At 43.8% G+C, this 130,484-nt stretch overlaps 5 protein-coding genes across 12 annotated transcripts in view; 2 read left to right on the forward strand and 3 right to left on the reverse strand.

Annotated features, from left to right (window-relative positions):
* Positions 1-8,435: 8,435 nt before the first annotated feature.
* OTOR (otoraplin) lies at positions 8,436-13,505 on the reverse strand. Its single transcript, XM_034766949.1, has 4 exons — positions 12,850-13,505; positions 12,264-12,403; positions 11,456-11,566; positions 8,436-8,945 (listed from the first exon to the last, which is right to left on the reverse strand). Exons 1-4 carry the CDS (start codon positions 12,971-12,973, stop codon positions 8,922-8,924), a joined length of 399 nt encoding a protein of 132 aa, XP_034622840.1. The 5' UTR covers positions 12,974-13,505; the 3' UTR covers positions 8,436-8,921.
* A 4,297-nt stretch (positions 13,506-17,802) lies between these two features.
* Positions 17,803-43,264, reverse strand: SNRPB2 (small nuclear ribonucleoprotein polypeptide B2). Of its 3 annotated transcripts, none has more exons than XM_034764255.1 (7): positions 41,505-41,592; positions 40,694-40,781; positions 34,370-34,542; positions 29,189-29,329; positions 21,728-21,781; positions 20,139-20,227; positions 17,803-18,188 (listed from the first exon to the last, which is right to left on the reverse strand). In XM_034764255.1, the coding sequence occupies exons 2-7, from the start codon at positions 40,755-40,757 to the stop codon at positions 18,029-18,031; spliced, it is 681 nt and encodes a 226-aa protein (XP_034620146.1). In that variant the 5' UTR covers positions 40,758-40,781; positions 41,505-41,592; the 3' UTR covers positions 17,803-18,028. The 3 variants fall into 3 exon arrangements, with proteins under 3 accessions (XP_034620146.1, XP_034620144.1, XP_034620145.1); XM_034764253.1 differs by lacking the exon at positions 41,505-41,592 and adding an exon at positions 42,957-43,264 and having other exon boundaries at positions 18,029-18,188; XM_034764254.1 differs by lacking the exon at positions 41,505-41,592 and adding an exon at positions 41,074-41,203 and having other exon boundaries at positions 18,029-18,188.
* Positions 43,265-43,535: 271 nt separating this feature from the next.
* Positions 43,536-60,335, forward strand: CCT4 (chaperonin containing TCP1 subunit 4). The gene is made up of 14 exons (XM_034764252.1): positions 43,536-43,805; positions 45,995-46,047; positions 47,227-47,316; positions 48,091-48,199; positions 50,829-50,971; positions 53,110-53,231; positions 53,342-53,474; positions 54,474-54,613; positions 55,202-55,298; positions 55,728-55,838; positions 56,293-56,423; positions 56,547-56,781; positions 59,168-59,281; positions 59,658-60,335. Exons 1-14 carry the CDS (start codon positions 43,685-43,687, stop codon positions 59,670-59,672), a joined length of 1,614 nt encoding a protein of 537 aa, XP_034620143.1. The 5' UTR covers positions 43,536-43,684; the 3' UTR covers positions 59,673-60,335.
* A 3,692-nt stretch (positions 60,336-64,027) lies between these two features.
* Positions 64,028-83,780, forward strand: FAM161A (FAM161 centrosomal protein A). Of its 3 annotated transcripts, XM_034764257.1 has the most exons (8): positions 64,028-64,191; positions 70,955-71,202; positions 73,350-74,540; positions 74,930-75,097; positions 77,544-77,643; positions 80,076-80,230; positions 81,635-81,779; positions 81,876-83,780. In XM_034764257.1, the coding sequence occupies exons 1-8, from the start codon at positions 64,063-64,065 to the stop codon at positions 81,888-81,890; spliced, it is 2,151 nt and encodes a 716-aa protein (XP_034620148.1). In that variant the 5' UTR covers positions 64,028-64,062; the 3' UTR covers positions 81,891-83,780. The 3 variants fall into 3 exon arrangements, with proteins under 3 accessions (XP_034620148.1, XP_034620147.1, XP_034620149.1); XM_034764256.1 differs by having other exon boundaries at positions 64,029-64,191; positions 81,635-83,779; XM_034764258.1 differs by lacking the exon at positions 74,930-75,097 and having other exon boundaries at positions 64,030-64,191; positions 81,635-83,778.
* A 10,520-nt stretch (positions 83,781-94,300) lies between these two features.
* LOC117874295 (polyamine-modulated factor 1-binding protein 1-like) overlaps positions 94,301-130,484 on the reverse strand; it is a 74,596-nt gene continuing 38,412 nt past the window's right edge. Inside the window, exons 5-10 of one of the 4 annotated variants that reach the window (XM_034764262.1) lie at positions 129,381-129,527; positions 120,215-120,406; positions 113,850-113,897; positions 105,569-105,710; positions 97,173-97,302; positions 94,301-94,632 (exon numbers count right to left, since the gene is read on the reverse strand). In XM_034764262.1, the coding sequence (XP_034620153.1) occupies positions 94,614-94,632; positions 97,173-97,302; positions 105,569-105,710; positions 113,850-113,897; positions 120,215-120,406; positions 129,381-129,527 (678 nt within the window). In that variant the 3' untranslated portion in view covers positions 94,301-94,613. Of the gene's footprint in view, positions 94,633-95,496; positions 95,673-97,172; positions 97,303-105,568; positions 105,711-113,849; positions 113,898-120,214; positions 120,407-129,380; positions 129,528-130,484 lie in introns of those variants that run through there. The other 3 variants (XM_034764260.1, XM_034764259.1, XM_034764263.1) reach the window with 3 other exon arrangements.

The following is a 130,484-nucleotide window of genomic DNA, read 5'->3' on the forward strand; positions in this document are numbered from 1 at the left end:
GTCTTCCTTTTAAACAAACAAACAAACAAAAGGCAATGGCTGTTGAAAATAGCAATTCCAGTCCTAATAACCACTGAGAAGCATTTCTTGCTCAATTTTATCCTACTTTTTCTACAGCAAGTTACAGTGGATCAGTATATTTGATTTGGGAGAAATGAAGTAACAGCTGCCCAAACTGAGCTTGAGCACTCCTGAATTTTGAGGTGTTCAAATCTGGAAGGCAGGTGCTGGGGGAGGGTGGGGAGCCTGTGGCTCCGCAGGGGAGCACGGCAGCATGTATGCAGCAGCGTGTCTGGCGCTGCACGAAGCCAGACACGCTGGTCTGAGTGGCACGGTAAGGGGGTTGGAGAAGGGGTAGGGGGTTCCGGGAGGGGGCAGTAAAGGGACAGGGAGCAGGGGGGGTTGGATGGGGCGGAGGTTCGAGGGGGCAGTCAGGGTCAGGGAGAAGGGGGGCGTTAGATGGGTCAGCGGTTTGGGGGGCAGTTAGGGAACAGGCAGCAGTTGGATAGTCATGGGAGTCCCAGTGGGTTGTCAGGGTACAGTTAGGGGGTGGGGTCCTAGAGGGGAAGTTTGGGGGGGGGTCTCAGGAAGGGGGAAGTTGGGTACAAGGACCAGTGGGGCTTAGATAGGGGGTGGGGTCCTTGTGGGCAGTTGGGGCAGGGGTCCCGGGAGGGGGTGATCAGGGGATAGGGAGCAGGGGGTTGGATGGGTTGGGGTTTCTGTGGGGGGCAGTTGGAGGGAGTGGATGGGGGCAGGATGGGGCTACCCTCCCTCCCCATGGAGTGTCCTATTTTTTGAATGTTAAAATATGAATCCCTACTCACAGTGCAGCTCTCCATTCACAGCAGGCTACAGCATGAGGTCTCAGCTTCCTCACTCCCTCATCCTCTTTCCTGTTGGTAGTGGCCAAGGGAATGCTGGGAAATGTAGTTCTTTCCCTGCTCCCGGGCTAGCTCTATAGGCAGGGAGCTAACCAACGAACTACAGCTCCCAGGGGCCCCTGTTGGTTCTCAGCTCCCATTCTGGATCCCTGCCGCCCCTGCAAATGGGCTGCCCCAAGCACGTGCTTGCTTTGCTGGTGCCTAGAGCCGCCCCTGCTGCTGCCTCAGATCATTGATCTATGAAAATGCTGCTTACAGGAGTGGGTCAAAAATGGTGACAATATTTCTCCCCTAAAAAACACTTCATGTTTTTTGTGAAAGTTATACATCAAAGTTTTGAAAATTCAATAGCTTCCAAGCAACTCTACTGCCCAGTATTTGTCGAGATGCTATACAGCACATTGTATTGCCATTGTCATCCCATTACAAGACACTGTTTTCAATTGCTTACAAGCTTTGCCAAACATTAACCATTCAGTCATACTGGGTGTCTGCCCTAAATTGAATGTTTCAGCAAAAGTGGTTCAGCTGCAGACCTGGAGTGCAGCATGCTCAGTGCAGATTTGGAGAATTTAGCAGGGATTCAATAAGATATTAATTATCATAATAGAATCTGAGCACCTCACAAATATAAAATGTATCTTCTCCACCCTCCCAGCCCTAGGCTGGTATTATCCCCTTTTAACTCAGTCCCTACCTGCAGACAGAGAGTAAAAGAACTTGCACCAATTTGACTGCACCAAAGTTTGAACACATTTAATCTAAGCACATGTAATCTACATTGGTTTAGCTAACCTCTGGAAATTTATAGGCTTACACGGACAGAATTGCACCAATTTAATTAAATCAATTTAAAAAGTCACAAGTTTTTCCAGAAGAACTCCTCTGTGGAGCTCAAAATTTTGTCTCTTCCACCAACAGAAGTTAGTCCAATAAAAGACATTACCTCACCCACCTTGTCACTTTCATTAGACAGGCATAACTTTACACACAGAGAAGGCTGTATATCACTACCATGGAAAAGGGAGACCTGACAGACAGACAGTTCCCTCCAGTCCCACCACCTATGCTGGTGCTAACTCAGGTGATTGACACCCTCGTGGGTGATACCTATATGAGCAGTCACACTACAAAGCCATACCCAAGTTACTGTGCCTCACTGGTGCTGCACTTACCCATGTGTCTCTCTAAGGATGTGTCTACACGGCCTGCTTCTTTCAGTGGCGTGAAGAGTACACACCCACATAGCCCCCTCCCAGCACTGGTATAAATAGCAGTGTAACTGGTGCAACATAGCTTAGGCAAGTAGAGTAAAGACAGGCCTGCCGGGTGTGGTTGTGTTTGCTAGTACACTACATGTTCTATACATGCCCAGGCCTTGCCTCCCTGTCTACACTGCTATTTTTAGCAGTTAGTGTCACGCTGCCTCCCTGCTGCTGGAGCCGTTCCCCACCACAGGAAAAGACTCCCCCAGCATAGACAGGTTCTGGCAGTGGGGAGGCAGCAGGGAACGGTTTGGGCAGCTTCCCCCTGTGGACCCTTTCCCCACTGCAGGGAAAGGCCCTGGCAGGCAGGAGGAGCAGCGAGAAAAGGCTCTTCCAGGTCCCCATTGCTGGAGCACCTCCTTGCCACGATGACAGACACCAACAGCAGGGTAAGGCTGAGCCAGAGCCTTTCCCCACTGCCAGAGCCTTTCACGGACACGTGTAGCTACACACTGCAGTGTGGACGCAGCCCGCAGTGAAAAGGAGGTATGCTACATGTACGCTTCATGCCACCCATACTGGTTTGTAGCATAGACGTAGCCTAAAACGGCTGGGTGCACATCCCATGGTACTTTGGGCTACAGCATGTTGAGTTTCTCTATGATTCCTTCCCGGTAGGAGAACCTGTCTGTTCCGGGCACACAGGGGGAATTGTGGGAAGGTACCGGTGGACTGTCAGCCCTTGAGTAGTTTAAGCCTGTGTCCTCACTGCAAAATGGGTGGGTTACCAGCCTGAGTCACTGAAAGCAGAATCAGGCTCTAACCCATGCCCCCAGGATTTGAAGGATTAAATTCTGAAGGGAGGGTTGTGTGGGAGGAGGGGTAAGAGGATAACATCCAAGTCAGAGCCTGAATTAACTCTACAGTGAAAACATCCCCACAGACTTACTGAGAGAGAGCTGGGAACTGGACAAAATCCTACTGAGTCCGTTTAGTTTGCCCCGCTCTTGCGGAGATCACTGCTCAGGCAGCCTGGAGGATCGGAGCTACATTTTTCCAGTTCCAGAGTTATGACAAATTGGGGATTCCCAGAGGCAGGGGTGCAGGGCCGGCTCCAGGCACCAGCTTCTCAAGCAGGTGCTTGGGGCGGCCGGTTGGGAGAGGGGCGGCAGGTCCAGGTATTCGGCGGCAATTCGGCGGACGGTCCCTCACTCCGGCTCGGAGTGAAGGACCTCCCGCCGAATTGCCACCGCAGATTGCGATCACGGCTTTTTTTTTTTTTTTTTTTGGTTTTGGCTGCTTGGGGCGGCCAAAATCCTGGAGCCGGCCCTGCAGGGATGGAACAAATAACACACTTGTTATAGCTGTAGTGTGGATTTCTGTATTACTTGGATTTGGTACCTCTTTTAAAGAGAGGTCCATGTAATGCTACTCAATGCCATACGTTTTAGTTCCCCCATTGTAATGGAATAGCCACATGACTTCCATCTGAGCAGAGGAGCAACAAGCATCATATTAGCTCACAATAATCTGCATTTACAGAGCGCTGCTCATCCCAAAGCACTTCGAGAAGTCCTTTCACCCACCACTGAAATGCAGCCATTTCTGAAGCAGCTTTCAAACCAGACCACCAGTTCGCCCTGGGATTTGGGGGTCACAGCAGAAACAAAATGGGGAGACCCCTTAAAGCCCCCTGAACATTTCAATTGCAGCCACTGGAAGGCAACACAACTCTGCTTGGCCACAGGTCGCAAGGAAATAAAACAAAGGCAGACAGATTCTTGTAGCCTAATCAACAAAAACAGCCAAAAGTCTAACTGTGAGTGCCATCTCCGGAAGAAGCATAATCCCCCTTAGTGCAGGCAGTAAACTACCCCCCGTTACTCTTTTCCTAGCCTGACTCTATACAGGAGCTCCCTAGGCTAGGAAGAGACTAGAAGAAAGCAAATCATCATTCTTCTGTTAGCTCCTCCACTCATATGGCTCAGCTGCCAATTCCTCCCACAGCAACCACACAAGCCACAGCTGACAACTCAAGCGGCTTATAAAAGTCAGCTTCCTCCATTCTGCCTGGGAAGGGGCACAAACACCCTATCATAGTGCTAGCTAACAGAGCACAGTAACACTGCACAGGTATTTAGGACAGGAAGGAAGGGAGAACAGAACTGGATGCAATTCAGTAGGCAGATTTACTATATTAATTGGGTTACCACACTTGGTACCACCATCCAGACTGATTAGAAGCACCATGGGGTCATTAATGACCACAAATGGTTAAGAACTTGATTCTGCATCAAAAGTTCACATATTGAACTCCCAACATCCTTTGCCTGCAGCACTCAGTGTTTTTAATCTAAGCATCTGACTCCTCTGGCAGATCCAGTCCAATTGAGCTGCAGGGCCCCCTTTTATACTTTCTGTCCCCAGGGCCAGTGCAACCACTAGGCGAACTAGGCGGCCGCCTAGGGCGCCTAGTGATTGAGGGCGCCTAAAAGCCTGCTCAGGTGAGGAGGTGGAGTGGAGGTAAGTTGGGGCAGGGAGTGCCGCCTGCAGTAACGGGGGGGGGGGGGCGCACAGGGAAACCGCTCCCCGCCCCAGATCACCTCCACTCTGCCTCCTCCGCTGAGCACACAGCCCCCTGCTCTAATTCTCCTCCAATCGGCGCTGCAAGCCTGGGAGGGGAGGAGAATTAGAGCGGTGCCGGCGTGCTCAGTGGAGGAGGCGGAGTGGAGGTGAGCTGGGGCGGGCTTCCCGGGCGGGGTTAGCTGCCACAGAGGGGGCTCCCTGGGCAGGGGGGGGCGGTTTTAGCTGCCTTGGAGGGGACGGGGTTAGCTTCCACAAGGGGGAGCTCCCTGGGCGGGGTTAGCTGCAGGGGGAGCTGCTGAGAGGGGGGGCTCCCTGGGCAGGGGGGGCGGTGGGCTCCCCGGGTGGCAGACTGGGTTAGCTGCCGCAGGGTGGGTTCCTCTGGTGGGAGGGGTGGGGGGGCATGGGTAGGGGGGGGGGGGGGGGTGGCACAAGTTTCACCCAGGGCGCGAAACTCCCTTGCACCGGCCCTGTCTGTCCCACTCCCCTGCTTCTGGCAGGGTGGGCACGGGTGTCCTGGTTCCACCCACCAGGGGATGGGCGGGTGTTCCTCCCCATCAATCTTTAAGGGAGGTCATGCCCCCTCACTACAGCAGATATAGGGTCTTAATCCTTTGGAGAAACTAAGGCAAGCAATTTACAAACTAGACAAGACTGCATTTGTAAAAACATTAAGCAGAAGCCTAAGGCCTGGTCTACACTGGGGGAGATCAATCGAAGTTACACAATTTCAGCTACATGAATAATGTAGCTGAAGTCGACGTACTTAGATCTACTTAGTACAGTGTCTTCACTGCGGTAAGTTGACTGCTGACACTCCCCCATCGACTCCGCCTGCGCCTCTCTCTCCGGTGCAGTACGGGAGTCGACAGGAGAGCGCTCGGCCGTCGATTTATCGCGTCTTCACTAGATGCAATAAATCAACCCCTGCTGGATCGATCACTCTGGAGGTAAGAGTAGACATGCCCTAACACTGAAGTCCAAGCCATCTTTAGTAATCCTTAACACATATTGTTTAGCTCACATAGAATAATAAACCATATACAGTGTCATGCACTGCTAATTAGAAATGCTTCTTTCATAAAGTATTTGCTTGGGAGTACGGGGTAAAATTAGGTAAGCATTTGTAAAGCTTTTATAAAACCAATCATCCATAGTGTTAACAACTATGCTCAGGAACTGGAATACTTCTGTGTAATTAATCATTTCATTTCAAACCTGGAGCATGAAACAACCACTGGAGGGCACCATAACCCCACTGCACACTGGTGTATGATCAGCAAAGACAAACACCAAGTAGGAAGTAATGAAGGCTTCCCTTCATCACAAGTTTTTGGGGACACGGAAAAAGGTAATGAAGAGTGCTCAGTTAGTTCAGATAGGTGCCATGGTTTCAAAATCAGAATCTAGTTGGAGGACATAGTAGACAGAGCCATATGGTCTTGGTGGACAGAGACATTAGCAGCAGCTTTTTTTTTAATAACAAAGCTTAAATGCAAATTGTTCTGCCTGGGATTCTGGCTATGCCTTCCAACTAGACTCTTAGTTCTGAAACCAGCTCAGGTAAACATACAGATGGTAGCTCTGCACAAGCTAGAGTGCTAAAAGTAGCTGCATGGCTGGGGTAGCAAGGACCACAGCTTGGACTCGCCATCTGAGTACAACCCCGTTTAAGATCTTAGTTACATACTCAGGCGGCTAGCCCAAGCTGCCACAGCAACGCTGCTATTTTAGCATGCTAGAAATTACACCTCCCAGCTGCAGATATACCCCGTGAATTAAACAGGCATATACTGCCTGTCCATAATGCCATACATGCAAATGTACTGACTGTATATTATAGTAAGTAAGGCACTGATGGATTTAATTCAGTATCAACGGCTGCATTGACATAAGCAGGTGACTGAAAATGTCTGTGTACAGTAGGAGACCTGGATTTGCACATAGCTTTTCCACCAGTCTGGCTGTAGACTGTCTGCGAGGAATGTGTGGAGGGGATATAGTCTACCACTGGGATGTTGTCAATTCTTCTCTCCCTGTGATGTGGGTCCTTTCTTGTTTTATTCAACCAGTTCTCTAGGTGTTGCCCTACAGGTTCAGGAGTCTGAATGCCAGGCTGTGTGGTTATGAAATGAGTTGCACCCAAGGACATGAAGGAGACAGTTTCTATGCATTTTGGTTGGGCTATATTTAATGTCAAAACTATTGATATATTTTCAACTGACTATTAAATTAGCAGTACTGCCAGCCTCAAGTATTCAAGAACCATGAATCAGGCCCCAGAATATCATGAGATTTAAAAACGAAGTTCTTTTTGTTTGTCTTTAGTGCTGGCACATTTAGGATTCATGTTTTCAAGCTTTTCTCTGCAACCAGGAGGGCTAGAAACTCTTTTATAATGAAAGATGAGATTCTCTAGGACTAATCTGATTCCAGCAGCTGGAACATTAAGAAAAAGTCCAATTATTACAAGATTCATGATACAATTATGAGAGTTGGCAACAGTGAATTAGGGCTCAGTGCTCAACTGATTCAGTTAACCACCTGCCCCACCATGATGGTGATAGAAATCCTACATGCATTTCCTCTGGTGTGAACCCCCACTTCAGCACCCAGGTCCTCACTGATGCAGGAACTGTCCCTTCCTATCCAAGGCAAAGTTGATCTGCCCCATTAAGTTTTTACAGCACTGTATTTGAGCAGTAGAGGCTTTCTAGAAAGCCTGGCCATCAAGATCAAGAATCACTGCATCAATTGCATCCTGTGCCTCTGCTTGCTTTATCTCTGCATTACCTACTATATTTTCAGCTGAATGTTATTACAGTTCCCCTATGGACAACTTAAAAGTGGCTCATCTAGATTAGAAAAGGGAAGCAGCTATAAATGCACCCAGCTCGTCTCACCTTAATTCAGACCCTGCGTAGGTCACTAGTGATCGTGAGATCAGGAGTGCTTGCAGTGCCAGCAAGTAAAATAGACATCTGGAATTTTTTGGTGACATTTCTAAAGATGGGTTGGGTGAGAGCCATTCAACAAATGGCACAGCTGGTGAACAGACACTGAATTCAGCTCCAGCAGACAAATACTACTTCTCTACTGCCTGATGTAGTCATTGTTCCACGCAACCAGATGTTCTATGCAAATGCCAAATTTAACTACAGGGTGAAATCCCAACTTGATTTTTCTTCAGAATTAGATTTTCTAGTATCAGAGTCAGTCTTTGAGGCCCCTGGCTAGATTTTGTGCTGAAAGGCACACCACTGATAGCATAACTCTGGGATGGGGGAACCAGGTTGCCCAGATTCCTCTAGATTCCCTACATTTTTGGTGGGCGACTTTGCCGCTCACCGCTGTATGAACACTCCCTGTCCTGCCCCCAGTAGAAGCTGCAAAGAGGGACAATGTAGGGCCATATCCACTGGCCCTATCCAGCAGCTGCACAGCAGGAATTCTCCCCCAGCTGGTTGTTGTTCCTCTATAGCCCCATGCACAGGCAGAATGGTGAATAGGGACTGGAATAGGGTACAGACGGGTACTGCCTTCATCCCTGAAGTTTGGGAATATAAATGCTAAAGTTAATCTCAGTTTACACCATCAGAAAACTCCGGTTGTGCAGTGCTGAATCAGGCCCCAGGAGCACAAGCACAGAAATTCAAGGAGCCCTTGTTTAGAAATGTGTGTAAGGGTCCATGTACCCTTCTCTTTACCCATTGCGTAAAGCTAGACACATTAGCAGCCCTCAGCAAGCAGTTAAGGTGATGCTCTTCTTTAATACTTAGTATTGACGTAGACATGATTTTCCCCATACACCGTAAATTTCCTTACTTTTGTTTGTGTCTCACACACAGCTTTGTGCACTTGTAATGTAATTTTATTCAATAACATAAAATGTGCTTGTATAGTGAGAAAATAAATGCAACATAAGATATTTAAAGTCTTACCTCAAATATTAGATAACTTTGAATATGACAATGCAGTAGTTTAAAGCGTGCTAACTTACCAATGAATATAACAAAGTAATTTCAGGTAGAAAGACTTTCAAAGCATATGCCATGTGGTTTATATCTAAGGTTTTAAACTTTTTTCCCCAGCAATCACTCCCTTTCAACAAATTCTTATTTAGAAATAAACGTATTATTTTACAAACAAGAAAGAAAGAAAGAATTCGGAGTAGTCAGCCATGGGTTTTCAGGTTTATATCCATCAGAGTCTCTTGGTATCCGCCTGGTGATGACCCAGCCACATACCGGTACTATTCACAGAAGAAGTCAATGGCCTGAAAGACACAGTCATTAGAAAAATGAGCAGAGGCTCTTAGGCATTGTTATACCAAATAAGAACTGGGTACAAATTGAATCAAGGTACAAAATACATTTTGAAAAGGTAAGCAAGGAGAAGCAAATGTTAAATAATTAGCACCTTAAAATTCTTTTGTATAAATCATGGAACTTGTCTCAGAATACTAGAGAAGAGTTCCATATTGACTGGATAATGCTTTTTACTAAGCCTTTCTGGTTTTGTTTCTCTTTTGTTCTTTCATTTATTATGGCTAATCAATGGTTGCTACACACTGAGCCACATTCAGTCCTGGTGTAATATAGTGGCCTGCCATGGACTTCAGAGGAGATGTGGCCACTTTATAATAGAACTAAATCTAGGGCTGCCCAGGAGGCGGAGGGGGGCAAGTGGGGCAATTTGCCCAAGGCCCCGCAGGGGCCCCCACGAGAATGTAGTATTGCAACATTTTTTTATGGAAGGGACCCCCAAAATTGCTTTGCCCCAGGCCCCCTGAATCCTCTGGGCAGCTCTGACTAAATCTGGCCCTTTAAATTCCTGTAAATAAAACTTGCTTGATAAAGTACAAGTCCTACCAAGTAACTGTTCAGTTAATTTATCCATAGAAATATGTTCTGTGAATTTCCCCTGGACCACACCTGCTAATAAAATACTTTTGAACATAAAAACAATGATGAAACACATATATAGCTTGAAGAGGATTTTTCAAATACTTTCCTGTTTGAATGGAACATTTGAACATACATTTGAACAGAACATAGCTTACTATTCAATATTAATGAAGGTAATTACCAGAAACCTGTTCAATTAAAAATGTTTTAAGGTTTTCATGAAAGTGGTTTTAAAGAGACAAGCTACCAAGCAATCTGAGTCTCTGTGCCAACACACTAGCTTCTGAGAAACCAAACATCTGCTTCACAGTGTAATTGAGGCGTTTTTTATGTGAATATTTTACAAGTCTTCAGTAAAGTTAAAAATTCCATGGGGCAGTGAAAAGCTTGAGAAACTACAGAAGTCTGATACAGTGCAACAGAAGGATGTGTTTTAAAATAAAGCAGCCTGGTTGTTTCAAAATAAACATTTGAATGTTTCCAATCATTTTAATTTTGTGTATTAACGCTTTCTCCTTATATGAGTAAGCAAGCTTTTCACACACATGGGGTGGAAGGCACATAGAATCATAGAATATTAAGGTTGGAAGGGACCTCAGGAGGTCATCTAGTCCAATCATCTGCTCAAAGCAGGACCAATTCCCAACTAAATCATCCCAGCCAGGGCTTTGTCAAGCCGGGCATTAAAAACCTCCAAGGAAGGAGATTCCACCACCTCCCTAGGTAACGCATTCCAGTGCTTCACCACCCTCCTAGTGAAATAGTGTTTCCTAATATCCAACCTAGACCTCCCCCACTGCAATTTGAGACCATTGCTCCTTGTTCTGTCATCTGCCACCACTGAGAACAGCAGAGCTCCATCCTCTTTGGAACCCCCCTTCAGGTAGTTGAAAGCAGCTATCAAATCCCCCCTCATTCTTCTCTTCTGCAGACTAAACAATCCCAGTTCCCTCAGCCTCTCCTCATAAGTCATGTGCTCCAGACCCCTAATCATTTTAGTTGCCCTCCGCGGGACTCTTTCCAATTTTTCCACATCCTTCTTGTAGTGTGGGGCCCAAAACTGGACAGTACTCCAGATGAGGCCTCACCAACGTCGAATAAAGGGGACCGATCACGTTCCTCGATCTGCTGGCAATGCCCCTACTTATACAGCCCATAGATTATACAAAGTGCCTTTAAAATTTGCTAAAACTTTCCTTTTCATTGTTTTGGTTTAGTAAATTGAGAAGCACTTATATTTTAAAACAAAAAAATACTAGGTGGTTTTAGAAAAAAAGCCCTTTTGGTGTTAAAAAATAGCCGCGAATGCTTCGTCTAATATTGAACTGAATTGAGAATGAGTGAATTTTCACATGTAGTTGAAGCCTCTTCCCGTTCCCACAGGAGTAGATAGCAGAACTCAGTCAGGCTCCTATCACATAAGGAAAGTGAAGCATGTGCTCATTACAAGAATTCTCTATAAAAGAGACAGATCTCTATTTGTGTAAATAATTAACGGAGACTGCGACAGTATAGGGTGCTCACGAATATGCAGCATGATTCTCCGGCTCTGTAGGACCAATACAACTTGCTATATACTGCAAATGGAATCTTGTGCCCAATGCATAATGGGCTTAAATCTACACCATTCAAGTTAATAAGAGAGTTTTTCAATTGACTCAAATGGGAGCAGGATCAAACCCTAAATTATGAGTTCAGTGGTGCTCCTCAACAAAGTATTGGAAACAGGATCAGGCCCCAGGCATTGTGTGTGGCTGAGCACTATTACAGTCAACAGTGGGATGGTGTAGTGCATAGCGATGATTTGTTTTTATAGCAAATTAGCATTACACAGTTGAATATATTTATGTAACCCCCTGGCCTTTTGCATATTCCTTACCGTTGTAGGGATTGTCTTATTAGCTTCTTGATAAACATACTGCTCAGAGACTAAACTGCTAGGGAAGTAGCCAACTGTTCCCATCTGGTCTTCATACTGCTCACCATACACCTTAGAGCAAGAAAAGCTATAATTAGACACAATAAAGCAGCCCACATCCAAATTAAACTCATTCAAGTTTTTGTCAAAAGCAGCAATCATACTCTCGCCCTCTTGTCTTGTGGTCTTTTGGTTTTCATGTTACTTGACTAACTAGGACAAGATTTTTTTCAAAAGGAGGCATGAATATAAGCCAGAACATGGACACACAGGACTCCAAATAAGTTATATTTAGGATACATTATTTGTAAGATTTTCCAGATAAAAGTGGAGTGGCAGTTTTATTTTCCTTTAAATGAAAGGGTGGAGTTAAGATTTAATGATCCATTGTCATCAAAGTGTCTCTTCCCAAATTTAGGTTGCTGTAAAATGTTTGCACCTGATTCTTTGAATAAATGACAGCAGCAGAAGAGCATTGGATTTTATTTTGATTGCTTCAGTGCATTTATTTCCATTATACTATGATCTATATTTTAATAGGTTATATGGTCTCTCAATATGAGAGAGATTCTTATCAATGCTTGTGAAGTTTGGATTGGAAAGTTTTGTATATTCACTTTTTTAAAATCTCAGATGCAGTCTTTAAAAAAGCCACAGGATTTATTTTCGCTGCTAAAATCTGCTTTTTAAAAAGTGGATGTTGACAAAGAAACATTACTAGCCAACTAGAGGTAGATTAATGCTTGTATAAAGAAGAATTTCATCTTACACTTCCAGCCCAGAACTCTCCAGCTTCTCTCTCTTTCACTAGTTTTGAATAAACATAAATCAACTGCCCTTTTTTAATATTAATGAACCTGCAGTCTGGTGCGTTGTAATCATCTTCTGCTCTGGCAAGGGAAATGGTGTCTGCAAAGGAAAAAAAGGAGGTGGATAAAGCGTATATATTAGACTCTCTCTGAAGCAAGTAATCAGAGAAAAGGCTGCCAGATTTCATCTTACACAATTTTCAGTCCGTACTAAGCAAAGTAAAGTAAAGCCAGAGATACTCACTTTATCACAACATTACAACACTACAACGGAGTTCTCAGAAAAATGTTTTTAACTACACCTACCTTTGATTATAATGGATTTTGAAACAAAATCCTTGAAAAAGCAGCATGTGGAATATAAATTAATTTCACATGTGGTTTTGCCACATTAAAAATTTTTTTAAAGGTACAAAGACACCGATTTAATACAGCAAAGCTAACAAGCAGCTCATTCTTACATTTCAAAACCAGACACTGCTTTGTATAAAAAACACATTTCGTTTTGATCATATGCTTTACTAAAGTTTAAACAAAAATACTTACAAACACACTCCTCATCAGCACAGAGCTTTTTGCTGGCAAGTTTGTCCATAAAAATTCCAGTCACGCCAGGATATACAACTCCAAGGCATAAAAATAGTATAACCAAATCAATAGTTAGTGTCATTTTTCTATCAATGTTCTTTGCTAGCACTTCTCTCTCAAATGCATGTCAAGTCTGGTAATACTTATCTTTTATGGAAAAGCTAGACATCTGGACAAACATCCCTGGCCAATGGGAAGAGATTAGGTTAACATTCCACTACTTTAAGAGGAACCATAGGGCCCCAGGGGACCCTCAGGTTTTATTTACCAAATACAATCCCTTTCCAAAGCCTTTTTGTACCATTGCTTCAATAAACTGCTGTATTACAGAGACATTCTATACTTTCCTGTAGGCCTTCATTAAGTGTAATATTCTTATCACCACCACCTCAGGCAAAATTTGTCTGAAGATGAAAAAAATAAATCAGTCCTCGTTAAGCAGCAAATGAAATAACAACCCTTAAAGTGCTTAAATCCTTGATTCTCATGAAATATACAAAGACAAGTCAGAGCTTTCTGGGGCAGACTGTCTCCATGTCTTGTTTCTACAGGGCCCTTATGTAGGGATATTAAAGAAGGTACTAACAGTGATTCCCCCAAGTGACAGTGACCCCCTCATAATTTGTCCCCCACATTTTAAAATCCAACAGTTTCACCAAGCACAAAAATCTCTTGGATCTTCTGTTAAAACTTGTAAGCTACTGTCTGTAGAAACCATTGATTACATCTATCCTGTGAAAGATACTTTATTATTATGTAAAACTCACAAACAAGTTAATTGACTTTGTTCTTGAAGTAATTTATACAATGTAAACAAACACTATAAGCTGTTAAGTGATTTTCACTTCATTCAAGGGCTCCTAGGACAGACCCCCCACCCTCTGTGATTAAAGGGCTGGGAGTCTCAAATGAATTAGCACACACCCTGAAAGTGGTGGAGACAGTAAATTAAAATATGGTTAAGATATGAAATGTATGTTAATGAATGCTTGATGTACATAAATGGTTAGGGAGGTGCCAGCCTAGAAAGGGAGTATCCATCGGCGGAAGAATGTGTCAAGTAGGACCACCAAACAACCCCCGGAGGGTAAACTGGGATCCACCCCATCACCTGGAAGGATGAGAAACAACAAACTTTGAACAGTGTGGAACCACCTGGAATGTGCCACTTTGGACAGGAATGTGCCATCTGCTGATTGAGTCAGCAACAGCAGGATAAAACAGTTTCCATAGACTAACATAGGAATTAATTCCTATAAGAATGGACTCTAAAGACTGATGACTTTGAGCCTCCAGGAGCATCAGGTGCACCTGACACAGACTTGGCTCCATCCTCATGACCAAGGTACCTGGCCAGTAACTTGGCATGAGCAACTAGGCTGGTAACTATAACACCTATACAGAACTTGAATAAATGATTGTGTAAATGAACCTCTCTCTCTCTATATATATATGTATGTGTATGTATAAGAAATAAGTAGTCAAACAACGTTGTTTACTTTTATCTTTTGCTTTATCAGTATATTTACAATAAATGTGGCATCTTTGCCTTATCTCTCTTAATAAGATCCTGCTGGATTTTATTCTATTGGTATAACATTTAGGCACTACTGCAAATATAAGTAAACCTAGTCAGTGGCACAGATAGTTGAATCTCAGTGAAAGGCTCTGTGCATCAGCAAATTACATTTGAAATTTAGGCACTGCATATTCATAGCGTGGACAATGCTTTAATTTCATTGGGTGCTCTAGTTAAAAAGCAAACCTATTTAACAGCTTATGCCAGAACAACCCTTTTCCATCCTCATTTACATAACTGCAGTATCCTCACCACAGCATGACCTTGCACCCACCGTATGTGTGAGGTCACGTCTTGCATGCGAGCGTAGAATCACATTCCTCCCTGAAAATCTCACAGCATGCGGTTGCATAACTGGACTCACACTGGAGAAGTTGTGCACTTGAGGCACTGACCTGCATATGTTGTAACAGATTGATCTCTATTCCTTGAAGACAGCATTTTAAGGTCAGCACGTTTAAAATTCAGTATGATACATAGGAAGAAAAAGGTGATAATAAAGAGAACAGTGGCCTTCAGACATACCACCTACTTCTATGAACCCCACTGTTCTCACAAGTAATGGAAGGCTAAGCCAGCTCAGTACTTGCAGGGGAGATCACTGACCTAGGTACACCTGATAGTTTGGCAAGTGATTATGTGGCACTCTTGGGAGAGTCAGTACTGAATCAATGCCTAAGGGGGCCCCCCCATGCTGATAAACGTGCCGTTTTTCAGGTAAGGAACAAAAACAGCAGTGACTGTCAGCTAGTTATTACAAATCCTATGGGATTCTTCATAAAGTAGGAATGTTAATACTGTCTCCTTGCAGTGTGATTGTAGCTGTGTCAGTATTAGAGAGACAAGGTGGGTGAGTTAATATATTTTATTGGATCAGCTTCTGTTGATGAGACAAGCTTTCGAGCCACACACAAAAGCTTTTCTCTCACACCAACAGAGGTTGATCCAATAAACAATATAACCTCACCCACCTTGTCTCTCTAACATTATGTCCTTGTAATATTCTGATTATGTTAATTACATTCTCCTTGATCTTCCGGCTGTTGCCTTGCTCTCCATCTCAACATGAAGTTGACATCTAGCTGCTCTTTGTTGTACCTCAGCACACTCCTTCCCAAATTATGTACCATGGATTGGTCTAAATGCTAGACCATATGGGAGACTCCATTACATGCATATCAAAAAGGTGGCGGAATCCCTAGTTCAGAATTAGGGCACCTACAAAAATGTCCTCCTGCCCTTTTGAAAAAAAACACCAGAAAAAAAAAAAAAAAAGTTACTCAGACATTCATGGCAAATATGCAGCCTACCAGTTGTCTTAGGTCAGTAATAGCTAAGTGGAACTTTCAATCGTGTATGCTCAAGTAAAATTACTGCAAAAGATATGGGAAGTATGAATATACTATTAAAAGAGGAATTTTGCAATTTACTTTGGGGTGGAAAGTGAAAAATCCTCCCATTGGAGTCTCCTTTAACAAAATGAGATTTTATATACAGATCACTATAGGTCCTACTGAAATATAGCACAGTCTCCTATTCCACAGCAATTTTTATATACCAATATCAAATCAAGAAGCATACAAAGAGTGAATGTGTCTTGTTCTAAAGTGGCTTCATGCGCTCCTGAAGATGCTAAGTTTTGGTCAAAATAGCAATTATGGTGCAGATTTGCTTTGGGAGCAGGTAGGTTCAGTCTATTCACTGGCGTAGTCCAGAGTAGCTGGTGCCTGGATCAGAAACAATAGCACAGACCTGGGCTGCCCCTTCCTCCCCACAAAAAAATCCTACCAAAAACCAACGCCAGACTCATTCACCCTTATCAAAAGTATTTTAGTGGCCTAACAGGTCCAGAAGTTAAAGGTGTGGGGAGAGCTGAAGGCAAATCTGACACCTATTTGTCCAGATCTACATAGACTAGGGTCTGAATGTCCAGGAAAGTCTGCAGTACAAATTCCCAACAGTTCCAGTGCAGGTTTCATCCAGAATATAAATGTGTATTTTAATTGGGTTTCTTTATTCACTTGGTCTAGAAAAATGCTTTAGCTTTTCTTGTACAAAATAAATGCTGTACCCCTCTATGATCCCCATTCATGCTATCTAAACACCTCACAGTCTTTAATGTATTTACCCTCACAACATTCCCATGAGATACAGAAGTGCTATTATCCCCAATTTACAGATGGGGAACTGAGGCATAAAGAGGCTAAGTGACTTGCCCAAGGGTCACAAAGTCTGTGACAAATCAACTTATTGAACCTGGGTCTCCCAAGTCCCAGGCTGGCACTTTAACATGCAGTTCATTTAGGACCTTACAGTGATGGTGCATAGAGGCTTGTAGTCACACTGCTGTGATTGATGCAGTGGGTGTCGATTTAGCGGGTCTACTGAAGACCCACTAAATCGATGGCAGAGTGCTCTCCTGTCAACTCTGGTACTCCAGCTCCCCGAGAAGAGTAAGGTTAGTCAACCGGAGAGTGTCTCTTGTTGACGCAGTGCAGTGAAGACACCGTGGTAAGTCAACCTAAGCTACGTCGACTCCAGCTACATTATTTACATAGCTGGAGTAGCGTAACTTAGGTCAATTTACCCTGGTAGTGAAGACAAGCCCTTAATGTCATGTATTAAAAAAACGGAATCCAAGTTCCTATTTTAGTCACAATGGTTTGAAATAAAATGGGATTCAGGAAATCCTACCTAACAAGAGACGAGGCTGCACGCACCATCAGGCTATCCTGCAGCAGCTTTATAGAGTACCAGAAAGGTCCCCTAAACCACCTTGCCATTACAGACTCCAGGATCATTTTAAGGTCAACTTATCTTACCAAATACATCTTTCTCATCCTGGCTAGTCTTTTATGTGGCCCCAGGAATATACAACCCACTGTCTTGGGCATGTTATAGAGCTTCATATAGAGATCACAAGATAGGGATCAGACAGACAAGAATAGGAAAGTAAGCAAGAGACCTAAACTATCACCTGCACACCTTCCCCTGCCCCACCCAGCCCACAAATTCCTTTTCTACATGTATCACAGTTTCAGGGGATGAAGCCACCAGTGACATGCTTTGCTCCCTACTCTCCACCTGCTATCAGGGACTGGAGAATCACCACTCCCCTCTTTGTTCCTTTGGCTACAAGAGCCTGAACTCCTTATCAAAGAAACAGCTTTGTTTTTCAATCAAACTGAAAACAGTGTAAATATGATACTGTATTTAATCCAAATATATTGGTATTCCTGTTTCCATCATTTTTTTTTTAAACCAGTCTCTTCTGAGACAGTGAAACATCAGTAGGAAAATCGTTAGCCAATAAAACAGATGATGCAAAATCATAGCTTCAACAAAATAAAAATAGCATTTATTTTTACGAAGTTAGGATTTCAGCACAGCAAGTTACGATCCACCAAATGTGGAAGTCTACAGTTGTCCTACTTGAGTAACCCTTACAGTTTTACACAAATGTCTCCTTACTCTTCTTCAAAAGAAGATACCACGTTTTTGGCCAACTAAAATTGTATCATATTATACAAAACAGTTCTTTTAAGATAACATCCATGGTTATTTCTTAGCATAAGTGATTTTCATTGCATGGGATGGAGTAATCTTGAACCCCTGAAGAGCATCACGAGCAGCTCCCGCCTGTCCCTCATTTTCAAACTCCACAAAAGCAATGTCATGTCTCCCAGGCACTAAACGTACTTCTTTGAATCCAGGGAACCTTTAAAACAAAGGAGAAGTCAGTCAGATAAGATTACATTGATTTATATTGGATGGTAAATCTCTCAAGCAACTGTTAAGCCTTATCATAAGCACCCAATACTATAACATTCAGTCACTACTAGTAACACATTTAAAAGTAGCGCAGTAGTTCTCATTTGTAAGGAAATGAGAAGCTACTTGACTAGTGAACAAAGTGGCAGAGAAACTCAATCACAGCAAGGCATTCTCTACACTGCAGTTATCATATCTGCAGCAGCATGAGGTTACATGGTCATTGGTCCATTATGTGTGAGGCATTAGGGCAAAAACATCAAGCAAGCAAAGTCAGGATGTCATACTATTCTGATAGACCATCATATGGAGCTTTCTTCCCATGACACAGGGATCCTAGGAAGGATGTTTTCCATCTCCTCCCCACTCTCCACACTTTCCTGCTTCCCCTGAGGGAACATGGTACTTCCATTCTCTTCAATCCCTATGCTGCATTGGATGAGACCAAGAATGGCTCCACTGAAATTCCAAGATTCCCCAAGAACTACATATCCAGACCCAAAGCAGCAAATGTGGAGTATCATTGCTATAGTAGATTAATACTTTAAAGTTATTTAAGTAACATTTCCTATTCCTGGACCACAGTACAGCAAAGACTATCATTACAATTTCATATAGATTATAACCCCATGTGCAAGTGCTTATAACTGTAAATTGTCCCTTAATTGCTGAAACTTTCCAAAATCAATCTCAACCCAGTAGTGAATTTTCTGAGCAGATGGAGTAAATTCATGTAACCATTTAAGTTATTTAGAAAGTGAGAAAATGGAGGGGAGGAACAAACAAACAGTGTCACTGTAAGACAAATGAGAATGGAAAACAGACAAATTATTCATGAGCAAAACAAAGTTCGGAGCACACCCCAAGTCTCAGAAAGCATGTACAATACTTTCAATTCAGTCTCAGCTTTCATTTGTTTAAAAATGAAGTGTTTAGCTGTTATGGTTGCAAAGAAAGCCTTCAAAACAAGAAACAAAATTAAAATGATGCAGCGACATCTGCCTGCGTTTGCAGAGAGCCTGAAATAAGAGGACCAAGATGTGAAATTCCCCATTAATTTCACTGAATGCTAACTCAAATACCAATGACAGTTTAAAAATGTTAATATTTATTGTATAAGAACGGAGGAGGATCATATTATGAAGCTCTATAACATGCCCAAGACAGTGGGTTGTATATTCCTGGGGCCACATAAAAGACTAGCCAGGATGAGAAAGATTTATTTGGTAAGATAAGTTGACCTTAAAAACCAAATGATGGTTGCAAGGAGAATGAAAGTTGGTTTATCTTCCCAAAGGTGGAGCTGAGTTTCCAAAAGTTTGCAATTGACTTAAATCATATAACGTCTATACTCATTTCTGTGACTGTGGAGTCTTTCACCTCAAAGTCACTAGCTTGAACTCTAACCCAGATTGGTTGCGAGTCATAACCATCTGATAGGTATAGGTGGTCTACATGAATTGAGCTAGATCCTAATGTTGTATGCAGTGCTGTTGTAGCTGTGTGGGTCACAGGATATTAGAGAGACAAGGTACGTGAGGTAATATCTTTTATTGGATCAACTGCTACTGGTGAGAGACACAAGCTTTCGAGCTTACACAGAACTCTTCTTCAGGTCTGACCTGAAACTTGTCCCTCTCACCAAGAGAAGCTGGTCCAATAAAAGGTATTACACCTCACCCACCTTGTCTCTCTAGTTCCTAATAGGCAGGTGTCCATATTAAAGAGCACCACAATTTACATGGCTGTATTTTCAGCAGTAAGGCCAAGGATTAACTGGACCCAAGACTGAACTCTCATATTGTTAAGTATCCCCTACAGGTCAGGGCTGATGAAAACCTGTGTGTGCATATAATGGAGAATGAAAGGAGAAAAAAATTTTATATACACAACTTACTGATTAAATAGCATAGACAGCATCATCTCATTTGTCTCTTCTGGCAAGTTATTAAGGAAGAGTATATAGTTTGGTGGATTATCAGGCACCTACAATAACAGAAGAACATAATTCAATAAGTCATGCAAAATAGAAATAGCACTCATCTACTTTCTTTATACTTCCACTGAAACTACTGGAGAGAAACTAACATACTGTTAATGTTCCTCATAAGACTGGTTTAGACTGCAGTCACTTATTGGCTAAACTGTATCTTTCACAATCCCTTTAGTACATTTTTAAATTGGTCCATTTTCTCTGCTATCAGTGTTAGTAGGTTATTAGTATAATATCAAGAGATGCAGTAAGTTGGGGGACAGAGGTATTTCAAATTCATTTACCGTAAGCATGTAGAACTGCTAATTTTAAAAAGGCATAAATATCTAAAAAGATAGTTGACCATGTCAGTTGTCACTTCCATAGAATTACCAGCTTTGAACAGCATGCTGTAGTAAAGTCGAGGGAGTAACCATTCTATTTGAAGATATGTAAGATATGTAAACTTTCTAATGTTGCTTCAGTGGCCCACTGAATATCCACTGCTATAGACAGATTTGCTGATACTTTGCATATAGCAGTTCAGTACCTTCTCACGTGAACAGGGATCAGCAAAGTATCTCTACTTTATTTGGCTTTAGTATAATTAGGTAATTCCCTTCAGCTGAGAAGAATAAGCCAGGTGTTACAACTAGTTACAAAGTCAGCAACTTCGAAGGGAGAAGGCTGTACAGAGACCTGAACATTCAGCATTGTCAGTTACACTTTTCTGGCCATGCTTCTTATGAAGATATATATTAAATTCCTCAACTGCAGAGAGGGGACAACAATTCCAACAAAGACACGGGGTCCAATTCTCGATCCTTGCAATTGGCACAAGAACTTGGGGGGGGGGGGGGGAGAGGAAGAGAGAGAGAGCGCGCGCGCACAAAAATAGCTTTCCGCAATTTTTGGCCTCTTTGAATTCTTGGCCATGTTAAGGGGCCTACTCAACTCCCAATCTAAGTGAGAGCAGCCTTGAGGCAGCTCAAACACATACAGCTGCCTGAGGTCATCTGGAGGTGCTCTGGCCACACCGCCTCTATTCTCCAATACACCCTCTACATTAAGGGACTATTCAGAGGACAACATATAGGTGCTCGGACAGTTCTATAGCATCCAATAAAATCCCATATACTGGGGGTATTCTCCAGAGGCTGTTTCTTCCCCCTTTATCCCACTGGAATTGTGAAATAAAGGAACTGGGGAAAAAATAAAGATCAGGCCTGAAGTTTGTAATAGCAGCTGTCTCTCCATACATGCCAGTTAAGGGTGGGTGGGTGTGTAACACAAAATTCAGAGCACGTACACAGAACTCATTCTATGTACTGCAGAAATTCCCCACCAAAGTCCAATTTAAAACAATTCTAAACTAGTCAAATGCGCTTTTTTAAATACTGGAGTTTTATTGTATAACACAAATATTAAATGATGTTTGTTTAGTGCTCTCTCTTCCTGCTAATTCTCAACACAGAGAAAGTAATGGCAGGAATACATAAACTAATAAGAATTACCTGTTGATTCTGTGACGAAGTCCCTTGGACATTCAAAGAATTCTGTGTTGTTCCCTGGGAGATTAAACACAGTTAGAAAAACATGATTTTACCAAAAATCAGCAATGAAAAGTTTTCTATAATTTTCAATTTGAAAGCATATATCCATTTAGTTTTCAAGGAGCCTGAGAGAGCATCTTAATCCTAACCAACCCTTCAATCTTAAGTCACTGTTTCCTAAACTGTGGTCCATGGATGGTTTATAGTTTGCAGAATAGTTGCTGGTGGGAAACATGAAGCCACTGGGTTTTAAACCCCCACCAGACTGCTGGAGAAGACACAGCCATTAGGTCGGAATAGATTCTAAAGGTGAATCGGTAGATATGGCAAACTATTGTATTCCATCTGCCTCCTGAAAAGGTGGATTCCACAGACAGGGAAAAAATATTTTTTCCAGTGTTTCTAAACATGGCTCTGTTGAAGACAGCACTACATGCTTTCTGACTGAGGTACAGATAAATCCATAAACTTCTCCGGCACAAATTCAAAATCAATATTTGAGTTCTTTAAATGATTTCAAAATGGTGGCAAAGTTAAGGCAACAAAAGCTCTACAACACCTACCAAAACTCTTATCTACAGAATTTACTGTTTATTCTTAATTTGGGTGTTTTCCATTATACAGGCATTAGTAAACTGCTCCAGTGCAGACCACCTCTTAATGGAGATACTGTCTTATGGGCCAACTCCATTCCCATCTGCGATTGCATGGACCAGCTCCCCTCCCATTTGTTATTGCATAATGCTTAGGTGCAACTACAGCAATTATTACACACTGCAGAGTAATATTGTGAAAGTATTTGTGTATTTTTACTGAACGTTAAAGATCAGCAAGTAATCTCTGAAAAAAGTTAATCACACTTCCTACTTTTGTTCATTTTGTCTTCCCTCAGATATCTTCTGTTTCTCTCAGCTGGAAAGTAAGACAAGCAGCCCCATGTGACCAACCACTTCTCCACAGACCATTAGCAAGTGGTCTGGGGATCACTAGTAGTCCGCAGACTATGTTTTGGGTACTGCTAGTACTACTACTGCTTAAAGTCTGAGTTTATAAGCCCAGAAGGGACCATCATGATCATCGAAACATGTTTATGTAATTGGAGTTGGACCCAATTTTGGGGTAATTGGGGAGAAATTACTTATTTGTTTTCTATATCAGAAGATAAAGAATTTTGATTGTTACATTGTTGATCTGACTATGCACTGGTATGAGGGGTCCGACTTGTCCTGCACCTTCTCAGTTCCTTCTTACTAGCTAACTCTGACAGAGAGGCAAAAGGGTGGATCATGGAATGGACATGAGCAACATATCTCAGAGAAAACAGTTACAGAAAGGTTAGTAATTTCACCCCACTCCTCCCCCTAGGGCGTTTGCTCATTTCCATTCCCCATTAGGTGACTCCCAAGCGTTACCTGAAGAGGTGGGCTTGGAGTTCATGGACATGCAGATTGCAACACTGCTCTACCAAACTTGGCATCAGCCCTAGCCTGCTGGGTGATGGTGTAGTTGGAAGGAGAAAGTATGTACCGACGACCAGGTCTCTGCTCTGCAGATGTCTCGGATTGGGATCTGAGCCAGAAACACCACTCGTGAAGCCTGAGCTCTCATGAATGGGTTGTCAAGATGGCAGGAGGTAGGACACCTGCCTGCTCATAGCACATATGAATGCAGGAAGGGATCCAGTATGAAAAACTGTGTGGACCGAAACCATTAGGCCTTTCATCTTGTCTGCTACTGCCAACAAGAGCTGAATAGATTTATGGAACAGTTTGGTTCTCTCAATGTAGAAGCCACGGTGCATCTCTCAATTTAAAAGGCCAGGAGACACCACTCCTCCATATTCTTGTGCAGTTTTGGGAAGAAAACAGGCAGGAAAATAGCCTGGTTACTATGAAACTGCGAGACCACCTTTGGGAGGAACGCTGGGTGGGGGCACAGTTGAACCTTGTCCTTAAGGAACACCATATACAGGGGTTCTGACATAAGGGTCCTGATTTCTGAGATCCTCCTGGCCGAGTAACTGCTACCAGGAAGGTGACCTTCCAGGAGAGATAAGACAGAGGGCACGATGCCAGCGGCTCAAAGGGTAGGCCCAGGAGTCTTGACAGGACCAGCTTTAGGGTGGGATAGGTTCACGAATTTGAGGGTAAAGTCTCCCTAATCCCTTGAATATGTAAATGGACATCTCATGTGAGAAGACCAACCTACCGTCCATGAGAGGATGGAAGGCTGAGATTGCTACTAGATGCGCCTTGACCGATGAAATAGCTAGGCCCTATTTCAGATAAAGCAGGTATTCTAGTACTGATGGGAGGAGTGACTGAGTTGGTGAGAGGCCTCATTGGGAAGACCACACCGAGAAACAATTCCACTTGGCTAGTGGAGTCACTGTAGTAGATGGTTTCCTACTATCTAGCAAGACCTGGTGGACTTGTTCTGAACAGGCCATCACTGCTGGATTCAACCATGGATCATCCATGCAGTCAGGTGGAGGGCCTTGAGGTTCAGGTGGAGCCAACAGCCATGATCTTGCAAGATCAGGTCTGGGAGGGGCAGGAGCAACAATAGGGTTGCTACTTACAGATCCAGTAGGGTGCCGAACGAACCAATGTTGGTGCGGCCATGCAGGAGCTAATAAGAATAACCCTTGCTTTATCTCGCTTGACTTTCAGAAGGACCTTGTGTACCAGAGGAATGAGGGGGGAAAACGCGTAGAACAGAAGCTTTGTCTACAGGAGTAGGAAGGCATCTGAGAGAGCACCTGTGCTATGACCATGCAGAGAGCAAAACTGCTGACATTCCCTGTTCTGCTTGGTTGTGAACAGGTCTACATGAGGAAACGCCTCAGCTGGAAGATGGATCTGGTTACGCCAGGGTGAAGAGACCACTCATGGTGAGGGGAGAAAGACCTGCTGAGATGATCTCTGAGTGTTCCAGGCTCCCGGAAGGTAGGAAGCTTCAAGGTGGATGGAGTGTTTCACGCAGAAGTCCCACAGACGAATGGCCTCTTGAGAGAGTGGCGCAATACACTCCTCTGTTGATGTAAAACGTGGCTGCCATGTTGTCCATGAGCACTCATAACTCTGCCTGCATTCTGGGGTAAGAACACCTGGTACACGAGGCAGGCCGCTCTGAGCTCTGAGGTTTATATGCAAGGAGAGCTCCTCCTGGGACCACAGGCCTTAAGGTGCTTGAGGTAAGCCCCCAACCTAGACTGGATATGTCCAAAATTAGGGATACTGCTGTTTGGGGAGCGACAAAGGAAACACCCACACCCCCTGATCGGGGATCCCTCCACCAGTCGAGAGAGGCAAGGACTGGGGCAGGAACGGTAAGCACTGAGTCCAGCCAAACCTGAAGAGGTCTGATGCAAAGTCTTCCGTGCTGTACCACATAAATGCACGTGGCATGTGACCTAAAAGTTTGAGGCAAAAATGGGCTGTCATGACAGGGTTGGCCTTGACCTTTGATATCAGAGCCGACATTGTCTAGAAGCTAGCCTCCGGGAGGAAGACTCTGGCCTAGGCAGAATCGAGCACTGCACCGACGAACTCTATCCTCTGGATGGGGATGACGAGTTTACTTTTGCTCATTTATCAATAGGCCCAGGACTCTGAAGATAGGTTGGACCAAATTGATGCTGGCTTTCATCTGGGCCTTGGACCAACCAGTCGTTGAGGCAAGGGTAGACTCAAATGTCTTGCCTTGCAAGGAAGGCTGCCATCGCCACCATGCATTTTCTGAAAACCCAAGGGACTGCCAACAGGCCAAAGGAAAGGCCAGTGAATTGGTAGTGGGTCTGGTTTACAATGAATCTGAGGAACCTTCTGTGGCCCTGGAAAATGAAGACGTAGAAATAAATGTTTTTCAAATTGAGGGCAGTGTACCAGTCCCCTGGATCTGTCCGGGGGGGCGGGGGGGGGGGGGGAAGAGAGAGATAAAGGAGGTCAGGGAAACTATGCGGATCTCAGCTACTTGAGATAACTATTGAGGCAACGCAGGTCTAGGATGGATCGAAGACCACCTTTGGGATTAGGAAACAGCAGGAGTAAAATCCTTTCCTTCAAGTCCTGAGGCACCTCCTCTACAGCCGCTTCCCACAGGAGGGCTTGCACCTCCTGGATTAGAAGTTGCTCGTGAGAAGTGTCCCTGAAGATGGATGGGTATGGGAGGGGCGGTGTGTGTGTGATAAAATTTCCTCCATCCTACTCAGCACCGAACAGTCCAAGATGAGGGACCATGCTGGACTGAAATAGGAGAGTCGGTCTGAAAACAAAGGGGGGGGGGGGAGAACAGGATATGGTATGGGAACTGATATAATGCACTTGGGCACCCCTTCAAAAGTATGAAGCCCCAAGCAGAAGATATCTGTGCAATGAAGCCGAGGTGAAAGGGGGGCGCTTGCCTACGCTTATAAGCCCTGCTGTTTTTCTTAAACGGGTCTTGGTGAGGCAGCAGAGCCAAGAAGCAGACCAGTGGCTGAGGTCTGAAATACTTCACTGAAGGTGTGGGGATTAGAGGCCCAGGAATCTGAGGGTAGCCCTGGAATCTTTCAGGCCATGGAGTTTTGCATCTGTTCGGAAAAGAGGGAAGTTCCCTCAAATAGAAGGTCCTGAATGGACTGCTGAACCTCCGGTGGCAGCCCTAAAGATTGGAGCCAAGAGCATCTTCTCATGACCACCACTGATGCCATTGTTTTGGCCGCCATATCAGTTGCATCTAGGGCAGCCTGGAGAGAGGCCTTGGCTATAGTCTTCCCTTCCTCCACCAGGGTGGGGAACTCTTACCTGGACTCTTGGGGCAGCAACTCCTTGAATTCTGACTTGCAATCCCAGATGTTATAGTCATACCTGCCAAGCAAGGCCTGCTGATTGGAGATGTGGAGCAGTAATTCACCAGCAGAATAAATCTTTCTACCAAATGGGTCCAGCTTCTTTGAGTCCTTTGGCCTTCCTCTTCTTCTGCACTAACCACTCATGCAGGCCTAAGTCCTGAGCATCGGTGTTGGGCTTGGTACCAGAGTGTACAGAGAAGGGGCCCTTCTCTCAGACGCCACCGAGTACAAACAGCTGAAAGGTGGTCCCAGTATCTGGGGGAAGTCCATGGATTCTACTGGACCCGCATACACTACTGACCTCTGAGCCAGGAGGCTATAGGGGGCACGCGCACTGAGATCCAACAGGATGTAGGCCAAATACTGGTAACGGTTCCTTGGTTGGGTGCATGACTCTGACGATAAGTTAGCTTGGGGAGACCATGGGGTGGGAGTACCCCTTGCTTCCTCCAGCCAGCGCCGCTGGTTCAGGGATCAGTGCCAGAGAGGGGAAGTCTTCACCAACAAACAGCAGTTTCCCTCTGGGTCAGTACCAGAGGACCTGCTGCCAGGCAGGGGCCTAGGGAAACAGGCTCCTTTCTGCTAGATGATCTCACCGGTGTCAGAACTTGCCCCGCTGGGATTGGTGGTGCCATGGGAGTCATCAGGTCCCTAGCCGCTGGAAAGACCTCTGGGGTGGACAGCACCACAGTCCTGCTGGTGCCACAATGTCCACCCCCCCCCCCCCCCGGTGTTGGTGGATGGCCCTGCATCAGACTCAACGGAACCTGCGAGAGGGCGGAGTTGATGGTGCCACTTGCAGAGCAGGGACAGTGGAGTAGCCTGATGTAGATTGCACTCCACTTTTGTCCCTCCTCAGCTCCAAGGAGCATCCCCTCTCAGACTACTGTTTCTTGTACTACTTCCTCGGCACCAGTGAAGGGGAATGGTACCGAGAAACAGGCTGTCGGAAGAGCATTCCACACCGATGCCGAGGTACTCGGTGCCAAGTCCAACTGGCTCGACTCCTACCCCTGTCTAAGTGTGACTTCCATCAGGATGGACCTTAGTCTGGCCTCCGTGTCCCTTTTTGTACAAGGCTTGAACTGGCAGCAGACATGGCAATGCTCTCGCACATGAGCCTCTCACAGACACTTCAGACATCTGGAGTGCAGGTCAGTCACCGGAGGCACAGGGTTTAAAGCCCAGAGACAGGGGCATGCCTGGTCGCAGGGGAAGAGGATGCCCCTGTAAACAGCTATGGGACCTAACTTTATACACTATTACTAAACGAAATAAATTTAAGGTAACTAAACTTGCGAAGAAAGGAGGGTATAACAGCACCACTCGATGAACTCTTTGCCAAGGCAAGAGGAGATGTTCGAGCGACCGTCATGGATGGTAAAAAGGAACTGAGAGGGTGTGGGGCCTGCTAGGCCCCTTATACTGACGCATGAATGCGCGGCATCAGATGGCGCTAGAGCTGGCTGGATGGATACCATCAAGGGGAAAATCTGCAGCAACCACACGCACACTCTCACTCTTAACATGGAATGGACATGAGCAAGCACTCAAAGAACTGTTGCGTTAGAAAGGACACTCTACAATTTGCATTGGCATAAAAGGTCTAGGCTGCTCAAAAAAAAAAAAAAAAATTATGAATGGTTACCCTTAAACTGTTTCACTTTTAAACTGATCAGTTTTCTAGTTTTAATATTTTTACAAAAATATTTGCAATTTAAGATTCTCTCTGGGATTTATAGTGAATAACCAATGGATATTCACCAAAACAGAGGGAGTTGATACTTTCCAAAAAGGGAAGTTCATTGAAAGTTTTCACAGTTTGAATACCTTAACATTGTGTTAGGGTGGAAAAAACAAAAAACACAGTAACAGCTAATATTCTTTGCTGAAGAAAGAACGACAGACAGTGACAAATTGAGACTTCATCCACTACGTGGATAGGCAAAATGAACAGATTCCAAAAGTTTGTCATTTTAGTAACTAAATTGAACTGGATTCTTAACAGTTTGGGGGCCTTTGCACTCAAGATTCCTTGCAACTTTGTCTAATGATTAATATGAGTCCATTAAACTTTTACATTAAAACAAATTTGGCACAGTTTACAGGAAGCACATTAGTATCTTACGTACATTCCCCCAAAATACAATCCTCCTTGTTAAAACTATAGGTAAATATCCCATTAAAGGAGTTTGTTCCATGCAGAAAAAACCCTTCAAACTTGTTCTAGAAGTCAGGAATCTTGTTTTGGTTTACACCAGGGGTAGGCAACCTATGGCACGCCTGCCGAAAGCGGCACATGAGCTGCTTTGCAGTGGCACTCTCACTGCCCGAGTCCTGGCCACCGGTCCGGGGGGCTCTGCATTTTAATTTAATTTTAAATGAATATTCTTAAACATTTTAAAAACCTTATTTACTTTACATACAACAATAGTTTAGTTATATATTATAGACTTATAGAAAGAAACCTTCTAAAAACGTTAAAATGTATTACTGGCACGCGAAACCTTAAATGGGAGTGAATAAATGAAGACTCGGCACAGCACTTCTGAAAGGTTGATGACCCCTGGTTTACACAGTCCACTTACCTGACCAAGCTTTTTATTTGCTGCATTAGCTGACTGCTCCAGAGATTTAGCCTTTTTCTTTTCTTTCCTCTTTTCCTTATCAGCAAATGTACCGCGCATTTTGGAAATCACATCAGAATCTGTTTTTGCATACTGAATGCGCTGTTTAAACAAGAAAACAGAACATTTTATAGTTCATTATGCTGAACAGCTTGCACTAGCCTCATTAAGGCCCCAAATATCTAGCCAAACACTGGAATTCCTACAAGAATTTCTTACATTAAAAACTGTAATAGAAACTACCCACAGAATATGCTGAATTCACCAATTAATTCTGAGCACTCACTACAAAAGCGTCTTTTGTTTAAAACATGCAAAAGATAGAAGAGGTTGATGGAGGATGGTTAAACAAACACGTAAGTATCCAAGAAGGTTTATAAACTAGTCACAGCGGAACTTTAAGAGAACAAAAAAAAAAATAAGAATGAAATACAGGAATAGTGTGAAATATAGGACAATTCTCTTTTATATGAAAGCTACTATGCTGCAATCAGTTCAAATTCATATCCCCAGGCATGGATTAGAGCAGTGGTTCTCAACCTATTTACCATTGTGGGCCACATCCAATACTACCTATATGGCCCTGAGGATGTCACAGGGGCCGCAGCTGTATGCTGGCTAGGCTGCAGGCTGAGAACCAACCACTGGATTAGAGCAACTGGAAGGAGATGGTCACTATGACATAACTTTCTTTACTGCCAGTAATAAAGGAGAGGAAACACTTGAGGCAGGACTCTAGCAGTAGACACAGTAAAAGGAAGGCAAAACCACCACTAAGGATGCAAGACACTGAAAAGGGGCAAAAGAAAAGGGGCGTCAATAGCATTTTAGTAGAGAGATGGTTCATGTGATAACTGCACAGAAGAGAGGAAGTTATGTAGACCAGTTCCCATCCCATTCCCAATTACTGAACATCCCTATGGCAATTAAAGCAAGTACTTGGAAAAGTAATTATAAAAAAATACTGGGGCTGACAATCAGTTAACTCACACGATTAACTCAAAAAAATTAATTGCGATTAATCGCAGTTTTAATTGCATTGTTAAACATAGAATACCAATTGAAATGTATTGAATATTTTGGATGTTTTATTTTTTCTACCTTTTCATATATATTGTATTCTGTGTTCTAATTTAAATCAAAGTGTGTATTATTTTTTTATTACAAATATGTGCAATGTAAAAATGATAAAGAAATAGTATTTTTCAATTCACCTCATACAAGTACTGTAGTGCAACCTTTGTCATGAGAGTGCAACTTACAAATGTAGACTTTTTTGTTACATAACTGCACTCAAAAACAAATTGTAAAACTTCAGAGTCTACAAGTCCACTCAGCCCTACTTCTTGTTTGTCTGAGCGATTGGCTGAACAAGTTTGTTTACATTTACAGGAGATAATGCTGCCCGCTTCTTGTTTACAATGTCACCTGAAAGTGAGAATATGCATTCTCAGGGCACTGTTGTAGCCAGCGTTGCAAGCTATTTACATGCCAAATGCACTAAAGATTCATATGTCCCTTCATGCTTCAACCACCATTTCAGGGGAAATGCATCCCTGCTGATGAGGGTTCTGCTTGATAACAATCCAAAGCAGTGAGGACCAATGCATGTTCGTTTTCATTATCTCAGTCAGATACCACCAGCAGAGGTTGATTTTTCTTTTTGGTGGTTCAGGTTCTGTAGTTTCCGCATCCGAGTGTTGCTCTTTTAAAACTTCTGAAAGCATGCTCCACACCTTGTCCCTCTCAGATTCTGGAAGGTGCTTCAGATTCTTAAACCTGGGTAGAGTGCTATAGCTATCTTTAGAAATCTCACACTGGTATCTTCTTTGCATTTTGTGAAATCTGCAGTGCAAGTGTTCTTAAAATGAACAACATGTGCTGGGTCATCATCTGAGACTGCTATAACACGAAATAGATGGCAAAATGCAGGTAAAACAGAGCAGGGGACATAATTCTCCCCATGGAGTTCAGTCAAAATTTAATTAACACTTTATTTTTAATGCGTGTCATCAGCATGGAAGCATGTCCTCTGGAATGATGGCCAAAGCATGAAGGGTCATACAAATGTTTAGCATATCTGGCACGTAAATACCTTGCAATGCCGGCTACAAAAGTACATGCAAATGCCTGTTCTCACTTTCTGGTGACATTGTAAATAAGAAGAGGACAGTTAACTCAAGAGAGTAACACAAAACAAATTAATTAGATTAAAAAAATTAGTCATGATTACAGTTTTAATCGTACTGTTAAACAATAATCGAATACCAATTTACATTTATTATAAATATTTTTGGATGTTTTTCTACATTTTCAAATATATATTTCAATTACAACACAGAATACAAAGTGTACAGTGCTCACTTTATATTATTTTTTATTACAAATACTTTCACAGCAAGAAAGATAAAAGAAAATTGAAAAATACCTCATACGAGTACTGGAGTGCAATCTCTATTTTGTAAGTTGCTCTTTCATATGTAGAATTTGTTTTTTTTTTTTTAAAAACTACACAAAAACAAAACTGTGTAAAACTTGAGCACCTACAAGTCCACTCAGTCCTACTTCTTGTTCAGCCAATCACTAAGACAAACAAGCTTGCTTACATTTACAGGAGATAATGCTGCCCAATTCTCATTTACAAGGTCATCTGAAAGTGAGTACAGGCATTCGCACTACACTGTTGTAGCCAGAGTTGCAAGGTATTTATATGCCAAATATGCTCAACATCCGTATGCCCCTTCATGCTTCGACCACCATTCCACAGGACATGCTTCCATGCTGATGACACGTGTTAAAAATAAAGTGTTAATTACATTTGTGACTGAACTCCGTGGGGAATAATTGTATGTCTCCCACTCCGTGGTTTTACCCACATTCTGCCATATATTTCATGTTACGGGTGGTCTCAGAGGACAACCCAGCATATGTTGTTCGATTTAAGAACACTTTGCGTTTTGTCAAATCTGCAGTGAGAGAAGGAACCAATAGGAGATTTCTAAAGATAGCAAGAGCATTCAACCCAAGGTTTAAGAATCTGAAGTGCCTTCCAAAATCTGAGAGGGATGAGTTGAGGAAAATACGGTCCAAAGTCCTAAAAGAGCAACACTCTGATGAAGAAATTAATGGAGATATCCTATCTCCTAGAACTGGAAGGGACCTTGAAAGGTCATCGAGTCCAGCCTCCTGCCTTCACTAGCAGGACCAAGTACTTATTTTGCCCCAGATCCCTAAGTGGCCCCCTCAAGGATTGAACTCACAACCCTGGGTTTAGCAGACCAATGCTCAAACCACTGAGCTATCCCTCCCCCCATCTGAACCACCAAAAAAGAAAAATCAACCTTCTGCTGGCATCTGACTCAGATGATGAAAATGAACATGCGTTGGTCCACACGGCTTTGGATAGTTATTGAGCGGAACCCATCATCAGCATTGAAGCATTTCTCAACACATGAATTTTTGAAGTGTTCAGCTGAACAGGATGGATGAAGTATCTCTTTTAGATCTTTTTAGTTTGGAGAATTCAGAGATGTACCACAGGTGTCTAAGCATCTGTTTTTCTGCTAGACTATAAAATTTCATAAATATCTGGCTATTCCCACATCATGCACAGATGAATTCTACTGGTTCTCTCCCCCATATGGAGAAGGTGGATGCAGACAGAGTGGCAAGCTATTGCAAAGTGTTCCACACACAGCAAAGACAACTGTTTGTGCGTACTATATTAAAAATTTCTCTGTACAGAGAGTTTCCTTGTTTGCGTGTTCCTCCACACTACAAAAAAATAGGTGGAAGACACATGCAAATCAAGATTTCTAGGCTCACCAACACAGGAAAAAAAGCACTCTCACACACAAAACCACTGAAGGACTACTCATGTGCATAGTTATACAATGTGCAAATAGTTGTATCCAGCATTATCATCTTATACAAATTCTTCTGAACTTTATTTTGTAATCCTGAAGAGCGTAACATTTTCAGTATTAGCAATATTTATTATGAAGTAGAAATATTATGACATAACATTGAACAATTAAGAATGCTTAATTTCAACATAAGTGAATGTAGCCAAATGTTATGGCATCACTACACAAACTTGACTTATACAAGACAAAAAACAAAAGGCAAACTGGAGGCATTTAAATGGGTGACAAAGTTCCTCCTCTATCTTGGTGGGTCCTGCGCTTATTGGCGGATTTTCTTGCCTCAGAGATTCACCATGTGGGTTGGGGAACAGCCCAGAGACCTTCCCCTTTGGAAGAACCCACAGTCCAGGTCAATTGGGAGGTTTGGGGGGAAACTGGGCCTGCCCTCTACTCCAGGTTCCAGCCCAGGACCCTGTGGACTGCAGCTGTCTATAGTGCCTCCTGTAACAGCTGCATGACAGCTACAACTCCCTGGGCTACTTCCCCATGGCCTCCTCCAAACACCTTCCTTATTCTCACCACAGCACCTTCCTCCTGGTGTCTGATAAGGCTTGTGCTCTTCAGTCCTCCAGCAACACACCCTTTCACTCTCAGCTCCTTGCGCCTCTTGCTCCCAGCTCCTCACACTCGCACCACAAACTGAAGTGAGCTCCTTTTTAAAACCCAGGTGCCCTGATTAGCCTGCCTTAATTGATTCTAGACACTTCTTAATTGGCTCCAGGTGCCCTAATTGGCCTGCCTGCCTTAACAGGTTCTAGCAGGTTCCTGATTACTCTAGTGCAGCCCCTGCTCTGGTCACTCAGGGAACAGAAAACTACTCATCCAGTGAGCAGTATATTTGCCCTCTACCAGACTCCTGTACCCCACTGGTCTGGGTCTGTCACAAATGCCATACAATTTTACTCCGCCACAGAAAAATTATTGAAAGCCTTCATTTAGAAAACATACAAAATTTAGACTTCTAATTTAAAAAATGTAAAGTAGTATGATGTTGGAGTAAAGCAGTCTTATCTGAAAACTAAGCACATTGCCCCTCAAACATGCATGAATATATATGTTCACACAGAGAAAAACATGACATCAATGAAAAATAAATAGCAGACACACCCTAGATAGAAAAATACAGAAACTGATAGAAAACTGATTCCCAGTTGCAAAATACTGTACTGTCCTAGTGCCATAAAAAAAAAAAAAAAAAAAAAAGAGAGAGACTTACCATTGGTTTGCCGTAAAATGGAAAACCTTGTAACTGTCTCAAAGCATTGGTGGATGATCCAAGTTCTTTAAATATGACAAAGGCCTGTCCTCTCATTTTCATAGTCTTTAAAGCCACAATGTCTACTACATGACCAAACTGTGAGAACAGCGCATACAACGATCTCTTCAGTTCTGTTGAGAGCATAGAAAAACCATTACTGCATATAGGTTGGATATGTCACTGTGCTTTTATAAAAGTTATCCTATCCTCAAATAACATGAAGTTACAACTCTGAAAAATACATATAACATGCTACTCTACTTTACTCATATAACGTCAGAGCCAAAGCTATAAACCAAAGCCATAACACTCATATTAGGGTAATAAGTGATGTGGGGTTTTTTATTATTATTATTATTATTATTATTATTGATTCAAGCACATTATTAATTAAAATCAGTCAGGTGATAGCATTAAGAGATTTTTTTCCATGTCTGTCTTGCTTAACCAGTTCTTTCAAGAATTAAATGTGAATTGGAATAGGCTTTCTGGATCATCAGCCCATCCCACTGAATGATGACAGTCATTTTCATTATCTTAAGACAGTCTTAGAAGTAGGTGCAAAGTCTAGTCTTAAACATATCCAGTTAACCTATGTTCATCCCCCTGCACTGAACACTTATTCTATTGCCTCACTGTTCTTGTATTTAAGATACATACTTCAGTACTTTCACTCCATGCATCTGAAGAAGTGAGGTTTTTTTTTTAACCGACAAAAGCTTATGTCCAAATAACTCTGTTAGGGTAGGTCTACACTTACCCGGTAGTTCGGCGGCAAGCAAATTGAACTTCTGGGTTTGCTTATTGCATCTTGTCTGGACGAGATAAGTCGATCCCGGAAGTGCTCGCCATCGACTGCGGTACTCCAGCTCAGCGAGAGGAGTACGCGAAGTCGACGGGGGAGCCTGCCTGCCGCGTCTGGACCGAGGTAAGTTTGAACTAAGGTACTTCGAACTTCAGCTACGTGAATAACGTAGCTGAAGTTGCGTACCTTAGTTCGAATTGGGGGGTTAGTGTAGACCTGCCCTTGGTCTTTAAGGTGCCACCAGATTCCTTGTTGTTTTTTGTGGATACAGACTAATATGGCTACCCCCGATACTTGAAACTTCAGCAACTGAAGTATGTTGTTTTGTCATTGCTGAAGTCTGACAATAACAGTTCATCATGATTCTTTTATGTTTTTCTTTTCAAAAAAGGTAAACAAAAATTATCTGACATGAATCATATTACTTTAGGGACCATAACAAGTCATGCAAGAGAAGCTGAGAGAAAACATACTCTTAGAGACAATATCTGTAAGCAAAGACCAAGAAATCAGATGCATATGGCCATATAAATTGCTTTTTATGTGAAGATTCTCTTAAAGTTACGTCATGAAAGTCTCCCTTTAAAAGGAATGCTCTCCTGTACACTATGGTAATGGAAAGATATAGGTATAAAAGCTGTATTCTAAATGCAATTTGCAGTTTTACCCTTCAAAGACTATAATCAAGTATCTTCCACAATGCCAACCTTCTGGTTTATTGGGAATATAGTGTGTGCTATAAATGAAAGCTAGGCTTAATTTGCCCACTGGAACATTCAAACACATCATCATGTAATGTGCATTGTATAATACTGCAAGGTAACCCAAGAACCTCAATGTTAACTGGCAAGGAGGTACAAAGGATTACAAGAATCTCCTGATTCTGGTATGCATATTCTGATTCACTTAAGAATATCACGTGGGGTCTCAAATGAAAGCCAGTGTCATGCTGGTCATCGATATCATTGTGAAAATATAGATACCATGGGGGGGGGGGAGAAAGGGGGGAGAGTCTCTCCACCCCAAATACACCAAAAAAATTTGTTACCTACAGCCAGGCACTCAGATACCACAGAATATGCTCCAAGAAAAGTCCAGGACATACATTTGAACACTCTCAGAACCGCCTTCACCAAACAAGGATGCTCCACCAGAGAAGCAGATAGCATCATATAATAGACCACCCAAACACGCCAAGAGAATCTGCTTCAATACAGAAATAAAACCCCCTCTGACTGTACACCCCTACTTGCCACCTACCACCTCACACTTGAACCCATACAGGGTATCAAACAACTACAACCCATACTTTATGGGAACCACATCCTGAAAAAAAACTTTCCTGAACCCTCCTCTTCAAGCTTATCATCAGAAACAAGCTCCCCACAAACAAGGACACACCAACTCAAAGTGGTACCAGACCCTGTCAGAGCAACAGATGCAAAACCTTCAGATGTAAAACCTTCAAATGTACCTCCGCTGCTAGAGTGATCAACACCCTCCACTACACACCTTTCAAGATCCATACGTCCTACATGTACCTATCACAACATGTGGTGTACCTTCTCTGATGCACTAATTGCCTCAATAGTTACTATATGGGTGAAGCTAGACAATCACTAGGCTCTTGAATGAACTCACACGGGAAAATGATAAAAGACAAACACCATGTCACCTGTGGGTGAACCCTTTGTGAAAACTCTGACCTTATCCTCAAAAGAAACCTGCACACTTTCAAAAGACAAGCCCAAGAGCTTAAATTCACAACTTTGCTAGACACTAAAAATCATGGACTGAATAGAGACACTGGATGTATGGCTTATTCCAACAATCTATAATCCATTAACTCCCCCCCTACCTGCCTCCCCTTCTCTTCCTTTTCCCCCTATGATTAGAGAGGTGCTAAAGAGTTACTTCACGTTGAACAAATCTCTTGTTTACTGTTTGCAAGGTGGAACAGATGGTTTAGTGTATTTAGCTGTGCCACTCTGAGGGCTTGTCTTCATGTACCGTGCTACAGAGCTTTAGTGAAGATTCAACTACACTGACGTAATAGCTTCTCCAGTCAGCATAGTTAATCCATCTCACTGGTGGAGGTGATAGCTATCTCAATGAGAGACGCTCTTGATTTTTCACACCCTTGAGCAACATAGTTATACCAAGATAGGTCTGTAGTAAGGACCTGGCCTTAGTTCAGGTCTGGAAAATGTACAAGAGCTCTGGCAGGGCTTGAAAACTTGTCTCTCTCAGCAACAGCTCCAATAAAACATATTACTCACTCTCTTTGTCTCTAATATATCCAGGGACCGACACAGCTACATCATCACTGAATACAAATGAAGGATTGCAAGAAAGAATTTCAGAAAACTAAAAGGAAGAGAAACACAGTAGGGTCACAGAACCTTATCTGGAGGAACACGTCAAAGGTGTTTGCTTTATTATATTTTGGGGCAGAAAAGACGCCTAGGCATCCTTCATAGAGAAAGAAAAAGAACAGCACTCTTGCTCTATGAAAAAGGGGTCTCAAGTAGAGTTGGCTAAAAATGTTGGAGAGAATCCCGCGTGAGATCAGCTTCTTTAGATACGAGAGTAACTTGTTAGATTAGTCTCTAGAAAGCATGTCATGATTTTGTTTTATAATTAACCATTTGTTTCCAATATTCTTACTATTACTCAAATTTGTTCTTTGATAATAAACATTCTTTTTTTCACTAGAAGTATATCTAAGGCAGGGGTTCTCAAACTGGGGGTTATGATGTGGGGGTTTGCGAGTTATCAGCCTCCACCCCCCCAAACCCTGCTATGTCTCCAGCATTTATAATAGTGTTAAATATTTTTTTTAAGTGTTTTTAATTTATGAGGGGGGTCGCACTCAGAGGCTTGCTGTGTGAAAGGGGTCACCAGTGCAAAAAAGTTTGAGAACCACTGATCTAAGGTCTGTGGTGTTAAGCAAAGTGATGTTTTCTGTTGAATTTTACAAGCTGGGATGTACTGTTCCCTGGGGAATAGCAGGCCTGGTCATTTTATGAGTGTTCAATGGATAAGAGGCTAGACTGGGGTAGTCTGTTTTTTGTCAAGGTCCAAATTTCTTGGTCAAGATATAGTCAAGTCCAGACTCCAGAATTTAAAAAAAACACACACAAAACAAAAAAACCCCAACAATGATAAGTAAATAAAAAAATATTTTTGAGTCCGTTCAAAAGCATCTGGTGGTCTGGATTTGGCCCACAGTCCATCTATTGACTACCCCGGGCTAGACACTACAGGGAACACTCCAAGGACTTGGGGGTTGGTGTGTGCCTATAGCTACACATACAGAGAGAGCAAGGCCTTCACGGTGGGCAGGGGGGTTGGCGGAGGCCCTAGAAGTTAGTGATTGTGCTGCCAGAGGCAGTTGGTTTCAGGGAGCTGAGCCACAGCAAGCCCAAACAAGACTGCTTTACGCTAAGGGCAGGTAATGGTTAGGTGCCTCACAACCCGGGGTATTTCTTGCACGAGAATGCTACATGCTCAGGTCTGAGACACTCAGGTTTATTAATTCAAACCTTTATTTGAACCTAAAGTATGGCTTTTGATTACAATTACTATTAAAGAAAAAACAGACGCATACAGAAAAACAAAATGGCCAGTTTCCTTCTGGGGCACAGGCAATCACAATGGATTTCTCCTACGAAGCTCTGTCTATCGCTTACAATCTACATCATATTATACATATCCAAATTACATATTCATTAGTTCTCTTCCAATCATCATAAAGTGTTATGACTATCACATATCTTATGCAACTCATACAATATGCATGTGTAAACTGGCATAACTTTTGCCATCCTTGCTATTTTCATGTTATTTCTCTTTTCTAATTCGTTAATTACCACTTCTCACACACTGGTGACCAGGGATCCTAATTTTCCAGTGATTAAAAAAAAAAAAAAAAAAAAAAGAGTAATCTGTGTTTTTCCATAGATAAAATGAAACACTGAACTTTAGTTTTCCTAGCCACAATATATATAGGTATCAGTTGAACACAATGTTTTATTGATATATTTTCAATTTTTAAGCTGACAGCCAGAGCCCCGCTGCCCGGGGCTGACAGCCAAAGCCCTACCTATTGTCTGATAGAATTGGTACTGGGGCAAGATCCAATAATCAGAATTCCACTGAGTATGTTTTTTTTTTGTTTTTTTTAAACAAAATGTAAAAACTAAAAATTCTCTGTAAAAACACAAATTATGTGGTTTTCAATGGCAAGCAGATTTCTAAGATCTCTGCTGATCACGCATGCTTGACCAGACCACTTTTACCCTTTACTCTATATTAAGGATTGTTTCTCTAACTGGCTCTTGGCAGCACATTGTGTGTCCCCATTGTCCTGTTTCTCTAGTTTTTCCTACTTGGCTTTCCTGACAATGTTCAATATCCCATTGGGAGATTTAAGAATCATGGAGACTTGGAAACAATGTACCTTACTATATAGTGCACTATGTTTGTTTGAGGGGGGTTTTTTAAATCCACTCTCTGATCCTCGCATTACTGTGGGGCAAACTTTGGGACTCAATTTTCGCAGACATTTAGAGCACCACTTTACAGCAGTACTAAATTTGAATGTATACTGGTAACTAGTTACACTGGTTGCTATCAATTCTAAAATATACTTTTAGTTTCATTTACATTTTTATACCAATACACATCTCCATATGGAGGATCCCAAAACACATCACCTGGCTGCCAGGTTCCATTAGATTGGATACCACCTGGGTTTCTATTACCACAGTTATTTCACTGGGTTTAGTTACACAATAATTCCACATTGTTTACATCCCAGAAAGGAGTGCGCATATGAAAAAAGAATTACCACTACTTTTGGAAAACCACATCCAGACCACCACCAGAGGCTGATCCGATAACCCACTACTCATAAGTACTGCAGTATCAATAAAGTCAGTAGAATCACTTGTATTATAAAGGACTATTCATGTAAGTATGGGTTTGCAAGACTGGAGCCATGAGTCTCAATCTGAAGATAAATGTAAGATTCAGTGGGACTACCCACACAACTAAAATTACTCACATTCATAAGGATTTGTAGAATTGGACCCTAAGATGATAAACAAAAGAAAGCCAGAAACTTTAAAAAAAAAAAAAAAAAAACCACCCAAATATGCATTAAGACTTACACTTCGTTCTGGAGTTACCAATTTTAACTCCTTCCCCATTGGCAGTAGTTAAGCATAGAGATCTTAATTTATATTTTCTGACTGCTTTGGTTGTAATTATTTATTTGTATTACAGTAGTACCTAGAGATCAAAACAGATTGGGATTCCATTGGGCTAGGCATAGCACAAACGTGCTGATGTTACAAGATTGCTAATGACATTTTATGTCTAGATTATACTTCTAGAAGATAGAATAGTATATTTTTACTGAAATAGTTTTCCCAACACACTGATGAAAAATATGAACTTTAAATTATTCATACCGTCTTTTTTAATGTTGTCATTTATATTATTGATGTAAATGGTATGGTTCGGTCTGATATCCATCTTCTAACTTGCTTATATAACAGCCTGGAAAAAAGAGAAACAAGCACAATGTGTTAAAACTACTTACATTTATGAAGATGAATTCATAATAATAATAATAGAGTTTTTGTTTGTTTAGGTCAAACAAGTGTTTCCTGGATCAGGCTATATAAAACAGGATCAGAACGGTCTCACTCAACAGTGAAAAGGAAGCACTTTCTATCACACAGGTTTTAAAACTATACACTTTTCATATACTAACAAAGGTCCATCACCTCTGAAGGTACAGAAAGATATAACCTACTATAGGGACCCAAGTCACTGAGAAAGCACCAACCTCTGTGTGGGCAGGAGTTGTACCATGATCATCCCCACACAGCTCTTTCACTGCCCTTTTAATCAATAACGCTCTGAAGTGTTTATGGTCCCTATCGCCTCGTATATAAACATCGATACCCCCCACTGCACCACAGAGCCAGCCCCTCCAACCGCAGCTCCCCTCATACACCGACCACAGCCAGACCCCCTCCCTCACGCGCCCAGCCGCCCCCGCCCCAGCTGCCCCAAACCCGGTTCTGGGGAATTCACAGCTCGTGGCTATTTTGGGCCAATCCCGACCGCGGCTAGGTGAGCCCGCCCGCCCGCGCAGGCTCAGCGCTCCTGTCCCCAGAGGGAAGAGCCCCAGATGCCTCCCCGGACACAGGCCCCGGGTCCCTCGCGCCGCATCTCCCAGGAGAGGAGCAGACGGGGGACAAACCCTTCCCTCACCCGGCTCCACGCGCCTTCCCACCGTTCCCAGCGCCGCACTCCGCGCCCTGACGCATGACCTCACGTAATCAGGCAGAAGAGTCGAGCTGATGCACAATCGATATATCGCGCACCCAATCATCGATGCGCTCTTCTCCCTCTTCCTTCCTCCCCTAGCGCACGTGTGCGCCTTAACAAGGGCGGGGCGGGAGAGGAGGCCTGAGTGCAATGGCGGTTCCTGCGTCTCCACACGTGCCTGTGGGGATCACTCACCGCACAGCAAGTGGGGCTCACGCGGTCAAGGCTTGGGTGCAGCAAGACTCCAACCCCCGTCAGGGCCAGTAGGGGGGGGCCTGCTGCCGGCCCAGGCTCTGCCTCCGGGTGGGTCCTATGGGTGGTGTTGCTCCCTGCCTGCCCAGACCCTGTTGTGCTTCGCCCATCACCTGCCCTCCAACCTCATCGGGGCACAGCCTCGCTGCTAGGGCTGTCACGGAGGTCGGTGGGTCAGTTCCCTAGAGAAGCCGATTGAGACATGCACAGCTGCCGGGTGTGGAAGAACAGGTTGGGATAGGGCTGCTGGACCAGGCTAGGGTGAACAGGAGCCAGCCTGCCACGTGGTGCTGCTGTGAAAAGGGCTGATACCACTCCGAGGTATTTTAGGAGGAGTATTGAATGTAGGACATGTCCTGCTCTATTGGCACTAGGGCAGCCCCAGCTACAGTACTATGCCTGATTCTGTGTGCGACACTGTAGGACAGATGTGGATAAATTGGAGAGTCCAAAGGAGAGCAACAAAAATGATAAAAGGTTTAGAAAACCTGACCCATGAGAAAAGGTTAAGAAACTGGACATGTTTAGTCCTTGCTCCACAGCTTTATGGAGTTTCAAATAGGCCCAGTGTGTCTATTATCCCCCTTTGGTCATTTAAAATTCAGGTATTTAGTTTTAGGTCACATGCCTGTTCCTAGTCATGTGCCCTACCGCAAATTGCACATATGGCTTCATGGCAACAGACAAGGGAGCCCCAGGATCAGGAAAGGACTTGGCTTTCAGCACTTGTTAGATGGAAAAACCTGAGAGATATCTGCAGGGACCAGGAGCTGGTTGTGAGGGAAGCATCAGCTGGGGAGAAAGATGATGCCTCCATGGGATGGTGATACTGTTATGGGTTGCTTTGCATCTTCGTTAATGGAAGTCCTGAGTGGAGCTGTGTTGTTGTATGGAAGGGGATTCCACCTTTCCTGGCTGGTGGATTGGTTATAATCCCCAGCATATAGTGAGATATTGTGCTCTGTGGATAACTGAGGGTACATTTTTACTTACATGTATATTTTAGACAGGGCATCTAGGGTGCCCAGAGTCTGGGAACCCGCGATGCACAGCCTTTGCTGTAGATGTGCTACAAAAATAAATCTCACTTGCTGCACTCCACCTATTGCGTATGGGAATTCAGTGGGGTTTGGGAAAACTTACTGCGGCGGTTGAGTGTGTGCAGAACTGGGGCCTAAGACTGTAACCTCCTCGAGGCAGGGGTCTGCAGCGGGTCTTTGTCACCGCCAGCAAGCAGCGCCGGTTCTGCGGCCCGAGCGAGGCTGCCGCAGCCAGGGAAGGGTGCGGGCTCAGCATTGCAACGGCAAGTGCGAGAGCAGCACTCCGCTCGGCGACCCGAGAGGGCAGGAGGACCCCAAGCTGCCGCTTCCGGGAGAGGCGCTGCCCCGTGCCCGTGGGTCCATGACCCGCCCCCCGGGATAGCCTCGGAACGGACCGGTCCGCAGGGACCAGTCTCGGGCCGCTCCTGAGAGATCCCCTCCAGCCCCGCCCACTCCGCACGAGCCGCTCCTTCTGAGGGCGGGGCCGGTAGCCGGCTGACTGTGCTCGCTGTAACGTAGCGGACTTGGAGTTTCTGGTGCTCGCAGCGAAAGCCCCGCCTCGCAAGATGGCTGCGCCAGCCCCACCCATCACCTCGCGCAGACATCGCCTTCGGCCCCGGCCGACAAGCGCGCGCGGGAGAGGCGGTCCCCAATGACGTCACGCGCCGCTCCAGCCCGGCCCCTCCCCCCTTTCTCTTGTCGGCCCTGAAGTGCGGGGAGGCTGAGGCGGCGCGTTCTGGAAGCTTCGCGGCGGGGATCGTTAGTGCGGGTGGGCCAGGCCGATCCGTCTCCATCCGGAGCTTAGACGCAGCGGGGCGCGGAGGAGTCGCCATGCCGGAGAACGCGGGGTCCAGAGCTTTCACGGGCGGCAACGGGGGCCGCAAAAGAAGCGCCTATCAGGACCGGGACAAGCCCGCCCAGATCCGCTTCAGCAACATCTCCGCAGGCAAAGGTGCGGCCCGCCCGGGGAGGCTGCAGCGGGGCTGGGGTAGGGGAAGAGCGGCCTGGGCCGGGGGAGGCAGTACCGGAGCTGGGGAGGGAGCGGCTCGGCCTGCGGGGGAGGGGAGGGGGCTGGGCTGGCGAGGCGAAGGAAGGGGGCTGAGGAAATCTCCCCCGCTCACGGCGTGGGGGGAGTGGGAGGGTCTCTGGGGAGCGGCTCGCTCAGACTCGCTCGCTGTCCTTGTCCTCCTGCCTCTGTGCGGGGAATAGGAGGACGCGGCAGCTTCTTCCTAAAGTCGCTAATCCCCCCCCCCCCCCCCCAGCCGCGGGGGCGGGGGCTCCATCACACGGACCCTGCCCCTCCCCCGCTGGCGGGGCCCGGCGCCCTCAGGGCGAGCGGGGTCTGGGGCAGTCGGGCCCGCCGCTGTCAGGCGGGCTCAGCGCTCCCAGGCGTTTGAACGCAGTTCAGTTTTGCTCTATCATTGTGTGCGGGTTTCCTGTTCGTGTGGGCCTGAGCGCTTCAGGCACAGCCGCTGAGCCAGTTCTTCCCTGTAGGGAACACCGCATGGGCCGTTTCTGCTGGGAAGAGTCTTCTCCCCACCCCGCTATCCTGGTTCCTTTTTTTTCCTGCTAGTGCGGTGGTGTTTTATTTAAATGTAACTGGTATGGTGCTAGGACCAGAAGCTGGGGGGGGGGGGGGGAAAGCCTGTAGGTGGCAATTGATACAAGCCCTGGTCAAAATACCTGGAGAAAAGGCATCGTAACCCACTATCAGACCAGTGAAACCATTCAGCGTTTTTAAGTGTGGCATGTAATGTCATTAGTACCCCCATTGGATTTTAAAATACTTCATTCAAATCATCAGCTGTTGATTGTGTTTATTACGTCCCAGGTCTAGGCTACAAAGTTCTGTCAGCAAAAGTTATGCCACTTTAATTAAAGCGCTTTAATTAAAAGCACTGTGGCATGTCCACACTAGCTGCTTGTGTCGGCAGAGCGTCATACTAACAGCTGTGGCATCGACACAGAGAGCAGTGCACTGTGGTAGCTATCCCACTGTGCAACTGGCCGCAGGGTGCTTTGGGAAGGGTTTGCCATGCCTCTTGGGGCAGGTCACAGCTTCACATGATCCCTGTTTCTCAATCCCATGGTTCCAGGGGCGTCCTAGTGGATTGTCAGCTGCTTTTTCAATGGAAGTGTGTAGGGAGAAAGAGAGCTGTGTGTCTGGGGCAGGGGAGACAGCAGGCTGGCCGACCTATCCTGGGGGACAGGGACCCCCCCACATCAGCCCCACCTCTGCTCTGCACAGCTGTCCGAGGCAGCTCCTTCTTGCCTGCCTATGGTTCTGATTCTCTCTGAGCTCTTCCACAGCCTCCTCAGCTGCTAGGAGCAGCTCTGTGAGCTCTCCCTGCTGAGGAATGTCAAAGCAGCACAGCAGTCTGCCCCATCTCCCCCCCACCCCCTCCCCTTGCTCCCTGCAGCAGCAGTCTGCCTACCCTGTGTTCCTAGTGCAGGGCAGAACAGGAGCGTTCCATGCTAATGATTTGTTCTTTGTTCCCCAAATGCAGCAGCATGCTCAGCTGTCAGATACTTCCCAGAGCTTTGAAAGGGGAGGAGTGCATGCCTGCAGGGCAGCAAAGATCAAAACAGTGAGCAGAGCGGTCAGGGCAGGCATTGTGGGATACTGGCAGAAGCCAGTTATGTGGATAAAACAAACAGCAGTGTCTACACTAATGCTTTGTCGCTTTAATTTTGCGGCAAAAAACTTTATGCTTCTCGTTAAGGTGGCTTTAATTTGTCGGCAAGAAGCAGAGTTTTGCCGCCAAAATAGCTTTGTAGTGTGTACACCCCTGTTTTATAGGCAAAAGGCAGCTTTTGATGACAAAACTTTGTAGTTTAGACCAGGCCCAGGTGTTAGAATCAACCATGAATGCCATACACTTTATTTTTTCCTAAGTGTATTTATGCTATATGAGTAAGTTTTTCAGACTTTTAATAAACCAGTAAGACTTTTAATAAAGTGGAACTAAATGGCTCCATGTGAGAGTTTGTCAGAGGAGTTTGTCCTTTTCTGGACAGAAGAACTGATTATGTTCAGACTGTTATAGTTTTTGAAATTTCCTTAGCATTTACCAGTTTTAATTTAAAGCTGAATGTCAGTGACTGTTGCTTAAAAGCATCTCATTTTCACTCCCTCTTCAGCGGTTGCTGATGCTATTAGAACAAGCCTTGGACCAAAAGGAATGGATAAAATGGTAAGCTTTGAGACAAGTGTCTAATTATTTTTAAAACCAATTATAAATACTTTAGCAAATTTCAAAGTTTTTTTACAAGAATAGTTTCATTTTGGTTTTTTGTATTTGCTAATCATCAAGATAACTTCTAGTTACACGACTATGTATTGATGATTGTTGTTGAAAAAGGCAATATATTGAAACTTTAATAGTAGTAAGAAGTCCTTTGGTTTAAAGGAAACATCAAATATTTTATGGATCTTAATGTTAAAAAATGTCTTCTGCATCTTAAGGTCATAAGTAAGGCTACGTTTTAGTCATGGGTATTTTTAGTAAAAGTCATGGACAGGTCACAGGCAGTAAACAAAAATTCACGGCCTGTGACCCATCCATGATTTCTGCTATATACCCCTGACTAAATCTTGGGGGGCTGGTGCAAGCTCCCTACCCGGGTCCATGCCTCCCCAGAAGCGGTAACATCTGCTTCGCTCAGCTCCAAGGTGGAGGCGTGACTAGGCGGCTCTGCACGCTGCCTCTGCCCCAAGCAACGGCTCTGCAGCTCCCATTGGCTGGGAACTGCGGCCAGTAGGGGTGGCGGCAGCAGTGCTCAGAGCTGTCTGGCCATGCAGGGCCGGCTCCAGCGTTTTTGCCGCCCCAAGCAGCAAAAAAACAACAACAAAACCTGCAATCGGCGGCAACTCTACCACCACCGCTTCATTCTTCGGCGGTAATTCGGCAGCAGGTTCTTTCCTCCAAGAGGGAGTGAGGGACCCACCGCCGAAGAGCTGGACGTGCTGCCCGTTCCCATTGGCCGCCCCAAGCACCTGTTCACTGCGCTGGTGCTTGGAGCCGGCCCTGTGGCAACGCTTCCGCCTAGGGGCTGAGGGAGGGGAATGTCACAGCTTCTGGGGAGCCCCCCTAGGTAAGCATTGCCCAGAGCCCGCCTTGTCCTGTCCCATGCCCCAACCCCCTGACCCCTCCCACACCCAAACTCCTGCTTCTGCTGGGGGATGGGGCAGGGTGGCTGATACTGTCCTAGCAGCGGCTGGTGCGACTGGCCCAGGGGCTGCCCGAGCTGCTCAGGCAGTTCCCTGTCCAGGCGCACCAGCCACTGCAGAAGTCATGGAATCTGTAACCTCCTTGACAAACTCAGCCTTAGTTATAAGTATGTTGTGGGGTTTTTTTTTTTTTTTTTTTCAGATTCAAGATGGTAAAGGCGATGTGACAATTACAAATGACGGTGCAACTATTCTGAAACAAATGCAGGTTCTACATCCTGCAGCCAAAATGGTAAATAACTTTTAATTTCAGCCTGTAAACCAGTATATCCCAACCTGGTTGGCAGAAAAATCTAAGGAGGTATCAGATTAATTCAGGGTGTTCATGGAGCTGAGGAGAGGATAAATGTGGTTCTAGAAAGCTGCAGGGCACTAAAGAACACTGGTGTTGCAGCACAGCAAGTCTGCAATGCACTGAAGTTCGGGCCTTGATGCTCTTTACATGGATCTTGGGGGTGGGGATAGCCTAAAAATCCAAACTTCAAATGATGATTTGGGTGTAATGCAATAATTAAGCTTTATGTACTCTGCACAACAGTGGTTTATGGGAGGATTCTTAGATTCTGATTAACTGACAGTAAACTGGGCATCTTTACTCTAATCCCTGTCATAATGTCATGGGTTAAAGTTATACCTTGGGACAAGGAGATGTTGGTAACATTGCCTGTATAAATGAGCAATGTTGCTGGTCAGTCAAGAAGCAAGGAATTTCCTACTGTATGGACCTCACAGGACACTTTATACCTGTGTATAAGCAATACAGAACATAAGTGGGATAAAATATGTATTTGTACCTTTTATAATCATGGGAATATATATACACACACACACACACACAAAATTAAGGAGAACCAATCTGTATATTTAAAGTTAATAAGTAAAACCACTCTAAGCAATCCCCACTGGAATATTAAATATTTTTCCTTCTTACTTTTATGCACCACTGGTACTTAATTAAATGGTTCCAATAAATCATGTCACAAGTTCTCAAACTGTCTTCATTTAGTTGGTAGAGCTGTCCAAGGCACAAGATATTGAGGCTGGTGATGGCACCACATCTGTCGTTGTCATTGCTGGTGCTCTCTTGGATGCCTGTTCCAGACTTCTTCAGAAAGGTACGTTTTACTGGTTGGCTTTAATAAAAAGGGAAAAGGGAAGATGCCTGGAAGAGTTAATTATATATAACTGAATTTTAAGAAGATTGGTTTTTGGTTAATGAAAGTCCATTAATTGTATAACTTCTTACTTTTCAAATCAGTGTTTTACCACTAACTCAAAAGAGCTTTGTTTCTGTACTTGTTAATGTCTTATTTCTGGTGGCAACCTCAAATCATTTAGCTTCATGTTTTTGAGACTGAATCTGCTTCCAGTATTATGGATCAAGTATAGCTATTGAAATGCTGAGATACGTTATGAAATTTTGTATAGATAATAGTTCGTAATGGGTGAAATAGTGTGGTATGAAGAAATTAACCCACAATTTGGAGCTAGGAACTCTTGCTGGGCTTTGAGCAGATCACCTGGTCTTTATTTTTTGTAAAATAGGGATATCTATTTCACAGGACTATTGAGAGGATTGATGTTTGTAAAAGGCTTGGAATGTGTAAAGCAGTATAAATTCTTATGAGCACTGGTACAGCAGAACTGTTAATCAGTGAGGCTAACAGCATGCCAGCAGCAACCAGATGCTGTGTGAAGAAGCCAGTAGGGGCTGAACAGAACAGTTTATATTCCTTGCTTCAACGGATTGTTTTTATTTTAAATTTCCCTATTTTTTTTTTTAAAGGCTTGCTTTTCAAACAAAAAAAAAACTTAAATCGAAAAAAGTTTGCCTCAAGTAGGGATTGATCTCTCCCTCTGTAAACAAGGCAGTCATGCAGTGCCTCTCTGCCACAACAGTGCTCATGCTGGTCAATTCACAGGGTAGGAGAGCCCTGTCAGCTCTTAACCCTACCATCATAAAAGTATAGTAGGCACATGAGAAGTAGTCCACTTATACTGGTGCTGAACAGTGGAATGGTCTGCAAGGCAAGTCACTTTATTAAATAAGCACATTGGAATTAACAAAGGGGGATACTTATAAGTAGTCACCTATATTAAGGCAGAACTGTCAGACCTGAAGCGAACTGCATTACCGTCTGAGAGGAAGGATGTAGTTAAAACATTGGACTGGGACTTGAGAGATCTGGGTTCAATTCCCAGATTTTGCCATGACTTTGTGTGACCATGGGCAAGTCACTTGAATCTTTTTGTGCCCCAGTTTCACATGTATAAATTGGGGAATGTTGGTACTTCCTTACCTCAGTGGTAAGTTCGCTAATGACTATGAAGCACAGGGATACTGTGTTGATGGGAAGGCCATATAAATATCTGAATAGATCAAATTACCAAAGTACGTGACTCTGTGTATAAATCTATTCAATATAACCTAGCCTAGAATGGTCCTTATTAATGTAGTATCCCGGCTCTTTGAGCTCTGGTCAAGTGAAAAATTCTCTAGGTAATACTTGGATATCTCTCTTTGTAAAATTTTGACATAAATTTTTGTGCAATACCCAGATAGTTATCACCTTGAAACCTTTGAAAATGGGGAGAAATTACGATAGAACAGTAAAAAGGATCCCAATCAAAATCTGTTTCAAGCTCGGTAATATTGAGTTTGCATGTTAGTGGGCAGTTATAGCAGCGATTTCCAACCTTGTCTTACACCCACCCACTCCCCCTTATTACCAGTATACCCTTACACCATCCCCTGCAGTTATTGCCTTATCTTGCCAGTTTCTGTCCTCTTCTTTTTTTCTTCTTTTTCCCCTTCTTTTCTTCCTATTTTTCCATTCTCATTTTTGTTCATCCTGCCTCGTTTCTTGCCCCACATCCCAAAGGCTCTGCTCTCTTTTTCTTCCCCCTTTGCTGCTACCAGCTGCCCATTCTCTCTAAACCTTCTCCCTCTGCTGGTGCTAGCCAGCACAACTGTCTGCAGCCCGTCTGTTGCTATAGAAGCAAGAAGTATGGTTTACAGAAAGCGTGTGTGTAACACCAAGATCAGAAGTAGGGGATGTGCAGCTGGTATTGGCAGCCAAAGCAGCTCCTTGTGACAAGGCAAAGGGATATTGGGTGCGTCCTAAAGTCGTTTGGAAAACCCCTTTGGGGGTGATGGGGCACCATAAAGAACAACTGTTAAGGTTACTTAGGTCTGAACCCAGTTTTGTTCGTAAAGATTTTACAAACATAATGTGAATATATTTGTTTTCATGACACTCTTAAAGCTGATGAATACAGTTTTGTGGGATGTAAGTATTTGGGCTTCAAACACTTCAGGGAGATAATGAGAATTAATAAGTAAAACTGAGAGTAGTTCACTTTCATTATTCAAGTAGAGAAAACTACAAATAATAAAACTGTTTCTGTTGAAATGTTAGCTTTAGATAATTCATCACTATCCATCCAAAAATCAAAGGGTATTGTATGAACATAAGAATGGCCCTACTGGGTCAGACCAAAGGTCCATCTAGCCCAGAATCCTATCTTCCGACAGTGGCCAGTGCCAGGTGCCCCAGAGGGAATGAACAGAACAGGTAATCATCAAGTGATCCATCCCTTGTCGCTCATTCCCAGTTTCTGGCAAAAGATGAAGCTGGGATGAGATTGTAAGTGGAATGAACCAGCTTCTAAAATTTTAAGAAAATCAAATGGTAAAGTTAAGTGAACAATTAGTCTGAAAACTTGAATTTAAACTTCTAATAGGAATTCATCCCACCATCATTTCGGAGTCATTCCAGAAAGCTTTGGATAAGAGTACTGAAGTCTTGACCGACATGGGACAGCCAGTTGAACTAAGCGACAGAGAAACCTTGCTAAATAGTGCAACTACTTCACTGAATTCAAAGGTAGTAATTATTCAGTTAGTGGGGGTGGATGGGGGGTTATTCTATGTAAATTAACTCTGTGTGTTCATGGGTATTGTTTTACACATTTTCCCACTCTTTGTATGTCATTTGTCCCTTTGTTCTATATTTCTATAGTGTTTAGCAAAATGAATTCTCTAGGTGCTACCATAATACAAACAAATACTGATCTTTTAAATCCAGTAATTCATCCATTTATTAGCTGAATTCAGATCTTCTTTTAACTAGACTGTTTTCTTTATACTCACTTTTTTGGTGTGGTTTATATTATTGTTTCATATGTACCAGATTAGTTGGGACAATAATAATTTCAGTAACTGTTCCTGGTCGTCTAGAGCATGCTGACTTTTCATGATGCTGCAATTGATTGATGCTGACAGAACAAAGTCTCAAGTTGCAGTGGGGGAAGTTTAGGTTGGATATTAGGAAAACCTTTTTCACTACGAGGGTGGTGAAGCATTGGAATGGGTTACCTAGGGAGGTGGTGGAATCTCCTTCTTTAGAGGTTTTTAAGGTCAGGCTTGACAAAGCCCTGGCTGGGATGATTTAGTTGGGAATTGGTCCTGCTTTGAGCAGGCAGTTGGACCAGATGACCTCCTGAGGTCCCTTCCAACCCTGATATTCTATGATTCACATTAACTTGAAACCTAAAAATTTAACTGAATTTAATCTTAGTCACATTTCAGTCTGAAATTTTTATCTACTATATTTAGATAACACCTAAGATTACTAAAACTGAAAGAAGAGTGAAAAAAATTGTCCTCTCTTTCAGCTGGCTTACTTTGGGCATTTAATGTCATCTTGTGTGTAGTCCATTACACTATTTCCTCTGTTCGTGTGGGTTTTTCACACTGCAGTGGGGAGAAACTTTTTTTAAACAGTCATTTTAAGCGCCTGACTCCCCAGATTGTCAGGGAAAGCTCCCAAAAACAGCTTATTTCTATTCCCTAAAAAGATGAGATTTCAAGTTTACTATGCCTTTAAATGCAAAGACTATGAAGACACAATTTTCATGTAGTTCTATTACACTTTTGAATCAAAAGTTTACTTTAAAAAAATGTTCCCTCCATATCTGAATAATATTGCAGTTGATTACAAGCTTTACCTACCATACCTGCTCTCTGACCCCGTTTGCAAAATCCAGGCCGTTCTTTTATGTCAAGTTAAATGTTTTCTTACTTGCTTTTTTAATGGGGGAGGGGGAGAGCCAGAGGTCACGACATCCCGTGATCAGCACAGAGGAGGGGCCTGCGTGCACAGATCTCACCATTCTATTGTGGAAGTGATGTTGGTTGCCTTTGTGGCACAATCCGTCTCCTTCCTGGGACCCTGCAGAGAGCTTTCTGACACCAGAATCTATACAGGGGGAAGGGGTTTGGGAGGGTCCACATTGGGCAGCAGAGGAGATGTATACATGGATCACTTCCCCAATGGATCCTGTAGAGTCTATGCAAAAAAGAATAATACGGACCCAGGCTGTACTTTCTTTTCTCTACAAGTCACTGTGCATTGGGGAATTCATTTTAAAGGCATCTCCTCGGGATGACTGAAGACAAGGAGGGGGTCTTCCTCTAACAGAAAAATGTGGGGCAGAGCTCTGAGGTTCCCTTCAATGTTCTGTCTGTATGCCAGGTCGCAATACCACTCACTCATATTTGGTCCGGCCACCCCCACCATGATGGGGGGGTGGACAAGCCAAATTCAAGTGGTGTTGCGACCCCATGAATAAGTGGGAAGGCTTGCTGTACCCTCTATAAAGTTTGATGTGCCTACCCCCCAACTGAGAACCACTGTGCTAGGCCTAAGCATAGTTTTTTACCACAGAAGCAATTGTCCTACCTTCTGTTGGTAACCCAGCATGTACGAGTAATACTACAGTAATAAATTACTTATTGGAAGGGAAGAAATGAAGAAATCAGATTTCATTTTCAAACTGTATAGGGTTATAAACACAAAAGACAAGCAATGAGATTATGAATGCCTTGCTAGTGTAATTTTGAAATTGGTATTATCTTAATTTTGATTATGCCACTAAATTGCATTATTTTTCAAAGTTGAGTAAAATTTTGTAAGTGTTCTTCCTCACACTAAGTTTATTTATCTTAATTAAATCCCTTTAGGTTGTATCTCAGTACTCTAGTCTCCTTTCTCCAATGAGTGTGGATGCAGTGATGAAGGTGATTGATCCAACTACAGCTAGCGGTGTAGATCTGAGAGACATTAAAATTGTTAAAAAGCTTGGGTAAGTAGCAATCCATATCTAGCAATTCTGTTAATTAAAGTAACTTGCCCAACTTTTAAAAATTGCTTCCCTAAAACATTAATTTCATGTTTTACTACTCTTGTTTCCAGTGGAACAATTGATGATTGTGAACTGGTTGAAGGACTAGTCCTCACTCAGAAGCTGGCGAATACTGGTGTAACTAGAGTGGAAAAAGCCAAGATTGGTCTCATTCAGTTTTGCTTGTCTGCTCCAAAGACTGATGTGAGTTAGTCTGATCCTGCTGGATTTAATATCATCTTTGTGCATGGGGATTTACATGTAATTCAGATAACGAAGAAAAAAAAATACTCCTTAAGGGCTTGTCATCACTGCAGAAGCCATCGCAGTAATTCAGTCGGCTTTTGGTGTCCACGCTACCCTCTTTCTGCTGGTGATGCGCATCCTCATCAGGAGCACTTGCACTGACTGAAGTGGGGCACTGACAGCAGTGTGGGGCTCACAGCAGGAGCCTCCCACCTACCCGCGGGATGACAGTCTGAGTTGTGAGCCTGGCATCACTTTCATGGCGCTGTCTGGCTCAGAGCAGCAGGTCAGGGCTCAGCCCCGCACTGGGCTCACAGCTCAGGCTGTCACCCCAGTGTGGGGGCTCCAGCTGTGAGCCTGGTACCCGGCTGACAGCTGCGGGAGGCCAGCTTAGCCTAGCATTGAGCCTGCCAGCAGTGAAATTAACATTCTTGTCAGTTTCGTGTGAGCTCAGCAGCCGTGAAACTGACAAGAATGACAACCAACAGCCCAAGTAAGTTGGGTCGCCTTAACTACAGGAACATAAGTGCTACCTCTCTTGTGGAGGTGGAGTTATGATGTCAGTTAGCAGGCCATTTACTTCGGCGGAAGCAGCATTCTAGTGTAGACACTGACATAATTACGTCAATGTAAACTGCCTTATGTCAACTTAACTCTAGTGTAGACCAAGCCTAAGTCTGTTATCGGTCATACATAACTTTCCTGTTCCACAAATTATATCAGAACCCCATTAGTTTTAAACTTATCATGTAGTAGTAAAAGGTTGTAACTTAAAACCACAAGTCCTTGTATTGAAACATTAAAATGTGTATAGATGCAATGGTGTATTCAGTCTTGTTTGCCTTATATCACAACTGTACTGAATTATAAAAACAGCATGAACAACAAGAAATGTACTTAAATTTGAGCTAAATTCAGTAATTTTTGAAGACATTAAATATTTTTCTCTTTTAATAGATGGACAACCAGATCGTTGTTTCTGACTATGCTCAAATGGACAGAGTATTGCGTGAAGAGAGAGCCTACATTCTAAACTTAGTTAAACAAATTAAAAAGGCTGGATGCAATGTGCTGCTCATTCAGAAGTCCATTCTACGGTATGCTAACTGCCTGAAAAAATAACACTTCTGATTAATAAGTAACTATTAGATTAGATTTCAGAAATAGCAGCCGTGTTAGTCTGTATCCGCAAAAAGAACAGGAGTACTTGTGGCACCTTAGAGACTAACAAATTTATTAGAGTATAAGCTTTCGTGGACTACAGCCCACTTGATATGCATCCGAAGAAGTGGGCTGTAGTCCACAAAAGCTTATGCTCTAATAAATTTGTTAGTCTCTAAGGTGCCACAAGTACTCCTTTTTATTAGATTAGAGTAAAGCATCAGTACTCTTAATAAGCTGAAGCTGAATTGTAACACTATCATCAAAGGGAAATTTCAAAAACTGGTTGCTTCCGAAGTCCCTGTACTTTCAGTGAGCATGCAAGTTCTGTCACACACCCTCTGAACAATTAACATATCTCCCACTTCACAATTTTTATGTCGTTTTTTATAAGCCAATACTGAAATTCTTCAGAGGATTTTTATTACTATGACACAAATCCTAATTATAACTAATAATCACATGCTAGCAATATTGGTTTTATAGTGTTGTGCATTCACTTTTTGAACTGTCTTTGATTTTAGGGATGCTCTTAGTGATCTAGCGCTACATTTCTTGAACAAAATGAAGATCATGGTGATTAAAGATATTGAAAGAGAAGACATTGAATTTATATGTAAGGTAAGGAAGTGTTTTGTTTAAATAGCTGTGCTGAAGGATATCTATACCCTGTCACTATTATATAACTTAAATGGACCATAACACCTTGTTTTATTGGAGTGGACTTTGTGAACACTCCCCCTCACCCCCCCCCCACACACACACACATCCTCTTCCCCTCTCTCCGTGTGTGTGTGTGTGTGTGTGTGTTGGGGGGAGAGGGGGAAGTGTTCACAAAACGTATGAATAAACAGGATAAATATCTCCAAAAGACTTAACTATACTCTTATTCCATTTTATCTCCAAGAAAATTAGCAAATGGTGAGGCTCTGGCGGGGGGAGAGTAGGGCATCTATATTAAAGCAGTTATGAACCAACTATAATGTATAGAAAAGTACACTAAACTGTATGTTTTGCCTGTTTAATTTGTGGTTTAACTTGTTCCTGTAGACAATTGGAACCAAGCCAGTTGCTCACATTGATCAATTCATTGCTGATACGTTGGGATCTGCTGAATTGGCAGAGGAGGTCAACCTAAATGGTTCTGGGAAGCTAATAAAGGTAAGGACCAGAAATAAACATCTTTCCTTGCTGATTATAAGATAGTAATATAATTTTAAGGGGTGGTACCTCAAAACTTGCCTGTTCTAGAAATGAATGAGAGATCTAACTTTTAGATTTTTCTGTAGTATGCAACAGTATTTGCTTCTATTATCATTTGTATTACTGTAGCACAGAGGACCCCTAGTCATGGACCCCTCATTGTGCTAGATGCTGCGCAAATGCAAAACAAAAAGACAGTCCCTGGCCAAGTAGGCTTACTTGATTGTATTGACTTTGAAAACTTAGTGTGGTTTACCAGAGCTCAATCTCTGTTAGGTAATTGAATATGTCAAGTCTCGGGCCTTAATCCAGTATAACTTTCATTCCCTGCTAATGGGTAATGTCCCAGATTTTAAGTTTCCTTAAGTGTTTTTTGTTTTTTTTTTGGTCCAACTATGTTTTTATGTTCTAGATTACAGGCTGTGCAAGCCCTGGAAAAACAGTTACAATTGTGGTACGTGGATCCAACAAACTAGTGATGGAAGAAGCTGAGCGTTCAATTCATGATGCTCTGTGTGTCATACGTTGTTTAGTTAAAAAAAGGTAATGCTTTCTATTATGTAGTGGCTTCATATACCAATAATACAGTAAACTATAACCACTTAAACATTTGTCAAAGGCCACAGCTTGTATTTTTTAATCGAATTTTACTTTTTTTTCCCCCAGAGCTCTAATTGCGGGAGGTGGAGCACCAGAGATCGAATTAGCACTGCGCTTGAATGAGTATGCTCGCACTTTGAGTGGTATGGACTCGTACTGTGTCCGTGCATATGGAGATGCAATGGAAGTCATCCCATCTACACTGGCTGAAAATGCAGGCCTTAACCCTATTTCTACTGTAACAGAGCTGAGAAACAGACATGCACAAGGAGAGAAAACAGCAGGCATTAATATCAGAAAGGTAATATACAAAAGGATTATACATCTGTGATGGTAAATTAAAATGTTCAGTTCTTTTTGAGGAAAAATACTTGAGAATAAAGACAGATAAAGGTTGCCCAAGTTGTAGCCCAAAACTGTCCTCCGTCAACCTCCCATATCGTTGCAACATAACAATTGAGCCTTTTCATGGTCTGAGACGCCAAATAACCAGTGCTTTTAAAAATTGATTAATTAGAAGAACTGTGTGATGGGTTGGATCACAGAAACCCCCTTGGCAGCTGCCACCTAATGTACCAAGACTACTTTTATTCCTGTTTTCCCTGCCAGCTCAGGACTCCAGCACCCTGTCTTGCTGAGCCAGACACTCCCATCTGCTCCAACAGAGACCCAGGGTCCTAATCACTTGTCCCAAAGCTGCAAGTTTACCTGAAAACAGCTCACAAAAGTGTGCTCATCTTTAGCACTCAGATGCCCAACTCCCAATGGGGTCTAAACCCAAATAAATCCGTTTTACCCTGCATAAAGCTTATGCAGGGCAAACTCATAAATTGTTCGCCCTCTATAACACTGATAGAGAGAGATGCACAGTTGTTTGCTCCCCCAGGTATTAATACATACTCTGAGTTAATGAATAAACAGTGATTTTTATTAAATAGAGAAAGTAGGATTTAAGTGGTTCCAAGTAGTAACAGACAGAACAGAGTAAGTCACCAAGCAAAATAAAATAAAATGCGCAAATCTATGTCTAATCAAACTAAATACAGATAAGTTCCTCACCTGTTCCAGAATGCTCCCTTTTACAGGCTAATCTTTTAGCCTGGGTCCAGCAATCACTCACACCCCTTGTAGTTACTGTTCTTTGTTCCAGTTTCCTTCAAGTATCCTTGGGGGGGTGGAGAGGCACCTTCCTTAGCCAGCTGAAGACAAAATGGAGGGGTCTCCCACGGGTTTAAGTAGACTTTCTCTTGTGGGTAGAGACACCTACCCCCCTCACTCCTATGCAAAGTCCAGCTCCAAGATGGAGTTCTGGAGTCACCTGGGCAAGTCACATGTCCCTGCATGACTCAGTCTTTACAGGCCGAAGCCATTGTCCACATGGTATCTTGTATGTCTCCAGGAAGACTTTTTATGTGGATTGGAGCATTCCAAGATGCATTGTTCCCCTAGTGTTTCCTGATCAGGTACTTAACCTTGCGAATTCCTTCCTAAAGAAGCTGACCAAATGCCTCAGAAAGCTTAAAAACCAAGCAAGTATACAGCCCATATTCTTAACCTCAAGTAGAAAATGATATATATGTACAAATATGGTCTACTGTATCTACTCATCTTAACCTTTATGGAGATATGTTACATGGCACAGGCAGCACAAAACATATTCCAGTTATGTCATACATACATCTATAAGCACACACACACACCCCATAAAGCCTTATGGGGTACACTGTCACAAAGTGGTTGAAGTCTTTTCAGAAATGTTTTTTGATGGTAAATGCCCTTTTTGCAAAAATTAAATTTTTCAGTTTTGTTGGGAAAATTGAAATGATGACTTCTAAGTAGGCTGCCTGGGATCTGCAGGGAGGCAAAGCAACCCAGCTCTCCACCTCCCCTGCAGCCTGGATGCCTCTCTTCTTGTCATCTTCCAGATGGGCAGCCAACAAGCCAAAAAATTCTGTGTTCTCCTGAAATGGAATCTTTCAGAATTTCTGTCCCATGAGAAATTTCAAGGTTTTTACTTTTTGTCCTAAATGGGACAATATTTTGTTCCAAAAAACATCAATTTTCCATGGATTAGAAATCGTATTTTCAAGCCATCTTTGCTAGTTAGTAATGCATTTGTCTGCTAAAAGTCTCAGGTGCCCTCAGAGTAAGTGTGTGTGTGTGTGTGTTTTCCAGAGTCTGCCATGACATCCAGTGCAATGCTACTTTCAGTAGTTCGGGGTGTTTTTTGTTTTTAAGCCATAAGAACTAGAGGTATCACTTTTTAAAAAAAATAAACATTTGTAGATGCATGAGCACAGGATGTAGCCACCAGGGAAAATATCTGCTCAGTCCGCTACTGTGAGCTGGCCTATTTTTTGACACCCTCCCCTTTGCTTCCTTAGTAGCTTGGAGTGTCTAGCTTCTTGCCTGGGCGTTGGAAACTATGCATTGGGTAGGCATAGCTTCACAAGTATCTGGTGTTGAGTGGATTTCCTGAGTATTGCGACATAAATTTTATACCACAGCATTCCTGCTGGGGACTGAATGGGTTCTAATGAACTGTATATGGCCATCTGCTAATAAAGTATTTTTTTCTTTAAACTGTGGTAGGCAGGGGGGCTACTGGGGATAATTTATAAGTATGTTTAAATCAGATTTGTGGCATCTGCTTTATACAAACTGAGGTTACAATTCTGGTTCTGTAGGGTGGAATTTCCAATATCCTGGAGGAGTTGGTGGTCCAGCCTTTGTTGGTGTCCCTCAGTGCTCTGACACTAGCTACAGAAACTGTCCGCAGTATTCTTAAGATTGATGATGTGGTAAGTAATATTTTTGATTATTACTTTCATGTTCTGTTTAATGTTATATTACAGTGCTGCGAATAAGATATATCCCTTACGTTAAGGATTTATATTTAAAGTAAATATTTTACCATTATTGTATTTCATACCCTTATATTCCTAGGAGTTATATGCCATTTACATGTAATTCAGCAGTCTTCTGATAACTGAAACTATGAAAAATGAAACAATCCTTGTGAGAAAACAGTAACCAAAACCAAGTATTGGTAATTACAGCAGCCAGCTTAAAGTACAGAATACAAAAGGATTATATATGGAGTGGTATCTTTAAAGTGAGGGATGTTGATATTTGTTTCCCATCCACATGCCTGATCATGTTAACTTATCTTTGCAGGTGAACACTCGATAAGGTGACTAAAGGAAATGGCAGTACCGGCAAGAGAACCACGGCATAGTTTGGAGTATGGTTTCTTCACAGAATCCCTATGTCACGCATTCTGCTAAAACTCACTTAAGTTTATGTACTTTTATCAACTTAATTTAATAAAATCTCTGGTTTCAAGAGGCAAACTTTGTTTTTAAATGGAAGTGCAGTATTCTATAACTGAAACTTTGCATTAAAAACTCTCACCAGAGTAGTACTAAAATAAATTAAAATGTTACCACTTTTGCTCTGAATTAATCATGCACATTCATTCACACTAATCCTGTTTTGATAAGTAAGAAATCTTCAGTGCAAGTTGTTAGCTTCTGTAATATCTAATTTGAAATAATTCTTACTATGGAATCTTAGCAGTAACTGCACTACCTCAGATCTGTTTTCTCCAAAAGTTGTCCAAAATAGAGTAATATTTCCTATCCAAAAAGCCCGACTAATCTCCATCCTCTCTTACCCAGGCAGTTGCTACAGCCACTAGGGTGTATGGCAAGTATAGGATTGTACTGTGCCCTATAATTTCAAATGTACATTTCTTTCTGCAAATGTCTCTTCATCCATTAATGCCTATATCCAAGTGTATTTCCTCTCAGTCCACAGCCCTTCAATAAACTTCATTGTAGTTCAGCTACCTGGGACAATGTCTTCTAGCTTTTAATTGCTAAAATTTCCTTCATTAACTGCATATGAAAATATTTACTAGTTGAGATTCTTTAACAATAAGTTTCCGGGCCACATTCTAGTGTCTGGTTATTAGTTGCCATGGTAGCTTGGTAATAAATCTGCCAAACACAGCCTAATACAGGATTGAAAAGCTGATCTAATCTTGTAAATACCAATTTAGATATTTTCTGTCTAATTTTTCATGTTTTAACCTTATGGAAATATGCTGCCAAAACCAGTCCCATACTGACTATACAGGACTTTGTTCAATCTTAGACTTCTTAATATTAAACACCTTTTTTTTTTTTTTTTTTTTTTGATGTAGGTGCTCAACAGTTGGTAAATATACCAAGCATCAATTCTTGGTTTCTGATATCCCCATTCAGCAAATAATGTAAATCAATAAGCCAGCTTCCATATTTGATAGTTATTAAATGACGGGGGTAGTAATTAGTTACACAAATGGACTATTACTCACATTATCATAGTGCAGCATGATATAGGAAGATGTTTCTGACTCCTGTGGAATAGCAGCAGTGTATTAACTGGTGTACAATCTCTTCTAAGAAAACAATAATGTAGCTGGATTTTAGTCCTCACTAATCATTCAACTGGTCTTTCTATCCCTCTCAGTGCTTCCTGCCTGCTGTGGATTGGATATTTTGTGGCAGCTGGAGGTGCTGGGGTGGAGGGGAAAGCATGCTCGGGGGAGGGGTGGGGCCTTGTGGAGTGGGGGTGGAACACCCCCTGGCAGATTAGAAACTCAGTACCTGTGTTCCAGGCTCTGCACCCCCTTAGGGACAGCTCTGGTCCTAGCTGTGGAGGATATTAAAAGCATGACCATCTTGGAGAGTGCTCTTGTAGCTAATTAAAAATGGACTAAAATGTTTCATGTACTGCTAGTGGTGTTTACTGCTGGGGGAATTCTGTGCCAAAAAAATTAAATATTCTGTGCACACTATTTTAAAATTCTGCATATTTAATTTGTCAAAATATAATCACTCCAGTTTCAATTATTTTGATAATTTATTTCAAAATACCTGTCAACAATACACACCACAACAAAAAAGATTCCCCTAGGAGTAGAGTTAAAGAAACCCCTATGACAATCCAGTTCCAGTTGGGGGGGGAAGGGGGCTGCATGGGTCCCAAGAGTCCAGACACCTGCACCCCTAGACCCCAGCTGTGCCGTGAGCCCAGACACCCACAACTCCCCAGAGCCTTTACTTACCCCTCCCCTACCCCCTGCCAGCTTCTTTATTGTCCCACCCGGGGGACGTGGTGTGGTGCGGCCCTGCCCTTCCTCCCCCTTTGCCAGAGGTGTCTCCTGCTCCCTCTCCTGTTTCCGGGAGAATGAGGATCAAGTCGGGTAGCCAGAGCTTGCAGCCTCAATCACTGCCACGCTGGGCACTCTGCTCAATGTGAGCTCTGCTCTGCAGAGTCTAGCAGCCCCTAGTGGCGGCCAGAAGCTCTGCAGCCCAGATTCTGCATTGTGCAGTGGTGCAGAATTCCTCTAGGAGTATGTGTTTCCAACAATTAGTTTTAAACAACATTCAAATCCATTCACTATTGTTCTTTTAAGGGTATTCTTAATTAGGTTTTTTTCCTTGTGAGTGTTCACTAGGGCCTTAAAGGAGCAGGGAGTTTTAGTATACCACTTCTACCTCCAGAGCTGAATTGAAATCCTTGCATGCATCAAGTATAAAAAGTTTACTTTAAAAAAATCTTCACAATATCACTGCTCCAGAGGCTGCTACTTTTAGAATAGAATGAGGTATTTCAACTCAGCAATTAGGGGCTGGTAAAGGTGCAACTAGAACCTTCCACAGCCTATTCCTGCCCTGTTGCTATTATGGATGTGCATTAAAACAAATTTCCCCTTCCTCAAATATGGTTATAGTAGCCAATATAGCACAAAGAAGCTTTAAGAGCTACTCGGGTGGCCTTTGGCCAATTAACTCCCCAGTTGGGTAGGGCCAAGCTCTTCCTCTGGAGTGACATTCCCATGTTCCCATTAAATGAAAGCTGCCAGCAGGATGCCAGAAATAGACTTTCTTGCTAGCTCTCTAACCAAGGGAGCTGTGGGAATGGAGACGGTAGCACCTTCTCTGTGCCCATTCCCCAACTGATCAGACTTGATTGACAGCACTGGCACAATCACATTACAAGCATATAGAGTGGGGACTGCACCACCCTGCCATCCTTTAAGGCTCAGTCAGCAGTGCCTTTGCCTTGATCCTTAATAATTACATTCAAGATATCTAGTGCTCCAGTAATGTTTTGTTACAGTCTCTGTGCATGCATACTTCCACTTCATTGGATCGATACAAATTTCAAAAGGAGCCTTGTACACTTTTTATAAGGTAAATCCAGCTACATGCAGGTCTATGTTTAATAATTTTCTTAGCAGAGGCATCAGCAGCCTGCTGTACATCCTTATATCCTACACCAGTTAGCACTAAAGAACTGGATGTGTTTTGCGGGTTTACAACACCGGTAACCTTGAAAGGCCATACTATTCTGGGGCTCGTTTGGAGTAAGTTTTTTAAAAGGCCAAAACTAACTGGATTCAAAAAAAGAATTAGGTAAGTTCATGGAGGACAGGTCCATCAATGGCTATTAGACAAGATGGTCAGAAATGCAATGCCATGCTCTGGGTGTCCTTAGCCTCTGACTGCCAGGTGCTGGGACTGGGCGACAGGATGGATCATTTGATGACTGCCCTGTTCTGTTCATTCCCTTCGAAGCATCTGGCAGTGGCCACTGTCAGAAGACAGGATACCGGGCTAGATGAACCGTTGGTCTCACCCAGTATGGCCATTCTTATGTAAGAGTTAAAATAATTTAAAATGTACTAGTTTTGTGCGCTTTATTTATTTTGCACAACCTTCTATAGCCTCACCTGGACCCTTCGAACATCCCCACCTTGTGAGAATCAGAACCTGTACAATGCAGGGTTTTTCCATTCACTTTATTTCTGCATGGCCTTGTACAACTTTAAATAACATGTGAGTCACCTGACTAATATTTCCTTAGGATGGTTATTTTGACTGTAACAGGTGACAGTCCTTTTATTTAATGGTCAGTTATCTGTGGTTCCAAAAATATTACATGTAGACACATCTGAGCTTTGGAATTGGGTTCTAAGGCGAAAGATGTGCTCCTTAGAGTGAAAGGTTTGAAAGCTGCCACAAGTAGGTACTACTAGGCTTCTAAGACAAACATGTGGCCCATGGGCTAGATGCACTCTGCCTGATGGGTTTGCAGCCTGCATGACCTATGCAGATTCAGCAGAATCTCCGGGAGCCCTACTGCACTGAATGCTAGAACTTGGATGGGAGACCACCTGGGCATTCCCGGGGCTGCCGACAGCCTTCCTGGGAACAGCGGTTACTAGGCATGCTCAGCTCTCAGAGGGGACAGGACTTGACAGCCACCGCTGGCAACATCTGGGCAGGACAGGAGTCTCCGGGGCTCCCCCTGCTCGGGGACGGGGCTTCCCGTCGTGCCCCGGGTGAGTTCTGTGGCGGGGGAGGAGTTGCAGTTTAGGACTCCGACCCGAGCAGGTTTGTCCCAATGGAGGCGCCGTAGCGTCCCCGGTAACCGGTGTAGCTGGTAACTAAGCTCGGCGCTGGGGGAAGAAGGTGGCGGCGGCGGCGGCGGCCGAGCCTGCCCCTGCCCCTGCCCCTGCCCGGGGACCATGGACGCGGCGCACCGAGCTGCGCTCCTCACCACCTCCTGCCTCAGGACACCCGTGAACCCGCGCACCAGGGCGCCGCTGGCTCTGTACGAGCGGGAGAGGCGCCCGCCGGCCGCCGCGGGGCAGCAGGTACTGCGGGTCCCCTCTCCGCCCGGGGGCCGGCTCGGCAGCGCCGGGATTGGCTGTCTCGCCTCCCGCGGGTCCCTAGGGTGGGGGCTCGCCTCTCCCTTGTGTGGGGAGCCTCCCCCCTCCTGCCTGAGCTGAGGGCTGGCGGGCTCCTGGCCGTTGGGGGCTCTCGCATGACAAGGGCCCCGAGTTACTGCGCCCCTGGGCGAAGCGCGCCAGGGCAGAGGCCCGCTGTAGGATGAGTTCTGTACAGCACCGAGCATATCACTGGGGCTCAGCAGCTAACCTAGGGGTGCAAAGCTGCATAGCCTGTCTGTGAGCATCTGGCCACGACTAACACTTCCTGTATCTTCCTGTATCTGTTGTGTAAGGGAGGTGATGCATTAGAAAACGTGGAAGTACTGGCATTCAGACCTAGCAGGTACTCATGGCTCTGATGCTGTGCTTTATGATGTTCCATCAACTCCAGTGGAGGCTACAGACCTGCTAGGAAGACCAGAGTTTAGTGTAGAGATGGCTGCTCTTTGTCATAGAATTTAAGGCCTGAAAGGGTCACCAGATCATCTGATCTGACCACCAGTGTATCACAGGCCACCAATGCCACCCTGCATGCTAAACCCAACAACCAAAATTAGGCTAAGGTAGTCCAGCTTTCAGACGAGGCAGAGAATAGGAGGAACCAAGGTACACTGAAGCCCCTGGAATGGCTGGAAATTGATTGAGAGCTATACACGTGATCCTGGCAGGAAACTTGCATCCCAGGCTGCAGAGGAAGGTGAAAGTTCCCTAAGGCCACTGCCAGTCTGATCACTTGACCCCCAATATGTTGCTTTAACATTCTCTTATGGCAACTGTAATAATACTAAGCAACAAAACACCGGAGGGGAAAGGATATATATTTTAAGTAGGGCAAGATGATCTTCTGAAGATTAGCTTTGGATTAATGGTGTATTTTTAATGCTGTATTCAAGTGAGGTTTTAAAAACAAAGGTAATGTAAGTTTTGTCTCTTAGTTTTAATGTATTTTTCTATCTGGTATGAGAAGTAATTTCTTCTATATAATAACAGCTATGTTCCCAATCTACTTTTTTAAAACAAAATGCTATGAGAACTGTAAGAGATGATAAGGAGATTATTGATGAGAAGAAGAAAGGAAGGATTCCTCCTGTAAGAAATGGGTTTTAAAGATTGGTAGGAAGTGGGATATGGTTCCAAGTTTAGGGAAAGGATGTTGAAAGGTATGAAGGCAAGAATGGAGGGAAAGCTTTAAAGCAAGAGGAGATGTGGAGTTTAGCATATTGAGAGGTAGAAATAGGAGTAGATGAGGGTAAGATTATGTAGCATCATGAGCGTCAGAACAAAGACCTTGAATGTGATGCACTAACACACTAGACACTAATGGAAGGGGTTCAAGGACATGGAGTAAAAAGGAATCCTACAAAAATGGAGACAAATTACTAAGGATGAGTACAAAAGAATAGTACGAACAAGTAGGCACAAAATCAGAAAGGCATAGGCACAAAATGAGGTACACCTAGCAATTGACATAAAAGAGGTTCTATAAATACATTAGGAGCAAGAGAAAGACAATGGAAAATGTAGGTTTGCTATTGGGGGGGGGGAGAGCTAGTAATGGATGATATCAAGCAGGCTGAGATGTTTAATGACTATTTTGCTTCAATCTTCCCTAAAAAGCTTAATGAACCAGATATATAACACAATTTATTAATATTAACAAGGGGAAAGGAATACAAGCAAAAATAGGGAAAGAACAGGTTAAAGAATATTTAGATAAGTTAAATGTATTCAAGTCAGCAGGGCCTGATGAAATTCATCATAGGGTGCTTAAGGAACTAGCTGAAGCAGACTCGAAAACATTAATGATTATCTTTGAGAAATCATGGAGGACTGGTGAGTCCCAGATGACTGAAGGGCACATATCGCATATCTTTAAAAAGGGAAACAAAGAGGAATTATAGACCAGTCAGCCTAACTTTGATATCTGGAAAGATACTGGAACAAATTATTAAACATCAATTTGTAAGCATGTAGAGGATAATGGGGTAATAAATAATAGCATGGATAAACATGGATTTGTCAAGCAAATCATGCCAAACCAACCTAATTTTTTCCTTTGACAGGGTTACTGGAAGGGGGGAAGCTGTAGATGTGATATATCTTGATTTTAGTAAGGCTTTTTGTACTGTCCAACATGATATTCTTATAGGCAGATTAGGGAAATATGATTAAATTACTATAAGGGTGAGTGTATAACTGGTTGAAAGACCATACTCAAAGAGTAGTTATCAGTGGTTCGCTCTCAAACTGGGAGCGAACCTCTAGGGGTCTGTCCTGTGTCACATATTGTTGAATATTTTCATTAATGACTTGCATAATGGAATGGAGAGTATGTTTATGAAATCTGAGAATGACACCAAACTGGGAGGGCTTGCAAGCACTTTGGAGGACAGGATTAGAATTCAATTCAATTGATAATTAGAGATTTAGTGTGAAAGCAACATCATAAAGTTCAATGAAGACAAGTGCAAAGTACTACACTTAGGAAGGAAAAATCAAATGCACAAATACATAATGGGGAGTAACTGGCTAGGCAGTAGTAGTGCTGAAAAGGATCTGGGGTTACAGTGGATCACAAATTGAATATGAGTCAACAATGTGATGCAGTTGCGAAGAAGGCTACTATAATTCTGGGGTGTATTAACAAGAATGTCATATGTAAGACCCCCGAGAATAGGAGATCATTGGCCTGCTCTACTTAGTACTGGTGAGGCCTCATCTGGAGTATTGTGTCGTTCTGGGTGCCACCCTTAGGAAAGATGTGGCTAAATTGGATCGAGTCTAGAGGAGAGCCACAAAAATGATAAAATATTTAGAAAACCTGACCTGTGAGGAAAGATTAAAAACCACCAGGCAAGAAGACCTAGGGGGGACTTGATAAATCTTCAGATATGTTAATGGCTGTTATAAAGAGGACTGTGCTCAATTGTTTTCCATGTCTGCTGTAAGTGGGACAAGAATTAAAGGGCTTAATTGCAGCAAGAGAGATTTAGGTTCGATATTAAGAAAAAGTTTCTAACTACAAAGATAGTTAGGCACTGGAATATGCTCCACGGGAGGTTGTAGAGCCCTTGTCATTGGAGGTTTTTAAGAACAGGTTGGACAAACTCTTGTGAGGGATGGTCTAGGTTGACTTGGTCCTGCCTCAGTGCAGGGGACTGGACTAGATGGCCTCTTGAGGTCCCTTCCATTTCCATGCTTCTGTGACTGATGAACTGAGTGACTTCAGCTGAAATGTTCTGGATAGATTAAAAGAGGAAGAATGAAAGTTTCTAGTAGAGAAGAATGCAGAAGAGGAGGGAAAATGGGAAATAAATTCAAGGACCGAAGATGGAAAGGAATTGACAAGAGTTGACCATGGAGGAGGAGAGAAGCTTGAGAAAGAAGGAAGAGAATTGACTTAGTGGAGGATGCTGGTGTAGTCCATCTCCTCAGATTTTTTTCCCAGTGGCATAGGCATTACAGGAGCAAGTGCAGAAATAGTAAATGCAGGTAGACAGCCAAGTTTGAGAATGAGAGAGATGAACAGGATGGTGAAAGAAAATCAAAGGAATCAAGAGTAGAGGAGATGACGAAGCTGCAGGGAGTGTGGAGGAAGAAGAAAAGAGAGGGCCAAGAGTAACAGAGAAGTCAGACAAGTTTCCTGAAGATCAGAGAAAGCATGAAAGATAAAACAAGGAAGCATCTGAATGTGTGGTATTGGAGTGGTCAGAAACAGGGAATTCGGACAGAGATTTCTAGGACAAGTTGCTAGGAAGTAGGATGAGTTGTCGTTGATTCATGGCAGGCATTAAGAGAGCACAGCTAAGCTGTTTCCAGGCTGATAGCGATTTCTCTGTTAATTCAAAGAAAAATGTTTGTCCTTTTTTGTATTGATGCAGATTATGAACTCTTACAATTTGCATTTGGCTGTTTCTTCTTAAGAAATCCTTATAGCTCACTCTTCTGGTCGAGCAGTGTATTGTTCCTGTGACTCTCCCTAACAGCACACATTCACTGAATCACAAAAAAAGGCAACCATGTGAACTGTGGAGAGGGGAGAAATGAAGTGTAAATAAAAAAATAAAAAGACGTAGTTCAGCAGGGAACCTTGGACAAACATTCTGTGCCACTCACAGCCCCTCCCTTCCCCCCAAATGCCTCAGCTGTTTCCATAGCAGGCAGCTTAGCAAACCTTGTCTACTGTGCCCAGCTGTCTTGGACAAACAAACCACCTCAGTAGTAGGCCCATCAAGTGGCAGCCTTGTACCCGAAGCTCCAAAAGATGCTCTGTTGAGGCAGCAACATTGTACAATGGTTCATTCATCACTGATTAAAATCAGGCAAGCCAAATGCCAAAAATCATCCAGAGGTCCCTTGCAAAAGGATAGGTTCATGTAGAGTTAATTTTAAAACCCAAGTTGTGTGCATTGCCATAGTGGCTGATTAACTTGTCCTTTATATTTACAATAAATACAGACTTTGAAGCAAGTGTTTCTAAAAATCTGTTATTGACAGCGTAGTAAGCACACAATGTGGTATCTCCTAATTTAGAATAACAGTTGCCAGATGGCAGTACTGCATCACTTGTGCCCACACAAATCTCTTAATGAGCTTTTTTTTTTTTTTTTTTTTTTTTTTACATAGAAGTGTCTGAAGAGAGGATTTAGGAGTTGATGTGCAACTCAGTGGAAAATAATTTAGTATTTTTCCACGGATCCAAAGCTGAGATCACCATTGTTTGTATACACAAGGTCAAAAGAAACAAAGATACCAGCAAGTAGTAGAATATTAAGCAGTATTTATGCTTGGTCTTTCATGGGCAATCTCTATCTGGACACCTTGCAGCTTCACTTCCTTGTGATTGTATAATTTAGTCTGTGTCAAGTCGTCTGTACTGTATGGAACTTGAAATAGGATGTTGGGATGAAAACTTAACTAAAAATATAGTCAAACAAGAATTTTCAGTTAGAATTTAAGATTCTATAAAAACCAAAAAAACAAACAAACAAAAAAAACCCACCCAAACTTACGACTTGTGGATAGAACTCTAAAGTGCTTTACAAAGCAGAGTAAATGTGATCCCCATTTCATAGATGAAGAAACAGTCCTGTAACTTTAAAATGGATCATTGAAAATAATTGCAGGAAACATTTTTAAAATATATACACTAACTTGTTTTTACTGTACATCTTTCTCCAACTTCCTGCAACCTTAAAAGTGTTATGAATAATGTGATTATCTGGACCTAAGTGGCTGTTGGTAAAAGAACATGTAAACGGATAGTCTAGTGTAGGCCCCACCATTCCAAAATTTGATCTCCATAATATGTTGTTAAAATGGGGATTTAACTCTTTTTGTGTCAGATGGCTACTTATTTTCAAAATGCTTGTGGTAATAGAAAGTAAGGCTCCTCATGCATTGGTTAGTCTTTTTGCATTTATTTTTATACCAGAGGAATTCTTGTTTAAAACAAAACAAACAAACAAAAACCTATTGTGTTTATACAGGTGAATAGGCTGAGGGAACTGGGATTATTTATTCTGCAGAAGAGAAGAATGAGTGGGGATTTGATAGCTGCTTTCAACTACCTAAAAGAGGGTTCCAAAGAGGATGGATCTAAACTGTTCTCAGTGGTACCAGATGACAGAACAAGGAGTAATGGTCTCAAGTTGCAGTGGGGGAGGTTCAGGTTGGATATTAGGAAAAACTTTTTCACTAGGAGGTGGTGAAGCATTGGAATGGGTTACCTAGGGAGGTGGTGGAATCTCCTTCCTTAGAGGTTTTTAAGGTCAGGCTTGACAAAGCCCTGGCTAGGATGATTTAGTTAGAGATTGGTTCTGCTTTGAGCAGGGGGTTGGACTAGATGACCTTCTGAGGTCCCTTCCAACCCTAATATTCTATGATTCCATGAAAAAATTACCGGTAAGTGTAATTTTGACTTTTCTGAAATATATACACTCAGAGTCTGACTGCTGTTGACTTCACTGGGTCTGGAATTTGCCCTGTAAAGTATACTTTATTATTCTGCAAGTAGACTATTACAGCACCGATGCCATATGGTGAGTGGCATCAAAACATTTACATTTTTATCTTTTCCCTGATCAATGCCACTTAATAGTTCGCTAATATTAATACAGTATTTTCAGTACTATCTGCCAACAGCAACTGTAAAGACTTTAATGGTGACTACAGTTCTTCCAGGCTTCTTCACTTTATGTTAGGCCTGCTTTTGCCCATCTCTGTCTGAAACACACAGCCCCTGTCTATGCTAGCTAGAGAAATGGTGTTGGCATCTTTATCTCAGAACTATGGTCAATGAGTTTTTCTGACTAGAAAAGAGCCAGAATTGTTTCCTTGGCTAGTGCAGACAAGATTTAACTGTGTAACATCTTGTTTTAATAAAATGTGCTATAGATTAGGGTTCAAAATATTTTCAAGGGGGAGGAAAGATGAGGAAGCTATACAAAAGCTACTGACTGTGCACAACTGGCTCGGGACAACACTTCACAGCGCTCAGCATATGATTCTGGAAATGTAGTGATAAGAGGCTATTTAGGCACAAAAGTCTGAAGCTCTTCCTCACTTTGGGGGAAGGAATGTATGTCTGTTGAGTAATGCAGCACCTGTTATCTAAGCAAACTGCTTGCTGGTCACTAACTTTTTTCTTATGGTTAGAAGGAAAATAATTCAATTCTTTATTTTTTAGGATGATTTTGACTTGGACTGTAATACTGAGAGACAGCAAAGCCCCACTCTAAGTGGGGACTGTGAGGACTGGATAGACTTTCCCAAAATGTGCCACTCAAATCAGGAATATTACTTGAAGCTGGAAGAGCTGAAGAATGCCCACCTGGAGACAATGGCAAAACTGGAAAACATGTATCAGAATAAGCTGCATTTGAAAGGAGTACAGCCCCTGGACAATAAGGATGCTGCTCCCAGTTTGTGTTATAGGTAAGTTTAATAATTATCTCCGCTTCTGTATTGCTTTTAATCTGAGCATAGAGTTCATGGCCAGAAGGGACTATCATCTCATTTAGTCTGATCTCCTGTATATGCCAGGCCACTAATACCACCCAGACACCTTCACACTATGAGCAACAACCAGAATTAGACCAAAGTATTACAATCCTTAGGAGATTAAAGTATTGTGAGCCACAGGCAAAGAACAGGAGGGACCAAAGTGCACCAATGCCCATGGTCCCTGTAATGGCAGGGATCTGATGAACTGAGATGCACACGCAGATGATCTCAAAGCACATTGAAAATATTAATGAACACTGCACTCTTCTGAAGCAGGGAAGTATTACTATGCTCATTCCACATGTGGATTCTGAGGCACAGAAAATCTAATGACCTATTTTTCAAAGGTGCTGAATACCCTTAGCTTCCATTGAATTTACATCTGAATATCAAGGTTTAAGTGACTCCCTCAAGGCCACACAATAAGAATGGCAGATCATCATTCATCCAGAGATCTTAAAACACTTTGCAAGTATTAAGTAAGCCTCACAACTTCCTTTGGCGGGGTAGACGTTATCCCTATTCTATAGATGAGGAACTGAGGTTAAAGTGACTTGTCCAAGGGCACACAGTGAATATTGACTCCCATTCCTCTGTCTAGCCATCATGTTTCTCCTCCAATTCTGTCTCTTAGGAAACAAGAACCAAATCCTATCAAATATTATTCTTGCCTTTCAAGTGATACCCCTTCTCTATTTGCAAGCACAGCCATATGTTATATTAATTTTGAATATTTAAACCACATGCAGACTCTGGATGGAGGACTTGTTTGTTTTTACAGCAGAAGTACCCAAGCTTTTCAGGGTAGCAACCTTCCTAACCCCTGTTCAGCCACCCCGCCCCCTCACCCTCCGCCCCCTCTGGTTGGGAGCGGGGCCGTGACTCCTGGGGCAGGGATGGGAAGGTCATGGACAGGGTAAGGGGGCCAGGGCTGGGGGGTCGACCTGCAGCCGGGTCTGGAAACAGAGCCACAGCTGGGCTGCAGTGGGAGCCAGCTGCTGGGCCCACAGCCAGGTGCGGAGCTGTGCTGAGGCTGGGGATGGGGCCAGGCGTGGGGACGGGAGCCGAGGCTGTGGCTGGGGATGGGCCCGGAGCAGAGTTGCTGGTGGGGCTGGGTGGCGCTCATTCCCTGCACTCCATGGGGGCTGGCCCAGGCCTGCCAGATCCCCTGAACACTCCCCCCTGCTCCTTTAGGGGGCCGTGCCCCACAGTTTGGGGACCTCCGTTTTACAATAAGGCTCTTTGCTATTAACAGTGCTATTTACAACATCTCTCCATGGCTCCCCGGAAGCGGCGACATGTTCCTGCTGCTCCTAGGTGGAGGAAGGGCCACGGGGGCTCCATGTGCTGCCCTCGCCCCAAGCACTGGCTCCGCAGCTCCCATTGACTGGGAACCGTGGCCAATGGAACTGCGGGGGGCGGTGCCTGCAGGTGAAGGCAGCACACAGAGATGTCTAGCCACGCCTCCGCCTAGGAGCAGCAGGGACATTACCGCTCGTGGGGAGCTGTCCGAGGTGAGCGCTGTCCAGATCCAGCACCCCAACCCCCTGCCCCGAGTCTCCTCCCACACCCAAACTCCCTCCCAGAGCCTGCACCCCCTCCTGTGTCCCAACCCCCAGCCCTGAGCCCCCTCTTGCACCCAAACTTCCTCCCTCTTAGTTAATAAGAATTTTTGACTTACCGGGACCCCCCCATTCTCCCAACATGCCAGATAACAACGCTTTTACTGTATTTGAACTACCAGCCCCAGCCAGAGATGATGCATCTGGTTATTGTTGTTGATCTTAAAACAGAGTTCTTTTTTTTTAAACACTTATTGTGGTAGTGTCTTAATGCCTCAACTAGGTCAGGGCCCTGTTGTGCTAGGTGCTGTACACACACATAGTAAATATGAGTTTCTGCCCATCCCATGCTGCCCAGCCTCTACACTCTTGCAAAAAGTGGAGTAATGCTGCTTACTGTCTTTGGTAAAGTGCCTGGTAATTTACAGATGGGGAAAAAGAGTAGAATGATTTATTGTTGGCTTTTGTCTCAAGATTAAACCTGTTACACCCAAAACTACTTTTTTCCTTTTTTAGATCAATATGGGATAAGAGCTCATTTCGGCCTCTGAATTTGCATAAATCTTTTTCTGAGCCTGACTTAAATAATCTGTCCTATTCAAGTTTATCTGATGGGTCTGATGCAGAATTAGAGTTGGAAGAAGAAAATGGTAGTGAAACTGGGTCACTGACATTTGCTAAGGAGCAGATCGAAAAAATGTGGGATGGGTTTTCTGTGGACGACTATGTCTATCACACTAAACGTAGCTTACCAAATTCACCAACATTCAAAATGATGGGGAAGAAGCAGCAAGAGTGGTCACCAAAGGTCACTGTGCCTAAGCCTTTCCAGATGACTATTCGAGAAGCTAAGAAAAAACAACAGAATGTCAAATCAAAGTCACAGATAGAAATGGAAAATAATTTATTGAAGAAACAACTAGAGGAAGAAGCAGAGTGTCAAAAGAAATTCAGAGCCAATCCTGTGCCTGCTTCCGTCTTCCTTCCGCTCTATCATGAAATCATGGAAAGAAATGAAGAACGCAGGAAATTTGTGAAAGAGAGAAGCAAAGATATTCTTTTGGCCTCTCAGAGACCATTTCAGTTTATCAGGAGGGAGGAGCAAAGGAAAGAAATTAGGAAAATGCAATTAAAAGACCTTTCATTGCCTGAAAAGAAAACAAAATTATTCCAAGCAAAACCTGTCCCTAAATCTGTTTACAGTCCAGCCTTTAATGATAAGTTAAAAGAAGAAGAGCTCTATAGAGAAATTAGGATCCAAATGAGAGCTGAAGAGTTGCTACGTAATTCTTCTCTTCCCAACAGCAGACTGGCTAGTAGAACTATCAATAAACCGAGGAAACAAAAGTGCAATCAACAGAAAGAAGAACTGGAGCATAAACCAAGGATCAAATCTAGGGTTCCAGACTTTGAAACACTGCACCAAAAATTCCAGAATAGGCTCCTGAAACAGAAACATGTGAAACACATCACAGTTTGTGAACCCTTCAATCTTCGTACTCCACGAATCCCATCCAACAAAGGGAAGATTCTGCAGGACATTCAAGCAGATGAAGAAACATTAAAAGAAACACGCTGGCCATATGCCTCTCCAAGATGCAAACCTCGAATGAGGTGTTCAAGTGCAAGTTCATCTCCCTTGGGACGTGAGCAATCTGAATCTCCAAGAATCACAGAGTCTACCAAAAGACGAATACAAGCTATAAGGTGAATAGTCCAGTAGTATGTTACATACAGTACAAGTTAATTTATAAATCCTTGAGAACATAGACTGTTAGTTTATGCCACCAAATATTTAATTCCATGTTTTTTTCATTACTGCTAGTGGTTATTTTCATCTTTTGATGATGTTTTCTAGCTGCTGTAATACACTTTCTTTTCCCATACAGACATTTGAGGAAAAGGACTATAACAGCCTATTGGTTCCCAATATATACCTGAAGCCCCCACTTCTCAAATGAAACATAAATATTCCATTGTCTTGTCCCACCCTTGTTTCCTCCTTCCTCTTCTCTGTTGAATTGCCTTTCACAGAGCCTTCCTTATGTTCTCTCTAGATTAAAATTAATTCAGTCTTAGTTTATTTTTCCACTCAGGAAATCACTTGAGGAAAAGAGAAAGCTGGAAGAAGAGCAAAAAAGGATCAGAGCAAAGCAGAAACAAAGAGTGAAAAAACTGCAAAAACTTATAACAACCCGGGCTGAGGCCAATGACCCACATCAGAGCCTAGCTCGGATGTCTAAATCCAAATTAAAAATGATCAGGTATTCTGCTATATCCCCCAAATCCTGAACCTCTAGATGCAAGTTGTATGTTTAACATACAATCCAGTAACAGTATAAACCATGTTAATGTAACTATTCATGTATGTCATAAATTAGACATTGTCAAAAATTCTAGATAGAAAAGGGCATGAACAAATACAATATTTTGATCAATCGGAAATTGAGACCTGGTGTCCATTTTGATGAATTCAGGTTTATATGCTGTTCCTTAAATTATTATACCACAAATAACAAGGCAGGCTTGTTTTTAAACCTGCATATAATCTGAAGAGGGAAATAGGAGTTCTCTAATAAACTAGGGTTACCATATTTAAAAAATAAAAAAAGAGGACACTCCACGGGCCCTGGCCCCGCCCCTTCCCCAAAGTCCCTGCCCTAACTCCCCCTCCTCTCTCCCAACCACGCGAAAAGGGCTGCCCGAGCGCTACCAGCTTCACGGTTTGCCGGGCAGCCTCCAGATCCTGCGCCCCTGGCCGGCGCTTCCCCAGCGCAGCTGGAGCCCGGGAGGGGAAGCACCTAGCTGGGGGCGCAGGGTCTGGAGGCTGCCTGACAAACCGTGAACCTGGTAGCGCTCGGGCTTCGGGCAGCCCCCTTGCCTCCGGACCCTGTGCCCCCGGCCAAGCACTTCCCCTCCCAGGCTCCGGCTGCTGTGCTCCTCCCCTGACTCTTCAGCTCTGTTTAAGAGCTGAGCTGCCCGAGCGCTACCAGCTTTGGGCAGCCCCCATGCCTCTGGATCCGGAGCCCAGGAGGGGAAGTGCCTGGCCGGAGGCATGGGGGCTGCCCAAAGCCGGAGCGCTCGGGCAGCTCGGCTCTTAAACAGAGTCGAAGAGTCAGGGGAGGAGCAGAGCAGCTGGAGCCCGGGAGGGGAAGTGCCTGGCCGGTATTTTCCCAGACATGTTCCGCTTTTTGGCAATTCTCCCCGGACGGGAGTTTGATTACCAAAAAGCTGGACATGTCCGGGAAAAACCGGACATATGGTAACCCTAAATAAACACTGTTAAATTAACGTGTAGCTAGTACAGTTCCAGCTTTAACTCCACTCTTACAACTTTCAAATTGCCAAGGAAAAAGACAACCATGTTTTCTCTTTCTTTTTTAAAATTTAACTTCATATTTATGTTTTTATATTCGGTGTCTTCTGCTTCCTGATTGCTGAGCAAATATCTTTTTTACTCTGATTTGGGAGTCAAATCTAATGAGAGCAGGAAGTGGGGCAGATGTATTACATGACTCTGGTATGTGTCTCCATAGCTTAACAGGAGGCGCATGGGACGCAGGAAGCAGGCATGGGGGAGGCAGCAGTTGTGTTTCTTTGTAGAGCAGGCAGAGGAGAGTGGGCAGCGACAAGGCCAGAGACCTTTTTCTAATGGATTGTGAATCAGAGTACTGCTAGGGGAGAGGGTCCTTATGAAAGGTGCTATAACTTAGTGGCTAGAGGATAGGACTGGGACTCAGCAGAGGTGGATTCTAGTCCAAAGCTGCTGCGTGACCTTGGGCATGTGACTTTTAATTCTAGGTTTTGGTTTCCCCTTTTGTAAAATGGTGAACATTTTTTTCTTGCAGGGTGAATGAATGAATATTCATTAATATTTGCAGTGTATTTTGAGATTGTTGCACATCTTTAGTCATCTATGCTAAGTATTATTATTATTTATTATTACTATTACATGGAGGAGATGATAGCAGCATTAACAGGTGGTTGTTTATACAGTTCTGTAGATATGCAGGATGCTTTAAAAATGACATGGGAAAGATGTCTGCTCTGCAACTAAAAATGGAAGGCACCTGGACTTTTTCTGTTTTTGAAAGATAAATTAAAACATTAAGACCAAAACAAAAAAGAAAGATGTGGGACTCTCATTAGTTGAAACATCTGGCAAGAGATATTAACACTCCTTAAAGTACCAATCTTCCGTGGTATATTCTAACTTCCCCAGCTCTTCCAAAAGCCTCCATCTCTTAACTTTTCTTAGAAAAACAATTATATGGGATTGCTATCAAAATGAGAATGCAGCAATTAAAGGAAGTTCAATATAAATTGAAAATCCTAAAATGTATAAAGGGCGCACAAGTTAGAGCCCTGAACTTATGCTTTTAAATTCATTTGTAAGGACATCTACCTTTTTTTCCAATTGATTACATCAAAAAACATTAAGTGTTCTTTAGTTTTCCCATTGTCAAAGGTACATGGTTGCTCTGGTAAAAGAACTTGAGGCAATTAACCTGGCGCATAACCAATGTAAAATACATAAATTTTGACTTTAAAAACAACAGCACGATGTTCTGTCTGTCACAAGCAAAGTAATTTGCAGCTACTCTAGGAAGTTGCATCTTGTAGCATAGCCTGGCCTTTCTGCTACCACTTCTATAAATAATAACTAAAGACAATCCATTTAATTTCTGTGTCATGCTATATTTATAATAGGAAACATGAGAAGCAAAGAATGCAAGAGTATCTGCAGGAGCGGGAAGAAATGGAAGAAAGAGTAAACCAGAGGCCATTGCTTTTGGAAAGAGCCACTCAGGTTGTCTTCCTACCTTGCTCTCATTCCTTAATTAAACTCATCTCCAAATATTGCCTAAGTCAATGCCAGTGTCAGTGCTGAATATTTTTTAGAGGATGTCTGAAAACTTTTGTAGGCAGGCATGTCAGTTCCCCTCTGACTATAAAACTCTGCCTGGTATCTGTCCCCATGAAAATAAAATTATATTACCATGCATTGCGCCCAGCACTCATTGCTGCCTGCTTAGAGAGGCGTGGGCCATCTTCCAAATAACATTTTTTCCCCTCCATTTTGGCTTGTGTGTGAGGTGAAGAAGGGATACTGTGTAATTAAACTGTAATTATGACTTCATTATTTTTCCCACAAACACATAACATGCTTTGCACTTAACCTGCACATGAATGTGAATGCTGAATATTTGGTAATGTGACTGAGGTTGTAACTAAAGTTTTGCATTATTAATGTGATGTGTATAGTGATTTCCGTATCTTAGAGGCAGAAGGATATTCTCTGTGGCAGTGCAGAGTTTGTCACTGTCAATGAAAATGGGCTGTATGGCCATTAGGTCACAGTTAAGAGGTATCTTGTAAATTGGCATTTCCTTGCCTTTAAGGGTTTGTGTTTTGGGAAGATGTCTCACTAACAACACTTTATTTAAAAGGAAAAAGTGTTTACCCATGGACTGGAGTTGAGAGATGCATGTCTGTGGAGTGAAGGCTCTTTGTGTGTCTTTGAACATTGTGAGGCATGTAAGTTGAGGTTGATGTGGAGGTGTATCTGGGCTTAACTGACTTCCTGGACAACTTTATCTCTAAGTTGATTAAGGGGGTGGTTGATTAAGGGTCCTGTCTCAGAACTAATTCCGGTCTAAATGAGGTCTATTTACTGCTTAGTAGCTTTCCCTTGCCATGAACAACTTATGAAACAGACCTGACCGTCATTAGAACAGATAAGTGTATTATGCTGGAGGCATCACAGTAAGAGCTAGCCAGCAGTACTGATTGGATGTTTCATAAGGTTTGTTTGAAGGGAAACTACTACTATTAAAACTAGAAATACAAATATGCAGAAATTAAATGATCGATTGTGACTTAAAATAATCTCTGGAGGCCTGAAGAAGCAATGAGTGTGGGGGGGTTTTTCCGCTTGTATGAACTAAAGCATATTTTCCTCACTGCTATCTCACCATAAAAATCAAATCAATCCTAATAGATTATGGTCCAGCCTAAATGGCACGAGGATTTGACTTACTTAATATGTACCGCACTCAAGCCTCTGTTGTCCCAAATGGAATTGTCATTGGCTAGTGGTGTTGCTCTGCCCTTTGTGGAGTGTATGAGTAATACTGCCAAACAAGGAGTTCGGAATATAATGGTGCTTGATAATTTAATCCTGTTTGTAATGTTACCCCATAACCCTACAGTACATTATAGAACATTCTCTGTGTATTCTTGACACTGAAGAGCAAATCTTACATCTCTGCCCCATTTCTGATGGCATGAAAAACTCAAAAGAGAGTTAGGCAGCAGAGGCTCCTCACAGCTATGGAATATGGTTTTATATATATATGCTATGTTATAACACAGAAGAAAGATGTATGTGGGCATGTTGAGGGTGTGGGTCCATGCACAGCACAGTTCAACAGGGTCACAAACCCACAGAGAGAACAGCAGGTGATATCATTCAATCAGGCCTGTCTGGGCCATTGCCTTGGGCTATCTATGCATGTGGGTTTGGAAGGGAAGACTCTATCCCACCCAACCTCTGTGCCCTTCCCTTGGGCAAAGCCCTCTTACACAGGCTTTACTTGCAGGATCGCAGGTCTGTGAACTTTTCAATAGTGCTCTAAAAGAAATTCTGCCATTTCATATTCATACTGAGTATCACTCTGAATTTGAGGGGATTACGATGGTGAAGGGCAGTGTTCTCAACCAGGGGTATGCATATCACTGGGGGTACTCAGAGGTCTTCCAGGGGCTCAGGCATAAGGGGATACATCACCTCATCTAGATATTTGCCTACTTTTACAACAGGCTACATAAAAAGCACTAGCCAAGTCAGTACAAACTAAAATTTCATACAGACAATGACTTGTTTATACTGCTCTATATACTTACCATACACTGAAATGTAAGTACAATATTTATATTCAAATTAATTTGTTTTATAATTATATGGTAAAAATGAGAAAGTAAACAATATTTCAGTAATAGTGTACTGTGACACTTGTATTTTTATGTCTGATTTTGAAAGCAAGTAGTTCCTAAGTATAGTTTTAAGTGAGGTGAAACTTGGGGTACACAAGACAAATCAGACTCCTGAAAGCGGTACAGTAATCTGGAAAGGTTGAGAGCAACTTGCATAAGGTACTATGCAACCTAATTTAGGGTATAGGAATCTGGCCCTTAATAATACATTATTTTTTAGAATGCTGTAATTTTTTTTTTATATAGAAAAATGCCAGAATAGCAGCAGAAAAGCATTACTCTGATATACTGAGAGAACTGGGGATTTGTGAGGACTTCCTTTCAAAAAACAGTCAAACTGCTAAATTGCTGGACCAGCCCAATGCCAAAGGCTTTGGAAGCTGCACTGAAGACAGAGAAAGGTAATAGTTACCAGTAGTTTGTTGTGGTGGTTACACACCTAGTGATAGCAAGTTTTGTTTTAGTTTTAGAAGACAAAATTATTTGTATTGTGGAGGTAACTATTTGGCTGCATATACACCTCTACCCCGATATAACATGAATTCAAATATAACGCGGTAAAGCAGTGCTCCGGGGGTGGGGAGGGAAGGGGCGCACTCCAGCGTATCAAAGCAAGTTCGATATAACACGGTTTCACCTATAACGCGATAAGATTTTTTGGCTCCCGAGGATAGCGTTATATCGGGGTAGAGGTGTAGTTTTTCATTTTTCAGTGTTTCTATAAAAAGTTTAATTCACAAAAGACAATGAAAATGATATGCTAACACAGTAAATTTGTAATACAATATCCTCTTAAATATTTTAACACGGGGTATATAACTTAATGCACATTTTAAAAAAAATACATTGCTCTTTCTCCCCGTTTAAGTTTTGTTTCTGAACCTTTGCCAGAAATTCTGGCAGGTTGCTATGGATAGATATATATATTTTTAATAGAATGTTGTTGGGGTGTTTTTTATAAAAATAAATATTTTAAAAGTGTTAACTTTTCAAATGTTCATTAAATGCTTGGATAAAATATATTTGCCAACTCTGCATAGCTGTTGCTGGGATTTGGGGGGCTGTGCAGGGCGGCCAGGTCTATAATGTGTCCTACATTGCCACTACTGAGATCCAGAGACTGTTGCTTCCTGCAGGATGGGGGGACAGGCAGCATTGGGAGGCTACTGCAGCTGCTCTGCAGTGTAGAGAGAGGAGGCCTTCTTCCCCATTGTTAAAACCCTTGAAATTCTTATATTTTATAATTTTTTGTTTTAGTTTTCAAGAGTTTAATGTTTTCTTTTTATCCACATCAGGGGGACAGGGAGGGAAGGGGTGGAAATCCTGGGGGGTTGGGTTCCGCCTCTAGGAAGGAGGCTGCAGAATGTGAGCCCACCCTACAGTGGCCGCTCCTGTCCTGGGAAGCTGGGCCCAGCTCCCCCTCCGGGCATTGCGACCTGGTGCACAAGGTTGCAGCGCTGCTCAGGTTTGGCCTGGCTGCCTCTTTGTCAGGAGGCGTGGCCAGCCCAAATTTGTGTGAGTGGTGCTGCAACCCCGTGTACCAGGTTGCAACTTCCAGAGCAGGCAGCTGGGCTCAACCTCATGGACAGGAGCTGCTGCTGCAGAGTGAGTTTGTTTCTATTCCATGTTGTCTTGCATTTGTGAAAAATGGGGCTCTACCCATAGCAAATAACCCCCTCCCCCCCAACCCGGAGAGATTGACTCTTATTGGCAGGATTTGGGCCAGAGTACTTGAGTTTTATTCCTTTAAAACTGATTTTTAACACCCCCCCCCAATCAATAATTGCAAATCTTCATTTTTTTAGTCTTAATGAAGATAAAGTTCAAGAAGGAGAATCCTGTGATGAGCAGAAGGCAAATCCTCACTCTGACCAATCTTGTGGGGAGGCGGAAGAGGAGAAGGCAAGCTCACAGTCTGACCAATCCTGTGAGGAGGAGGAAGAGGAGAAGGCAAGCTCACAGTCTGACCAATCCTGTGAGGAGGAGGAAGAAGAGAAGGCAAGCTCACAGTCTGACCAATCCTGTGAGGAGGAAGAAGAGGAGAAGGCAGGCTCTCAGTGATCATGATGATGAGGACGTTGTGGAATGTGAGGATGATAAGTATGAAGATGGTTTAGAAGAAAAACCTAACTGAAGCTAACTGAAAGGAAGGAAGACAGACTTACTTCTCTTATTGCGTTGGAGCTCAACACACATTTCATTGCTGGCAATGGGTATATGCTAAAGAAAAAACTGACTCTTGGTGCTATGGACATTTTGAACTGCATACATGTAGGTCTTGTGTGAATTTCCATTTGTTAGCATAATATAACTTCGAATGCTGAATTTGCTTTTTTTCCAGTGAGAAAAAATTATCATTACTCATTTCCATTAGCAGTTGCACTTGTCAGTGTATGCTGTATTCTTTCATTGCATGAGCGCATTTCTGTGTTCAGAAATACTAACCACAGTTTAAAACTCACTTCTTCCATTCCTGTTGGCTAATACTTAGGCTTTTACATTTCCAGCTCTTTGCCTTCATGCTGACAAAATAGGGTGGGAAGCAGTCATCACGAAGGAGAAAAGTGGTGTTACTCCATAAGCAAAGATCTTAGAGCAACATTACCTCTTATTTCAGCGCTTCTAGGATCTGCTCAGTTTTAACCAGCCCTGAATATATTTTCCCATTATGGCAGTGGACATTTGGGTGTAACTCTCATTAAGGATGATGATAGGAGTTTTTTGTGTAAATCCTCTGGCCATCATTGGCCGAGTTGTAGCCAGGGACACCAAAATGCCAATTTACTATGCAGCTGGACTGTCCTTTCAACTGCTTAATGAATGCTCCTTTTAATATAATTTATTAATAGCACCTCACATACTAGGGCTCTTGGGACGCTGAACAGGATAACAAAACCATGACTCATATACAATAAACACATATGGAGCCCCTCATTAAACTTCTATAGGACTTCGTAATGCTAAAAGAAGGGAGAAGGAACAAATTTGAACCATGAACTTCAGAAGCAGTATTTGTATTTTTGTTATACTGTGGATTATGTATTAGAACAAATGTCTAATCAGAGCTCCAAAATCGTGTTCTCTGTATGATATCTTTAATCTCCTTTAAGAACCATTCCAAGATCATGTGAAATAATTCATTGTAATGTAATAATGCAGATTAAAACTAATGTTCGTTAGTTTCTTTATTGAGATAGTTAAACAGATACTGTAAATCAAGAAATTATTACATGTGTGAAAAATACAACACTTGCAGCTGTATTTAATATTTTTTTTTGAGTGAGTAGAAGAAAAGGGGTTTAGTAAACTTAAGTAGTCTTTCTCCTTGTATTTGCTACTCAGCCCATCAGCTTTCCTCTTAGGCTACTCCTGAAATAAGAACCCAAATGAAGACATGAATGCTTCATATGGAGAGCACCTTCTGGTTCCCTCTCCTATTCTGTGCCTGGCCTTCCTACTGTTCTCAGTCATTGCCAACGTAGGGACAGAAAAGAGAAATATATCTGCATATTAATAAAAGCTGCTGAAGAGCTTCAAATAATAGTTTGCAAGCTAAATAAAGGATGATGCAAAATATCTACACACAGCACATACACCCAAAACCTCTTGGGTAACCGGCAAACATTAGTAAGTTGCATTTTTGTCTGAAACCTAAATTAAAAGTGGTTTCAGATGCTTTTGTAATCAAGTATTAGGGTTTTATTTTCCTTTTTTCTAACAAGTTTTGTAATACTGTTAGCTTATTTCTTCTTTGGTTAGATCTGCATCAGAAGACTTTCACTAAAATTTGAATTCAGATAAAGTATATGTAATTGTCATGTTTCTAACAACTGTGAAATTTTAGCACAAATGTGTTTAAATTTTGAAAAGTTAACTTTAATACTTGATGAACTTCGATTTTTTTTAAATAAAATATTCCTTTGGTGAAGTGTATATGTGTAAATGTAGTAATATAAAATAAGCATATGTTAATATCTGACAATGAAGTCAGACAGTTTAAAATCTCTAATTAGTCTGAGAAATGTTACACTAGAAACTTAAGAAACTGATTTGTTTGGGTTTTTAAATTAATTTGTTCATCCTTCCACGATCAGAACAAGATTTTTCAGCTTTAGTCCTTTCTTTGCTAATATTGGAGGCAGTAGTGAAGGTAGGTGTTGCTGATGCACTGTTAATGCAGAGTTGTTTGCACATCATGAGCTGGGATTTTTGTGTTGCTGTATACTTAATATGGAATGCTGATGGATTTTTACGTGATGCTACTCAGAAAGTGACTGTAAAATGGCACTTTCTTCCAGTGCTTCCATTCCATGCTAGATGTGCGCATGCCACGGGCACTGGTTCTGGAGATTTTTTTCCCTCAGTAGTATCCGTTGGGCCATCTCTAACGCCCCCTGAAGTCACGCGCATATGTGCTGGTATATGCCGTGTTGGGCCACTTGTCCTCCCCCAAGCCAGTGATGGCACCACCGACTCCGCCTAGAGTGCCTAGTCCAGTTCGGGATCCACCACCAACTCCTGCAGCCAGCCGCAGGACCAGACGTTTTCTGGTTCCTTCAACCCCGGAGGCTTTCCAAGCAGCAAAGGACAAGCTGTCTCCTCTGGTCCTGCCAACTCTGCAAGGACCCCGGTCAACCAAGATGGCAAAAGACAGGAGAGAGGAAGGAGCGTCGAACTCCTTCCTGGCACCGGCAACCTAGGCACCTTCTAGGGACAAGCCTTCCATGATCCTGACATAGTGATCGTCAATTTGCCGCCAGTCCCCGGATGCCTGACACCGCCTGGAGACAGAAGTGGATACTACTCCTCTTCACAGTCCGAAGAGGAATCTTTCTGTCCACCCAAAACCTACACTCCACCGGACTTTGATATTGATGCAATGGCTGTACTGGAACCCTTGGGAGTTTCCCCTGGTACTGGCCCACCTTCCCGCCACTCATACTCAGTGGCTTCAGAAAGTCAGGCTACCGGCCCTTCTCGCTCAGCACCGGACCCTGACTCTGGTACTGACCCCGCTGCCGATGTCCAAAAGGTGGCCCCAATGGATGTGGTGGAAACAGAGGAAGAGGCGGGAGCCCCTCCTCCAGGGTAAGCCGCCTTCTCCTCATCTATCCAGATGAGGCGGTTGCAGGACCTAGTAGCCTGCGCCCTCAAGACAATTCAGGGCCCACCAGGACCTCCTGAAAAGAGTTGCCGCAAAGCTGGATCTGGAGGTTGAGGAGTTTAAGGAGTCAGCATACAACCGGATCGATATTCTGGCAGCAGTTTCTTCCTCCAGAGTGGCCTTGCTCATCAACAAAGCAGTGATGGGACCCATCAAAATGCTGTGGCAGACTCCTCCTTCTCTGCCCCCCCACCTCAAAGAGGGCAAAGAAGAAATACTGAGTACTGGCAAGTGGGTTCAAATACCTTTTATTTGCCCACCCCTAGGGTCCTTGGAAGTTTCGGCACAAATGAACGGGACAGACAGGGGCAGTCAAGTGCTACCCCTGAGAATAAAGACGCTAAGAGACTAGACCTTTTTGGATGAAAGATTTATTCGACAGGCAACCTCCAGTTACATATCTCCAACCAGCAGGCTTTGCTGTGGAGGTACAATTTTAATCTATGGGACTCATTGTCCAAATTTAAGGACTTCCTCCCACGGGAGTTGAGGCAGAAGTTCATGGCCATCCTGGAGGAGGGCAAGAGTGTGGCCAGAACCTCCCTCCAGGCAGCTCTGGATGTGGCCGACTCGGCGGCCAGGACAATGGCATCTGCAATCACCATGAGGTGTTGTTCATGGCTCCAGCCTATGTCACAAAGTTCAGCAGTCCATCCAGGACCTCCCCTTTTGAAGGCTCCTCACTGTTTTCAGAGCAGACTGACTTGAAACTTCATGGCCTCAAGCACTCTAGAGCTGCCTTTCCTTCCTTTACACGTCACTAGCTTCCAGGAAGCGCTTTAGGCCCCAGCAGCCTTCCAGGTTCATGGAGCCTTCCAGGCAGGAGCCCTACAAAAGAAATGGGAAGGGTTACAAACGATGCCAACCCCGCCCTTCCACCTAAGCCTCCCAATCGGGCTCTCACAGATACTCCGGTGGAGCCAAGCAGGCCTTTCGAAGGTGCACCCGAGGGCTTTACACGAGTCTCCAACCCAGATCCGCTCCTTCCTTTGTTTTCGGCCCAGCATGGTCATATATAACGTCGGACCATTGGGTCTTGAGTACAGTAGCAGTCCGGTTACACCCTTCAATTTTCATCCATCACTGTCCCACCCCCCACCCCAGTCCATCTTCAGGGACCTGTCTCATGCGCAACTCATTGCCCAGAAGGTGCAATCCCTCCGAAATGTTGGGGCCGAAGAGGAAGTTCCCTGAGACAAGAAGGAAGGGGTTTTACTCCAGGTATTTCCTAATGCCAAAGGGGGCCTATGGCCCATTCTGGATCTTGGACCTGCATCGCCTCAACAGATATCTGAAGAAACTGAGATATTTGCATTGTCTCTTGGCCTCCATCATTTCCCTCCCTGGATCCAGGAAACTGGTACACCGCCTTCAACTTAAAGGATGCTTATTTCCACATCTTTATCTTCCATGGTCACAGGAGATTCCTCAGATTTGTAGTGGGTCAACGCCACTACCAATTAACTACTCTCCCCTTCCACCTATCAGCAGCCATAGGGGTCTTCACAAAGTGTATGATGGTAGTAGCAGCCTTCCTCAGGCGCCAAGGCATGCAAGTCTACCCATACCTCGATGACTGGCTGACCAAAGGTCGGTCGCAGGCTCATGTACGGCACAGCATCAGTACAATCCAGGCCACTTTCCAGGTGCTGGGTCTGCTGATAAATGAGAAAAGTCAACTCTGGTCCCAGTTCAGAGAATAGAGTTAATCGGGGCAGTGCTTGACTTGACCCAAGCCAGAGCATTCCTGCCGGATCTGATATCTGAGATCACGGTCCACCCAGTAACGACTGCTCAGATCTGCCTCAAACTATTGGGACACATGGCAGCATATTTTCAAGTAGTACAGTATTGTACTACGCCTCAGGCCTTTCCAGATGTTGCTGGCATCAGTCTACTCCATGAGCAGACTCCACTTAGACTCAATAAGCACGGTCCCGCCTTTACTCCTCACTTCCCTGGGCTCATAGAAAGACCCAGGATTGGTAATGAGGGTGGTACCTTTTGTTTTCCATCAACCGTCAGTAGCCTTAGTCTCGGACATGTGAGACCTACAGTGGGGAGCCCACCTCAACAATCTCAGAAAGAAGAACTCTCCCTAGATATAAATGTCAGAGAACTCAGGGCAGTGCACTTAGTTTGCCAAATGTTCCTTCCCCAGATCTCAGGCAAAGTGGTGCATGTCCTAACAAAGAACACCACATCCATGTTTTACATCAACAAGCAGGGAGGGGCTCAATCTTCGGCCTTGTGCCAGGAGGCCCTCTGGCTGTGGGACTTCTGCGTGAAACACGCCATTCACCTTGAGGCAACACATCTCCCGTGAGCCTGTAATATGCTGCCAGATCAACTCAGAAGATCTTTTCCTCTCACCCTGAGAGGTCCCTTCACCTGGAGCTTACCAGATCCGTCTTCCAGAGGCAGGGGTCTCCCCAGATGGACCTGTTCGTTACCAAGCAGAACAGGAAATGCCACCAGTTTTGTTCACTGTGCAGACATAGCCCAGGCTCTCTCTCGGACAGCTTTCCTGCTGTCATGGGCAGACGAGCTCCTCTATGCCTTTTCCCCCGATCTCCTTGGTTCACAAGGTCCTCCTAAAAATCAAGTGGGACAAGGTGAGGGTTACTCTGATAGTCCCAGCGTAGCCATGCGAACATTGGTTCAGCACACTTCTGGAACTCTCAGTGGCACCTCCACTTTTGCTCCCACTCCACCCAGACCTGATTTCTCAAGACCATGACCAGCTGCTTCACCTGAACCTCGCCATCCTGCACCTGACTGAATGGATGCCACATGGCTGAACCCTGAAGAACAGGCATGCTCAGAACAGGTCTTGCTAGGTAGTAGAAAGCCTTCCACCAGGGCTGCCTACTTGGCCAAGTGGAAATGTTTCACTTGTTGGGCCTCTGACTGGGGTCTCTCTCCATCTCGATCTTCTCTTCAGTCTATCTTGGACTGTCTGCTCCACTTAAAGCAGCAAGGTCTGGCACACACATCTGTTAAAGTTCATTTAGTGCCCATATCAGCCTTTCACCCTCCAGTAAGTTGCAGATCAGTTTTCTCCCGTGAGATGACAGTCCAATTTCTCAAGGAAAGACTCTATTCTCAGGTTCACAAACCAAGCCCCCCATGGAATATAAACCTGGTCCTGTTGAGGCTCACGCATCCTTCTTCAAGCCATTATCATCTTGGTCCCTACTGCTTCTTTCCTGGAAGGTTGTCCTTCTGGTGGCAATCACCTCGGACAGCAGGGTCTCTGAGATCAAATCCCTACTGTCAGAACCACCCTACACAGTGTTTTTCAAGGACAAGGTCCAACTGTGCCCCCATCCGGCCTTCCTACCAAAGATGGTGTCGCAATTCCACAGCAACCAGGTCATTTTTCTACCTGTCTTCTTCCCAAAACCTCGCAAGACCTCTGAGGAATGTCAGCTTCATATGTTTGATAGTAGGCTGGCCCTTGCCTTTTATATTGAGAGAACTAAGCCCTTCCACAAGTCCATGCAACTCTTTGTAGCAGTGGCAGAAAAGATGAGAGGGCTACCCACGTCAACCCAAAGAATTTTGTCTTGGATAACCACCTGTATCCAAGCTTGCTACAAGCAGGTGAACGTTCTGCCTCCAGCCATCGTGACCGCTCATTCCACATGTGCCCATGCTTTGTCAGAAGTATTTCTCGCACAGGTACCAATCCAGGACATCTGCAGAGCTGCAATCTGGTTGTCGGTTCATACCTTCGCATCCCACTATGTCATCACCCAACAGGCCCGTGACAATGCCAGTTTCGGGAGAGCAGTGTTGCAGTCAGCACATCCAGGAACTTCGAGCCCACCTCCAGGGGTACTGCTTGTGAGTCACCTAGCATGGAATGGACATGAGCAAGCACTTGAAGAATAAATGGTTACTAACCTTTTGTAACTGTTGTTCTTCGATATGTGGTGTTCGTGTCTATTCCATGACCTACCCTCCTACCCCTCTGACGGAGGTATCGGCAAAAAGGAACTGAGAGGGTGTGGGTCTGTGGCGCCCCTTATACCGGTGCTTATGCACACAACTCCAGGGGGCGCTAGAGCCAGCCCAATGGATACCATTGAGGGGAAAATCTCTGGCAACGATGCATGCGGCGCACACACACCTAGCATGGAGTGGACCTGAGCAACACATCTTGAAGAACAACAGTTATGAAAGGTTAGTAATCATTTTTTCTTACTCAGCAACTGCTGTTCCTGTGTTCAGAGTTACATCTGTTGACTGTAGTGATTGATGTCTCTTTGCCAAAATAGCTCTGGGAGAGTGAGCTGCATTCAGATTTCTTATGCATCACAACTGTTCATGAGTTTCCAATCTGTACTAACTCTAGTGAAGGCAATGGGGTTGTTCTGGGTAATGGGATTTGCCCTCACAATGCTATTTTTAATGTCATTCAAACTATATAACCACATGTTAAGGAGTTATTTTGAAAGCAGATTTTAAGCATCAAATTTTGGGCTTCTCAATCTTTATCATCCTTTTCAGTTCTTCTAACATCCAAAAAAACCTGTGAAACTATTAGTACAAATATTTCTCTAGTCTTAGGACTGTGTCTGTTGAAATGGTGGATTTCTGGACTGGGTGAATCAAAAGTATGTTGGGTTAATATACTGACATTTCCCTGCTGGAGACTGATTCAAATCTAGCTTTGCTCACAGAAATGTTTGTTTTGTCAGTGATGGACTCGGTTTTCACAAAAACATTATCCAGCTATGTCTACTTTGATGAAAAGACTGGAACAGCAGAAATATTATAGTAGTAAGAACCTGTATCACTGTTTTTTGTTTTGTTTTTTAATCCATGGACAGTTAACTCCTGTCTCACTTGCCTGTTTCCACTCACTTTAGTTTCTTTTTTTAAAGGTAGTGTTTCTTGTCACTTTAGTTCTGATATGCTATGCTACGATAGTGAGCTCTCAGTGACATCAACCACTGTTTTAGGAGAGAACTGAAGGACTGCAATTCAAATACCCTGGGCTTAGTAAATAAGGTATGACTTCACTGACATAGCATACATTAAATAAATGTATTTAAAATGTAATCTATTGTTTGGGATTCCATCAACACTAACATTTTTCAGCTCACCTTTATATCTGTTTCTAGGTCTTTATGCTGAATGCTGGGCATAGTTGAAAATTAAGGTTTCTTATCATCCTATCCTCAATTTTCTGCACAAAATCAGGAAAATTGGTCATTAAATTAATTTAAATTGAACAGTGTTTACTACTTAGAGAGATCTAAATCCAATCATCAACTGTTAAAAAAAAAAATCATATTATTATCCCCTTCACTGCTGAACTGAAAGTTGCTACAATTTTTATTTTTATTGAAAATGCTTTAAGTACAAATAAAGATTCCAGTAATAACTAGACAGCAAACTCCACACCTGCCCTTTTATGTTTGTACTGCTGTATCTTTTTCTTTGATTATATTACTCTCTTTAGCAACTTAATATCTTTAATAGCCATGTAAAGGGAGACACACAGACTCTTCACAGAGAAAGAGGTAACTAGCTGGTGGATGACTGCTGAGAACTCCTTCATTTCTAGACTTTCAGGAGGCTGTTAGGGGATACTATATGAGGGATGAGGGAGGGTTTCAGCTGCTTGGAGTAGGCAGGGCAGGATTTGCTCAACCCTGTCCCCTCTCCCTGCTGCTTGGAAGCCATCCACCGTATTGCTATCATAACTATTAATGGAAGGATGTCAGATTGGAGAGAGGGCTCAAGTGAGGGTCCATAGGGAGCTGTTGGGGGTCCACTGTTGTTTAACATCTTTATTAATGACCTAGATGTAGAACTAGAGAGCAAACTGATCAAGTTTGCAGATGACACAAATCTAGGGGGGAGGGTTGCCAATACTTTGGAGGATAGAGCTAAAATTCAGAGGGACCCTGATACATTGGAGAACTGGGCTCTAGACGACAAAACGAAATTCAACAAAGACAAATGTAAGGTGCTACCCTTAGGGAAGAAAAACCAAATGCACAAATCCAGAATGGGGGAAACTGGCTTGGCAGCAGCACTGCTAAGAAGGACCTGGGAGTTGTGGTGGATCACAACCTCAACACGAGTCAGCAATGCAATGCTGTTGCAAAAAAAAAAAAAAAAGCAAATGCAATTTTAGGTTGCATTAACAGAGGCATAGCATGCAAATCACAGGAAGTGATAGTACTGGGCCCTGGTTAGACCTCAGCTGGAGTACTGTGTCCAATTTCACCAATGTATAGAGAAACTGGAAAGGATCCCGAGGCAAGCAATAAAGATGATCAAAGGGATGGAATGCAGCCATATGAGCAAAGGCTGAAGGAACGGGTATGTGTAGCTTAGAAAAGAGGAGATTAAGGGGGGATATGATAGTAGTCTTCAGATACGTGAAAGGCTACACAAAAAAGATGAAGAAAAGTTGCTCTCTTTTGCTACAGAGGACAAGAAGTAAGGGTTCAAACTACAACATAGCAGATTTAGATTAAATCTCAGGAAAAACTTCCTAACTCTAAGAACAGTAGAACAATGGAACAGACAGCCTTGGGGAGGTTGTGGAAGTTTCTTCACTGGAGGTTTTCAAAAAGAGGCTGGAGAGCCATCTGTCTTGGATGGCTTAGATACAACAAATCCTGCATCTTGGCAACGGGTTAGACTACATGACTCTTGTGGTCCTTTCTAACCCTATAGTTCTATGCCTTTTCCACCTACCAGTTCTTAATCTAACCCTTGGACTAGGAGCCAGTAGTTATGTTGGGAGCTGAGACCAGGAGTGAGAGGAAAGTTTAGATACCATGCTGATTAGGTACTAGATGTATGCAGTAGACAGCCGAAAGCATTTGGAAAGAGTCTGGCATTAAACTGGCCACTAGGGCTTTTCTGGTGCTCAGTTCAGAGGATGGGAAGGTGTTGGGAGTAGAAGTAATAATATTTATTGGAGAGAGAACAGGGTGGGAAGAAAAGGGAATGGTACTGAAAATGAGAAGCAATTGTCTTCATTAGCTTGGTGCTGAATTCCTAAAAAACCCATCCTCACATTTTAAAATGCTCATAGGAAGGGAACATTGTATGCAGTGTTACCAGATTTGCCCGTTACTTTGGGGTACCCTCATTTATTCGGGTTACTCTTCTGGGGGGCGGGGTTTCTGTAATTCTATCAATGTACTGCTTGTGTCACTTGTTCTTATACGGAGCTCTACTTCTTCCTTCTGCAAGTTCCCTCCCAAAGGAGCTATCCTGCAGGACCTAGGTTCCCTAGGGTTGGATTCTTCCAGCCCCAGAATCAGATGAGCACGCACACACACTCACTAACAGAGCATGTCTGAGAGGACCGGGTTAATCAGCACTCCCAAGCTGACCCCTTATATGTCCCTGAACTCAGTAGGCTGGGTCAAGCAGCACTTCCAAGCTATCACCCTCATAGGCCCTTGGATTCAGCAGGCTGGGTCGAACAGCACCTCCAAGCTGTCACCTTCATATGCCATGGGCACCGCACTGGAATAGAGCACGCCTGAGCAGGCTGGGTCGAGCAGCACTTTCAATCTGCCAACCTCATATGTCCCAGGTTCAGCACGTCCCATCCCCACTTTCATATTACAAGTGTTCTGGTAGTAACCCCCTCGATGAGCAACGCTCACAGGATTTTTGGGCGCTGCAGGGATCTTTAGCTTAGGTACGAGGACCGTTGCTGCAGAGTGAATGAGGAAGCCAAAAGAAAACACGAAGAGGCGGGAGAGAAAGAAGCAACCAGCTTAACCATGAAAGTTATTTATTGCTAGGTAATAACCACAGGGGAGTCAAATAAACAAAATAAATAAAATAATTATATTAAATCTAACTTAAATTTGATTATCAAAGTCAGGTTTAAAAAACTATAACTCATCACACAAGTCAGGGTCAGAAGGCTATACCTAGAGAGAGAGAGAGAGAGACCTGGGTTCTCACCACTTCCTGAAGCTTGAATCAATCAGGGTTCCCAGATGGTGGCAGTAGCTAAGGGTCCAGAGTGCTGGAGACAGGCAGAACCCTCAGCACGATCAGTCAGGAGAACATGAAGTCCCAATTAAACTGATGCAGATGTTGGATTCAGGCATCAGAACACTTACTTGAGCATGGGTAGGAGTTTTTGTAGGGAAAGAACAATGGTTCAAGGGAGAACACTAGATTTGTTTATGGGTAAACTGACGGCTCAAGGGAGTACACCAAAGTTGTTTTGTTCAGGCTAGACAGTAAGTACTAATAATTCCTGGCTATGGGTGATGTTCCTTTGAGGGAGCTCACAATGCAATTAGGCAGCTTCAGTATTTTGTATACCAATAAAGGATTAATTACTAGAATTGGTCTGATAACTGCTGAGCTGGGTGTGGGTTCATTAACATCTGGAGCAGAGATCCCCCATCATGCAGTGCTTCCCTGCTTTTCTGGTCCCAGAGTTCTGGGCGGTTCTTGCCTTGGAATCTCTGTTCTCCATTCTGTATGCTAATGGGAATGCCTTCCTGTCCCATCCTTGATTCAAATGAGGCTAGGGGAGTTTCCTTAACCCTGTCACTCTTGTCCGGAGGGGTTTAGGTGTGTCTTCCACTGCCTTTTCATTGCTTTTTGTAAGTCTTTCTTCTGATCAGCTTTGGTTCAAGCAGAGGCTGAGGTGGGGGAGGGGAAGGTCTTTCGTGAGTCAAACAGGCTGGATACTGCGCCCTGGTTCCCCAACAACACAGAGCTGACAAGTAACAAAGGTTTGAAACCTCAATTTCTGAAATAGGTATGGGACATATTCGTAGATTCTAAGGCCAGAAGGGACCCATTGTGATCATCTAGTCTGACCTTCTGTGTAACACAGGTCATAGATCTTCCCCAGCATAATTCCAAACTCATAGTACACATAAGCTGCTGAAACAGGATGTGATGTAAGTTTCCTTTACTATTGTTATACAATATAAGCTCCACAAATTGTTTCAACAGTTCAGCATTTTCACCAAAATAAATGCATAAAACAAATGAAGGGGTTCTACAGAGCTACCATAGAAAGGTGGCAAGATGTGTTAACTCCATGTTAATGTGTTCATTAATATAGAAAGTATTTAAATAGTTGTCTAATGATCTATTTGCCTCAGATACACAGTCATTTTGATGGCTGCAGCAGTACAATGCAGAACTGTATAACAATACAGAAGAATGGTTTCAGAGTAGCAGCCGTGTTAGTCTGTATCCGCAAAAAGAACAGGAGTACTTGTGGCACCTTATATGCATCCAAAGAAGTGGGCTGTAGTCCACGAAAGCTTATGCTCTAATAAATTTGTTAGTCTCTAAGGTGCCACAAATACAGAAGAAATATATTAGATGTACTACTGAAGCATTCATTTCTGACTGAAGTCAGCATCAGGTAATTTGTTTAAATTATCAAGCTAACTATCTTTTATTGGTGTGCAGGGTAATCTTAACGGACATGTTTTTCAGCAGCAGCAAACTCCACCGGAAAAAAGTTGCACAACATAAACCCCTGAGATGCAGGGTCCACATGAGTATAAATGAAGATAATTTCACTTACTAAGAACCTTATGCTGGTGCCTTGTATGCCCATGTCCTCTGACATCAGTAGAAGTTTTGGGAACCTATCTAGGTGGTATGATCCTAAAAGGGAAGAACATTGGCAGATCATACCAAAGAGCCCAACTTTGTAACATGATGCCTAAAATGAGGCAATGAGATCTGCATTTAGGTACCTGATGTCCTCCAGCCAAATTTTCAAAAGTGGTCACTGATCTTTGGGTGCCTCAATTTTTAAACACTAACTTGACACCTTGGGCATGATTTTTCAGAGATGTTGATGTAAGTATTATAAATATAAGCATCCACTTAAATACCCATTTCAGGCACCTGAGTGCTTGAAGTTAGGCACACAAGTTTAAAAATCAGGCGTCTACAGTATTGGATTTAATTATGCTCCCACTGATCTCTATGAGTATGTTTACGCTGCAATTAGACATGCACAGCTGGTTTGTGCCAGTTGGCTTGGTCTGAGGCCTAGTCTACACTTACCGGCTGGTCCGGAGGCACGCCATCGATGTTCTGGGATCGATCCCGGAAGTGCTCACAATCGGCGCCGGTACTCCAGCTGGCCGAGAGGAGTACGCGGCGTCGACGGGGGGAGACTTCCGGCCGCGTCTGGACCGCGGTAAGTCCGGAGTAAGGTACTTCGAATTCAGCTACGTTATTAACGTAGCTGAATTTGCGTACCTTAGTCCGAAGTCCGGACTAAGTGTGGACCAGCCCTAAGAGGTTGTTTAATTCTGGCATAGACATGCGGCTGGGGCCCAGGCTCTAGGACCCTGTGAGGTGGGAGGATCCCAGAGCTCAGGCTGTAGCCAGAGCCGGAATGTCTACACCACAATTAAACAGCCCCTTATGCCTGAGCCCCATGAGCCTGAGTCAGCTGGCATGGACCAGCCACACTTGTCTGTTGCAGTGTAGACAAACCCTTTGAAGCAAGAGCTGTTACATTAAATCCTGTGTTTTGGCTGGATAATAGATCTGAGTTTCAGTTTCTGTCTTCTGAATTTACTCCGCATTTCCTAAGCGTTCTTCTTATATACGGTATTGCTTCTTCCAGAAACCATCGTCTTGTGTACATAAGTAGCATGACATCAAGTAGAAGGTTACGTTCTCTCTTCCTTTAAGAACAAGATGATTACATCACCACCTTTTTGTATATTTGAATTAAACAATGTTAACAATTGCTACTTACACACAGAGAATTTTAACAGAAAACTTGATTTTTTAAAAGAATATGTGTTTAAAGGGCTGCCTACATTGGAGTAATTTAATTTTTGTGTCTCACGCTGATGTTTAGCCTACAGGATGGCAGGAAATGAAAACTGATACCCAATGTGAGTGTAGCTGATTCAGATATTTTAAAGGTCAAAATATCAAAAATGGTTTCTCAATTTGTACCTACAATTTTATTCACACACACAAATTTGAGCCAACAGAGTATTTGTGTGCACAAAAAGAATTTTCCAGGCCTACTGACCATTACATGACTTTAATCACACAAATGCTGTTTCTTGCAGGCTCAAATGCAATGTGTAAAATCAGCGATAGAGATGGGGTTACCTTGGAAATTTTGGTTATGGGAATCTCTGCAACTGCAGTTAAGATTTAGGTAGAGCTGTGCTTGCCGACAGCCCTATTCTGAATTCCACAAGAACTCAAAATTGTCATTGTCTTCAGTGGAGTTTCAGGTGCTCCAGGAATGTGTGGGATCAGACCTATGATTTCCCACAGCAGTACAAATGCCTTATACCCTGTAATTTTGCCTGTGTTCAGCAGGAAAAGCAGGGACAAGGTGGGTCAGATAAGTTCTGTCACTGAAACAGAAACAGTGCTTCAGAGTTGCCTGACTTGTAGACTTTGATTTTGTATTATATTACAATAGCGCCAAGAGGCCGCAATGAGGATCAAGGCCCCATTGTGCTAAGTGCAGGGCAAACACACATAAAGACACTTCCAGTAATTTTAGGACCCATTCCTGCAAACCTCAAAGCATGTGGGCCACTTCTGTTCATATGAATAGTTCCATTAGTATTGGTCACCTGAGAAAAATTACACACCTGCTTAAGTGGCTGCAGAAGCAGGGACTACATTTGTGTATTTAATATTATGTGCCCTCTTTGAAGAGAATCTTTTTCTACCAGTTTTTAATTTTTCCACTGACCACAACTGCATTCCTTCCATTGTAGGGCCCAATCCTGCAAATGTGAACATGCTTAATTTCAGACATGTGAGAAATACCATGGATGCCAATAGGACCACTCAAGTGTGTAAAGCGAAGCATGTTCATAAGTATTTGCATGATCCACAACTTGCTGCTAGTATTCAGGATTTCCTGACAAAGCAGGTACATGAAGTACAACAAAGTTGGGAAATCTATGCCAGGATAGTAGGTTTGTTACAAAACCATCCTGACACTTCATTTAAATTACTTACTCTGTTTTTTAATGTATTTCCCCCTATTTGTATAGGTGCAGTTGGTTGTGCCAAGTTGTCACTGTTGCATGCTATTTGAATTCCTTACAATATGTTTCACACCCACTTTAAACTTTCCAGAAGGGACAATGGTATCCAACCCCCTTTTACATTTGTAATAAGAAATAACAAAAACCAGTTCTTACAGCTGTTTATACATCTCTTTCATTCTGATTTCATCGTCCTCCACCGAGCTTGTCCCAGCAACACATTTACCCCTTTGTGTCCCAGAATTGCAAGTTGCACCACCACAACTATTGAAGCAATGAGGACTTTCTGAAAGAGACAGATTCCCTTGTTATTCTGGGTCAGCTTTAATTGAATGAATGAGTTCATTTCCCTTTATTCTTAAAGAAAATATCGTCTTTGCAATTATCAAGTTAAAGCAAGGCTAAAAATGGTCTAGATGTCCTGCTTTAACATGATGGATTTTTTTTTTTTTTGGCTAAAATAAATCTTGTAAATATCTTTCTGTTACACTGCAAGTGGAGATAACTTAATGGATGTGGTAAGCAACTACCAAGTATCACACGGTCTAACATTTCATTGTTAATGCGCTCCAATCAGGGGAAAAAATGTGTTTCATCAAAGCAGGCTGGCGATAATTCTTCAAACTTTCACGCACAATTCCAGAATTTATTTCAGATTATGAAAATATTTTTCCCCACTGCCAAAAAAAAAAAAACCCACACAAAAACATACTCAGTGCTAGCCTCACAGAACAAAGGCGTAATTCCAACTGAAAAATAGGTCTTTGTTGTCTAACTCTGGGACACCTAACCACACATTTTTAATGTGAAGTTTGATACTGAAGTCATCCACACTGTACTGTGCAGGATACAGTTTAGCTACATTCTACTAGAGCAGTGGTTCCCAAACGGGGGTTCGTGAACCCCTGGGGGTTCACAAAATGTTACAGGAGGTTCTCAGGAAAAAATTCCCTAATGGCGGAGAGAGCTGTCCATAGGGACCCCGGGCAGCACGGGGCCAGCAACCCGGAGCCCCTGGACTTCCAAGAGCTAAGCAGCTCAAAGCAAGCATATCTATCACACTGAGGAGATTTAAACTTCAAGACTCCTTATAAGAAATGGAAAGGGAGGTGTATATTTTTTGCTGTTTTTAAAATTAAATAGGCAGCTAATCTTGTTTTTAAAATTATTATGAAGAACAAGTTTAAGCTTTGTTGTAACGTGTGTTGTTTGCCTGGACTGCTCAAGACCTGAATGCTTGTGTAGGAAGAACTCTTTGAGTTGGCTTCTTAAATCCCTTCATGCTGTTTCATGTCTGATACTCCTTGATGAAACATAGGAGCCTTGTCTTATAACAGGCTTATTCAAAGTGATACAAGCTATGAAAGTGACATCTTGGAAGAGTGTTGCCCTTTTCATAAATGTAATAAAAATATGTAATGATAAACAGTAATTAATAATAAATAGTGTGTAATAAGCGTGTCATAAAAACAAATTTTATATTTCCAAGATCACTGCTTTTAAAATTTATACTCAGATAAAGGAGAAAATCCCCGGAAATATTCATTTTTAGGAGGGGGTTCGCGAGACTTGACATTTTAGTGAAAGGGGTTCACAGGTGGTTAAAGTTTGGGAACCACTGTACTAGAGTAACATCGAAAGGATTATTTATGACTAGAGCTGTTGGGGCTTAGTAGCAACAGTATTGGTCTAGCTGTCAGTCACATGGCCTTTGTCTAGTCTAGAATTAAAGGCCTGGTATCCGAATACTTTAGCTAACATGTTCTAACTACCATGTTTGAAAAGTAGAACGTAAACAAGGTGGGTGAGATAATATCTTCTATTGGACCAAATTCTGTTGGTGAGAGAGACAAGCTTTCGAGCCATACAGAGCTATCTTCTGTACACTCAGACCTCCCTCTGTTGGTTGACACTTCTTTGCGTCTATTGAAGCGTAATCACTGAAGGGAGAGGCAATTTCTTAGGTCACTAGATCCAGTTTGGGCTGAAAAATCATGACACTGAATATGTAGAATATGTCACCCCGAAGAAGAGCTCTGTGTGCCTCGAAAGCTTCTCTCTCTCTCTCTCTCTCTCTCTCTCTCACCAACAGAAATTGGTCCAATAAAAGATATTACCTCACCCACCTTGTCGGTCTAATATCCTACGACCAATACGGCTACAACTACACAGCATATAATGTAAACAAGGCCTTTAATACACGTTAAATTGGTTAAGGTATAGAGAGAAGTCTAAGCTTTATCTTGATCAGCTTAGACTGTATTAAAGAATACATACTGCCTAGTCTACACTAAACTTTTCAGACATGTTAGAACATGTTACCTGTCATGTTCTATCATCAGATTTTTAAACCTAAATAAGGTCATTATTATAGGTGTAATGGTTGTGACTTTACAGTTAAAACTGAATCTAGACTTTTATATAAGTATTATTTTCTGCTGCTTCTAACCTGTGAGTGGAATAACCGATTTGTTTTCACACTTGGTGGATCACATTATGGTATGAGATTAATTTGTTTTCTGGGAATTTGGACAGTGCAGGACTAAAGATGTGTATATGCTAATTAATACAAGGTGACGTGTTCTAAATATTCAGTGTCATGATTTTTCAGCCCAAATTGGATCTAACTCCCAAAAAAATTGCCTCTCCCTTCACAGTAATTACACTCCATTAGACACAAAGAAATTGAGAACTAGTAGAGGCAGGTCTGAGTGTATGGAAGATAGCCCTGGACTCTGGAACTTATTACGAATCTTGCCATTCTAAGAACTAATACTTGAGAGATACTTAGATATGGCAGTTAATGGGCTATGTAAATACCTAGCTGGAGAATTGTTAATGCATCCTGTGACGTGTCATTCCATATTCTTATGAAAATATGCTTATGATATGAATATGACATAACTGAGATATACTTTATGCAAGATGACTCATGTGAGATATCATTGGGAAGGTTATGATTTACTGAATGTAATTATCCAATTTGTATGCCTGTATCATTTCTGTACTCAAAGTTAGGAATATTGACTATGTATCTGTATTTCAACTGTGCTATTTTGGGTGACGCCCACTGCTAACACTTCAGGCACAACAATGGAAAAGCCAGACAGGGCAGATGGCCCATCAGCAAGGACAATGAACTGTGAAAAACTTGGCCTTCCTGTGGACACTCCATACTGTGCTGACTCATGGACGCTGTGATACTACAGGGTCAGGTCGTTTTGTCACCTGATACTACAACATTACCTGGGACTTCTTGTAACTTTCTACTATAAGGGAAGGGGGCTGAAGTTTGGGAAACAAAGGATTCCTGCCTTATGTAACTCCTATTTAAGGATGGGGAAGAAGGCAAACAGGACTCCTCCTTTCCTTGGCCTGTCTGCCCAAGAAGAAAGACTGCAAAAAGGACAGCAAGGGGGAGTCCAGACTGAGACGGGTCCAGTCTGAAAAGGAATATAACTGGAACTCTGAACCACAGAAACTTTGCAAACTGCCTGCAACAATATCTAGGGTGAGAAATACTAGTTGTAACCAATTTCTTTAGTGAAACTAGCTTAGTTTGCGTGTTTGATTTCATTTGCTTAGTAATCTGCTTTGTTCTGTTTGTTACCTATATTATCACTTAAAATCTGCCTTTTATAGTTAAGAAAATTTGTTTTGTTTATTATTAAACTCAGTTTCTGTCATTTCTAATGGGGGGGAGAAGTGTGCACACCTCTCTTCACATTGAGGGAGGGGGTGAATTTCATAATGTATCTTTGGATCTGTACTCCAAGAGAGGTAGACATCTGAGTGCTGGAGCAAGTCCCTTAAACTGAGTTTTCCCAGAGCAGATCTGCAGCTGGGTGTGGCCCTGCCTGTGTGGGTGTTAGAGGAGGTTTTAAGAGCCTGATTCAGCAAAACAGATTAAAGGGGGCCCATGCTGGCAGAACAGGTAGACCCAGTAGTAGCTCATCAAATTAGGTGGCTTCCCAAGGGGTTCAACCCGTCACACATCCCTCACAGAGGGCCAATCTAACAGGCTTTAGACATTAGCATAGATACATAATACACACATTACATAAGGAGTTTTAACTAATTAAGTACCCACAGCAGATTTCTCAGGGATTAACTGAATTTCATTGCTTAGCTAAATTACAGGCTCAAAAATACTATACATTTATCTGTTTTATTAATATAGAATGTAAAGATGAGAAATTATAGAAAGTAAAACCAAGTGGTTATGACTGCTTACAAAGTTTGAATGAATTTAACAGGAATGCATTTAAACACTGATGAATTAATAACTCAAAATATTAAAATTCAAAATTTTATCACAGAGATAACCTAATTCTATTTTTTTTACAGTTCAACCAACTTCTAGTCTAGTGATAAATATGAATTAATCAAAATGAAGTCTAAAATAGTTACCCTTGAGTTGGGTGCAATACCTTTGGTATTAGAAAATTATAATCTATAATTTTTAGACACTCTAATGATGTTTTACTACTGTCTAAATGGGATCTCCAGCATGTCTCCCAACTTGAAGTCCTCCATAAAAAAGGGTTACCAACCTTCCATAACTGGTGACCATGTGGACATTTATTTTCTTGAGATAGCTGTTGAGGTGGCACAGGTGTAGAATTGGTCTGAGACCTCCCTGACTTTTGGGATTAAGAAATAACGGGAGTAGAACTCCTTCCCTCTTAAATTCTGTGTAACCTCTTCCACGGCTCCCACCCGAAGAAGAGATTGAACCTTTTGGACCATAAGTTTTTCGTGAGAGGGCTTCCTGAATAGGTATGGAGAGGGAGGGTGAGAAGAAGTGGAAATAAACTGGAGAGGGTATCCCACTTCCACCATGCTCAACATCCAACGGTCTGTGTTGATATGGGACCATGCACTGAGGAAGTGGGAAAGGCGGTCTGTAAACAAAGGAGAAATGGTCTGACATCATGGGACCTGGTATGGCGTCCTCGAGTGTCATATCAAAATGCCTGCTTAGAACCCCCTGGATATCTGGGTGGGGCAGATATCAAAGTCACAGTAGAAAGGAGAGGGTGCCCTACATCTAAAACCCTGGCTTCTTTTTCTCTGTATATCCTGATGGACAGGCAGGGCAGAGTACTGGTCAGGCTGTTGGGGCCTGTAGTGCTTTATTGAAGTTGCTGGTGGGTACAAACCAAGTGACTTAAGGTCACATGAGTTTGTTCTGAAAAGAGCAAAGCTCCCTCAAAAGGCAGGTCCTGAAGGGTTTGCTGGACTTTCGGCGGGAGACCCGAGGACTGAAGCCATAAACGCCTGCACATGGCCACTGCCAAAGTCATGGGCCTGGCTGCTGAGTCAGCCACATTCAAAGCAGCTTGCAATGAGGCCCTCGCTACTCATTTTCCCTGATCCACCAGTGAGGAGAATTCTTGCCTGGCCTCGTGTGCGAGCAAGTCCCTTGAACTTCTGCATGAAGTCCCACATGCTGAACTCATATCTGGCCAGCAGCGCCTACTGGTTTGCAATCCTGAGCTGCAACCCCCCTAGTAAGATAAAATTTTCTACCAAACAAATCCAATTTATTGGAGTCCTTTACTTTTGGGGTTGCATCCTGACGGCCCTGCCTTTCTCTTTCTTTGGCAGCAGATACCACCAGCGATGGTATCTGCTGCCAATTATACCAATGCCAATGTAAACCTGTGCATGAACAAAGTACTTTCGTTAAGTCCTTTTTGATGGGTGGGGGGATGCAGCGGTCTGCCATACAGCTTTAACAGGGTCCATAATGGCCACATTGAGAGGCAGGACCACTCTTGAAGGGCCCGCAGTGGCTAAAATGTCAACTAGGCTGTGGGAGGATTCTTTCACTACCTCCACTTGTATGCCTAGATTTAAAGTCACCCTTTTCAACAACTCTGTGTGTACCTTATAGTCATCCTGGGGATGTGACACGCCTGCTTCTGAAACAGCCTCGTCAGGAGCGGAGGAGGAGGCCAGCACCGTTTATGGACACTCTTCCTCTCGTTATGCCTTGGCAAGATCCGTTGAGCTGGCTCCTGTAGTTCTGTGCCAGGCTTAGTACCGGAGTCTGGACTGGTTGCAGCCCCATGAGACAGCGGTGCCCTTTGCTCCAAGGCTACCAAATAGGAGCACCTAGAGTTAGTTCCAGAAACTGGGGGGGAACCCCATGGATTCCGAAAGGGCCACTGGACCAGCATAGGTCCCCAGTGACGCCCTGACCATGCACCTGATGGCACCCCTGTGCCTGGGCCCATGGACAGGTAGAAGCGTCTGGGGGAGTAGCAGGGACAACTCCTCAAAAGAGAGGAGTAAGATTTGAACTCTGACTCAGAACACAAGTCTATCTGGTGACCATGGAGGTGCAGTTTCCACCAGCTTCAAGGCCAGCATAGCCGGTTTCCCTTTTGACAGTACCAAAGGGCCTGGCATTGAACGATGATCAGAAACAACGGGTTCCCTCCTGACCATCAGCACCGATACCACTGTCCCTTGTACTGCCAGTGATACTGGTACCAAAAGTGATAGGTCTCTGGCTGCAGCAAACACCACCAGCATGGTTGGCACTGAGATAGTGTTGGTACCAATACTGTAATGCAGATGTAGACTCATCCGGTACTGGACTTGATGGTGCTTGCAAAGGTGCCGGAGTCAATGGTGCCGACTTCTGCAGTACCGAGGCAGAGGAGTGCCCTGACTTAGGTCGCACTCTACTCTGATCCCCATGGCTGACCATCTTCAGTGCCGACAACCGTCCCCTCTTGGCCGACTGCTTCCTGTGCCTTTTCCTAGGCACTGGGGACGGTGAACGGTGCCAGAACTCTGGTATGATAGGAGGAGCACGCCTTATTGAAGCTGAGGCACTCTGTGCCAAATCAGAATGGCCTGGCTCAGATGGAGATCTCAGTGCCGCCTCCATGAGCAAAAACTTCAGCCTGGCCTCCTGGTCCTTCTTCGTGCAAGGCTTAAAGTCTCTGCAGATCTGGCAGTGGTCTCCCACGTGAACTTCTCCCAGGCACTTCAGATAGCTTGAATGCAGGTCACTCAGAGGCATAGCCTTGTTGCGGAAGGTGCAGGGCTTGAAGCCCAGTGACCAAGGCATGCCTCGGTACCAGGGAATGGACAAAAACTCAGCTAACTCAGTAAGTTACAAATGTACACTAAAACTATTTACAACTAACTAACTATGTCCAAATATATGAAAGAGACAGCTTGCCAAAGCAAGGATAGCTGTTCCAGTGACTGTCACGGGTGGTAAGAAGGAAGTGCGGGGTTGGCTGGGTGCTTTATACCAGGGCTATGAGTGCACAGCACCAGAGGGCACTCAAACTGCCCCGACGGGTACCACAGAAGGAAAATGCACATGTACAATCACTAGAAGAAGAACACAATTTCTTTACATGCATTCCAGACAGGTGCTTAAGGAGTAACTCATCCTGTTCTCTTGATTATTTTAATCATCTATAACTGACCTCTAGCAGACCCTGTTCTGAGCTTGGTTAGTTAGCATATTGATTTATGTGCACTCAAGATCCTGTGATTCTGAGTTATTGATAACTCTAAAACAGGTATTGGCATCTTTAATGAAGAGTGCCACGCCCCACACATCTTTTATCCACTCTATCCTTCCTAAACAGATTGTAACCAGTGATTATAATATTGCAATCATGCAAATTGTCTCCCCTTGTTTTAGTAATGCTAGTTATATCAAATTTCTCCTCATCATATGAGAAATTCTATTTTCTCTTGCTTATTACCAAGACTCTTAGCATTGGTTTATACAGAACTGAGAAAAACTCTTCTCTTTACATTCTGTGTCACCTCAGTTCAATTTGTTCACAACCTACAAAATTTGCCTTTCTCCTGCATTTGCCTCCTTAGCAAATCCCCTTTCATCAGGGTTCAACTGAGATGATTAGCCCTACCTACCCGTGAGATGCCGGCCATCCCATTTGCACAGCCCCCTTTCTACCCTGGAATGTGGCCCACTGTTCCACAAAATGAAACCCTTCAGCTTCACACCAGTCCTGCGGCCAATGGTTCAACACCAGTTTTTTCTGCCTTCTACCTTTTGTCACTCATGGAACTGGAATGATTTCTGAGATTACTTGGACTTTCCTAATAGGACTTACTTAATAGCTAAGCCTTTACCTTGTGTGCACCCTTAACCCAAGTAAGCAATCATGATCTGATCCAACTCCCATTCAGCTGAATGGAAGGACTCCCATTAACTTCAGTGACATTGGGTCAGACTCTTACTGACTCAAAGCTACCTCTAGTTTCCCTTTAAATTCAGCAATAGCAATAACCATAGGTAGTCTGTAACCCTAATCTTTATTTATACTATACTCATCTTACTTTAACCAAATGTTAAAACAAGAGTAAGCTTTTTAGCTCACAACTCAATAAAAAGTTTATGCCCCTTGTTTGAGAAGCTGGCAATTTCATGTGACATCACAAATCATGTGTTATCAGAGAAATTTCTCTGGGTCAAGCAAATAGAGCAGATTTAGCCAAGCACCTGTACTTCTTTCTGAAAACAGGATGTTTTTAAAGATTTGACATACCTGCATCAACACCAAACGTGCTGTGGTGAGAAATTGTTAGTACTTCTGCATTGCCATGAACCACTGAAGCCAAACAACAGCAGGAAGACCTATTCTCCAAGGCTTTCATTTTCTCCATAAGTGAACTGTTCTCTGTGCCCATCTATAGAAACAGTGGTGTTAATGTATTAATGCAAGACAGAAAAACCCATCAAAAGCAAAAATGTAATGAGCTCAGTTGTCTCTGAAGACAGCAGGGTTCTGTACACCAAGCTTCACAAATAACATGTAGAATAATGTGAAAATGAAACATCAGAAACCCTATTAGATGTTGTATTATAATGTTACACTGCCTGCAAACACCATTATCCACCAGCAGTGCTAGGGCTAGTTATAAAATGTGTACAGTCAGTAACACATGCTAGCATTGGTGGGGCAATAAATAGTGTGTAGAGTGCAGTTCTCCATGAAAAGAGACTGTCAAAATTGTGCCTGCTGTCTCATTGGCTCTGCTCCCCATGTGTATTCTACTGACTTCACTGACACATATGTCAACTACTTTTTACTCCTGTTCCCACTATAGAGTAAGCACAGGTCTAGCAGTGTGAGCTGAACTCTTCTGGTCATCTCATTCAAATTCACCTTAAAAATTGACTTGAGACAAATAAAATAAAATTAACCAAAAAACTTGTTCCCCAAGAAGTGTAAATGCACATTCCCTCACTTGTATCACACCTAAATTCTAGGTTGTGTTCTCTTTGGTAAAGGGATGTTTGTTTCCTGAGGCTCCCAGTGCATCTTTGGGCATGGTACAAGTAATAAATGCTAATGATGAATAGCAGAACTGTTAACTAAATTCTGACTGCAGATTCTTTATTGGTGATGGATGGGCCAGAAAGAACCCAGCTTGGCTTTCTGATCCCAGATTGAGTTTGCAGGGCTGGCAGTTAGAATAAACATCTTTTCCCATGTAAACTTAGCAAACATGATATTGCACATTGAGTGACAATAAACCTGGAGCCCCACAAGGCCATTTTTACAGCCACCCTCTTCAAAGTCAAAACACACTTTAAAGAGACAGCAAGTAGTCCTGCAACGCAGGATAATATCCAATTGTATTAACTCATCTTCCTTCCCCCTCAGCAGAAATCCACTCTGTACTACTTGTGTTTATTGTAATGTACCTGTTTGCCTCTAGATGGCAAGCGCTTCAGGGTAGTGATATTGTTTTATGGATACTTTTTACTACTGTAAGGGTACGTCTACACTACCCGCCGGATCGGCAGGTAGCGATCGATCTATCAGGGATCGATTTATCGCGTGTAGTGTAGACACGATAAATCGATCCCTGATCGCTCTCCTGTCGACTGCTGAACTCCAGCTCGGCGAGAGTCGGAAGCAAAGTCAACAGGGGAGCTGCGGCGCGGCACGAGGATGCAAAGTAAGTAATTTTAATTCAATCTAAGATACGTCAATTTCAGCTACGCTATTCTCGTAGCTGAAGTTGCGTATCTTAGATCGATCCCCCCCAGTGTAGACCAGACCTTAAGAACAGTGTTCATCAACAGCACTATGCAAATTATACAAATAGCAGTATTTGAATGATGGTGGCTATTCCTTCAGGCCTATGCTAGCTGGTGAGTACCAGTTGGTTCTAATGCTCTGGAGTGGTTTTAGTAGGGTGACCAGATGTCCTGACTTTATAGGGGCAGTCCTGATCTTTGGAGTTTTGTCTTAATTAGGTGCCTATTACCCCCCACCCCCATCCCAATTTTTCACACTTGCTATCTGGTCACCCTAGGTTTTAGGGACATCATATTCACTTCTGAGCACTTGTAGACAGCATGTAGGTACAATGAAAACCTGGAACTTTTTTCTCATGTCCTTGCACGAGTTAGCAATAAGCTACTTTTCTGTAAATATTATTTGCCATCTGTTACACTGTCCATAGCAGTACTAAATTATTGTTTTCTTCTTGATATTTGACTGACATACACCTTTTCATTCTAGCACTTCATTCTATGATGTGAACAGCCTGACCTGAATTCATTGTTTTTCCATTTTTCCCTGTTTTTTTCCATTGTTTTAGATACCTAGCAACCAACGTTTGAGAGGAAAACAATCTAGATGAGTCAATCCTGCTACATCAACAAATACAGGAAGGAGAAGAAATTGATTTTAGATCTAGGCAGAGAAGGGAAGGTAAAGAGAAGGGAGAGGAGGTGCAAGCAAAACAAGATGCTATCCGTAGGAGGGTCTGCACCTTCTGGATAAGGAGCTGCTCGTGAGAAGGGTCCCTGAAGAGGAACAGGGATGGGGTGGGAGGGAGGAGTGGATGAGAATTGCAAGGCATAACCGATTGCCACAGTATTTAGCACCTAGCAGTCCAATGTTATGCGGGAGCATGACAGGCTAAAGTGAGACAGTCGGTCCAAAAATAAAGGGGAGGCAGCATCTGAAGCAGGAACTGGTATAGTGCCCTCAGGCGCACCTTCAAAAGACCTGCTTTAGCCCACCAGAGTACCTACTATGTGACCCTGGCTAGGAGGTTAAGGTGGATGGAAGTAGTTGATGGCACTTGTAACCTCTCCCTTTTCCCTTATAGGGGTCCTGTCTCGGAGGCAGAGCCGAGAAGCGTGGCAGCTGTTGGGGCCTGACATGCTTCCTAGAAGCAGATGGAGCATAGAGGTCCAGGGACCAGAGGGTAGCCCTTGAGTCCTTCAGGCCATGTAGTCTCATATCCATCTGCTCAGAAAATAGTAAGCAGTCTTTGAAAGGGAGGCCCTGAATAGACTGCTGGACCTCCTGAGGGAGTCCCAAGGACTGCAGCCAAAAGCATCATCTCATGGTGGCAGTGGAGGCCATTGTCCTGGCTGCCATGTCTGCTGCATCTGATGCCTCTTGGAGAGAAGCTCTGGCAACATTCTTTCCCTCTTCTAATAGGGCTGAGAATTCCTGCCTTAAGTCTTGGGGCCTGGAGTCCTTAAATTTGGACAAGGAGTCCCACAAATTGTAGTTGTATCTCCCCAGTAATGCTTGTTGGTTTGAGATACATAGTTGTAGACCACCTGTTAAATAAACCAAACAGATCAAGCTTCTTTGCGTCCTTATGTTTGGGGGTAGTGCTCGACTGGCCCTGTCTGTCCTTTTCATTAGCCATCGATAAAATGAGGGACCTGGAGGGGGGTGAGAGTAGAGATACTCATACCCACTGGCTGGCACACAATATTTCTTCTCTGCCCGCTTTGAAGTGGGAGGTAGAGAAGATGGGGTCTGCTACAGGGCTCTGAGCAGACCCATTACCACCTCATTAATGGGGAAGGCCACTTTACATGGAGCTGCTGCAGCCAGAATGTCAACAAGGCTGTGAGATGATTCCTTGAGCTCCTCAATCTCAAGCCTCCAATTTGGAAGCACCTTTCTGCTTTAGAAGCTCTTGATGAGCTCTAAAGTCATCTTGGGGAAGCGAGATGTTTGGCCCTGAGACGGCCTTGTCAGGGGAGGAGGAGGAAGAGGCCTGTACTGGAGGAGGAGCTTCTTCCTCTTCTTCAGCCTCAATAATCTCCATAGGGGCCATGTCCTGTAAATCAGTACCAGGGTCAGTACTGGAGTCGGGGTGCAGTGCAGGAGCCCGCCTCTCAGAAGCAATCAAGTATGAATAGTGGGAGGGTAGACCTGGTATTAGGGGAAAACCACAAGGGTTCCAGAATAGCCACTGCATAGGCCACTCTCCTGGCCAGATACCAGCAGGGGGACCCGCATCAAGGTCCGGCGACATGTAAGATGGGTAACGGTGGCCCTTAGTGTGAATGGAGGGCTCCACGTTGGACTCAGATGAAGAATCCTCCCTAGGCATCCATGGGGAAGCGGTACCTCTTAGAAGGAGCTGGTGGGCCTAGTGCTGGGAAGGAGCTCAGAGCACCGGGCTCTTTCCTGCTCAAGAACGACAAAGCTGGTGGCTGACCTAATAGGGTTGGCAGGACCAGGAGCGACAACAAGTCTCTGGCTGCTGCAAAGGCCTCTGGGGTTGAAGGCACTGCAATTCCACTGGCACCATGATGAATTCCCAACATCGGTGGATTGTCCCACACCAGACTCAATGATCCCAGCTGAGTCGATAGTGCCGCCATGGGACCAGGGGTGGAGGAGTGGCCCAACATGGGTCGCATTCCACTGTCTTCCCCTGGCTTGCCTTTCTTTGGCATTAGCGAGCGCCCTCTGTCAGTGCACTGCTTTTTGTGCATCTTCCTCGGCACCAGGGATGGAGAGCTGTGCTGGGATGTGCGCCATGTCGGTGGAGCGCTTCGCACCGAGGCCAAAGTGCTCAGTGCTGAATCCGAGAGGCTTGGTTCCGAAGACAGTCGAAGAGCAGCTTCCTTTAGGCCAGCCTTCGGTCTGATCTCTCTGCCCTTCTCTGTGCGAGTTTAAAGCCCCAACAAATTTGGCAGCCGTCTTTCACGTGAGATTCTCCCAGACACTTCAGACAACTGGAGTGTGGGTCACTCACGAGCATAGGCTTGCCACAGGAGGCACAAGGCTTGAAGCCCAGAGGCGAAGGGAACCCCTTGACAATAAGAGGAGAAGGTACTAACTATCTACACTAAAAGTATTTACAATATATACACTAAAACTAAACTATAGACTAAACTATGAAACAGAAACCACTGATAATTGCCTTGCCAAAGCAAGAGGAGACGTTCCAGCAACTGCCACAGGTGATAAGAAAGAACCAAGAGGGTGTGGGGCTGGTGGTGCCCTTATACTGGTGCATAAATGCGCAGCACCAGAGGGCGCTAGAGCGGGCCCAACTGATCCCACTGAGGGGAAAATCTCTGGCAACAGTGCACGCGGCTAACATGGAATTCCTAATGTGGAAGAGACATAAGCCAGCGCTCAAAACTGAACTCCTCTTCTGCCAGTTCCAATCCAGAAAGACTTCTCCCTCTCATAATTCCAAAAAAGAGAGGGTGGGTGACCTGTTTTAAACAATTTTAGAAGCACTGTTGTCCTTATAATACTTCTCTAATGCTGACTTGAATGGTGAGAGTACTAGTGGTTGACTGTCTGCTGTTATACCCAAGAAAGAAGAGGTGGCCGTCAAGCTATACTATGTGGATGAGTTAGGAGAAGTGTTACTGGCATGAGCACAGGCCAAATTAGACTAAGCAGGAACCAAATGCACTACACAGAGCTTTCAGTGCAATCTATCGTACCAGACATCTTAATATTCTGGACAATACTACAACAGCCCTATGTGGAACAAGTCTAATAGAAAGAGAGAATACTTTATCAGAAGCAAACAATAACCCTAAGGAAATTTTAAGGGTCAAAGAAGCAGAGAAATGTGAGGGGAAACTTACATGATGATTAATATAAACTGCAATAAATTAATAGCTGGCTCTTAAAACACACCAATCCCAGATAAATAAGGTAAAGCTTGTGCACTTCCAGAGGGAAAGGGATGAAAACATTTTAGAAAAATCTATTAACTCATCTGTTCACTTTAATCACAACAAGATCCAACGTCCAAGATTAAAGCATCATCAGGGGACCTGACAAGACTATGTGTATCACACAGAGTCATTTCACTATACAAGATTGTCATGTGGTTCTTACTTGCCCAGAGAGAAATGAGAAATGTATTATAATCCTGCAAAATTACTTTATTCACACATTTCAGCAGAGGATTTTTAAAACAAGTTGTTTATATCAAACAAGAGTTTTGTGCACTGATGATGAAGTTATACCGGCTCATTCTCAGCACAGATATGCATAAAATACAAAAAGCTTTCCTCTTTGTTTACTAGAACAAAAGATGCACTAAACTTTTTTGGAAGCTGGAACTAGATGTCTGAAGAAGATAATGCTGTGGCCACTCTATACCTGGCTCTCCGGCTGTGTTGCTGTGGAAACCAACAATGATTTCAGCAACCTTTCTAATTGAAAAAGAATGAGCGGAGAACCATGGGCCTGGTTCCGTCCATTCTGTCTAGGCATTTTTACTGCATGCATCAGCATGGTATCTGTGTGCGGGATTCTTCATTGCTATTTAGAAGAGAAGGGGTTGATTGCTGGTTTGAGCCTATCACCTCTGGGCTTGGGTGCTTATAAAGGCTTTGCGCTCAGGCCCTTGTGGCTGAGAAAGTGACTGTTTTTTTTCCCCTACTGTTACTCACACCTTCTTGTCAACTGTCGGAAATGGGCCATCCTGATTATCACTACAAAGGTTTTTTTTTCTCCTGCTGATGATAGCCCACCTTAACTGACTTCCCTCATTATAGTTAGTATGGCAACACCCATTTTTTCTGTGTATATATATCTTCCTACTGTATTTTCCACTGCATGCATCCAATGAAGTGGGTTTTAGCCCACGAAAGCTTATGCTCAAATAAATTTGTTAGTCTCTAAGGTGCCACAAGTACTCCTCATTCTTTTTGCTGATTAGACTAACACAGCTACCGTTCTGAACTTGCATCATTCAGTGACTCCTCTGCCCAATTAAGGAACAGAAGTGATCAGATCTAAAGGGATTCTCATCCAATCCTTCTCACCTAGAGAGGTTAAGATGGTGCAGTAAGCTTGAGCTAATGTGCATGTGTATAAGGCCCAATACAGCAAGGTGCTGAAAGTCCTCAATTCCCGTTCATGTCAGTAGACGTGCAGCCCTTCTCAAGACAAAAGGTGCTCTGTCCCACTTAGGACTGCCCCATAAAAAGAAAAACAGGGGTAGCTTTCAGGACCTGATAAGGATACCACAAAAATCCCCTCCCCCAAAAGACAGCTGAGTTTTAGCCAACACTTCCACTTTACAGCAAGACAGTGTGAGCCCGTTTGGACTCTCAGTTGAAAGCCAGGAACTCCGAAGTTCTAAGCTCAGCTCTGACCCCTGTTGTATATCCTTAGAAAGTCACTTAGCGCAACTGTACAGATGACAAAACGGAGGCAGGGAGGTTAATACTTATTCTCACAACATGGCTGAGAGGTAGGTTAATGTTTGTACTTGAAAAGAGTGAAAGCACTAAATCAGTGCTAAATATAACTACCTTCCAATACTTTCAATACTTGGATGGGACAATACTAAAGAAAACCCTGGTGCTAGTGAGTCAGTAGGTGCTACTGTTCCCGCTGAATCAATGCCCAAAGACGGTTTAGGGGTCTATTCTGCAGCTGGAGATACTAAATCATTGTGGTCATACAAGATCCCACAACATTTTTTCTAAGAGCAGGGGTGTTAAAGGCCAGTGTCCTGCCCAAACTCCCCCTTGTGGTTTCAACTCAGGACAGAAGAATTCATGTTCTCTTCCAAGGTGCTGTGCAGTGTTGCTGTGACCTATTAGACAGCTACTGTGTTCCACCTCAGAGGTGGCTGCATTTCACTGATGGAGGAAGTGATACTTTACCCCTCTGTTGTCACACTAGATTAGTTAGAGAAAGATTGTGGCCAGCCCCTGCAAGGGAGGACAAAGTAGGGGAGAGGGTGAAAGGGGTCTCTCACTTGCTGCCCCAGTCCAGAGGCTGCGCACTATGGCATTCTTGCTTTCAGAGAACACAAGGCCTGTGAGATGCTAGTGCTATGGCTTGGATTAGCCTCAACAAACAGGATTGAGGGGGTGGACTTTAGCCTCACCCTTCCCACTGTACACCACTCAGCAAAGCTGGCTGGATGCTGTACCCACTTCAAGATAGTAGAGCAGTGGTAGGCATAATCCCACCCAGGACTCTTGCTGGGGCAGAGCCTCTCCACACCATCTCTAACTCAGGGCCATGCCACAAGCATGATAAAAGTTTCAACTGTTTGCAAAGTGCTTTGAGTAATTCAGATGAAAGGAGCTATAGACATGAAGAACATCACCATAAATAAACGAAGTGACACTACACGGTAATTAATCTCAAATGGAGAATCCCTCCATTTCATTCAGTGAAGATACAGGACTCAGTTTTCCAAAACGCACTAAGGGCCCAATCTAACTCCTCTTGAAGTCAATGGAAAGATTTCCAGTGGCTTTTGAAAGGTGCTGCTGCATTGGGTCCAAAAGTAGACTTCATTTTGTAAGTGTTTTAGCCTGAATTCTTAACTTCCCTTGGAAGAAGCAAATAATTTTCAATTCTCCTGATTTGATTATTATTTTTCTTTTTACAACAAATTTCTAAAAAAAAACAATGTATAATCGAAGGAATATTTAGAGATGTTAAGAGGCATACATGGGTTGCACAGAAAAATAATGAATTTCCTTTACACTTTCACTAGTAATGTTATATTTCTAATCCTCTCATTTAGAAGAGATTAATTTTCATACTTTACCTTCTCAATGCAAGTTTTCATTTCTGCTATTTCCCTCAGATAGGCATCCTGTAAAATAATTCAAAGAATAATCACAACTTTGTGGTAGAGAATTTGTTGTTCATATATACTTATATATTTGGGGGATATAGTTTGTTTGAAACAAACAAAGCTGTCTGCTATCAATAATACACTGTTTTCTTATTAAATTTAGGGAAGGATTTTTCAAAAGCACCCAAGGGAGTTGTGTACCCAGTTCCCATGGGCTCTCACTGGAAGTTTGGTGCCTATCTCTCTTAGGCGAGTTTGAAAATCCTACCCTTAGAGTACATGAAAGAGGTTGAATTGACATCCCTGGGAGCCCTGAAATCTCCATTCCCAGAACAGGTACAGCACAGGCAACAGGAGAATAAGCTTCCCCACATTGGCCTGCCAAGACACCTCAACCTTGGAGGGACCAACTCCAGGAGTGAGGAAGTAGTTCAGCCTCCCCACTAAAACATTTTGAAATTTTAACAACAAAAAATGCCACACAATTTTATTTTCCATTTTTCTGCAAGTCTAGTCTACTCCCTGCCTGCCCATCAATCCTCTACTTCTCGTAGCCAGCCAAGAAGGGGGCCATTTAGGGGCCACGTGACCACTGGGAACTAGACTGAGATCACCAAACTCATTTCACATGAGCCACTGAACAGCCATCTGATACTAACTGCCCTTGGTCACCACCTGTGTAGGTTAGATTTGAAGAGAGGATCTAAGGCCTTAGCCTGGGAGGTCTCTGTAAGGAGTTGACCAACCTTAAGTCACATGGATGTCAAAGGGAATGGAGGGTCCTTAGCACCTCACGGCAGAAGGTCTACATTTTGCAGGAAAGGGAACTTAAATACTGCAATAGGCTATGCCAACACTTAAACTGCTACAACACTTCAGTGTAGACACTGCAACAATGGGAGGGGTTCTCCTATCACTGTAGTTAATCCACCGCCCCAAGCAGCGGTAGCTAGGCTGACAGAAGAATTCTTCCATAATCATAGTGCTGTCTACAGCGGGAGTTAGGCTGGCTTAACTACATTGCTCAGAAGTAGCTGGGTAGACCTAACATTTTAGTGTAGACCTTGCTATAGGTTCTTGTGAAATACCTAAGAAAGATACTGTAGGCCTTTACACAATCATTCACTCTAAAGTGGATTTGTTTGGTTTTGTCTTTGAATACTACATTTAAAGAAACACTGTCCCCTGGGATTTTTTTTTTAAATTGGAAATATCCAGTTTCTGCAGTGTCTTAAGGCAACATTTTTTAAAAAAACAACCTTCAAAAAAAGAGGAAGAGGAGAGTGGTTCTGTTCCACTGTTATCTTTACAAAGATCTTTTTAGCAAGGAAAAAAAATGACTAAGGACCTGATCCTACAATGAGATCCATGCACGTTGACGTCAATACGGTTTTCTGCAGGTGCAAGGGTCTGTCCATATGAGTCTGACAGGGGCCTAACTGACTATACAGGGTAACAGACTATACACAAAGTGATGTCAGGTAAAGGAAATAAAAAGACAAAACAGAGAAAAATATACTTTCACTGACTTCTTTTAACTATAATCATCAGAGGGGTTTCTGGTAACTATAACAGGTACAAAATTTTCAGCGAGAGAGGTGATTTTCTACATTTATTCCTTTCAACTGTATAGTCTACATGTCAGAATTTGTATGCAAGGAAACAATCACTCTGCATGATTGGAACAATGGCATAGTCATTTTCTTTAGAACTTCCTTTCAGATTACTCGTGTGGATTTTATCCTTTGTATTGTGCTGTAGAAAGTCCCCATTCTTTTGTGATCTCTCAGAGAACATTCTAAATGAAACTGGCAATATACACAAAATGCTAAACTCCAGCAGAATGGAATAGAAAGAGTAAAATAAGGAAAATACAGTAAGAATTAAGAATAGATCTTCCTTTTTTTCTTCCCAAAGGAAATAAGTGATTTTTATCCAGACATTTTTTCATTACTGCAACAATGGTTCACTTTGGCCATACCTCAATGTGCATTAGAAGTCAGGAAAATCTCATGTAAACATACCAGGGCCAATTGTGCTTTTTTTCCATTGTAAGTCTGGCGTTACTCCACTGATTTCACAAGAATAACTGCAGTTTGGCTCACTAAATATAGATTCCGAGCCACCTAACTACAGAAGAATTCTGCTGAGATCCTTAGCATTTAAATACATTAATACAAATAAACTAAGCCCTCACAATTGAAGGTCACTTCATTCAGTCTTCCAACAACATTTTATAATGTTTCTCATGTTACAAATTAAGTGTAGAAAAAAAATTAAAATGCTTAACAAATGTCTGGGCCCAACGTAGTTCAGGCCTACTAGATGTCTTTCTTCGTTCGCAGGTTGACAAAAGCAGGGAGTGCTGCAGATGGATGATTAGCTCCTTGGGTGCAGCAACTCATTGAGAGCTTGATTGCACTCCTTGGACATACTCCCACTGAACTCAATTAAAGCCTTACTGTTAACTTCCAGGGGAGTTGCAAGTGATCAGCAATTCTCAGGATGTGAGCCTAATATAACAAATGGCTTTGACAGGTCCAGTAGGATTAACAGTCAACTCACCTTGATCACAGGGAGTGGTGTTCTGATCTGGGATCTCTAAGAGTCAGGGGGGATTGTGAAGGTCAGATACACAGAAATTTCTCTTCTGCTCTCACAACTCCACTTGCCCCAGTGACCCCATCCCATCTCCTGATCTCCCCTGTGCCCACTCTCATCCCCTCCCTTACTTTTCTCCTTAAACTCTCACTCTTCTCTGGCTCCCTCCTCTCAAAAAACAAACATACTTTAGTCTCTCCCATCCTAAAAAAAACCCCAATACATCCCACTTGCCTCTCCAGCTACTGCCCCATCTCCCTTACACCTCTAAGCTCCCTGAACATGTTATTTACAATCACTGTCTGGAGTTCCTCTCCTCCAATTCTGTCCTGGACACTCTCCTATCTGGCTTCCACCCCTGTGTTCCACTGAAACTGCTCTTGCCAAAGTCCCTAATGACCTCCTCTTAGTCATATCACAGAACCAGAACACCATCTCATCTGCCTTGACTTGTCAGCTGCCTTCAACTCAATCGACCATGCTCTTGAAATCTTGTCCTCCCTTGGCTTTCATGACTTTGTCCTCTCCTAGGCCTCCTCTTACCTCTCTAACTGCTCCTTCAACTAGTCCTTCTGAATATCCTCATCCGCCCCACAGTGGTGGTTCCAAAGGCTCTGTTCTTTGCCACATTCTCTTCCCTGTCTACATCAGTAGTCCTCAGACTGAGGATTGCGAGCTGCAAATCGCTTTTTAATGTATCTCTCGCGGCTCTTTGCAGCACATGATATTAAAGCACAGTGTGATTTAACTATTAACCAATCTAAGTTATTAACCAAGCAGGATGCTTTTACTATGTTACTAACCAATTAAATTATTAACTTGCACTAAATTATTAACCAATCAGGATGCTTTTACTATGATCACATGTTTCCTTGCATGAGCTATTGAATATATAGTACTATAATAAATAAAACAACGAATTCACACAACTGTGGCTCTTTTGGGTAATGTTGATCACTAGTTTGTCTCCTGAACCACTGAGACCTGAGTATCACTGCTCTACACCTTATCTCTGGGTAATCTCATTTGCAAACACAAGTTCAACTACCACTCCATGCTGACTACTCACAGATCTATCTCTCTACCCTAGACCCATCTCCTTGTGTCCAAACTAAAATCTCTGCCTATCTGACGTCTCCTTGTGGATGTCTGCTCAAGCTCAACATGGCTAAAACAGAGCTCTTAATCGCCCCTTCCAAAACTCTCCCTGCTACCTCCTTTCTTGATTACTGTGGACAATACCATCATCCTGCCTGTCACGCGGGCCTGTAACCTGGGTGTCATCTTTGTCACAGACCTCTCTCTAGCACCTCACATTCAGGCTATGTCTTAGTCTTGCAGATTCTTTCTGGATAACATCTCTAAAATATGATTTTTCCTGTCCATCCACACAGCTAAAACTTTCACCCAGCCTCTCATCATGTTGCATCTTAATTACTGCAACATCCTTTTCTCTGATAATCTTGCCCCACTCATGTCCATTCAGAATGCTGCTGCAAGGATCCCTTTCCTAGTGCATTGCTTTACCATGTCATCCCTTTGCATCCTTTCATTGGCTCCCTCTTCTCTATAGAATCAAACGTAAGCTAGCTGTCTTCATTTTCAAGGCCCTTCACAGCCAATCCCCACCCTACCCTGTCATCTCCCATTCAGTACTGAAATGTTGACTCCTGCCTCTAACTAGCCCATGATTGACCTTTCATCACTCCCTTGTTAAATTTTCAGATTCCTTTGTGCTTTCTCCCATGCTGCTCCTCACGCTTGGGAGGAGCTCCCCATAAACATCCACAGAACTAACACATTATACTCTTGCAAAATCTTCCTTAAAACTCTCTTTGCTATGATACCTACAAAAAACTTTACAGGGGTTAGGCTGCTGGTGTGCTGAGACTGTTGCCTCTCATGCTGACCAGTACTGTCTCATTGTTTACTTGCCCTCCCCCATCTGTCTGTATCCATCTGTTGTATCTTGTCTTATATTTAGATTGCGAGCTTTTGGGGCAACGACCATCTTTTCCTTCTGTGTTTGTACAGCTCCTAGCACATTGGGGTCCTGGTCCATGACTAGGACTCCTAGGCACTGTGCTGCTGCTGATAATAATAATAATAATTAATAAAGGTGTTAATATGTATCAATAACTTAACTGCCTCTTCAGATGTTTACACTGGGAGTTTATACTTCACTTTGGGTACAATCTGTAAGTATTTTGGATGGTGCACAGTAGCAAGGCACTAATTTGTGTATATCATGTCAGAGTTTTAGAGCAAATACAACCTCAGTTACTGAAAACAACCCAGTGATCGTGTTAACTATATAGTGAATAAGAAAGACTGTACCCTGACTACATTCTTCTGCCATAACAGGAACCCTCAAAGCTGGTCTTAGCTGAAAAAATAGTAAATAGCCATCTTCCTGAAAGCTACTGTGCAATATCGCAGGCTAGCTCCCTGTTTGGGCCTGATCCCAAATCACAGAAGTCAGTGGAAGAACAAACAGATTTCAGTGACGCAAGATTGGCCCCTTACTAGGATTGCCAACTTTCTCATCGCACAAAACCGAACACCCTGGCCCCGCCCCTTCCCTGAAGCCCCACCCCCTGCTCACTACATTCTCCCTCCCTAGGTGGCTCGCTCTTCCCCACCCTCACTCACTTTCACTGGGCTGGGGCAGGGGGTGTGGGAGGGACGGAGGGAGGGCTCTAAATGGGGGTGTGGGCTCTGGGGTGGGGCCAGAAATGAGGGGTTGAGGGTGTGTGAGGGGGCTCCGGGCTGGGGCAGGGAGTTGGGGTTTGGGAGGGGGTGAGGGTTCCAGCTGGGGGTGTGGACTCTGGGGTGGGGCTTGGAGGTTTAGGGTGCAGGAGGGTGGGGGTGGGGCCAAAGGATTCAGAATGTAGGAGAGGGCTGTGGGTTGAGGCAGGGGGTTGAGGTGTGGGAGGGGTGAGAGCTCTGGGCTGGGGGTGCGGGCTCTGGGATGGAGCTGGGGATCAGGCGTTCGTGGTGCAGGAGGAGGCTCCGGGTTTGGGGAGAGGGTTCGGGGTTGGGACACGGGCTTACCTCGGGCAGCTCCTGGTCAGCGGCGCAGCGGGGCTAAGGCAGGGTCCCTGCCTGTTCTGGTACCACGCTGCGCCTGGAAGCAGCCAGCACACAGAGCTGGGGGGAGGGATAGCTCAGTGGTTGAGCATTGGCCTGCTAAACCCAGGGTTGTGAGTTCAATCCTTGAGGGGGCCACTTGGGGATCTGGGGCAAAATCAGTACTTGGTCCTGCTAGTGAAGGCAGGGGGCTGGACTCAATGACCTTTCAAGGTCCCTTCCACTTCTAGGAGATGGGGTATCTCCATTTAAAAAAAAAAAAAAAAGAGCCCTGTGGCCACCCTGCCTAGGAGCCAGACCTGCTGGCTACTTCCAGGGCACAGCATGGTGCCAGGACAGGTAGGGACTAGTCTGCCTTAGACCTGCAGCACTGTTGACCAGACTTTTAACGGCCCAATCAGCGGTGCTGATGGAGCTGCCAGAGTCCCTTTTCGACCCGGTTTTCTGGTCAAAAACCGGACACCTGGCAACCCTACCCCTTGCTTATGTATTCCACTAAAAAAGAAGCAACAAGCCGCTTTTTGTTTACCAATCCAATATTGCCACACTCTATTATCAAAGACACTGACAAGTAAACTCCAGTGTGTTAACATGCAGTGCAGCCTTTACAAATTCAGTGCAAACACACTTCCTTTCATAAGCACCTTCTCATTTTCTAAAACTGATACTTTTTGCCTTTCCCGCTCCTTTGTTTTTTCAAGTTGGGACTTTAACTCTTCCATTTCAAGAACCAACTTGCTTTGCTTCATTTTGGTCATCTGGGCTTGTTTTTCCTCATTATTCTGAATTCTTTGCAGCTGGGCTTTTAACTCCTTCATTTCAACTAACAAACTATCCTGGGGAAAAAGAAAAAAACATAGAGCACACTTACTATTATTCTGTATTCATTCTAAATAAATGTTTAACAAACCCTGTAATAAATATGCATTTATACATCCTGGGACAAGATCATGCCTCTAGATCTGCCCCAACCATAAAGAAGTGTCACAGCTCTAGTTACAGACTCAAGAGTTCTATGCATGGGGCAGGCTTGGGGTGATATTAACCATTCTGTGGATTCAGGGGTCAAATTGGGCTGGGTCACATTGTTTCAGATGACTTTGCCTTTTTTTTTTTTAAAGGCTGCCACCTTGTTCTCCAGAAACTGAGCAGTTATTTTAAAAAATAAGCAGGAAATCCTAGTCTCATTGAAGCCAATGAGAGTTTTGCCACTGATTTCAATGGGGCCAGGATTACACCTCAAGTCTCTAACACCTATGGTTGCAGAGTAAACCTGGAAACCTTGAAAATGTGACATCAGCATCAGTACTACCTACCTGCATCTGCACAGAGCAGACTAGGCCTCCAGCCATGGGGTTTCAGACTCCAGCCCCAGGCCGCGTGGCAGTGGGCTCCAATCCCTGGCTCCAGCGGCTGCCGGCCCGCCCTGGGTGCAGATCTCCGGTGCTGGCTGTGGGCTCTGGTGGGTAGTGGCTCTGGATGCCAACCCTTAGCCCTGGCCATGCAACAGCAGGCACAGCCCCCAAGCGCCAGACCCAAACCCTGGCATCAGCCAACCCCCCGCTGCGTGCGCCGACCTCCAGCCCTGGCCGCTGACCCCGGGCACTGCTCCTGGATATCGACACTGGGTTCCGGCAGGTGCTGGCCATAGGCACCGATCCCCAGCCCCAGATGCAGATTCCCAGCCCTGGTCACACAGCAACAGGCACCAACCCCAGGCTCTGGCAGGTGCTGGCCCTGGACGCCGACCTCCAGTCTCGGTTGCGCAGCAGCAGGCTCTGGCGGGTGCTGGCCCAGGACATTGACTCCTAGCCCCAGCTGTGCAGCAGTGGGCATATACCTCAAGTGCCAACTCTGGGTGCCAACCCCTGGCCCCAGTCGCACAGCAGCAGGTGCTGGCTCTGGGTTCCAACCCCTGGCTGCATGGTAGTGGGTGGTGATCCCCGGCCCCAGCCATGCAAATGTGGATGCTGACCCTGGGATCCAGTGGGTGCTGGCCCAGGGCGCCAACTCCCAGCCCCAGGTGCCGACCCACATCTCCGGCCTTTGCTGTCTCACCCTCCACCTCTCCATCCATCCTCCCTGGACCCCGCTGCCTTTCCCTCGACTCCTCCATCCAGGTCGTAACTTGCCAGATTTGCTGTGAAAAGTGATATTAACAAACATACAAAACATAATCACAGCATTATTTTTATTATTGAGTCCGCAAAAAAAACCCTACATAAATAAATTACAATGATCTGGATGTGTATATATGCATATTTATTTGTTTTTCCCAATGCTAATAAAGTATTTTAGGAAAAAGTGTCAGTGCGGCCACCAGCAAGAATTGGTGGCCACACTCCGAGGCCACCAAAAAATTTGTTGTGAGAACCCCTGTCTTAGATTCAGGACTGAGAAAAATCACATTTCACTTCTTTCATTCTTCAAGGAGACAGCTAGCAAAACAAAGGAACTTGAGACTTTATATTCCTGACTTTTCCAAGAAGAAGAAAAAAAGGTGTACTAATTTTTCAGGCCATTGGTGCTACACCATAAATAAACCAAAAATAAATCAATAAAAACATGAGTGTAAAACACCATTTCCCCACCCTCCCTTACAGGTAATTTTTAAGAGTGTTATTGTGTGTTATCTGATTTTGAGACAATTATCTCATGACTCTGGTCATCCCTCAAGAAATCTTTATACCCTCAAGATTAATGTTATATAGAGGCACTTTTCACAGCAACACATCAGCAATCACTAGAAACAGACTACTCATTGCACATTAAAACTGGACAGTATCTTGTAGACCAGTGATTTTCAAACTGCGGGGTCACGACCCAGTACTGGGTCACGGCAGCTCTGGTCAGCACCACCGACCGAGCCGTTAAAAGTCCTATCGGCAGTGCTGACCGGCTAAGGCAGGTTAGTCCCTACCTGTTCTGACACCGCACTGCGTCCCAGAAGCGGCCAGCAGCAGGTCCTGCTCCTGGTGGGGGGGCACGGGGCCCCGCTGTGCCACTGACCGGGAGCTGCCTGAGGTAAGCTCCCAACCCCATGCCCCAATCCCCTGCCCCATCCCTGATCCCCCCTTAACCTGGAACCCCTTCCTGCACCCCAAACTCCTCATCCCAGCCCCACCCCAGACCCCCTCCCATACCCCAACCACCATCCCCAGCCCAGAGCCCCCTCCCACACCCTGAACCCCTCATTCCCAGCCCCACCCCACAGCCCTCAACCCAGCTCTGTTGGGTCGCAGGCATCAACAATTTTCTTCAACTGGGTCACCAGAAAAAAGTTTGAAAATCACTGTTGTAGACAACAGATAAGACCTCTTGAACAAATCCTCTGTCCTCAGACAGCTAATGGAATCCTATACCTGAGTCCCTTGTTCAGCTTTGTTGATATCTTTGACCTGCTGAGTCCAGTACACAGCATATTCTGAAGAAGGACGCTGCTGATGGATATAACATATGGCAGAGTATGTCCTTCCAGGTAAGGCTGAAGACTTTTATTCCTTTTCAGTTGTACAGTATGTTACGTCTACTTTCCTCACAGTGTATACTGTACCTGGGAGAAGGTCTCCCCACCCGACCTCCATTACCCCAGGCTATCCAGATCCCTTGAGTGAAGGCCACCAGCTACTCTTTCCTAGTTCCCTTGATGTGCTTCCCCTGAGGGAGGGCATTTCTCCTCAGACTTTGCCAATACTGCACTACAATATCCTGGAATTGGGGAGGGGAGGAGTTAACAGGTGCATCTTTCTTCCCATCTCCCAAATCATCTGCTGAAGCCTCTATGGTAGTGGTGGGCAACCTGCAGCCCGCGGGCCTTACGCAGCCCGTCAGAGTAGTCCGCTGATGGGCCACCAGACAGTTTGTTTACATTTGCACGGCCAGCCTCAGCTCCCAGTGGCCGGGATTTGCCGTTTCCGGCCAATGGGAGCTGCAGGAAGTGGCGGCCAGCATGTCCCTGCGGCCTGCACTGCTTCTCGCAGCTCCCATTGGCCAGGAACGGTGAGCCATAGCCACTGGGAGCTGCAGGCGGCTCTGCAAATGTAAACAGTCTGGCAGCCTGCCAGCGGACTACCCTGACGGGCTGCATGTGGCCCGCGGGCCACAGGTTGCCCACCACTGCTCTATGGGCAGCCACTGCAACTCCATACCCTGCAATCAGGTAAGAGGCTACCTGAGCAGGCAAATCTGCTTCCATCTTCCACCTCCTTTTCATTGCAAACATAAAAATTTATGTATGTTCCAAAAGACCAAGACTGGCCACACACTCACCCAGACCATCCTTTTCATGAGATGTGAGGGCCAGTTAAAACTCGAGTGCAGCTGCACTTTAATTCCTTCTTTCTATTGTAAGCATTTAGTCATGTCGTCTCTGCTGTTCCAGAGCTCTAGACTGTAATGGCTGTACACTGATGGCACTGTGGATGGGCAGGGTTTTCTTCATCCTCAGGTTTGCATATTTAATGATGTCTCAGGACTTGGCTTAATCATATGTAAAGTCAGATGTACTGGTCATATAAAGCCATCTTATCAGGAACCAGGAGTTGTATTTTTCATTACTGGGGGAAAGCCTCAATTCAGTCAGTAGGCAAACGGATGAATGCCCTTGATGCCTATTTACCATTGGAAAAAGCTATTTACAGAGTAAGAGGTTCTCCTAAAATGGTGAGCAAAAATGGGAATCCTATCTGAGGTTTAAAACACTCAGTAACGTGCATTGTTTGTATTGCCTGGGGGTGTTGGATTGTTTCTGAATGTTTACTTGAATATTTTTAAAGGCCTTATCCTTGTCTTTTGTTAGGAACAGTTTTGAGTAGGAATCAAATAAGACAAAAATAGTAAAGGTGCTCTTCCAAACTCTACCCACAAACTGAACTCTATCCTCTCACGGTACAAAAATGAGATGCCATTCACAATAGATTGTGCAGATCTACATACTATGATTGTCCACCAGCTTGATCAGCTGTGAAATAATCAGTGCTTAATTTGTGCCTGGGCTTGCCAGGGCTGAGCCCCAGAACCTGTAGATTGGCAGTTCATAGCCCTGGCACCTCTGGGCTTGCTGCATGAGTTATGAATGTAAAAAAACGGCTCTAGCCCCAGCCCCGCTTTCATTATAAATTAAGCACTGGAAATAATTAATGTTGATACTGTATGTATAATTAGGCTTCAGAATCAACACCTCACAGCGATGAATGGCAGTTATTCACATTTCTCAGAACTATCATTTCAGGCTGCCTGGAGGCTCTGTGTCAACAGGTTCTCTGAAACCATGAGGGCTAGATTTTCTGGTTTGCTAAGGCCACTCTGTGCTGCATAAACAGTATAACATGCACTTAAAGCAGCTGGAGATACTCAATCGAGCATTCCCCCTGTGTATGAGGGAATTACTACTGGCAGAGGCAGTTCATCTACCATCTGTTCCCCAGCTCCTGGTATGAGAGTTTAAGGTGTGCAGCAAGTCTAGAACCCAGGCCTGTAAAGTTACCAGGTAGCAGACAGCACTATGGTGCCATCCGTAACCTGTTGTTGCTTTATTAGCAATGACCCTCTGTGGACACAGACCGTGGAAAGTCCCACCTCAAGAGGTCTGACAGCCAGCAGCCTCATGGCTTCTGATTGGCTCCCTACCCTACATAAACCCAAAGGGACATCCAGGTAATAGTGTGGATCTCATGTAGCTGCTACAACCATTCCTGCTCTTGAATTCCTGGTTTTGACCAGGGCTTGATCTGGACTTTGCCTCCTGATCTGGAACCTGAATCCTGACTCGGACTCTGACCCTTGGTATTGACTCTAGTCTGGAACCTGACTATGAGAACTCCTCCATTACTCCCAGCCTCAGGTCTGACCCTGCCCTGACCCTTGGTTCGGAATGCCCTTGTCAGGATCCTGACAAAGAGGGTGAGAAGGAGGCATGGCAACATGGAGCTTTGCTTTGCTTGATTCTCCACGGGCATACATTAGAGCTGCTCCCCTGCAGCTCAACATCAGGAAGCCCTCTGCTTGGACACTGTGGAGAATTAACCCCTTAATTTTCAAATGAAAGGTGACATCTAATGCTCCAGAATCTAAGCTATCACAAAAAAGTACTTGGGCTTGCTGAGTTGCTGTGAGTTGGCCCAATTTACCCCTGGCTTTGTGTCAGTTCTAAAAACTGCAGAACAGGACATACTGGTCTCCTTTAAATAAAGATTATTTTTTGTTTTTTTCCCCCTTCTCTGATACATCAGGAACCAACATTTATATTTCTGTCACTAATGGTGGCTTATATGAAGTTAGCCAGTGGGTAGGTTCCACATCACACCTTGTGGACAGTATAAGCAAAGTACACAAGGTCTGAATAGGCATGGAGTTTAAACTACCTGTCAGCCCCAGTGCTGGTCCCTCTAGAGCAGGGGTCTCAAACATGCGGGCCGCGGGCCGCATGCGGCCCACAGGGCTCTTATGTGTGGCCCGCCAAACTCCCTGCTCCCCCCTCCCCGCACTCCCCCGCCCCTCTGCCTACCCGTGGGATTGCCTCCTGACGCTGCGAGCCCCGTGCTGCTCTCTGAAGCAGCCGGCAGCACGCCCCTTCGAGCCGGGCGGGAGGGGGAAGGAGGCACAGGGCTCCGGCATGGCCTCCTTCCAGGCACTGCCCCCCGCAGCTCCCATTGGCCGGGAACAGGGAACTGCGGCCAATGGGAGCTTCGTGGGAGGTACCTGGAGGAGCGGCAAGAGCAGCACAAGCAGGGAACCCTGAGCCCCTCCCTCTCCCCCAGGGGCTGCAGGGACACGGTTCCAGCTGCTTCCTGGAACGGAGCAGCTTGGAGCCGGGGGCCAAGGCAGTCAGAGAGCCTGCCCTGGCCCCAGTGAGCGCCGCTGCCACCCCGGAGCCGCTCTAGGTAAGCGGCACCAGGCTGGAGCTCATACCCTGAACCCCTCCTGCACCCCCAACTCCCTGTCCTGAGCCCCCTGCCACATCCCACACCCCATCTCCCTGCCCTGAACACCCTGCACACCTCCTGCACCTCAACTCCCTGCCCTCAGCCCCCGCTGCACCCTGCACCCTATCTGCACCCCCTGGGGGCAGTGTTGGGGTGGGGACTTCAGGGAAGGGATTGGAATGGGGCAGGGAAAGGGTGGGAAGAGGTGGGGCAGGGGCGGGGCCTAATTGGAAGGGGTGGAGTGGGGGCGGGGCCAGAGGCAGTGGCGGGGGGTGTCAGTGATGCGGCCCTCAGGCCAATGCACTAGTCCTCATGCGGCCCTCGGGGTCATCTGTGTTTGAGATCCCTGCTCTAGAGCAGGGCTGGAACAGACTGGCAGAGCAGCATAGGATAGACTCTCCTGTCACTGTCTGTGCTATATCTGTTTCATGTGTAACCCACTAGTCAGTGGGTTACATGTGGACTTCACTCTCCAGAGACCCCTCTCAGGTATCTTTCAGGAGCAGTAAGTTCACTTTCAAATTTTGAAAGTGTATCAAGAAATAGAAACAATCACAGACAACAAGCATAATAAAGCCAGTATATTGTTCACTGTATCCAGCAGATGGCAATCTGCTTATAGCACCAGATAGAAAACAGCGAGCAGAATCTCCTAACTGCTAATATGTGCCCAAGGATGAGTGTGTTGAGAGGAAAGAAGTTGACGGTCATAACATATTTTAATTTTGTGTATTTAAAAAAAAAAATTTAAATGAGTGAATTTGAAAAAGGCACTAGATGGCAAGCAGGCCTTATATAATAAGGTAATGAATAAACCATATAACTATTAAAACACTTATTTTTAAAATACTTTCAATTTACACACACATTCCATGAAAGAGAGTACCTATTGTTTGCTCCCTAACAGATTTTAAAAATACAACTAAACAGAGTTCTCCAGGAATTCTTTCACCAATAAGTAACTTAAATCATTAATATTGAACAATTCAAAGAAAATAAGATAAGAAAATGAGAACAGGAGCAAGTGCTGGACCAACCCTATTCACGGAAAACTTCATCCTAGATGGGGAATTTTATCTTCCCAGATCTTGAATGTTTGATGCAGATATTCAGGGATGCAAAACAAAGATTCCTGAATGGGGGAGTAAAAACTGTTTCCTGCATGATTAATAGTGGTTTCTAATGAAAGTGTTGGATCTTTTAAGAACTATTCCCCAACTATTAGAAAGAAGATAGTCTGAAAGCAGAAGGATGTGAAAGGACTCTGTTACTTACAGTAGAACCTCAGAGTTATGAACACCTCGAGAATGGAGGTTGTTTGGAACTCTGAAATGTTCATAACTCTGAACAAAACATTATGGTTATTCTTTCAATAGTTTACAATTGAGCATTGACTTAATATAGCTTTGAAACTTTACTACGCAGAAGAAAAATGCTGCTTTTAACCATCTTAATTTAAATGAAACAAGCACAGAAACACTTTCCTTACTTTATCAAATTTATTTTTAAATTTCCCCTTTATTCTTTTAGTAGTTTACATTTAAAACAGTACTGTACTGCATTTGCTTTTTTTGTCTCTGCTGCTGCCTGATTGTGTACTTCAGGTTCCAAATGAGGTTTGTGGTTGACCCGTCAGTTCATAACTCTGGTGTTCGTAACTCTGAGGTTCTACTATAGTTACAATAACACTATTTTACTCTGCAGTTATTTACTTATTTTTGCAAAAAGAACCAGTTACATAATGCTTAGAGAAGATTGGTTCTACAATTGTTAAATTTAGTTGATTTTTTTTTTTTTGGTGTGCCAATTTGGGCCCCAATCCTGCAAAGATTTACACCTTCATGCACTGTGAGTAGTTCCATTGCTTTAACAGTACAATGTATAGTGTAAGATTATGCACATGTGCAAGTCTTTGCAGGATCAGGATGTTGGGGTTATTTGCACAGGATTTGACTGATAGGTCTCCAGCAGCAAGGGTGTACAAAGCTCCTTTGATTTCCCCTCTCCCACGTCATGCCAAGCACAGCTGAGCTGTGCTTAGTGCTTTATATTCCTACCAAAATCAATTAAGGTTGGATCCTGTATTTACACTTTGTGTGCTTGTGAAAAGCTAAATAAGCATAATGTTGCAGGGAATATTTAAATTTGTAAATAACATTTATAAATTAAACGTAAATAAAATTAGAACTGTCAGTACCCATCATTTTCAATCCAAAGGAAAAGCAACATTATCTAACAGGACATTTTCCATGTTATATTTCTGATACTTCAGGTCAAGTCCTTCATTTGTACAAGTCTACCTGTGTTTCCCTTCAGATTTAAATGGATCTCTTATCTCTTCTGCACTAAAACTAATAGTAAATCAGACTATTTCCAGACTGCAGTTGCAATCATGGATGAAAAATTGTCACACTGCATGTTGACAAACCGGCAAGACAAGTTAATTCATGAAATTTCAGGTGTATGGCAGCAGGTAGATAACACTTTGCAACTTTTTTCTAATTCAGTAGATTCAACCATATTTCAGGCTTTCTTCAATGCAGGTAAGGAGGGAAGGAGAAAACACATATGGAAAGAAAAGTCTGATTTATAAGAATGTTTATCCTTCCTAGACTACAACAAGTCTTGTTCTTGGAGAGAGCCCAGTACAGGTAATATCCTTGATGAAACTGGATTCTGCAGGCTTCACTAAGTTCTTTCTCTACTGATTCGGTTTCTAGTTGATATTTAAAACTTGACCCTTTGGGACGTCTGTGTTTTTCTCTCTCAAGCAGTTCTGCTATTCAGTGTGATCTTTTTAAAAAGTGCTTTATAAAGATACTCCCAATTCTTGAGACCTCAGAAGTACTTTGCAGGAAAAACAACAAAAACAAAAAGTGAAACTGACTTTTACCATTTGTTGCTGCTTCCCTTTGCTCTCCTCTTCCAGTTTGTTCAGGTCTGATCTGCTTCTCATATATGCTAGTTCATTTTTACACATTCCTACCAAACCATCAAAAAGGGAAACTTCCCCTCTCAGGTGCTGCTGTTCTTCCTGATTTAATAAAAGGAAAAATTAAGTTGGTGCAAGAGTCAATGCACATTTTATAGAGGCCATGCACATTATATTTCTAGTTTTCATATGACAAAAAAGAGGATCTTGTTAATACTTATAATTCCAAGTTGCTATTGTTTTCATGGATTCTGGCTGTTGCACATCAGCATAACTTGTGCAATGGTTGGTCACACCCAGGACAAACAAGTCAATTCAGAGATAAAATATAAACCTACATAAGGCAGAGAGTTGCTAACCAGCCATTTATTTAGGAGGAGACAGATCCTGATCTTACAGTTACACGCTTGACTTTACACATGGGAGTAGTTGCACTGACTTCAACAGGACAACTTGTGTAACGTAGGGTTACCATTCGTCCGGATTTACCCGGACATGTCCTCCTTTTCGTGCTAAAAATAGCGTCCGGGGGGAATTTGTAAAGCACTCACAATGTCCGGGATTTCCCCCCTCCCCCGGCAGAGCAGAGCGAGGGGCTGGGAGGGCTGCAGAAAAGTCCCGGGCTGGACTCAGGAGCAGCTGTAGAGGAGCCGGATCCGCCCTGCATTCTGAGCCAGCAGCTCTCCCCTGCAACCCGGTCCGGCAGCACTGTGCAGGGCCAGGGACCGGGTTTTGTTGTGCTGGGGAGCGCAGCCACGTGTCCGGCTGGGCTCGCACAGAGCCCAACACCCTGTTCTGAGCAGCAGGGTAAGGGGGCAGGAGAAGGGACAGGGAGGTTCTGAAGGGGGCAGTCAAGAAACGGGGGGGGCTTTTTGGGGGGAGTGGAGAAAATTTTGGGCAGTCAGGATACAGTCCTGGGGGGCAGTTGGGGGGGGGGTCTTAGGAGGGGGCAGTTAGGGGACAAGGAACAGGGAGTCTTAGGTAGGGGGTGGGGTTCTGGAGGGCAGTTAGGAGCAGGGGTCCCAGGAGGGGGCAGTCAGGGGACAAGGAGCGGGGGGG

Source organism: Trachemys scripta, chromosome 3 (genome assembly GCF_013100865.1).
Source record: "Trachemys scripta elegans isolate TJP31775 chromosome 3, CAS_Tse_1.0, whole genome shotgun sequence".
NCBI lineage: Eukaryota > Metazoa > Chordata > Testudines > Emydidae > Trachemys > Trachemys scripta.

Bases quoted from the DNA above. Each gene is read 5' to 3' on its own strand.
- OTOR (XM_034766949.1), bottom strand. From the start codon at position 12,973: ATGACACTAACTATTGATTTGGTTATACTATTTTTATGCCTTGGAGTT. The intron at 12,404-12,849 runs GTAAGTATTTTT...TTTCCTTTGCAG, and splicing joins TGCTGATGAGGAGTGTGTTT to ACACCATTTCCCTTGCCAGA. The intron at 8,946-11,455 runs GTAAGGAATATG...TGTGTCTTTCAG, and splicing joins ATAAGACAATCCCTACAACG to GCCATTGACTTCTTCTGTGA.
- SNRPB2 (XM_034764255.1), bottom strand. From the start codon at position 40,757: ATGGATATCAGACCGAACCATACCATTTACATCAATAATATAAATGAC. The intron at 21,782-29,188 runs GTAAGTGGACTG...TTAATCTCCCAG, and splicing joins CAAATAAAAAGCTTGGTCAG to GGAACAACACAGAATTCTTT. The intron at 20,228-21,727 runs GTAATTCTTATT...CTGTTATTGTAG, and splicing joins CTTCGTCACAGAATCAACAG to GTGCCTGATAATCCACCAAA.
- CCT4 (XM_034764252.1), top strand. From the start codon at position 43,685: ATGCCGGAGAACGCGGGGTCCAGAGCTTTCACGGGCGGCAACGGGGGC. The intron at 53,232-53,341 runs GTAAGTAGCAAT...TCTTGTTTCCAG, and splicing joins AAAATTGTTAAAAAGCTTGG to TGGAACAATTGATGATTGTG. The intron at 54,614-55,201 runs GTATGCTAACTG...CTTTGATTTTAG, and splicing joins ATTCAGAAGTCCATTCTACG to GGATGCTCTTAGTGATCTAG.
- FAM161A (XM_034764256.1), top strand. From the start codon at position 64,063: ATGGACGCGGCGCACCGAGCTGCGCTCCTCACCACCTCCTGCCTCAGG. The intron at 75,098-77,543 runs GTATTCTGCTAT...TATTTATAATAG, and splicing joins TCCAAATTAAAAATGATCAG to GAAACATGAGAAGCAAAGAA. The intron at 80,231-81,634 runs GTAATAGTTACC...TCATTTTTTTAG, and splicing joins TGCACTGAAGACAGAGAAAG to TCTTAATGAAGATAAAGTTC.